Source organism: Thamnophis elegans, chromosome 1, assembly GCF_009769535.1.
Source record: "Thamnophis elegans isolate rThaEle1 chromosome 1, rThaEle1.pri, whole genome shotgun sequence".
In the NCBI taxonomy this organism is placed as follows: domain Eukaryota; kingdom Metazoa; phylum Chordata; class Lepidosauria; order Squamata; family Colubridae; genus Thamnophis; species Thamnophis elegans.
Window position 1 is genome coordinate 90,603,422 of NC_045541.1, and position 144,179 is coordinate 90,747,600.

Genomic DNA, 144,179 nt, shown 5'->3' on the forward strand with positions numbered 1-144,179 from the left:
AAGATTAGTCTGGCATGATCTGTTTTTGACAAACCCATGTTGGCTTTTGGGTATTACTTTGTTTACTTCTTGGTGTTCACTAATTCGTTGCTTGATTATCTTTTCCAGAATCTTTCCTGGTATTGAGGTCAGGCTGATAGGTCTATAATTTCCTGGATCTATTTTTTTTCCTTTTTTGAAGATGGGAACCACATCAGCTCTTTTCCAGTCCTGTGGCAGTTCCCTGGTGCTCCAGGATCTCTGAAAGATATAGTTCAGTGGATCTGAGATCTCATCTGCCAGTTTCTTCAGACCTCTGGGGTGTATTCCATCTGGTCCTGGTGATTTGAACTTTTCTGGGGTAGAGAGGTGCTCACTTATTATTTTCTTCCCTGTTTCAGTTTGTGTTCCTAATCTGATTTTTGTGATGCTGTTTTTGATAGGTTGGACTGTTTTATCCATTTGTGTAAAGGCAGATGCAAAAAATGAGTTAAATAGTTCTGCTTTCTCCCTGTTGCTCGTCACCTTCTTGCCACTTTCTCCCAGCAATGGACCAATTGTTTCCTTAACCTTTTTCTTGTTTTTAACATGTTGGAAGAAGCTTTTTTTGTTATTTTTTGTTATCTTGTCTAATAATAATGGAGAATTACATTTTTAAATATTCATAGGATTGTCCAACCAGACCTGTATTTCTGAAGGAAAAAACCCAAGAGCAGATGGATATCATTGCTGCAATTATGATGCTTCCATTCCTACTACATTGGGAATTCTTGTTCCATTACTGAACAGTTTTTAAACATAGTACTTCAGGTACATCATCATGGAGATATCTATTGTAATAAATAAATAACAGAAAGGTTCTTAATGATTCACCTTTAATGGTGATCTATTTCTTATCTCTACATTTAGCTATTAGGAGTTCCTTATGTACTTTTAGCTTCTGTTTATCTTCCCAATTAGAACTTGTTTCTTAACATTATTTTATTCTCTGTGAGTTCTGGTAATTTGAGACCGTGAAGTGTTTGGAGGGAGTGGGGATTTTGTCTACAATAATGATGCATGAAATCAATAATTGAGGAGACAAACTACCCGCACAAGCATGGTTATTACAGAAAACCTACTGAGCTGTGAAGAAATAGAACAAATCAGGGAAGCGGTCACTAGTTCCCCCCTCAGCAAAACCTCATGATCCTTTATTAAAATAAATGGCAGAAAGAATTAACCTTGCCTGCAGAAGCAAAAGAAATAAAATTACCCGAAATTCAAAAAAGAGGGAAAACATTGTAATACAGAAGCAATTTCTTTTGATGTATCTCTTATATGGCTGGGATGATTGCGTTCCAAACTATGGTAGTATAAATCCATGTTTCTCAAGCTTGGCAACTTTAAGATGGGTGGACTTCATCTTCCAGAATTCCCCTGCCAACTTTCCCTATATCGTCTGCTATATCTACTAATCCAAATGGATGGGAGTGATTCAGGTATATGATCAATGGGGGATTTTTTTTTTAAGTGTAGAAAGAGTTTCAGCAGGTAGGTCCTATATTTGCCCTAGATTCTGGCTGTAGATTGTTTGATGCCATGTATTCTTTCATGTAATGGATGTACAAACAAATAGACAGGTCAACATGCCAGCATTCATCAAGGTCTATCAGGACACTTGCAGAATTTGTGGCAAGCACATTGAATCCTCCTGGAAAGAGGTCAACTCACTAAAATGTTCCATCATCTGCTCTTTCTTTTGCCCTTTCGTAATCTGGCAAGTCTTCATGCTGCACATCCTCTCAGGGGGCAGCATTGAGCAGCTTGTAATTCTTCCTCACCTTCCTGTGTTACTGCCTGTTCCTGGCATTCAGGATTGTTCATCACTGGAGGATGATTTCCATATCCAAGAAGTCTGTGCATAACATTAAGTATAAAATCATAGGCATTATTTCCAATAGAGGTGAGAAATAAATTGCCCATCTTACAAAGGCATGATGTTGGGTATAGGAAACCTCACATAAATAGGAGCACCTTGCTAGGTCTGAAAACATCTAATGGGTGGAGCATCCAGTTTCTGCCACACAAGTTGGACTGCTTGAGAAAAATTGGGGGAGGCATCCTTGTATGAGGTTTTATCCATAGAATCATTTCATGTGAGAAGCAAAAATACCAAAAGTACATGGAGGATACCAATAAAGCATATCGCAAATACTGTAACGTGAAATGCAAAAGAAAAAAGAAAAAAAGAAAAAAGATTTTCTGCTTTTGATTTTCTTTACAGCAATTATAAATACAAGTGTAAATTTACCTTTTGCTTTATGGTTTTCTATTATCCATTTTTTTCTGCTCATCAATATAATACATTTATTTTTTTCTGTTTCATGCAAAACCATAAGAGTTTTTTGCTCTTTCCTCAATTTCTTTTCTCTTACTCTGCATTAGTTTCTGTAAGTTATCTTCTTTCTTAAAATTGTGAATAACGATTATATTTTAAAATATTATATGAACCAATTGCCTAAGGGAATATACCAGCTCAAGATAGGTCATCTAATAACTAAAGAGAACTTTATTCACACATAACAAACTTATGTGCAAGGACACTTGCTTTCTTAACCCCTAGCTTCACTGAAAATGAAACCGAATAGATTCATTACTTTTAAAGCTCTTCCCAGTACAGCAGCTGGGTTTAATAAGCAACCATTAGCCAGGATAGCATCTGCCCTTCAGGTCTGTTTATCAAGAGATGACCTGTTGCAGTTCTCTCCCATATTGCAAGGTTCATAGGGCAATGGGGCATGAACCAGGAAACAGAACTTTTCAGTGGCAGTCCCACATTTTATGGAGAGCCCTCTGCCAGAAGAATGGGTGCCACCAAGCATGCATTTGTGAGCACCTGTAAATAAACAATTTCTAGAAGGTAACAGGTTTGTCAAAAACAGATGATGCCAAATAAACTTACTGCATTCCTTGACAAAATGACTAAATTAGTGAATAAGAGAAATGCTTTTGACATACTTTATTTAAACTTCAGTAAGGCATTTTACAAAAATAGGCCATGGTCTACTTCTTGGTAAAATAGAAAAACGTGGGATAGTCAGCTTCACCACCAGATGGATTTGTAACTGGCTGAAAAGCCACACTCAACATGCATCAATGAAACTTTATCTACATAGAAGGAAGCATGCAGTGATTCTGTCTTAGGTCCAGTACTCTTCAAAGTCGTCATACATTTACATGGTGGATAGAAGGGAACTCATCAAATTTGCACACAACATCAAACTGGGGAGAATAGTCAACACTTTAGAAGATAGACTCATTCCAGGAGGCACGTGAACACTGGAGCCTGTCCAACAAAATTCAATTCAGAGTTAAGTAAAGTAAGGCTGCTTACTTTTCTAAACACATAGGCACAAAAAACCAAATGTACAAGTATAGAATGGGAGGTACCTGGCTCAACAGCAACTGTGAAAGAAACCTAAATGTCCTTCTAAACCATACTTAAATATGAGCCAACAGTGTGCTGCAGTTGCCAAGAAAGCTAATGCACTCTTAGGTTGCATCAACAGAGGGATAGTTTCAACATCACATGAAGTTGGATTACCATTTTATACTGCATTGATGAGACCACACTTGGAATACTGTGTCCAGTTCTGCTCCTCATGATATAAAAACATGTTGGAAGTGCAAAGAAGAACAAACAAGATGCTACTTGATGGAACTAGATATGTCTGGTCTAACAAAGAGAAGGTATAGGGTGATATGATAGCAGTCTTCCAATAAAAGAGGGGCTATCACAGATATGAGGGTGTTGATTTATATTCCAAAGCACCTGAGGGCAGGACAAGAAATAATGTGTGGAATATCTTAAAGAGAAATCCAGCCTAGAACTAAGGAGAAATTTCCTGATAGTGTGAACATTCAATCAAAGGAATGGCTTGCCTCTGAAAGTTGTGGGTGCCCCATCATTGGAGGTTTTCAAGAACAGACTGGACAGCCATTTGTCTGGAATGGTATATGGTCCTTTTCTTGAGCAGGAGGCTGGACTAGAGGGTCCTTTCCAACTCTATTATTCTATGTTCTAGATGTTCAGCCATTTCTTTAGACAGTCATTTTAAGGATGATATGATTTACCAATGATCTTTTAATGCTGATAGTGTGTTTCTTATTATTTGTTGCTTTGATTTTGTTTATACCCACCCAAAATCTGTCAGGATTGGGATGTACTAAAAATGTGTGATGGTGCTGGTGGTGATAATATAGTACTAATGCATAGATGTTCTCAAGTATTGCCTGAAACCTTTGGGTCAATCAGCATTACCTGCTTCTCTGCAACTGCCTTCCTCTGCAACTGCCTGCCTATACAGCTATCACATTTTCTGTTATATGAATCTTTTGCAATCCCAAGTGTTGCAAATACATCACATGTAGAATATTATAAAAAGCCATGTTAAATGCAACTAGCGTAGAACCTTCTTTTATTAAGATTCTCCATGGAAAAAAGTGAGGCCAACACCCCTGACAGAATGACATGGTGACAGATCTTGGAAAATAAACTAAGATGCTGGAGAACTCTATCCTTTGTGTCCTATGCTAGCCAGCTTCTTTCTCCATATGGCTATGGATTATTCTTGTTGTAATATTTGTTTACAGACATTTATGTTGTCTGTTAACAAAAGCTTCAACTGTCAATTCAGCTGCTTTTGTATAAGGAAATGCATTTGGCTGTTCTTGGCCTTGCAAATCCAATTGTCTTGGGTATTGTTCAGGAATGTATTGTCGTAAGTCTTACATAAACACAGCCAGTGGATTATGAACTATTGTTCTAAAATTCTAATAACAATGTTTTTCAACATTCCCCATTTGTTCTGGTATAGATTCACATTGCACATTAGATAAATTCTGGAAAATATTTCTGGAGACCAATGACTGAAAAGAAAAGGAGATAGAATAATAACAAAGAAATAGGTTGGCAAACTATACTTGTGCAGCAAGGAGAGACACTATATGTTGTACGTTACAAGGAGAATATTTTTAAAAGGATAAAAATGTTATGGAATATAGCAATGTAATCCTCCCGAATCAATATAAATATTATAATAACTCTTAATGTTCCAATTTCCATAGACAGTAGATCTGTCACTCTTTCTGTCAAGACTATCATCATCATCTTCTTCATCATCTTTTTCTCCCTCTCTTAGTAAAAATAAGTATTATGTCCTCCAACAATTTGCTCATTAGCTTGAGTAAAATGACAGCCAAATTAAAAATGCTTACTAACCCAACAGTAATGGACAAACAATTAGTTTTATTAGGCAGTTGTATCATATGATAATATTTGCAGAACATATGCATTATAATTAGAGGTTAATGGAAAGGGAGGAGTCCTTCAGAGAGAGTGAGGTCAGAAAAAGATGACTCTTATGACATACAACCTCAGTGCACAGATAAATAAGGTGAAAATAAAGTGAAAATCATGCTAATAAAACCCATAGCTGGAGGACGAAACAATGGCTGTGAAAAATTGCATCCTTGTCTTGAAATCTTGGCAATTGTCCTTAAAATCAAATCAAGAACCGGATCCATATTTTTAATATGTGTATTATTCAAAATACCTTATCACTGTTATTTACAAATTATTTAGTCATTTATTATTTTAGTAGCAATTGGAAGATTCTCTTAGGTGTTTCCTTTTGATTTTTTTTTATGGTTGCTAGAATGTATATAACCTTCTCTCAACCTGCAGTTGTTTCTTCGTATAAAATGGTGAAAATAAAGTCCAAAGCTTCATTCTTGTAAATTCAGAAATAGTTTTTCTCTTGGAATAGGAGGATAAATAATAATTCTGAATGCTTTAAAATTATGTAGTGTAACTTGTTTGTCAAGAATATTTCACTATTTTAACCGTCATGTTTTCATAATATTTCATATTAACTATAATAAATATTAAACCTTAAAAATGTTTTAAAAGATGATGCAGGTCATAGTAATTAAGAGTTATAGGTTGTATGCTATTGGAAATGCCTGTGGCACTTTGTTACAAACATGCTCTAAATACTGGTTGTTTCTCTCAAAAGTTGAATCGAGCAGATTTGGGCCAAATTCAGATTTCTTATTATTATTCAAAAAGGGTCCTTGCAAATGGAACTATATCTTCAATAGCAAGGTGTCTTAACAGAACTTACCAAGGATGCTCTGCCTGTTCTTATAGTTAATTTAATATGGGAACATTTGACCTGATTAGAGAAAAAGCACAGCTATTATGTTTGTCTTTACAGACTTTCCATATGAATGTTCAAACATTTTATTGCAGATTTATATTGCACCTTTCATAAACACATCCATGAAGTTTTATGAGCAACAGTGTAGAAGTGGTTTGCCATTATGTTTCTAGATTTTTCAGTTTAGTCTACATTCCTGGAATTGCTGGCTGGTCTCCCCTTCCATCCACTAACCATGCCTGTCCTATTTAGTTCCTGAACATAGACAAGATTGGCTCTGCACTTCTATTACATATTATAGCAGGAGAGAGAAAAGGAGATGAACATTTAGACTTTTGAATACATAAATCAACATTGTGAATAAGTTTTCCAGCATCTGGAGAAAATGTGTTCATTCAAGTTGCAAAGGAATAAATCAGATAGCTGTTGAAATGTTAAAATTCAGCTATGGAAAACTGTTCTCTAAATCTCTGTTCTATCAACCTAAAATTAAGGGGAAGCTTACCATGTTCTTGTAAAATTTCTAATAAACCCACCACTTCTCTTTTCAATTGGATGTTTTCTGTATATATTTTTGTTGTTCTGGTCTTCTTGCTTGTTTGCTGAATAACTAGACTATAAATTCACTTGTTGCTATGGTTTGTGAAGTTAAAGGACAATAAAATAATTTATTGAGAGACCTATGTATATAGAAGCACAAAATATAGCTTGCATTTATTAATTTGTATCCTGACTTTATTATTTTTAAAATGACTCAAGGTGGTAAATATATCCAACACACTTTCGTTCTATTGCCCCCACAACAACAATGTTATGAGATGGTTTGAGCTAAGAGATAGAGTGATTGCTCAAAATCACCCAGCCAGCATTCATGGCTAAGATGGGACTTGAACTCTCAGTCACCTGCTTTCTAGCCTAGCACCTTAATCACTAGACCAAATAGGCTCTCCTGAGTTTTCCATTCTCCTAGGAAGTGCCTTGAAATTGTAGCAAGATATTGCATGAGTGAATGTTCAAAGGTATAATATGTTAGCTTAGTAAATAGAGAAGAATTTTTCAACAACATAAAATTATGCACTGTGTGCAATGCATATGGGAAAAAATGTGGCAGTATAGCACTGTTTGAGGATACATTATTTTCTTTCCTATTTGTAAAGGACCAAATGTTCTTTCTTCCTCTTTCTTATCTATCTATCTATCTATCTATCTATCTATCTATCTATCTATCTATCTATCTATCTATCTATCTATCTATCTACCTACCTACCTACCTACCTACCTACCTACCTACCTACCTACCTACCTACCTACCATGTTTCCCTGGAAAAAAAAGACATATCCCAAAAATAAACCCTAAGTCAGGGGTGTCAAACTCACAGCCCACAGGCCAGATGTGTCACACACTGGCCACACCCACACCTAGTTTAGCAAAGGGTGAAAAGTTGTAATACATCATGTGATGCCACTGTGATGATGCAATTTTGACACACTTGCCCTACGTTGATTTTTGCATGTGCACCCAATATAAGCTGTACCCACAAAATAAAGCCGAATTAAGACCCTGCATGGGGTGCACAGGTGGGGCAAAGCGTATGAGTAAAAATGAAGCTAGGCTGGAGATGGAGGGGTGGAGCTTCCCTAATACTTACCTTCAGGCAGTTGCACCCAGCCCTTATATACTCTGACCTGTTTTGCCTGCCCATTTCTTCTGCAGCAAGATTGATCCAGAGCTCTGTTATTGGCTGCAGAGGCCTTCAGGAAAGCCTTGCCAGCCACTGAAGAAGTTCCTGAAGGCCTTTGACAGTGAAAAGGAGACCAGGGGTGATGTGCACAAGTGAGATGAGTCAGTGGAAGAAACTCCCCTGCCAAAAATAAGACCTGATGCCTTTTTTGGTAGCAAAATATGTATATATATAAAACTGGGTCTTATTTTTGGAAAAACATTCTATCTATTTATCATCTATCTATCTATCTATCTATCTATCTATCTATCTATCTATCTATCTTCTATCATCTATGCATCTATCCATCCATCCATATGTTAGAGCAGGGGTGTCAAACTCCCATTGTTACATCATCATCATGTGATGTATTGGGACTTCCCCCCCCTTCGCTAAACTGGGGTCGAAGTGGCCAGCACATGACGCATCCAGCCCGGGGGCCATGAGTTTGGTACCCCTGCTTTAGAGGAAGTACATCCCCAGGACTGATGTCTTTTTATCTATATTATCTCAAATTCATTATCCTTTGATATATGCTATTTTTTAAAAAAAATATAATAAATAATTTTCAAAATTACCTAACTTTTTCATGACTGGTCACTTTATAATAAATAAAGTGACCAGACCAGTCATGAAAAAGTTAGGTAATTTTGAAATTAAATTTTACAATTTTTTTCAAGTGTTTATATTTTAACGAGAATATTTGAGTCAAAAACTTTATTGTCAATTTCAAAGAAATGTACTGTCTGGAATATTATGCAAGAGGTAGTCCTTGTCTTACAATCACAATTGAGCCCAAAATTTCTGTTATCAAGTAAGACACTTGTTAAGTGAGTTTTGTCCCCATTTTATAAATTTACTTACCACAGTTGTAAAATGAATCTGACTTCCCAATCGACTTTGGTAGTCAGAAGGTCACAAAAGGCAATCACACAAATGCGGAACATTGCAACTGTCATAAATATGAGACAGTTGCCAAGGCTTCAAATTTTTATCATGTGACCATGAGAATGCTACACAGATCCTAAATGTGAAAAAAGGTCATAAATCACTTTTTTCAGTACTACGAACCTAAATGAAATATTTTAAGTCAAAGACCACCTATAATGCGATCCATATATTAGACAGTCACATAAGTGAGAATCACATGTTTTTCCTGAGCCCTGAAGGGATTTTTCACAAATCAGCAGTGTGCCTTTGCAGGAAGAAAGATTATAGTCTGTATTTATTGACTTTTCACGAGAAACAGTAGTTTGTTTTTTTTTAAAACAGGAGCCGAATACAATTCTACTACTTGACCAGTAAAATGCTGACTGGTTGGCCATCTTAATGGATAAATGCATTTTCCAACAAAGAAAATTGGATTACAGCTTTACTTCCTGTGAGAAGAAGCATAGAATTGGATTCTAAAAGGTTGCTCATCTTTCATTCCTCTCAAAAGGCTTTCTTGGAGGCCAAAAACTATGGCTTCAAAATAAATGAAAACAGTTTAAAATCAAATTTTCTCCCCCAAAATTGCTCCCCGACTGAAGTTTTGCTTAATTTGCTTTAGCCTAAAGCAAAAACAGCACTTACAGCCAAGTTATATAAACATCTCGGTCAACAGGTTTTGAAAGAGAAATGACCACATGCTCTGAAGTTTGTAAAAGTTCTAGAGGAATTCCTTACAATAAATGAGGATAAAGATTCTTTAAAAAAATACAAGATCTTGACCTGGCTAAGACTCACCAGAGGTATAGTTAAATATTAAAATTCAGTTCCTTGGAGATTATTTAAATTGCCAGGTTCTGTGCAAAAAGAACATTTTGACTGCATCTTAATGAAAAGTTTATTAGTATGCACAAACCTGAAATGGTTATTAAAATTGGAAAATGGTTTTTCTAGTTTGGCAAAGTAAAAGCATTGAGCTGGCTTTTTAAAGTACAGATTTCTTTTCATAAGAGATGAACTGCCAAATATTGCAGCTGATAATTAAATAATGCAATTTTTAATCGATATGGCTGCCTTTTGAGGTGACATAATAGAGATCAGAAATTATTTTGATCTTTTTGGGATCTATGTAGCAGCAAGGCTGAAATAAAGGACTAGTCAAAAAGGTTGGATTGGACTGATATTCCTTTCCATGTATGCAATGGTGCAGGTGGCAAAATAACCATGTGACATGGACAATCCAAAGCAGCCATACTTAATTGTGAGATAGAGTCAGGTTCTACCTGAGTTTATCATTGGCCCCAAAGTATTTCATTTCAGCTGCCAAACAAATGTCTTTCAGTTCAGTTCAATTTGTCTTTAGCAATAGCAGTTAGACTTATATACTGCTTCATAGGGCTTTCAGCCCTCTCTAAGCGGTTTATAGAGTCAGCATATTGCCCCCAACAACAATCCGGGTCCTCATTTTCCCCACCTCGGAAGGATGGAAGGCTGAGTCAACCCTGAGCTGGTGAGATTTAAACAGCTGAACTGCAGAACTGCAGTCAGCTGAAGTAGCCTGCAGTGCTGCATTTAACCACTGTGCCACCTCGGCTCTTTCTTCTTCTCTTTCATTAAAATAGTTTCTTTCAAAGAATCTTGACTTCTCCCATCTCTAACTGAAGGCAAAAGTCTCTTCTACAGCACATTGCATTTTTAATATTTAAGAAAACTCATTAAAATTATGAATCACCAATCTTCTAAAAAATAATAATAATGAAGAGCATCTCTCTGCATTCTGCCATGGACCATACATCATCAAGACTAGGCAAAATCAGATACTACATCTTTGCACAGCCATATACAACATATACGGATGCAATGACATATAAAATAACTGCTAGCTGTGAGAGGAGGGGAGTTCAAAACTATAATATCAGCACTTTGTGTTTTAATGATAGCCATAACGATAGCTTGCTAGCTAATTGATGGGCAAGGGATGTAAAAATATTTGACACAAAGTGATGCCCTTGAAAGTTCATAAACAAGTGGTTACAAGATTCTATAAATAAGCTGTGATGTCACAGTGGCTAGAATGCAGTATTGCAGGCTAATTCTGCTGAGTGCCAGGAGTTCGATTCTGACTGGCTCAAGGTTGACTCAGCCTTCCATCATTCTGAAGTCAGTAAAATGATTAACCATATTGTTGGGGGAAATACACTGACTCCGTAAGCCTCTCAGAAAGGGCTGTAAATCAGTAAGAAATGGTATATACTGTAAGTCTAAGCACTAAGTGCTATCCCTATCTTTGTTGCCCTCCAATGTGTGAGGACATTCTATTGTTTCCTGGGCAGTCCCAATTTAGGATGAGGACATCAACTTAGAACAGGGTCCCATTCTTTACACTTCTAATACTTAACAGTATAACAAGCAGCGGATATAATAATTCACTGAACAAACTAGTCATTTCCCACCCACCCCATTTGTTTGTCCAAAGCACTTCCCATAAAGAAACATTTTATAAAGCTCTTTCAAATGTGCAAGGAAACTTAGTATGAAATAATGGTGTAGCTGCACATTTAAACATTTTTTTATTTTATTCAGACTTGAGGTATTGAATGGAATAGATCTGGTCACCAGGGTGCTTGCCTTCAACTTCTAGTCCACCATGTGTGCTGTGAATGCTTGTTTTTTCAACAAATCACAAAAGCCTTTTTGTGCTAGTTTGATTTGCTTATTAAATAAGGCATTTGTAAAACACCCATTAATGTGTAAATGACATACTCTTCACAGAAAGAGATTGTAAGGGTTTGTCTACCAGTGAGCGCAAATAGCCAGGTAAGAATCCTTATGGAACTTTGAAGCAAGGCAACCCCCCAAAAGGGTTAAGGTTAGAAATTTTGCACAAAGGTATTGGAATTTTTCTGACATTGTTATATGAACAATGTTTCCAGAGTGCACTGCTTTGTGTGAATCCCAAGTGAGCAATTTGCTTATTTCCTGCAGCTATATTTGGGAGTGAGGGAGCCAACCTTATTGCTTTTAAGTCAAGAGTATCAACAAATCTGCCAAATCTTATTCTTTCAATGGATGAAAGGAATAATTGAAAATGTTGAAAAGAAATCTCAGAATATATTGTACCCCTATTGTACAAACATAAAGTGACTTGTTCTTCAGATATATGTCAGAATTTTCTTTGTAAGATTTGAACATTACTGTTTATATTCTATTTTGTGCCCCAAACATCCCCCAAAATTCTCCTTTCCTAGATGCCACCACATGAGAAGGCTCTCAAAAACAGACTTCTGAAAATCGGTATACATTGGCCTTATCTAGCCAAGAGATTGTGCAGCTAGAGACATGGGTAAGTGTTAAAGTGCAATAAACAATTGTTTAAGTTGCCAGGAGCTTTGTGACAACTTGCAATGGAATAAGAGACTTAATTCTTTCTCCTTTTTCCCAGTTCTGCTTGTATTCTATAAAGAATAATCACTCACATGTATACTTCCTGAAAGTGTGGTGTGTTGGGGGGGGGGGGGGCGGATCTCCAGAAACCTTTAGCTGGTAAAATGGAAGAAAAATAATTTCATTAAAGAGAGTAATGAGGTGATAATTTACAATAACAATTCTTCAATTTATTTTTCTTTTAGGCCATTATTGATTCTGAAGATAGATGTTTAAACAGAATGAACATTAGCAATTACTTTAGTAATTTAAGAGGTGGTCAAACAGCCACACTTTTTTTTTTGCATAAAATATATGTTGGCTTGATGGAGCATTTTCATGAGCTTTTATAGTGCCAGAGGGCTAAATTCTGTAATTACTTTAATGGTACCCAAGCAAAATTAACAGGGTAAGCGTGACCATTAAAGTATATATGCAAGCCAATTGATAGCAAATATGGGGCCTCATATCTGTGAATTCTTCTGTAATTGTGCTTTAAAAATAACTTACAGATGAAAAAATGTCTTATTGGACATATTATGTGAAGGCCTAACTCTCTAGAAAAGGCTCCAATCCTGGGAAAGGTGGAAAGAAAAAGAAGAGGATGACCAGCAGCAAGGTGGATGGACTTAGTTATAGTGGCTATGGATGTATTATTGGAAGAACCAAGAGGCCTGGTTAGACTTAGACTGTGAATGAGACAATCCATGTGATTGGAGGTGAAAGCAAAGGACATACTATAGTGAATCAATGAATTGTAAGTGGAAACAACCACATAATGTCAGAGGTGGTATTCAGCAGGTTCTGACCAGTTTGGAGAACCGGTAAATACTACCTCTGACTGGCCCCACCCCATCTATTCTCTGCCTTCTGAGTCCCAGCTGAATGGGAGGAAATGGATATTTTGCAGTAACCTTCCCTCGAGTGGGGAGAGAAAGGAGATTTTACAGTATCCTTCCCCTACCACGCCCATCAAGCCATGCTCACCAAACCATGCCACACTCACCAAGCCACACCCACAGAACTGGTAGTAAAAAAAATGAATCCTACCACTGAATAATGTTGAGGAATTATCTCTCTTTAGGAGAATTTCACCTTTTTAAAAAAATAACCCCTCATTCATTCATTCATTCATTCATTCATTTGATTTGCATCTTCCCTTCTAAGAATGCAAGAAAGGACCCCTATAGCACCCCTCTTCTAATGTTTCCTCACTGTAGCAACCCTGAGAAAATTAACCCAAGATCACCTACGTAAAGATGGCTTGAACCTGGATCTTCCCAACCCCAGTCCATACTCAGAAAATGAGTCAGTAGGGTTAATATGAAATATGAAAAGCAAGAACACAAATGCCATTCCTTTCAATATTCTTAGGGATATTGAAAGAATTCTTGTAGAAAGGAGGGCTACTCCTCTCCATATTTCTTGGGGTATGAATGAGTAAGTAATATTTATGATCTGACTCTTGATAATTGTAGAGGGGCTTACATAATTTAAAATTCACTATGAAAGATTTAAACTGCAATCCAATTCAGCGTATAATGAAACTTGCTCCCAGTTGAATGCTTCTAACATATATACTGATCAGGAGGCAAGCTTTAAGGTGTATTCACCTACAAGAATAAATGGGAACAACAGTCTCAAGGGAGGCTGAGAACCTGCTAGAAAGAACTCAACTGATCAGACATCTTAGTAGTATAAAACCAGAACTAGGGATAGTTTCATGTGTCCATTTTTTGTTTCTGAATTTTGCAAATTGAGGAAAAAAAATCCACAAAAATGGCATGAAATATAAAATAACATAATTACCAGGAAAATCTTTTTAATTCTTCTCCTTTGCAAACTAAAATATAATGTAATCGCAGATGCCTATATGTGGAAGGAGTTCCACTAAGGGAACTTTCAATAGAGAAATATATTTGCCTGTCACATAACGAACAGAAATTCAGATTTCTTATTTTCTCTAATCATATACAAATCTTTCTATGATGATTAAGAATTATGTCTTTCACCATGCATCAGCTGTCTAAGGTACTGAAATACATACATTGAAAAAGATTTTCAGCATATATAGTTCCTATGACATTGTGTCAGCCTTGGGAAGTAGAGCAGACAGGAAACATAACTAGATGAGCTAATTCTACTTTATCCTAAAGCTACATTAACAGTAACTGTCTGAAAGTACAATTGTCCTCTCCCCATTTCTTTTACAGCCTGGGAATCAAGGGAGGGTCTCAGCCTCTTGCCCTGCCTACTATTTTGTTGCATGCTGTGCTGTCTCTTATCTGACTTTTCCCTTGGCATCCCAGACCAGTCTCCCTAGGTCTTTCTTACATATCAGAAAGATGGCAATTTCAGCTAGTCTTAATCATCGGTTCATTTCATCCCTGTGATCTGCATTCTAGCTGTTGTGCTAGAAATTATACTTTATAGTGGAACTTTGGTGTTTTTTTTAAAAAAGACTAAAACAACATATTCCGATTTGCATGTGGTTTTCATTTGATTTTTATAGTTTTATAAGTAATCAACGTCCTATTTTATAAGGTTCAAAATCAATCTAAATATTACATAAATAAAAAAAAAATTAAAAACCTCATGAACTCTTTTTCCTTGGTTTCCTCTATTTAGTCATGGTGCTGCTGTCCTATACTTTATGATGGTATTGTTTGTAAACAACAGGGATGAGTATAAAGATCATTCTTTTATGTAGTTAATAAAATTCCCAAAGTGGTTTAGAAAACCCCAGTTCAAAGGCGATAATGTAATTTTTGTGAACTCATTTTAATTTTACTGATGTGTAAGATTTTAACAAACATATGTGATAAATTCTGCCAAAGTACAAGACAGTGCTATGCTTTATGAACAATGTTTGCATGAATAGGCCTCCTCTAAAAAGTATAAATAGTTACTGGTTATAACTAACCTATGTTAAAATATATGACAATTTTCAATGCTCTAAATCAACTGGGGTATGAGAATAATGTGATGAACATATATAAAAGCACCCTATGAAATGTTCTAGATTCCACAGCTCCCAGATTGACAATAGAAGAATTTACAAATTGATGAGGTATATACTACTAGGAAACAGGCAAAGAGGTAGACCAAAATTCTCTGGCTTTTGGCACAGCAGGTTTTCAAAGTTGGTATAAACCTTATCTATGAATATTTCCTTTTAAAGACCACAGTGCCATATTCTGCCACAGAAATCAAGGGCCAGGACTAGCCATCTAAAGAAACATTAGAATATGTCGGTTCATGTATATAAACATAGCAGTGAACTTCCATAGTAAGCATGTCATTGACAATCCTTTCCCAATGATCATCCAAGATTTAATCTAGGCATTTTTGTAAGGTATCTCAAGGATAGATAATTAAGACTACTATATCCTTAAATATTGTCCCTTCCTCCTCTGAAGACCTTTAAGTGAGGTTGATACTCTTACCAAAACCACCCATTATCTGAAGGACTATTTCAGCAGTGGACCCCTTATTTATGGAAAGTCTCCTTCTTGAGGCTTTCATTTATCATGGCCATCTTAATGCAATGTAAAGAAAAACATTTTAATGTCCTAATCACTTAAAAACCTGTTGCATTAAACTTTGCCATATTTTATTATTTTTAATGTGACCTTATGCTACTACTAATAGATAAATGGAAGGACTTTTTTATTTTAAAAATTAAAAGGAGTTACCTTCATATTGGCATATTTGGAATGTAAAACGTAAATTTTTGGCATTTATGACCTGTTGCTCAAAATTATTATTTCCCTTGTGGGATGGCTGTAACCACATTCAATTACATATTGATTTTAAAGCTTTGAAGATTAAATAAAATGGCTCAGAATATAAACTCTATAACACATTTCTTTTGACCCTTCTGATCCACCTAATTCTATATACTTGCTAGATGCAATCAGAATATGTTAAACTGGGTTTTCAGCACAGCTGAAATACACCCACACCAGGGGTGGGTTCTGGCTTCTTCTATTCCCAGTTTGCACAGGGTTGCACTTCTGGCATGTGAAATTCCGATTCAGAGGCATGGCTGGCTGAGTTACTACCTTCTTGGCTGAACCAGTCTGAATCAGTAGGAACCCATCTCTGACCCACACGTATACAAACATGAAATTTATGGCACATATCCATTAAAATTGTTTTTTGTCCTTGCAATACTTACCATCAAATAATAGAAGACTCCTAGTTTTTGGAAAACAAAATATTTACATATTCAATTAATACATAGGTGCAAATCAGCAATAATAGAAATAACATATACTGTAGAGGAACACAAAACTTTGTTAATCAAAGAAAAAAGAACTATCTCCAATAATTTGGGGAAAAGGATTTGATAATATTGTAATATATCATATCTAAGCTAAGCATTCATTCTTATATTCAGTATTAGTGGAAACCCATCAAAGCCAACCATTTTGAAGGATTGTACAAGCTAAAATAGGATAATCTCCCTTCCATTTCTCTGCATATATTTCTATAAAATGTGTGTGAACATATGCAAATGCAGAGCACAGATGATAAAATATGTATTGTGACATCATGACGCAAATCCCATGATTTAGGAATTTATACCCAATCCTGAATTACAAGTATAAAAATCTAGGGTGCAGATTTTTCGTAAGTCTACCAAAGTGTTATCATATCAGATTAGAGTTGATGCATTCAGAATTGCTCTAAACTGACACCACAAATAGTTGACAGGTCATGTCAATTGATCCTATAATAAAACACAACTGCATTGTGAATATAAGAAAATAAAACTCCCTGTGACAATAAATTCTGGGGCGTGATTTTTAGTAGAAGCAAAATTGAACAGCTTTTTCATTTATGTTAAGAGAAGTAAAACCAATAACCTTCAACTGCACACCGCTTTATTAAAAATGTAAATTAAAATAGATTCCCTACAGAAATGTAACCTCCCACCACCACAGCATCTGTTAGGCTTACCTGCCTTAATAGAGCTTGGCACTCTTTTTATGAGTGGCTGTCTCAAAAAAATGAATCTTTTTAATTCTTTATTTCAGAGGCATTATGTCTTCCTATTGTTTTATTTATCAGTCTAAAGGAAGATCTGCCACAATGTGTTAGAGATAATGCAGCTAAATCAGCATTTGCCTGGGCTAACGTATTTTAATATAGCAACTAAAATCAAGTTCCATAGAAAAGAAAGAAAGAAATGTGAACTTTCTCATTCAGCATGCAGAAACCACCACAAGGGTCTAGTCTATCATACTGTCCTCAAAAGTGCTTTGGAGTTTCTTTTGCACATCAGCATTCTGAAGATTTCCTATCTGCCCACAAGTTCCAGAGTGAAAAACCAAATGGAGGAACTCCTTTTGTAGGAATGAAAAGAAGACATCTGTACTCAGGTTGGGGCAAAAATTGCAGTGTGGGATTCAGCCAGTTTACACCTATTCGGTGTAACTTTCTAAACAGTTTGGAGAACCAGTTGTTGGAAGAAATTTCATTTGGTTTTTTTCCACTTTACAGGGCTAATCCTATAAGGAAGGCAGGAAGGAAACATTCTGGTGTTGTTTCTAGCCTAATCTTTATTGCCCTGCTTACAGAAACTGCCTCTCTGATTAACCCTTATTACATTGTAACAACTAAGTCCCACCAACGTGAGTGATGTTGAGTTGGCCACTCCCACCCGGTCACATGACCACCAAGCCACACCCAATCAGCTCGTCATTAGGGCAAAGAACTGGTTGTTAAATTATTTGAACCCCACCACTGAATTTATGTTCATGATTATCATGGTTATGATAGCAGCAACTGATTTCACCCTGATGACTCTTCTTCCAGGATGGCCAGCCCAGTAAACTATTGTCTTGAATTTGTTCACTGTATGAGTGATTGGAAGCCACGGCTTCAGAGAAGACAGCTGGAGGGGATCATGCACCAAGCCTGCTGCCAGAGATCATGAGCTGTCCCTGCCAAGCAGAGCTGCTGAAGAAAAGGAAGAATGTGACAATTAATTGGTAAATACCTAGAGTGGAGACAAGTGTCTAGGAATGATAAATATCAATATTTGAGGAATTGTTCAGCGGTATAGGTATCAGGCTAGATAACTAGGACTAATGCTTTGCTTGAATATAGGGAATCACTATTATTAAGAGTGAGATTAAATCCACACTGTATGGTGTTCCCAAAATGACAATGTTGGTGGAAAAACTTTTCCTTCATCTTTGTACCTGCATTGAGGCACCTATAGACCAATCTTTTGCTAAAGCTGGTCCAAGTTATATTTGTTATGTCCCTGTATCTCCTTTATGGTTAGCAAGTTCCTATGACTTTAATAAGATTTTTCATCATTCACATCTGCTGCTCAGATTGCTATAATGGTTAATGTAACCAATTAAAATGCTGGTACACAAATGAAAGAAAGGAGCATAGATATGTAGAGAAAATATTGGACCAGCAAATTTCAATTTAAGAAAGAAAGGAAAGGAAAGAAAGGAAAGGAAAGGAAGACAGAATCATTTTTCTTTGAGATTCCCATAATAAATGAGAATTTTAATCTAGGTGGTTATGAGCATTTCGAGATTAATTAATGCAACCCAGTAAATTATTGTATGCAGTGCAACCTGGGGAGATGTTAAATGATAAAAGTGAAAGTAAAAATGTATAGCTGAGAGGATGATCTTTATGGGTAGGTGATTTTGAATTGCAGATGTATTGAATTAGATTGTTTTGAAGCACAGCTTAAATTTTAAGTCAGGAATGATAAAGTTTTAAACAGGAAAAGAAAGATACTTGTTAGATGTCTTTTGTTCTCAAATAAAGATTCAGTGCAAACACGAAAGAATAGATTACAGGATAACATAGTCTTATGCATGTCACAATTGACTTTGCGCTAGTCTTTTTATGCAGAATGAGAGGACAGAGATTATGCTGGACCATCAAATGTCTTAACTGGAGATAGATAGATAGATAGATAGATAGATAGATAGATAGATAGATAGATAGATAGATAGATAGATAGATAGATAGCAGTGACGTGCGGTCAGCTTTAGGACTGGTGAGGCACTTTCTAGACTTGTGGACTTCAACTCCCAGAATTCCACAGCCAGGCATGCTCAGTTCCGATTTAAAGCGACAGCATTTTCCCCCCTTGCAAAATAAGTTTTCCCATTCTTTTTCTTCTCCCTCCCCCTCCTTCCTTCCTCTCTCCCTCCCTCCCTCCCCCCTCTCTCAAACAGACACACGCACACAGAGAACTTGGATTCCTCTCTCATTCACTCACTCTCAAATACAAACACAGAAGTTGGATTGGATATATTTTCCAAAGGCTTGAAAGCAGCTCCCCTGCTGCCTTCCGATCAAACTTTTTGAATTCCTCATCCCTCCCCACACACGCACCTTTTCCAGCTGTTTCAGAGACAATTTCAACTCTGCTTCTCCCTGCCCTGCCCTGCCCTGCCCTGCCCTGCCCTGCCCTCATGAAAGGCCAGAGCTCTGTCAGACTGAGCTAGTTGCTCCAAGAGAACTCTAAAAAGCCTCTAAAAATGCCCTCTATAGGAGGCGAGAGAATATGTGCCTCATTTGCATAAGGAATTCTTTGCATTTTAACCCTTACTTAACTATTAAAAGGCGAAAAATTCCTTATGCAAAAGAGGCCCCCATTTCTCTGGCCTCCTCCTATGGTTAACACAAAGCACTGTTCCAAGTCACTGTGAATCTGGCAGCAACTACCTTGGCTTTAATTATTTTTTAAAAAATCTTTAAAATTCTTTCCTTTTCCTCATGACTGGTGAGGCCACGCCACCCCTGCCTCTAGTGACTACACGTCTCTGATAGATAGATAGATAGATAGTTAGATAGATAGATAGATAGATAGATAGATAGATAGATAGAGATAGAGAGAGAGATAGAGAGAGAGATAGAGAGAGAGAGAGAGAGAGAGAGAGAGATAGCAAAAGGTCTTATTTTAAAAAATATTTTTGTTAGTGCAGATTTTTATGGTAAGACCATCAGATTTATTCCTTTTCCATGCTTTAATTGGATATGTGTGTGTTCAATATATGGTATATATTAAAGAGAGCTGAATTCCAACAACTCTCTCAATAGAGGGAGTTTTATTACCTCATTAGTGAAGGGCAAGATGTCAGGCCCAGACCTAGGCCCAGAGACAACACAGTGAAATCCAATTAAGTTCAATATTTGCCAAATTAAACCTCCTATAAACTCCTAATCAACTAGATACAGTACATCCTGAGAAAGTCTAAGGTGGTGGCTATCCTGGCCTGAACCTCTTCCCTCCTCCCCATCAAGAATGGGACTGTGCAGTCTCTTTCTAGAAAAGCTCTGTGTTGCCAAACGTGCCCCCATTGCTCCTCCAACTGCACATTCCATCTCACAAGAAGAATTCAACCTTCTGAGGATAAAATTGGTAATGACTTCTGAAAATAATTCAGAAATATACCATTTTAATTCTATTCATATATGCTATTTGAATATTAAACCAGCTAGGCTAATATACAGCTGCTTTGCAAACTTCAATCTTTTTCAAGCATTTAAATGGGGAGCCAAGAGGGGATGCTTTGCCTAAAATTACACTGGTTATTTTTGCCCTTTTTTCTGTTTCATCTATTATCAAACCTGCACTTATTCTTTAAGATGCTTATATCCAGTAAAAGGTTGGATAATGTGTTAGTATAGAGAAAAATCATTCCATGGGCTTTCAATGCCTGACTGTGTTCAGGCAGCCATACTAATGCTTAAGACAGTGATAAATTGTTTTAATTTATTATATTATATCCCATACTCTGTGACTGTTATATGCTTCCACAGTCTATATGAATTGAGATGTTTAAATCAATCAGTCCAGAGGTCCAGTACTTTGAGAAATGCCACAAGGTTTGAGAAGGTCCTGAATAAATATGTATCTCTTCTGAGCCCTTCAGGGCTTTATTTTCTACTCTACAATGTCTAACATTGATATGAGGCCTCTGAGTAAGGTTATCTATCAACAGTTATACATCTAAATCCTGGTGCTCAAATGATATTGTCAAAGTTCTGAGGGTGTGTCTAGAGACACTCTAGAGAGTGGAAAGAAATGAACCCAAGTTCATCTCGAACAAGACTGAATGCTTGTGAATGTTGATGCTTCCTGGATATGGAGTTTTTCTACTCCTAATTCTGAATGGAATTGCAGTCCCTCAAGCAGAACCTGTGCGTAATTTGAGAGACTTCTTAGAGTTATAACACCTGATGGAATAACAGATGACACTTTTGCACAAACAGATTTGTGTATTAGTCTGGATTACAGCAATGAGTTCTGCAAGGGACTGTTCTTGAAGCCAGCCAGAAATTGCAACTGATTCAAAATGCACATTGCTATGCCTGTGTAACAACTACTACTTTGCAAGCTGCACTGGTTGCCCAATGTAGGGAGTAAATAAGGTAGGTTAGATCTGTCACCCAGTGACAAGTGACAAGGAGAAGAAGGGTTAAGGCCCAAGCAAGCAGAATGTGTGTGTGTGTGTATGTATGTATGTGTGTGTGTGTGTGTGTGTGTGTGTGTGTATATATATATATATACACACACACACACACACACACACACACACACACACACACATACACACACACAGCACAATCATCCTTTCAGGATTCTGTTATTACAACCACTTTAAATAAAAGTCATCTAAGGCTTCCTGTGAAGTTTACTCTTGGTCTGGTCTACCTGGTGGGCTTGACATCAATGGGGTTCTTGGGAGCATCCCCCATGTTAATAACATACCTTGGCCTCTGGTAGAAGTTTCCTCTTTCTTGCTTGCATTTCCCAAAGCAGCTGAATGAGTCTGTTCTGACAGGGCTTTCGTGCAGATAAAGGGCTTGGTCTCGATTTGTTATTTTTAATATGCAAATGATGCTTTATTTTAGCATTATGTAAACTAATTTGAGTTCTGAGACTTTGATCTCAATAACATAATTAATCATAACAAAACAAAGAAAGCAACATAACTGAAGTACTGTAGCAGATAAAATGCAATGCAAACTGAATGATAAAACAGCATAAAAATTCTGCCAGTGAACTAAATGGAACAAATACAACTAAACGTTCTCTAGAAGCTGTATAGTCTATCTCCAAACTTTCTACTCTAATATATATGACACGATGATTGATTCAATTTGAATATTCCATTTGCATAATAACTAATTATAAATCCTGTCTGTGAAGGGTAATTCCAATCTGGTTGATTCATTCAAGACTGTGACATTATTTATTTATATGACCTATGGGCTGAACTAAAGAGAAATTCTCCAATGAAGTTAACCTGATTACAAAGACAATAAAAATGGAATACAAAGTGTAGTAATGAATCACTATTAAGGAATCAAAAGGAGTATTGGGGAGGAGAAGAACTCTGCAGCATTAAATAAAATAAAATGACAACACAGAAGTATAAGCATTCACAGAGCTAAATTCATCCTGCAATCAGAAGATCACTGTTTTGTCATACGTAACCATCTGTTACATCCAGGGATGAAATCAACTTATCTTCGCTACCAGTTCACAAATGTGAGAGCTCACGCGCACCACATCCACACATGCACAGGATTTTCTGTACGTACGCAGAGCTTCAAAAACGGGATGTGATGACATCCAGGCAGGTGGGCGGAGCCACCTGCCACCACTGCTACCAATTCACCCGAACCAGATAGAACTGTCTGAATTGCACCACTGGTTACATCTCATTTGGTGAGGCCACCTAGAGAAAGTCATCATAGGATGTTGATTTTTAAAGAGAGAGAAAAATGGAGTTCTAGTCCCAGACTAAAGGGTCAAAAAATAGTACTTTAAGTTGGACCAGGGAATTGAACCAGGGAAGAGGATAAAATACTTTCAACACTTTATATATAGGAATCCAATCTCAGCTTTGTCCATTTTCTCTACCGGCTTCTTTGATTTTAAGCAATATAGAACACATTGCAGACAACCAAACAGGAAATTTCATAGAAATGACCATTTAAACTATCTTTCTCTGTCCAAATAAGTTTTATGTATCCTGTCCAATGAATCTAAGCTGGAAGAAGGTTTCAGACCTGCAAAAAAGCTGTGCAAAGATCCAAAGGGGTGCTTTGATACACCAATGCTTTGATCAGATCACCCCAATGAACCAGATTCATGGATCAAAGCAGAGACTTGGCTGTCTGCAAAGCACTTTGTAGCCTTTTGAAACACTTGTCAAATTTAATGGCTTTTCCATTGCTTCTCAGTTGTAACAGACAATATGCAGTGTCCAACTTCACTTTCATATATGAAGAACTATAAGAGGAGCTGTATGATGTGCTGAGTTCTCTGAGCAGCTGGCAGCCCATGAGCTTTTATCATTTTATTAAATTCTCTGCTTATCCGAACACTATTAAAGTGGCAAAGCTAATATTGTTAAGATATCATTGAGTATCTTAGCCTTCAACTTCTTGCTTGTGATCCAGAAACTTGAATTTTTACTAATGCAATTTTTCATTTCTGTGCTGGCCATGCCAATGCAGCTGGGAATTCCTGCCTGCTTTTAGCATTCTGAAAATGAGGCCAGCTATACTTTCTTGGTTTGAATTTTACTTCTAAATTCTGCATGGCTGGCACAGGATCACACTCTTGACAGAGACTGCTTAGACAATGCAGGCTAACATTTATATTTACTCTGCCAGAATAGGGGATATCAAAGCTATCTCTGCCACTATCACTTTCTCTGTGACTTTTAAAAAAATCCCTATGCTATTGTATCTCAATCTATCCAGTTTCCATTGTTTTGCTATCTTGATAATTAATTCCAGTACATCAAGCTGACTTAACCGAGTCTTTTCAGTGATGAGTTGATTCTTCCCAGGTCATGCCAAACTAGTTAACCAGCTATATTAACTCTTTTGGATACCACAAAACTCAGGGATGAAACATTTATTGCACTGAAACCTTTACATCTAAGTACATAAAACTTGGTAATGTCCTCTAAAGAGTCTAACAATCCTGCTACCTTCATCTCACTATCAAAAGGAGGAGGAGGAGGAGGAGGAGGAGGAGGAGGGGCACATACAATTATTTTAATCCTTTCCTATTGTACCCCATGGTCCAATATCTAGAAGTAGTTCACTTTGTACTCAAATGTATATTGAAAAACAAATGGTGTCCTTTTTTAATCTTAAACTGAACTAAATGAGGGCAGATTTACTCAGGTTTACTATACAGTTTCCTACTGGTAAAGATGGATCAATGCTTGCTTTAAACAAGTTGTAAGGAAGTAGAATTCATGCCATAGGAGGTTAAACATCTTACCTCTTCAAGACAAGCTATTATATTTGGTCTTGATTTGGTCTTCCATTGGCAAATGCTGATCCAGGTTACTAATGTGCCTAGAGACTGAGGAAGCACCTGAATAGTCTCAAATATGCTGAGAAATAAGATGGTGAATTTTGCATACTGATGATATTGCCAGTCTCTGCATCACTCCATACAAATGTTTCATGGAGATGCAAAACAGCATGAGTATTATCGGTAAGTGTACCCCACAATATGTTGGGTTAATCTGGAAACTCTCCTTACCTCAACTCCAAGATTATATTTTACCAATTATTGGTACTCATGTACTCAGACCAGTGGTTTCATTTCAGCCCCAGTGTCCTATTGAGGTAGGACAAAGCAAGATCATAATATTATCCAGTAGGATAATTAGTGTTTTCCTATGAAAATTAAAGAGGCTGTCCTGTATGCAAATATTCTGATTCACATTGGAAGAAATACAGAAGGAGGTCAAGCATCCTGCAGGCTCCAATTCAGATGTTTTGCTGCTTGTGCTTAAGAGATTATGGCAATGGTGTGACATGGAGAGATTTTCTTCCCCAGATAATCTCACAGGGCCAAGGGCAGAAAGCTTCACCTGGCTGACTGTAACTGAGCCATCCGCAGAAGATCCTTTGACATTATAAGATATTTAGTAGGTTCTCCCCCAACAGTAGCAATCCATTGTTCTGAGATAAATTTGTGCCCTGGATTCCTGGAGAAAACAGCTGATTCCAGGAATTCATGAGGTTCTTTGTGAATGTACTGGTGTGTCTGTAGCTTTTTGTTGGAACAAAGCCAACCTGCTCCTTCAATTTACCACTCAGGATTATTGTTATGGTGAAAGACTGGAGGGGAAGACTTACATGTACTGCCTAGTGCTGCAGATTGAAAGTCGGATAGAAACATCATCAACACCATTATTATCTATTATACATGATGGTGTGTATACCGTAAGCCTTCCACAGCTTTGTGTCAAAAAGTACACTTATTTCTTAACAAATCAGTACATTCATAAAGAACAAACTTCAGAACAAACATTTACATTCCATACTTTCATTCCCAACTGGACTGAATGGAAATAGTGGCCCAAATATACTACCTTATGCAATTGACTTAGACCTTTAAGTACTACCAAAAATTACTAATTTGAAGGAGCAAAAAGCTATTGTCACGAACAAGAATTTGAGCACTCGAAAAGGACAATTCTAAATCAAAGAATGTTATACAAAGATTTTAAAAATAGGATGCAAATGGACTGAATGCCAGGAGGTATCCTAGCTCAGACTCAGGAACAAAAAGCAGAATGATAATAACCATTCAATCCCCCAATTATTACAAGGCACAGTAGAAATGTGTTAATTACATTACAAAAGAACAATCTTCCCATTACATAAGTGCAGACAGAATTGGAAAGAGGTTAACAACACAGAAGTGGGAGTTGAAGGCTAATCATCAAGGATTATATACAATTCTCCTCCACACACAGACACACACAGACACACAGGGGGGGGGAGACAGAGAGAGAGAGAGAGACAAGGAGACAGAGACATTTGCATTTTTCACTTTTCAGAATCTTAAAATTGTAGTTCCCTTTTATCTCTGATCCAGTGGTGGGCTCCAGAGGAGCCCACCACTGCCACTACCGGTCTGCCTGATCCAGGCCAAACCAGGAGCAACCCATCTCTGCTCTGTTCTCAGATAGCCACTCAAATGTGTGTGGGACACAAGTACATTTTCTACATAGCAGCAATTACTTGAAATTACCTTTAGGAGAGAGATTACCTTGAGGGAGGGAGGGAGGGAGGGAGGGAGGGAGGGAGAGAGAGAGAGAGAGAGAGATTCAAATGCCAAATGATACATACATTTCAGTAGAATTCACACAATACCAGTATTTGCTTCAACAATGTGAATTCATTAATTTTTGATCATGGGGATAACTTGGAATCCCCTGGAGACAATTCAGTTTTTAATATTTTGGTCTAAACTTCCTGCTATTACTCAATTGTCCTAAACAAAAGTTATCTCTTCTTCAACTAATTACATCCTGATATAATTGTGAGTACTATTGATCAAGTTTGCAACAGATGGGGACTTAGGTAATATTGTACTGGAGTGTTTCATGTGACTATTTTAAAACTTGTCTGCTGTTTATAAGTGTCAAAGACATCACTATTTGTACAGAGAAAATCATTAACATGTTGATGAATAAATCAACTTTGGGTAACATGCTGTTTTCACTCAATACACAGAACAAACTTTGCACAAGGATTTTATTAAATGATAGGACAGTTGCATATTAAGAATGCTTGAACACAGAGGTTGTCAAACTTGGCAACTTGAAGATTGTGGACTTAAATATCAAAGTTGCCAAGTTTGGAAAGCATTGTTTTAACTTCTCGCAGCAGATTCACATGTGAAATTGCCTTTGTGAGAAAAGCCAGAGCAGATGTCTCTCTTCAAACTCACTTGCTTTGAGAGGTAATTTTATCTTTCACCTCCAAAGGCTGTTGGAATATCAGCAAATGAGAGCCTCTTCCTATGAGAAATTTCAAAATTGTCTAAATTCTTATCTACTAGCAAGCATTCTATAAAAGCGTAAATTGCACATGCCAAATCCCTTCCTCTCAGAAGTGCTTCAGAGGCTGATGTGGCAACTTCCTAGTGCTTCTATCCACACCTCGCTTCAAAAAAGATGCCTTACTAAGAAGTAAGGTAAAGGCAAAGGTTCCCCTCACATATATGTGCTAGTTGTTCCTGACTCTAGGGGACAGTCCTCATCTCCGTTTCAAAGCTGAAGAGCCAGCTCTGTCCAAAGATGTCTCCATTGTCATGTGGCCAGCATGACTAAACACTGAAGGTGCACAGAACGCTGTTACCTTCCCACTAAAGGTGGTTCCTATTTTTCTACTTGCATTTTTACGTGCTTATGAACTGCTAGATTGGCACAAGTAACAGAAGCTCAATCTGATACACGGCTCTAGGAATTCGAACCACCAAACTGCTGACTTTTCTGATTGGCAGCATCAGAAAGGTCAATCTCAGCATCTTAGCCACTGAGTCACTGTGTCCTTGTGGACCATTTGAAGCAAGAATGTTTATCAGAAACAGAATTCTTTCTTAATGGCAGTGATTATCCTGATACACATTTCATGGATCTTGGAGCCTGCTGAAGTTATTCACTTGGAAGTGTTAGGGAATTAAGTACAACCTCACTTTTCTCTCTGCCCTTGCAAAACTCTTGAACCGAGGAAGTGATGGATGGGCTTGTTGATATAACAACAATTATTGTGGACAATCAATGATGAGGTCAAATTTTAGCCATTGTTGTTGATGTGGGATCCCCTCTCCCCATTCCATTATTTTATCATATAAACAGTCTCCCAGGTTCTGAGGAAATTCAAATGACAGGCACTTCGAGCACTTATGTATTTGTTTTTTAGAGATTTATTGGCTTCCTCCAAGATTTAAAACAATCTCAGGTAAACTGCCTGGATGACTGTGCTACATACTCCAGTGCCAAGTACATAAGATTCTGACAGCACATTATTAAACTGCACTCCACACTTCTAAGTGGTCAAGATATTGCTGAACGCCTCAAATTGTTATTTGGCAATAGCTGAAATAACACAGCACTTTTCAATACACAAATAAGGAGATTGATGAATCTCACGAGTGTAATAAAAGAAGCACGGCACTTTAGCCTGATTGCCTAAGTTAATTATTTGTGGGTATTGTGAATAGAAAAGGCTTCCCTCACACAAAGCATTATCTCTTTAGTTCTGCCTGGCATAATGAATACATATTTCTCATGGAAAAGGGGGAAAAAAGGAAACGCACATAAAGCTGACCTTTAGCATGACAGTTAATTCTTAGATCTGTGACAATTCTACCTTTTTTAAGCCCTTAGTATATTCTTAACCTACTGGCTATAGAGCCCTGTGAACATTAAACATGCTTAATCCCCTGACAGACTCAAGAACGGTTTAGCTGCCACTTGCTTTGTAGCAATAGGAACTAGAATAAAGGGCTTGGGGGAAAAACAATTTATCAAGGAAGGGTGGGAATGAAGATAGGTATTCTAATACTAAATTTTAAAGTGTATGCAGAAAGTTTGTCATTACTGGGGAGAAAAAAAGAGAAAGATACACTAAGCAGATTTAGTCTTCTCTCTATTCATCCCTGAAAAAAATGCTTAAGTGCAATCTATTTATTTCATAGCCTCTTTTTTTTAAAAAAAATATTCGGAGTAGTTATGCCTAAGCAGTGAGCAAACACTGGATCATTTAAACTTTAGCATATACTTTACAGGCGAGTACTTTAGGCATTCCGTGACAAAAAGCAATTATTGAACTCATGTTAACATTACCGTACTATGAACACCATTATGGAGGAAGGGTCAACAACACCCAGTTCAATGGTGGAGAAAGAGTTGTGGTTTTAAAAAGTCAATTTTGTTAAAAGCCCAGTTGTTTCCCCTTCCATAACCAACACATCTTTCAAAACACCGAAGGGAAATACCAACCTAACATTCACTATTTTAAAAATTCTCTCTAACCTATATAGTGAGGTCAATCTATCAGCTGTGTCCTCCCCCCCTTAGCGTTTTTTGTGACTATTACACTCCTCTTACACACAATCAGTTCCTCCTTGTCAATGAAGCAAATGTTTACTTTATAAGCTAAACACTTTTTTCGTCATAATAGTAAAAGAGGGGTTTATCTTTGCTTGAGTCACACAGGTGGAAAACCAGGTGGAGTATTATGTTGCAGCTTCTACTTAAAAGGGGGGATTAAAGTGATGGTAGACAGTATAAGATTTCACAAAAATGTATTTCATTGGAAATTGTGTACACTGTGATATGTATTATTTAGGCCAGCAGAAGGAAAATGACCTTTCTGCCCAATGTGATGTAGGAACACATTGCTTATAAAGGATTTCTGAGGAACTGAAATTTAACCAATGCCTGAAAAGAAGAAGTTTCCAAATAGTTCTTTTCATAAGTTCCTTCATACTTTTGCAGTTTCTATATGAGTTTGACCATGATTTGGAGACTAACAGGTTGAAGGCTGCACAAAAAGCAGGGAATAGACCAAACTCTGCAAAATTCAGTTTGTTATTCTTCATCTAGGCATGCAAGGAACAAGGGGGAAAGGAAAGGAAATTCTGAATTATTAACACTGACTTTTAAGGACCTATCCTTTGCTTATTTGCTTCTCGTGCTTTTGCCCACACAGGGTGAAAAAGATTTCAGTTCCTGACTGATTATAGTCTTCTAATAAATTCAGCTCCTAAACAAAAGATGTACAAAAAAAAATCCCCAGCTGATGGAAAGGCAGCTGGGTGAGTTCTCATAGAAACCCATCCTCTGTGGGAAACAGAGGCTTAAGCTGGTAAATAAGGTATCAGCCAGTGCTTGACCTTTGAACTCAGTGTCAATCTTGGTGGGAAAGCAAACATATTCCACTTGCTGTTAATGGGTATCCCTTATGTCTGGAAACTTGAGATAATGGGGGTGGTATTTGACAAAGCAACTTTCCCCTAGAAACTGGCCTCCATTCTTTGCGCTAGTGTTTTCTAACTAGTGGAGCTCAAAACACAGGGATATACTTTTTATAACGATGTTTACACAAGAATGCATCCCTTTAGCAATTACTGTTCTGTCATTGATTTGGCTACATATATGAATATATAATGGGTATATATTCTGTATTTGCTTGCTGCCTTTCATATTTTACTTAGTTTGAATTCCTTGGACCGAATCGAAGAGTTGGAGAGTGGGAATCAATCAGAATTTGCACCAATCTTAAAATAATCTATCATTGTCAAAAAGAGACAGTGTAACACATGCCTTATTTCAGTTTACGGTAGTTATAAACAAATCACACAAAATATTCGTTCCCCAAATCTGCATTCTTTTTCATTAAAAAGAAGTCAATTTCGAAACCTCATTTTGTAAGATTGTAATCAAGTACTTTTTCTTCCCTTTTTAGGGAGAGTAAACAACATTAAGTCAGAAAAGTTCCATGAATATTATCTCATTTGGAATGGAATCAGTGTCGTTTTCTACATTTTGTATATCAAATAAAAAGTATTTCATCACCTGTTCTATCACCCTTCCCCAAGTGATTGCAATGAACTGCTAAACAGCATTGGACTTCTAGTTAGTATTGAAAATGTTACCCAGTCGGGTAACAAAACATCTGCAAGAAAACAACCAAGCTCAGAAAGAGCACCAACCTCTACAGTTCAACCCTGAGCTACAAATATTCTTTTCTAGTAGTATTTCTAAGCAAAACAAACTCCAGGAACATGACCTAAAGACACAAGAAAGAAGCCTGACTGGAGATTGACCCAAAAGCCAGATGAGACAAGAGTTTAACAATGGAGAAGTAGACTGCCCATGAGGTCTTCAGAAATGTAGTGATCCAAAAAAAGGTATTACATCAATTTTACTGTAGTTTCCAGTCAGAAGTGATTCAAAATATTCAACTCATGATTCAAAAGTAAATATGACTGTTGCATAAATCAAGTCTGGAGCTCATATATGCAAAACACAGTTGTGAAAGAGGCCTTTGTTAGTTTTTTGTTCTTAAGTATCAAGTTCCATATTGTGTTGTTTTTTTTGTAAAGAAAATCTGATTGAAAATGTTACTACATATTAAAAAGGATTTAAGCAGAACTGTAGTCTTTGAAAGACCTATATCCGATATACATTCAATATTTGGGATATGTCCCACCTTTATAATTTATAATTTCCTTCAAATATTTAAAGATCTGTTTGCAGAGAGTTTGCAAAAGCATACTGAATCCAGTGAATAAAACACTTGGCTGACTTTGCTTAGATTAGAAGTAAAGCAGAATGAACCAATCCAAAGTGAACAGTCTTCAGACAAAATCCTTGGACAAAATGCAGAATAGAATTGATTTGCTGCTGAATGAAAGTAGCCCACCTCACAAAATAATGTTACTTATTTCCATCCATTTATTAGACACCATGAAAGCATGGATCCTAATTAATACTCTAAGTGACGCCCTACTACAACATTTTTTAGGCACATTCCCCCAAAAAGAAAAATTAGGACTGAGAAAAGCATTTGAAAAGGGAGAGTTCACAAAGCATATAGTACAAACAAAGTACGTCTCCTAAAAGCATTAAAGCAGCCTTGTCCTTTAGAAAGTTCACCCTGCTGCTTTCAATGCTCTCTGCACTGGTTTGTACCTGTGACTGCACCCAAAGATCCATTTCTGCTAAACATATTAGGCAATTGAAGCAGCAGTATGTGTACAGACATATGCAGACAACCAGTTACAAATGCCTTACACACCTGATTAATCCATTCCTTGAAGTGGATTATTTATGTTTCTGCTCCCGTGAGACTCCCAAACTTATAACTTATCTATAAATTATATCTCATACATTTTCATTGTTTAAAACAATCCCAAAGCAGGATGGAAAGCCTTGGGAAAAAAATTAACTGATATTTATTGGCATTAAGGGGTACTGATGTTTTGACAACATAGTTCAATGTAACTTCGTCCAGCAAAACTCACCATTCATTTTATAGTTGTTTGGCTCCTGAGCAAAATATGAACATCATATTCCAAATCCAATAGCATTCTTTGAAATGTCAATTAACTCTTGTATGGCCACATTAGCCCAATCCTACACTTCTGCATATCCTTATTGAGATATATTCTCGGGTAGCTGTATAGGAGCATCTACAATGTTTAGCATTCTTTGGATAGAAAGAAAGGATATACTGTACATTAAAATCACAGCAACAATCAAAGTGACAACCACAATAGATACTGTATGTTTTCAATTTCAAAAGAAATATTCCAAACAAATGCCTATTGACCGGATGATAGGATGATGTCCATAATTATCATTAAAAGATTGTAGCTGCTTATTATGTGATTATATTATTATGTGATTATATGACTATAACTTTGTTGCTTTATCTTATGATTTATATTAATTGTTTCACTTAATATCCTAGTATGATTTATGTTGATTGCTTATTTATTACCCTACGACTCTCACTGAGTGTTGTATCTTATGATTTATGATGAATGTATTTTATGATGATTATGATCATGATTTATCACTTGTTGCTTGTATGTACACTGAGAGCTTATGCACCGGAGACAAATTCCTTGTGTGTCCAATTACATTTGGACAATTAAGAATTCTAATGATTATTAATAGGTCTGTGTAAAACATCTTTCTCTGAATTGCTAAAGCAGGAATGATATTTGCAAAGCTCATATGGTTGCTTCAGAAGCATTTCTGTCTATCTCTACAAGAATATATGTATACAGTCCTTTCACTTTGCTGAGAAAAATGAAACAAACCAACAGCCTAATGAAACAAAGTGGCTGTGCAAACATGCACATCTGGAGAGATTCGGAAGCAGATTCTGAAGTAGCTATATGAGTCTTGCAATGTTCCATCATAATGTGAAGCAACTCTTTTGTAAATAGCAGGCCAGTAAAAAAGAAAACAGAAAGCTATCCTCTAGTCAGCCTTGACTTTTGCTGGCTCTATGAATAGAACTTACAGTTTCAGTTATTAGTCTTAATGGGAGTGGTTTGTGACTGTCATTTTCTGTGGTGTTTTGGCTTGCTAGTCTAACCTACAGCCCTTCTACTGGTAATCAGGCTTGACCCTGCTTAGCATCTGAGCCTAGATAATGTCAAAGAGATGTTGCCATCTGCCTGAGGTGTGTGGGCTAGCCTTTTTCAGTTGGCTGTAATATATACTGTATTTTTCAGACTATAAGATGCACCAATGTATAAGACGCATCAAGATTCCAAAGAAGTAAGTGAGAAAAAGTTTTTGTCCTCTTCAGCTCACATGAACACTCTGCAGACTTCAGCAGGGCTGCGGGAAGGCAAAAACGCCTCAGTTTTTGCAAAAAAAAAAAAATGCCCCATTTTTTTCCCCGTTTTTCACAAATGGGATGCGGGTGGGGTTTCAAGAAGCCAAAAATTCCTGTATTCGATGTATAAGAAGCACCAACATTTCCACATTCTTTTAGGAGGGAAAGGTACGTCTTATACTCAGAAAAATATGGTAGGTAAAGGGAAAGGTTCCCCTCGCACATATATGCTTGTCATTCCCAACTCTAGAGGACAGTGCTCATCTCCGTGTCAAAGCCAAAGAACCAGCGCTGTCCAAAGACGTCTCCATGATCATGTAGCTGACATGACTAAATGCCAAAGGCACACGGAACACTGTTACCTTCCCAACAAAGGTGGTTCCTATTTTTCTACTTGCATTTTTGCATGCTTTCGAACTGGTAAGTTGGCAGAAGCTGGGACAAGTAATGGGAGCTCACTTCATTACACGGCACTAGGGATTCAAACCGCCGAACTGCCAACCTATCTGATTGACAAGCTCAGTGTCTGAGCCACCATGTCTGTAATATATATCAGAGTATAAAAGGTCAAGAAATGAATCCCAATCAATAAGCCATTCAGAACTGCAATATTTTTATTTTTTTTAATCAGCCTTGTTTCTTCATTTTATGGAATCTATATGATGCTACATGGTAATATAAGGAGTAAAGGAAAAGCATTTTCCCTAGTAAGAGCTGATTCATGTGTTGAAACTGATTAAGAAGACATTCACAGTGGTTATGTCTCAGATATAGAATTGATCTTGTGGAAATGGAGTTGGCCTGCATGTTTGTGATGATATGAAAATCTGCTAATCTTTGACTATAAAATGAAAAAAAAGTTTTGTTTAAATATTTATGAAAGGAACCTATCTGAAGAGCATGTAATCCAATATTTCTCAAGCTTGTCAACCTTTAAGATGTATGGACTTCAGGTCTCAGAATTTCTCATATCATAAAGAAAACTGAAAAATGCCTTCCTGACTATACTAAGGAAATATAAACACTATAAAACAAAAACGGAATGATTTTAACTCTCTCTTGAATCTGGTAAAAATCTTTTTCTTGTAATTTTTGCTCCAGGACGTACCTGTACAATGAGATTTTATTATGAACTTCACAGCTGGCAACAATGGCATCAAATATCACTAAGCAGTTTGCCCTTGCAGTAAATCAAAGGGCAGATGAGTTTTTAAAATCTAATTATATGTTAGTAAATTTGACCAAACAAATTGTTTGGCTTTTTAGAAAATGAACATTTACTGATTAAAAAAACTGCTCTGAAAATTAATGATAATAATAGAGAAAGTATAATCATTTTTGATACCGATTAGGAAGGGGGAAACATTAATTCATCTTTTTTTCAATAGAACTTCAGAATTGCAACAAGCCGCTTCATGCAAATTATCATTTTAATTACTTATGAATCTTCTATAATGCCTAGTTTCATTTAAAGATTTTGTTTTTCATTTAAAGTTATTCAATAGTATTGGAAAACATGGATAATTATCCCTCAGGGATGGAAGAATTAAATCATTATGTTTTAGTAACACCATCTTGGCAATAATTTTTTCCACAGTAAAAAGAGGAGCAGTAACAACAGTTGGAAAACTTTAGAAAAAGCCAATAATAATTGGCAATTTAAGAGAAAATAAAGCAAAATGTTATTTGTTTTGCTAGAGCACTCTTTCTTTAAATGTAATGCCATTAAACTATGAATATATAAGGAAACAAATTTGGTCTTCAGTGAAAGATGTACTGAAAGCATTAAAATGTTACCAATATTATGAAAATATGTGTTTATTTGCAAGTTATTTTCCTTTCTCTTTAGATTTATTTTCCTATCATCTTTGCTGCTCTTCTCTGCACTCTTTATAGAAGCTCAACATCTTTTTTACATCTTGATGACCAAAACTGGATGTAGTATTCCAAGTGTGGCCTTACCAAGGCATTATAGAGTGGTATTAACACTTCACGTGATCTTGAATCTCTTTATGCAGTCTAGAACAGTGTTGGCTTTTTTGACAGTTGAAGCTCACTGCTGGCTCATATTTAAATGATTGTCCACTAGGACTCCAAGATCCCTCTCACAGTTACTACTATTGAGCAAAGTACTACATATACTATACCTGTGCATTTTGTTTTTCTTGCCTAAATGTACAACCTTACTTTTTTCACCATTGAATTTCATTTTTTTTGTTAGATAGTACCCAATGTTCAAATCTGGCAAGATCATTCTGTATCTTAAGCCTGTCTTCTGGAGTGTTGGCTATTCCTGCCAGCTTGGTGTCATCTGCAAATTTGATGAGTTCCTCATCTAACCCCTCATCCAAATCATTGATGAACATATTGAAGAGTACTGGACCTAAAGCAGAGCTTTGGGGTACCCCACTGCATACTTCCCTCCATGTAGGTTGAGGACTATACATTTAGTGTGGTTGGTCAGCCAGTTCCTCCTCCCTACATTTCTTTATGAGGACCCAGATTGTTGGGGGCAATATGCTGACTCTCTGTAAACCGCTTAGAGAGGCCTGAAAGGCCTATGAAGCGGTATATAAGTCTACTGCTATTGCTATTGCTATTTATTTTTGTGCTGTGTTATTTCTTGTCTGAAGCTGTTGTTTCCACTATCATTTCCATATTTTTTCTTTTTTTTCCCTTAGGTTTTGCTCTTACTTTTTCTAACATGTTCTTCCAATTATATTTTCTTATTTTCTGTTTATTGTCTCTAGTTAATTGGGGAAATAATTGATTCTGGGTTTGAAAGCCCATATCTTTCACCCACAACTAACATGTCATTGCATAACCCAAAATTCCTTATCCACAAAAACAGTATCATATGTGTGTGGGGGGGGGGGTAAACAAACAGCAGAGTCTACATCTATCAAAGTGCACCTTAACCATTCAATAATAAGGCTTGGTTGATTTCCCCCCAGTTCTTTATTTATTAATTTAACCACAGAGAATTGGGTAATTACAAAAATCCAAAATACCTGTATAGAAAAAGATAGATGATAGATCAATGATTGATAAACAGATGGATAGATGAACAGACAGACAGACATAGATAATACACACACTTTTATTATTTTTTGAAATAAACTAAACTAAAATATAAAATCCAACATGAGTATGGATTGATTAAATTGGAATGATTTTACTACTCATTAATGTAAGTGTAAGATCCTCAAGTTTAAATTTTTATCTCATTTTATGGATACAGTTTTCATTATAATCTTCCCTGGTACTTCATGCAACAAAATTAAGGAGGGAGGAGGTTTACATCTTTGTTCACCTGGTCTGTGTCTCCTCAATCTTGGATCCTCTAACAGATCCAACACTCCAGGAGTTCGATTCTTAGTGGCTCAAGGTTGACTCAGCCTTCCATTCTTCTGAGATCGATAAAATGAGGACCCAGATGGTTGACTCTGTAAACTGCTTAGAGATGGCTGTAAAGCACTTTGAAGTGGTATATAAGTGCTTTTGCTATTCTTCCTGTTGATGCTGTCACTTGGTACTGCTAAATCTATCACTATTGCGGTCTTCTGCTTTTTGCCTTATACCATGATGGCTGGTTGATTGGACAGTACTTGTCTGTCTGTCTGGATCTGTAAAGATCTTAGGATCTGTGACTTTTTGTGGACATGGGAACATGGCCCATATAGCATGCAGATGTTTCTGTTTACAATGCTTTTGCAGCCTGCATTTTATACTCTGTCCTTTGTGTTGGATGGTTTCTGAGGCCTTTCAGCATAGTCTGCACCTCAATTCCTGTCTAGTGTCACAGACCTCTCCTTCTATATGCACACTATACTGACATACTTCATTTCAATGTTATTCCTACATGTGAATGCTTCATAGCTTTCATGAAATAATAGGAAGCTGGTTAGGTGAAAGGAAAGGCAAAATTTTGTTCTAACCCCATACTAGCAAGACTATGAAATGCATGAAAAACTTGCTCTCAATTGCAACAATCAACATAATTTTTCTGCCTTTTGTTCCTATATGTTGTTCTTTTTAGTTCTGAACCATAAATAATAATTTGAATTTGCTTAACAGCAATATTTGCAAGACAGACTGCTTTAGAGAATATCCCTTAATTAAAGACTTCAAGTATGCCTAAGGGGTGTCTCAGAACAACTGTTTGAAAAAGGCTATCATGCTATTCTGGCATTGTCAGGAAATACAATTCAACATTTTTCTTGCATCGTACCATCCGAAGCATTTATCATCAGTGATATCTGAAACCTATCTAAGGTATTGACATTTTTATTAAAAATATTCTTCATTCTCTAGGACCTAAGTCATAGCTCATTCACTGGGTTTAAAATTGAGCTTTTATGGTTTAAGACAATACTTAGGATACACCTAAGAGAGTTTGAATTTATTGGGCATGAATAACATATGACTATTGACAGTATTGTTAAAGGTTCTCATGCCACACACACACACAAAACATTAAAGCGGGGGGGGGGAGGGTTACAATAGCAACCAGTGGAATTACCACAGGGTAAATGAAAGGTTTTGTAGATATTTTATATAATTGTCAATACCTCTGGCAATATTTCTGTGAAAACGTAGTTCATTGGGAACATATTTTCAATTTCCCTCCCCTATTATTGCATTTAACTTTGTTTACTGCAGAGGTGGGTTGCTGCCAGTTCGGCCAGGATTGGCCAAACCAGTAGTAGTGGCGGCGGGAAGCTCTACCCCCTCCCAGATGCTTCTGCACATGCACAGGAGTGCGCCCAAACCGGTAGTAAAAAGATTAGCAACCCACCTCTGGTTTACTGCATATCTTGTTAAACTGCATCTATTCTATGAATGTAGTCATAAAAATTCTCACACTTCCTGAATAAAAGTTTAGAGTGTTGAGTTGCTAGTTCATAATATGAATATCACTATCCTTATGACATTACACTATGAATAAAATATATAATATTGCATAATATGATATGATAAAATACAATACAATATAAGGTAACACAATATAAGATAATATTTATATGATTTCAAGTGCATTATAATTTGACAAAGTATACCCAATGCAGCCAGAATTGCCTTCGCACAAAACTGGAAAAAAATCAATACACCCTCAGATGAAACTACAATCAGGAAAATACTTGAATGCGCAGAAATGGATAAAATGACAATGGAACTAAAAGAAAGAGAAGAATTGGAGTTCTATAAAGTATGGAATAAAATGTACAAGTGGCTAGAAAACAGAAGCCAAGGCAGAAAATAGAGAATACAAATATATGGAGATATAAATAATGAATACTATTATAAGTGTTAATATTATGTTTGTTACATTACAGGACGAGGTTATAGTGAGAGGAAGGCAACGCAGAAGGGAGAATTATAAAAGCCAAGTAGGAAAGCCGATATAGAAAGCTGTAAAATTACTGTATATTGTTATATATGTTCTGTGTTTTGTTTTGTCTTATTGTGTTTTTTTCTTTGCTGTGTCTTTCCTGTTGTTTTTAAAGATCAAAACATTTAATTAGATATATATGACAAAGTAATGGTTTTCATGGCAACCTATAATTTAAAACACAAACAACATGTTACCAAATATTCACTGGTCAGAATCCTCAAGGGACTAAGCTATACTCACAATTGTGGTGATTTATCTCTATCAAAGTCAGTCTTATGCAAAAATAAAATCTTAACTAGAAGTACTTCAGCAAACATCTCCTTTTTTGTCTTTGATTCATTTCATTTGTGACCTTATAAATTCTCCTCATCTCAGTGGTTTCCAAATTACTCTTCCCTTTGAAACTGCCACTAATTTAATGTTACTGAAGTCCTGGCATCCATTCTTTCCAGTCTGGCTAATAATAATACCATTAGTGACATTTGTTTGTTCTTTCTTTCTTTCTTTCCACATTTGGCACTACATTGAAGTAGACAGCTGTTCATGCCTTTTCTGTTTCTGTTTTTATCTGTTTTTCTAAATCTCTTCAATTTCTTCTACATTCCATTCCACATTTTAATTTGAACTAAAAAAAACCTTGGTGCATTACAGTTTTCAGTTATTTGAGCAGATTTCTACAATCCACTTTATCTAATACAAAACTTAACTCCTTCTTCAGAAGAAAATAAAATGAAGGCATCCCGAGCACAATAGAGTTTCTGCTTTTCTTGCCTCCATTTTAATTGCTCTAACACACTCCTTTGTTCATGTTGGAGCATTAATAAGGTTTCTGTCAATGCAGCCTTATTGTCAAACTTCACCTCATTAGAAATTTACCTCAGGATTCATTGTCTAAAAAAGAGCATTTCTATAAGTGCAAGGACCAAGATATAAATCAGTTTTATCCAAATGAGCTTCTTAATACAATGTTTACAGTTTGTTGAATGAGGTTCCTACTGATTAAAATATAACTAGCAAATCAGTATTCAATTGCTTAAGAGTAAAGAGTATAGCTGCTTATGAACTTCAGAATTATGAAAGTGTGGACCATCTATTGCTATCATGTCCCTATTTTGTGATCCACTAAGCAAGATTTTGAAAGGAAAAAATGACCACAGTTTCCTGTTATCCTGAAATAGAAGATACACAAAAAATAATGTAATATTTAAAACAGGGCCTGTCACAGTTTCTAAAAACTGCATTTACAACTGTGACATGAGAGCAGTATTCCAATATTTGAGGGGCTACCACAAAGAAAAGGGAGTCAACCTGTTTTCCAAAGCACCAGAAGGCAAGACAAGAAACAGTGCATGGAAACTAATCAAGGAGAGGAGCAACCTGGAATTAAGGAGAAATTTCCCAATAGTGACAACAAGGAACCAGTGGAACAGCTTAGAATAACAATGTTGGAAGGGATCATGGAGGTCTTCTGGGCCAACTCCCTGTTTAGGCAAGAAACCATACACCACTTCAGACAAATGGTTATCCAACATCTTCTTAAAGACTTCCAGTGTTGGAGCATTCACAACTTCTGGAGGCAAGCTGTTCCACTGATTAATTGTTCTAACTGTCAGGAAATTTCTCCCCAGTTCTAAGTTGCTTCTCTCCTTGATTAGTTTCCACCCATTGCTTCTTGTTGTACCTCAGGTGCCTTGGAGAATAGTTTGAGTCCCTCTTCTTTGTGGCAAACCCTGAGATATTGGAAGACTGCTATCATGTCTCCCCTAGTCCCTCTTTTCATTAAACCAGACCCAGTTCCTGCAACCATTCTTCATATGTTTTAGTCTCCAGTCCCCTAATCATCTTTGTTGCTCTTCTCTGCACTCTTTCTAGAGTCTCCACATCTTTTCTACATCGTGGTGACCAAAACTGGATGCAGTATTCCAAGTGTGGCCTTACCAAGGCATTATAAAGTGGTATTAACACTTCACATGATCTTGATTCTATCCCTCTCTTTATGAAACCTAGAACTGTGTTGGCTTTTTTGGCAGCTGCTGCATATTGTTGGCTCATATTTAAATGATTGTCTACTAGGACTCCACAGTTACTACTATTGAGCAAGGTACTACATATATCTTAGCTTCCTTCAGAAGTTGTGGATGTTCCATCACTGGAAGCTTTAAGAAGAGACTGGAAAACCACTTGTCTGAAATAGTGTAAATTCTCATGCTTGAGCAGGGGGTGGATTAGAAGATCTCTAAGCTTCCTTCTAATTCTTTGTTCTGTTGTCCTGTTATAAAGCCTGAAATTCTGACTAAGCTAGATGTGTATTTGTTCTAACCAATTTTGGAATCCTTACTCTCCATCCCCATATTAAATGAAGTTCTTCACTACCATATATTTGTTTACTGTAACAGTTCCTTCATATAAATAATAAATATTTAAAAAACAATTTACACAACTTCTTATTAACTTAATTAGAGATGGGGAGATATTTAAAATGGTGCCTTTTCATCAAGATTAAAATTCTCATTTGCCAATTATCCCATCCAAATATTTTAAAGATTCAAAGGCAGTTTAAATACTCATGTATCTTTTTCAGTAAAATATCCATTAAAAAAATGCATGTCTGTATTAGGGCAAAATGTCTTGGCAGAAATTTCTTCTAATCCTTTTGATGTACTCATCTACCCATTAAAATTTCTCAAAGAAATAGTAGGAAAGAAATCATGTTAGTCTACACATAAGCAAAATCCATTAACCCACACCTGTATTTTACTCTAATGTACAACTTTCAAACATTATGAATATCCATCCCCATTCATTTCAAAAAGAAAATAAACTCCTTGCATTGGAATTCTTTCTCTCTGTTTAGCTTAATGGACAGATTTTGCAGTCTACGACACTATTTCATTTCTAAGCCCTCACTAGAAATTTGGCAAATTTGTCTCTTTTTTTTCCTTTTAAACTTACTTTCATTTACTGACTAAGTGTAGCAACTTCACCCTGGCCCAAACTCATTAACATTTTGAATGCTTTATTCCCATTAAATGAAACTGAATATAGAACTACCACAGGAGTGAATAAGATCTTCTATAAATCTGGTCTAATAAGTAAAGCTGACACATTTGGTCTTGGCTGTTTTAATAGTTGGTTCAATGGAGTACAGCTTCATTAGACATAGAGAATATACTCAGAGGCTATTAAGAAAAGCAGTACACTTGGAATGAATGTACTGCAATGGGCTTTGTGCATTGGAACTGAGCAAAACTTCTGTAGCATTTTATTAACTGTAAAATGAAGAAGGGATTTATAGCTTCATGATCTGATTAAAAGTTCAATCCTACAGTTTTCAAATAAGTGCCTATTGCATTTTTGTAAGAGGCATGTTGCAATAATGGAATCTTGGAATTTATACTTGGCAATACACCCCTGAAACACACAAATAGGATGCAGTCTCCATTGACCAAAGATGAGAAAAAATATGTAATAAACAGACACAGTGCTATCTGCCTGAGCTAGAGGAGAAAGATCCAACATCTAGCTCTACTTTGACAAAGCACAATGTAAGGACTCTATCACCCCATATGTATTCTTGTGCCTGCCCTAGCAACAGGCAGCATTGTCCAAAGAGCCAGAAGAGCAATTATTCAATTTGTTCCATTCATTATACACAATTGAGCAGGATAAAAGAGAAAAGAAGGACCCATCCAAACCTCAGATATCTGAAGTCCATGCATGGACAAATATACATAGGATTAGAACACATTAGGTAAATATGACTGGTGCAATTCTATACATTGTGTGTGCATGTATATGTGTGTGTTTGCATATAAGAAAGTCCACATGTACATATTTCAGGCCTGAGGTAGCAGAGAATGACCAAGAAAAATTTCACAGGACTCAAGGGGGTGGTTAATGCTGAAAAGAGTGATGCCTTTCTTGCTAGGGATAAAAATGGGATCTGAAAATAAATACCAACATAGAAATTATATTGGTATCCCTCATAATTTATGAGAAACACTTTGTGGGCAAATTGGAGGCCACAATGTTCGGTTGGATTGCTTATTGGCACACCACAATGCTCTGGAAGTGAAATATTTGGCTCATAAAGCTCTTTTTAAAAAAAGTAAAAGAGAAGAAAGAAAGCAAACATAACATTTAGTCACAATTCTGGGCTCCAACTAATAGGCTAATCTATTTCTTTTCATGGTTCTAATGGATAAGAAACCATTGTTGCATGTTTAATTTCTGTGAATGTTAATCCTTATCTCAAGTTCGAGCTAATGTGGAACAGCATTAAACAGATAAATAATTTTCTCGGCATCAAAAGGATGCATGCATTGTTTTGTTCTCTGTGTGCATAGATGTACGATTTGTAAACCCAAGAAATAATAAGAAAAACAACAACTTCTGAAAAATATATCCCATTACTTTTAATGTGCCATGCATTGATGAACCTGCAAGCCTGAAGTTTATAATAAAGATCAAGTTTAATCTGGCTTTCTCCAACTTTGTGCTCTCTAGAGATATTACACGCCAGTTCACCGGAATTCCTGTGCTACATTGAAATTATGCAACCTGAGGAGATTAGCCAATAGATTCAAGTTTTCTCCATCTTATATTGAACAGTTGCTAAGGATAACACGAATCCCAATTAACCTACCTATTCAATACTTTGACTTTTCATTTCAGTAAGGGCAATTCAGATAACCTAATATGCTAAATATCAGGAGAAAGAGAAATAAAAAGATGTTGAGTGCTTGCTTCATTCATTTTTTAAAAAAAAACTTGCAAACTTCACAATTCATAAACATGTGCCTATTCTTATTTGCAAAACAAGCCTGCAAATTCTTCAGAAATAAAATGTGAGAATTTGACAGATCTCTACATGTAGGTTAGAACTTTGAATGCAAGCTCTTAAAAGATAACATGCAAATGCCAATTATATGCCTGTATGTAATTGTAATACTGAACCAAGGTGGTCATTTACCTCTTCTTTTACAGCTGGATGTGTATGACATGGACTTTTTCATGCAATGAGGCACAAAATAGTTTTCCTTCACTTCAGGATAATGTTTGCTTTATATAAAAAAAGACAACACTGTGGATGCGCTGAGGCCAGGAGCAAATTTGCTCCGAGAAAGACTATAAGGTCAGCATAAATTGAGATTGCCAGGAATTTGAACTGTTAGTTTACACAAAGGAGGAAATTTTGCAATCTTGGCATCTTTGGGTTATGCATCCTTACATGCCATTTGCTGATTCTCTCATTTTTGGCATCTGTCCTAACGAGCATTCTATGTGGTAAAATGTGAGCAGGAATGTCATCCACATAATTCACTCAAATACTTCATGTCAAAACAGCTTGTTTTATATACTTTGTGAACAGCTCTGTATGAACTATATGACTTCCCCCATTCTGTCTTCTCAGAACACACCAGTGTAAACAGGTAAACCTCATAATCAAGAACATGGGTACTTGGGAGACCGCCTCCTGCCGATTACCTCCTTGAGACCGATCAGATCTCATAGATTAGGCCTCCTCCGAGTGCCATCTGCCAGCCAGTGCCGGCTGGCTACTACGCGGAGGAGAGCCTTTTCAGTGGCAGCTCCGACCCTCTGGAACGAGCTCCCTGTGGGGATCCGTACCCTCACCACCCTTCAGACCTTCCGCGCAGCCCTCAAGAACTGGCTATCCTGCCAGGCCTGGGGGTAGAAATTGATCTGCCCCCACCCGAATGTTGGATGAATGTTGTTTACTTTTTAATTATATGTAATGTTATATGTTATTGTCTGTATCCCCTTCCCTATGAGTTGTTAGCCGCCCTGAGTCCCCTCAGGGAAAAGGGCGGCCTATAAATAAACCTATTCAATTCAATTCAATTCAACATATTACACTCCGCTTAGGGGATAAAGGCCTTCCACATTCAGCTCATACATTTGGTGGCTTCAAATACATATATTAGCCAGAAAATAAACTGGCTTGAATAGAATAAAAAAAGTGTAGTTATTTGCTGCACGTCAACTTCTGTAAAGTGGCAAAAGGAAGTTGAAAAAAAAAAAGGAATTGAAGACAAAAGAAGACAAAAGAGAGTAAACGTTTTTCTAATCAGAGTCTCATCTACAGAACAAATTCCAGGTAGATGTAAAGTATTTTGGTGACTAAGGGAGCAGTTCAAAATGTTTTACTACTGGTTCTGTGGGTGTGGTTTGGTGGGAGTGGCAGGGAAAGGATACTATAAAATCCCCATTCCCTCCCCACCCCAGGGGAAGGTTATTGCAAAATCCCCATTTCCTCCAAATCAGCTGGGACTCAGGATGCAGAGAATAGATGGGGGTGGGGCCAGTCAGAGGTGGTATTTACCAGTTCTCTGAACTACTCAAATTTTCCACTACCTTTCTCTAGAACTGGTCAGAACCTGATGAATACCACCTCTGAACAGTTCCCTAGTCGTGCCTTTAAGTGAAATGAAACAGTGGTTTAGAGTGGCAGACTGAACAAACACTTTTTGAAACCACCTCTTACCCGCCCCTTTCCATGCTCTTTAGCTCAGGGTTAAAGTGGTATGTACTTCATTGTGCTTCAAATGTGAAGGCTCCAGAACTGTACCAGCCAGATACTTCATTTTGTATTCTGGAGGAAGGAGGACACGACAGCCAGGGTTTCCAACAACTAACTCTTTATTATAACAGTAGAAGATGGTGACAGCGATTCAAAAGGGGGAACCGCGCGCCAAGGTATATATATAACAAGGAGAACCAATCAGTGGCCGAGGACTGGCCAGCAACCGCTGACGTCAGAGCCTCGGCCAATCAGCAAACAACTGGGGCCGGCAACAGCCTCTGCTGCGTCTCAGCCAATGAGGACACAAGAGGCTGTTGCTGGCTTGACTGCAATGAATATTGAATGTTTAACTAATGAATATTTAACACCCCTTCCCCCCAGTTCTGCGCATGCTCCCGGCTGGAGCATGCGTAGTCACGGAGATAGGCGGGGCAGTGTCGGACCCGCCCAGATCTCCTCAGTTCAACAGGAGTCATCGGCGGAGGTGGACCTGCTCGTTGTAGCTCCTCCCCAAAGGGAGTGTAGCTCCGAGGGACGCCATCTTGGCACGGCCCAGAAGGCGGGCTCAACATCACAGGTAGGCTGGGCCAGGGTGGCGCGTCCATAGACGTAGGGTCCAACAATGAGGGAGTGTCTCTGGGGGTAGGAGCATAGGCCGGCGATTCTTCAATGGTGGTTTGAGCAGACAGTTTCGCTTCCCAGCAGGGGGCGCTCGGGTAGGCCGGGCCTGGTGTGGAGAAGGCCCGTTGTTGTTGTGCTTCGGATTGAGCTGTGTCTGGCTGTGGATAGGCGAGGCCTGGTTGTGTGAAGGCCTCACTCAGCAACCCCGGCAGAGCGGCGTTGTCTTGACCAGGAGTGTCCGGGGTGCCGATCTCCGTTGGGAGGCTCCTCCTTAACTGATCCAAGTGGCGCCTCCACTCGGATCCATCGGCCAGTCGGACCCTGAAAGAACAGGGGCCTGTCAGGGCTGTTACTTTAGCTGGAACCCACCTAGGCTCCCCAGTGAAAGAACGGGCCCACACCAGATCCCCCTGTCTGAAAGAACGGGGAGGGAGAACCCCCAGGTTGCACGGCTGGTCCCCTGAATAGAGCGGATGGAGCCTATCCAGGGGAGTCCGCAGGCGCCGGCCCATCAAGAGCTCCGCGGGCTTTTGTTGGTCGTCGGGCAGGGGGTGGAATGCTGGCTTAACAAGTAAGCTGCCACCCTTGCCTGCCAATCGCCCCGGTCCATGCGGCCCAGTGCCTCCTTAGCTGAGCGGACCGCCCGCTCCGCCCGGCCATTACTGGCCGGGTGGTACGGGGCTGTGGGCGCATGCCGGATCCCTTGCTCGGCCAGGAATTCCTGAAATGTGGTGGCTGTAAACTGCGGGCCGTTGTCTGATACCAGTATGTCCAGCAACCCATGAGTTGCGAACAGTCTACGCAAGGCCCGGACCGTACTCTCGGCCGTGGTGGAGGCCATCAGGACCAGTTCCACCCACCGAGAGTAGGCGTCCACCACGATTAGGAAATTCTGGCCATGGAAGGGACCAGCGAAATCAACGTGGAGGCGTGACCACGGGCCTCTCGGAGCCTCCCACTCACGAGCAGGCCCGGCCGGGGGGTTGGGCCTAGAGTGTTGACATGTAGAACAGCGGCCTACGTAGGCCGCTATCTCTGAGTCCAGCAAAGGCCACCAGACATAGCTGCGGGCTAAAGCCTTCATTCGCGCTATGCCTGGGTGATCCTTGTGGAGGAGAGGCAGAACCTGTGGCCGAAGTGCAGCAGGGATCACTACTCGATCCCCCCAAACAAGACACCCCCCGTGGAGGGACAGCTCAGCCTGGCGAGCTTTGAAGGGCCGGAAGCCCTCTGCCACTTTGTCTGTGGGCCATCCCCTCAAGACCCAGGAGGCGACCTGGGAGAGGATTGGATCGGCCTTTGTGTAGGCCGCGACATCCGTGGCTGAAATGGGTAGGCCGGAGGCCGCGATGGAAAGGACAGAGAGGGCTGGCACGGGGGCGGTGTCAGTCTCAGGCAGTGGGCAGCGGCTAAGGGCATCAGCGTGCCCCAGCTGCTTGCCCGGACGGTATTGCAGCGTATAGGAATACGCTGCAAGGAACTCCGTCCAACGTGTCATGCGTGGGGAGAGGATGGGGGGGGTCGGCTTGTCCCCAGCCAAAAGCCCATGCTTCACACAAAAAGGATATGCCACTCACATGGTGCTAATTTAAATTAGTTAAAGCGTTACTAGCTTAACTTAACCAACTAATTAGCATTGACATAATGCCTTTGACTGACCACTGCATAAGGTAGTAAGATTTGGTTTCTAAAAATAAATATGTGTTTTCAATTAGATTTTTTTTTTAAATTCAGAATTCTCCCTGGAATTTCCTCCCCTAGATTGGGGAAAAAATTCCACTCCAAAAGTCATCTGTAAGAGAAAATAACATTTTGTTTATTTCTATTTCTTCCATATCTTTCTATCCTTAAGGCAGAATCTTTAATCTTCCTTTGGTTTCATGCATTGAATAATAAGACCTTCTAATAGAGATCATAACGGAATCCAAATAATTACAGTAGAATCATAAAAATGACAGCAATATTAATTCCATCCAAAGAAGACTTTGAGTTAATTGAACTTCCTTGTGACATAACTGAATTGGTTACAGCTAGTTGGATATGTAAGAAACATTAGTAGAGAACTCAGAATTAAGTCCAAATATAAGGAATATATTTGGAGAAATGCTGAATAAATTAGGATAAAGAAAAAGTTTATAAATCAGAAAATGTATAGTAAATAACCAAGCACTTCACTTTTCCATTAATAAGCAAACTTTGTTTTTGTACTGAAGAATAAATACAATTGTTTCATGATGAAAATTGTTTGTGTTCTGCTTGGGGCTGTTTCTATCCCACCCCCAAAAAGAGCATGTGGAAGAAAAGGGCATGTTGTTGATCATTTATTGTGCGGTTTGTGAGGTAATGTAAAGATAGTCCTCAATTAACAATGGCAATTATGGCAGAAACTCCATTGCTAAACAATACAGTCAGAAATCACAATGACACATTCTGTAGCTGCACCAGCTTATGGTGGCACTTTTTGCAGTTTCAGTTGTAGTTGTTAAGTAAATACTGTACAGTTGTAGGCTCCATGTCACATGATCACCATTTGTGATCTTCTGACAGATTCCCCATTTACTTTGCTTGTCAGTAGATGGCAATAAAGATTGCAAATGGAGATCACATGATCATGGGAACCTGTGATTTTGCAATTGTCATAATTGCAAACCAAATCATGAGCACATGACTGTGGGGATGTTACAACAGCTGCAACTTTAAGGACCAGTCATAAGTCCCCCTTGTTCAGCACTGTTATAATTTTGAATCATTGCTGAAGGAATGATCCTTTAATGAGGACTACCTGCATTTGAATCATTGCTGAAGGAATGGTCCTTTAATGAGGACTACCTGCATTTATTTACTCTACTTTACAAAATTACACATTTTTATCATTACTTTTCAAAGCAATTGAATATTTATTTATTCAACTATTAGCATCCCAGAGTCATGCATATTTATTTATTCATTATTAAATAAATAGCCAGATCTTCAGGAATGTTAACAGAGCCATGCCTTTGGAGCCTTTTGGAAGGTCAGCAGGGTCAGGCCCAATCTCAGTTCTTGGGAGATAATGTTCAAAAGACCAGGTACCATGACAGAAAAATTTCTCCTCCTGAGACCCACTGAAAGGCATTAGTTAATCAATATGACCTGTAATGCCTCTCCTGTCAGACCTCATGGGACAGGTAGATGTAACTTGGGGAAAGGTGGTCCATCTAAAACACCAGAGGGCAGGACAAGAAATAATGGTAGGAAACAAATCAAAGAGAAAAACAACCTGGAATTAAGGATAAACGTCCAAACAGTGAGGACAATTAACCAGTGGAACAGCTTGCCTTCAGAAATCATGGGCGCTCCATCATTGGAAGTTTTTTAGAGGCTGGACAGTCACTTGTCTGAGAGGGTCTAGGTTCTCCTGCTTGAGCAGGGGGATGGACTAGAAGACTTCCAAAGTCCCTTCCAACTATATTCTATTCAAATATTCCATGATGGTAAAATATTGTTGTAGGTTGTTTTATGTCAAACATTTTTTCTTCAATAATCCTTCCTCCCCGCTTGCCTTTATCCAGAAAATATTTAGAGGACTTGTAAGGCTGATATAAATTGGCTATTCCCTCCCATAGGGTGAATGAGGCCTGGGAAGGGAATGACAATTGTGAGGGGATATTAAGAAGACTTTCCCTGTGGAAGCAGTTTCAGTTTTGAGAGAAGTTCTAACATCTGATTCTTACTAATGAGCAAGTGTAACTTCAGTGGACTGTTGTGAGGTTCATATGTTATGAAAGGGATCCTTCTGAATGGGCTTTGGGTCCATTGACTATGAAGAAACTGACTCCAAGGCCAGGTCTGGACTTCATTTATCATCAGGGAGAGTAACAGGGAGAGGCAGATACGGCGGGGACTTTAGGGCAGGCCATTACCGGGGAAGGAGGGTTCGCTACATTACAGAGATCCCTCCTTCCGGCCCTAGGAGTCCCACTCCGAGACCAGATGGCGTAAGCAGTCAGGACCCTGGTCTCAGGCTGTTGTCGCTAAATGCCAGGTCTGTTGTACATAAAGCTCCTCTTGTCCGGGACTTAATTTTAGACGAGAGGGCAGACCTGGCATGTATTACTGAAACCTGGCTGGGCCCAGAGGGAGGAGTCCCCCTTGTAGAACTGTGCCCAGAAGGATTTCAGGTGCTACATCAGCCGAGAGCCCAGGGAAGGGGTGGGGGTGTGGCCGCTGTTATCCGAGAGTCGTTAGTTCCTCGTAGGGTCCCTGCTCCGGAGATTGTCGGGTGTGAGTCTTTGCTGTTAAAGTTGGACCTCAAGGGTCAAGTGGGTCTGCTGTTAACGTACCTGCCTCCCAACAGCGTTGCAGCAGCCCTCCCCTCGCTCCTCGAGTCGGTAGCCGAGCTGGCAGTTGAGTTCCCTAGGTTGATGGTCCTGGGGGACTTTAATTTGCCGTCGCTCGGTGAAAACTCGGAGGGGGCGCAGGAGTTCATGGCTTCCATGACAGCCATGGGCTTGACCCAAGTAATTCGAGGCCCAACCCATTCGGCGGGACACATGCTTGACCTTGTATTTCTCTCGGAGCAGTGGATTTGTGATCTTGGTCTGAGGGGGAACGACATCATACCCCTGTCGTGGTCAGACCACTGCCTACTGAGGCTCGACTTTCGGAGACCAAACCCCCACTGTAGGGAGGAGGAACCGACCAGGTGGTTCCGCCCCAGGCGTCTTATGGAACCGTCAAGGTTCCAGACAGAGCTTGGGGTTATTCCTGACACTTTCGCCCACAGTCCGGTGGAGACTCTGGTTGCTGCGTGGCACTCGGCAGCATCGGAGACCCTCGACCGGATTGCGCCACTGCGGCCCCTCCGAGGCGGCGGATCCCGGAGACCTCCTTGGTTCACCGAGGAACTCCGGGAGATGAAGCGCCGGAGGAGATGCCTAGAGCACCGTTGGAGGTCCGATAAGTCCGAAGCGAACCGAGCAATGGTAACCACCTGCACCAAGGAATACACCAGGGCACTTAGGGCTGCAAAAAGATCCCATATAGCCACCTTGGTTGCGTCTGCTGAGTCCCGCCCGGCCGCCCTGTTTAGGATAACCCGCTCCCTACTGAACAAAAGGGAAGCGGGGGAACCCTTGCAGGGCAGAGCCGAAGAGTATGCCCAATTCTTAGCGGACAAAATTGCTCGGTTTCGGTCGGACTTGGACTCCACCCCTGCAGCTCCAGCCGAGGCACAGGAGGATCAATTTGAACAACTCTGGGTTGAGTTTCAAGACGTTACCCCCGGGGATGTGGACAAGGCCATGAGGGCTGTAAGTACCTCCACCTGTGTACTGGATCCGTGTCCCTCATGGTTAGTTACTAACTGCAGTGAGGTGACACGAGGCTGGATCCAGGCGGTTGTCACCGCCTCACTTCGGGAGGGGAACTTCCCCGCCGCACTGAAAGCGGCGGTGGTGAGACCCCTCCTGAAGAAGCCATCTTTGGATCCAGCTACCCTTAATAATTATCGTCCAGTCTCCAACCTCCCCTTTCTGGGGAAGGTTGTTGAGAAGGTGGTGGCCTTCCAGCTCCAGCGGTCCTTGGAGGAAGCAAACTATCTAGACCCCTTCCAGTCAGGCTTCAGACCCGGTTACAGCACAGAAACCGCTTTGGTCGCATTGACCGATGATCTCTGGAGGGCCAGAGATGGAGGACATTCCTCCATCCTGGTTCTCCTCGACCTCTCAGCGGCTTTCGATACCATCGACCATGGTATCCTTCTGCGACGACTGCGGGAGGTGGGAGTGGGAGGCGCCGTGTTGCGGTGGTTCTCCTCCTACCTCTCGGACAGGTCGCAGTCGGTGTTAGTGGGGGGGCAGAGATCATCCCCTAGGCCCCTAACTTATGGGGTGCCTCAGGGCTCGGTCTTATCCCCCCTACTATTCAACATCTACATGAAACCGCTGGGTGAGATCATTCGCAGGCACGGGATTAGATACCATCAATATGCGGACGATACTCAACTGTATCTGTCCGCCCCGTGCCAACTCAATAAAGCGGCAGACGTGATGAACCGCGGCCTCGAAGCTGTTATGGACTGGATGAGGGTTAACAAGCTCGTGCTCAACCCACAAAAGACCGAGTGGCTGTTGTGTTTCCCTCCCAGAGATTCGACCAATATTCCATCACTCAGGCTGGGGGGTCAAATTCTACACCCCTCAGAGAGGGTTCGCAACTTGGGAGTCCTCCTGGACTCACAGCTATCGTTTGACCACCATTTAATGGCTGTGACCAGGGGGGCATTCGCCCAGGTTCACCTGGTGCGCCAGTTGCGACCCTACCTGAATCGGGAGGCTCTCACAACAGTCACCCGGGCCCTTGTGACCTCTAGGCTGGAATACTGCAACGTGCTCTACATGGGGCTGCCCTTGAAGAGCATCCGGCGACTTCAGCTAGTACAGAATGCGGCCGCGCGAGTGATTGTGGGTGCACCTCGGTTCACCCGCATAACACCTATCCTCCGCGAGCTGCGCTGGCTACCTGTCGATCTCCGGATGCGCTTCAAGGTGCTATTAGTCACCCATAAAGCCCTACATGGCAGTGGATCTGGATACTTGAGAGACCGCCTTCTGCCAATTACATCCCTGCGACCAATAAGATCACATAGATTAGGCCTCCTCCGTATACCATCGGCCAGCCAGTGTCGGCTGGCAACTACAAGGAGGAGGGCCTTCTCAGTAGTAGCCCCGACCCTTTGGAACGAGCTCCCCGTAGAGATTCGCACCCTCGCCACCGTCCAGGCCTTCCGCACAGCCTTGAAGAACTGGCTCGCCCGTCAGGCCTGGGGACAAGGATAGTTCCCCTCCCGAATGATGAATGTATGTTGTTTATTATTTTATTATATGTCTTATCTTAATGTCTGTATTCCCCTTCCCCGATTTTATGTGAGCCTCCCTGAGTCCCCTCAGGGAAAAGGGCGGCCTACAAATATTAATAAAATCTACAAAAATCTACAAAATCTTTCTAAATCTGTCATTCACAACTGTATGCTTCATGACATTCTGCTGTACTGATGAAACTGAAATTGAGGTAGTTCATGCCAGTTGCTCCCTAGCAGATAAATAATTTGTCATACAATGTGAATTTCTCAGCAAAATAAAACATTTACTCCATTTGAACACAGTTTGAAACAGGAAATATACCAACACATAAGCCTATGATAAAAGATCAAAGCCATGGCGAAATAAATAAGCAAAATTAACATTAAAATCACTTAATGTGTTTCTGTATTTATTTGAAATGAAGATGATATTTTCCCCTAATGTTTTAATCTTTAGAATAAAAATATCACCTCTAACTGACCAAAAATATAGTAATTAGAGGCAGTAAATGTGCTTTTCTTTATTCTAGGGCAGAGGAGGGGCATCTTAAATTCGATACCATCAAAGAAAATGTTATATACCCATTGATTTCAGCTAACATAATTTAGGTCTGTTTTCCTATGCAGCTGTTAGAAGGGAGACAGTTCTAATATTTTAAATCTATTGGAAAATAATCCAAGTCAGAGACTATATAAACTAATTATCCTCAATTCTGTATAGGAAAAAAAGACTTCTGAACTACAAAAATAGCTGTATTTCATAGGTTATTTTCATGTTGGATATAGATCAGGAATATAAAGCAAAACAAATGTAATTTCACAATAAAACATCAAAATACAACAAAGTAAAATACAACACATTAAAAATAGGCAAGACTTTAAAATAATAGAAACAAGGGAAAATGATGTTAGAAGAAGAGGAGGAGGAAAGAAGCCATATTACAGAAAGGGAGAAAATAGTGAGATAATCATGAGAATTTAATATGAATTTTGCTATAGTCAGCTTTGTTTCCTCCCTATGGAAGATAAAGAAAAGGATAATATTGTCAAAGTCCTGATTTATTTGTTGAATAAAGAAAATGCACAGGGGTGGAAACATTATTAATTATTAATTAATTATTGGCCAAGATTCAGGTTCCTTGATCTTCTGAAAAGCTTAGAATATGAAGCAGTGATACAAATATTTAGTGTATTAATGAGGAAAGAATTGTCAGGAATTTGCTTGGCTTGAATTCAAGCCAACTCTAAGTACTGCTACTGCAGTATGGATAAACTGAAGTATCAAAAATCCTTCTCAGATAACTTTATGTAGTTCAAATTGTAATGATCCAGAATGGCTTTAACTACAGTCTATGTTACTGTAACCACTTCTGATATTTGCCGTATAAGTATCATTGGCCAGTGGCAGGATTTCCAATAAAGGACTAAGTCACAGTTCATTTCATTCATCTTTTGTAAATTGGGGCAAGCAATATGTTGGACTCTCTGTGAAGATACCAGTAAGCAAAAATACTAATTAAATTGTTCAGTTATTTTTTTTTTGAATCTTGGGGAGACATAAACACAATAAGTAACGCTCTCTCCTTCCCCTACAGAGCTGCCATCAACTCCTAGATAACCTCACCCAGCTGTAGCTTCTAGCTTCTAACCAAGCAGCTATAGATAGAGCATGGCTTCAAATATAATTAACTACTAATTAACTAATTAGATGACCACCAAACTTTCCAAGTGATCTTCAAGGTAAATTTCCAGGTGAAATTCAACAGAACCAGTAGCGGGAATTTTGAATTGTTCGGAGAACTGGCAAATGCCACCTTTGGCTGGCCCCAAAGTGGGGAGGGAATGGAGAATTTGCTGTATCCTTCCCCTGCCACACCCACCAAGCCACATCACAGAACCTGTAGTATAAAAATGGAATGTCACCACTGGTACAGTCCCATATATAATGTAATAAATAACCCAAACAGGAGATAACCAAGGAGTACGTAGCTAAGAGCCAAGCCCCTGAATCTTGAAATTGGGGTAAAATTGGCACATAAGATGAATTTATGCAAATAACAATAGCCCTCTTTCTTTCTTTCTTTCTTTCTTTCTTTCTTTTTCTTTCTTTCTTTCTTTCTTTCTTTTATTATTTATTTCCTTCCTTCCTTTCTCTTTCTCTCTTTCTTTCCTTCTCTCCATCTTGTTGAAAGATGATGTATTTTGTTATTTTTGTTTCCCAGCAGCACTGGAAAAAGATGGCACCTAAGTCAATTAAATTAAACCCACAGCTTCCATTAAGCATCTGAGATAGAACAATTCTATGGGTGTACTTATGTTGCGAAGCAACTATGAACAACTTCATGGTAATTAGTGAGTAATATGATTTTAACAAGGAACTGATATTAATATCTCCCATATCCAGTCCAATCTACCAGTGTCCCAGAATAAAACATGATATAGCATGTAATCTACATTCCATCTTGGATTTTCAATTATCTGGGTCAGGTTCATGGTTGTCATCATATCCATAAATGCTCCCACTCCACATTGAGGAAGGCAAGTTGAAATCTTTCAGTTCCATAAGTCTGGAAAACCTGACTACTAGCTTCGCCACACAAGAGCCCAAGTAAGGAAGTTGTCATGCAGCAGAGAAATTGGTAAATTAGAAGCAATGCCATTGGGAATGAAGTTCACAAACATCCAGGCTGTGGCCCAACAAAACCCTATGCTTTGCATGGATCTTGCCAGTTGCTTGAAATAGATATGGAAATTTTACTTATGGGTGGACTCTAGGGGGAACATTTGTAAGCAAATGTACTATATGTAGAAACAATTTGGCAATTAGCATTTAAAAATTATTGTTGATAATTCAAATCAATCTATGGCATATTAGAAAACCCAAATAATACCATTTGGAGTAGTTATTTGGAATGCATAACATTAAGCACAAGTGCAGCTTGTGGTCTACATGATAGATGTTCCTACATGTGTAATAGAAGTGGTATTCAGCCATTCTCTCTGGTTTGGCCAAACTGGTAGCGGCTGCTGTGGGAGGCTCCACCCACCCACCCAGATGTAATGCGTGAGCACTGCGCATGCACAGAAGGTGCGTGCTTGCTCACATTTGCGAACTGGTATGGAAGGTAAGTGAATCCCACTGCTGATGTGTAAGGTAGAACTGCATGATTGGTCCTGACGTAGCTTGTGATAGTATTAAAGATTGGATAGTAAGGGATTGGATGAGTTTACAGGGCCATCACATCATAATTAGGTCTTTTCACCAGGCTCTATAATATAGGTAGTACAGAAATACATCAGAGATTGTTTCTATTTGAGTACGGGCAAAAACTCACCATTTAATATTCCTTCCAACAGCAAATTTGGAAAAAAGATTGTGAAAGATATTCTGCATTGTGAGCAAAGAACATTTGCTAAATACTTAGCAGGGAGAACAACCTTCTTCATACAGGCACTAGTTTTGCTTAGGTTCTTTTGGATATCAAGATTCCTTTATTTCAGATCAGAACAGACTGTCTCAAGGCTAAGCAAAGTGACATGATAGGCTTGAATTCATAATGTTTTAAATCTGTGATAATATCTCTTTCCCATTATGTCTATATGACAAATCCAAAAAGCTGTCTTGATTCATGCTCTACACATTTCAGGTATGTATGTTCCATCATACATACCAAAGAATTTAGGCTCCTGCCCTTTTATATAGAATGTAGTGGGAAACCTCTTCCTCTTAGGAAGACTGCACTGGATGGGCAGAATCTAATCACGAGACAGCCTTAGGCACATGAGTGCCAAGCCATTAAGAGCTGATAGGATAATACAAGCATTATGAATTGGACTTTGAAAGGTATTGGTGACAAATCCCAAAGTTGTAACATTATATTACTAAACTAGCACCCTTGAATAGCTAGGCTAATGCATTTTGGAATAAACTGCAGTTTTCAAGGTGTCTTTAAAGTAGCCCCATGTGAAGTGCATTAAAACAGTGTAAATGCATAAAAGTGTGACTTACACACAATACAATAGATTTGATGAATGATCATGGGGTACATTTAGAACTGCTATGTTCTCCCAACATAATGTAATGAAATTAATTTTTCTGTTCAGTTATTAAAGCATATCTTATAGATGACTGTCTAAGCTTTTCTTAATCATCAAATCCAAGACAACTCAGTACCTGTTGGGGTATTGAAATCATGGTGGATCTTACTTCTGATACCTACAAATGTTTGGGAAGATCTTATCTTGGGGAATACATGCAAATATCAACTTGAGTAAAGGGCTCCAAAGAAAATCAAAGAATAACTCTTGGTCATGAGCTCCTTGAGTTACATAATTAACAATGTTTTTTATATAATCAAGAAATTTAAGCTAAGGAAGTACTTGTAAGAATTATCCTCTACTTTTGATTTTTCAAGCATTAAGTTTACTAAGCTAAAATCATTTTTGTTGTCAGAAGCATATATAAATGTTTGTTTATATATATTTGTGTGTTATGGAAATATATTTATGTATAAGTGTGTGTGTGTGTGTGTGTGTATATGTATATATATATATAAAGTTATATATATATATATATATATATATATATATATATATATAAAGTTAAAGTTAGCTGATTTGTAATTATATATATATGTATCAGTATAATTGTATGCCTGATGAAAAATTTGAGATTGCTTGTGTATGTTCTATCAGGCATAGAATTATGTTGACTCAATGATTAAGCAAATGACTTTTTAAATTGCATTTTTCATAACAGTTTATTGAAAATACTTTCGGTTTTGTTTGCATCAGTAAATCATCATTAATCATCTCCTCAAATACTTAAGGAGGTGCTTGATGAAAAATAATTTTACTTCATTTGTTTAAAGAAGTTAGAATTCATTGATCTCTGCCAAGATGCAAAAATATTAATGTCTGAAGCTGTACATATAGTGCATAACTCGCACAATTCCAGTTATTCACTTTGTTTTTGTGATGTTCATTATCCTTATGATGGTTTCCTCCAGCATTTCCAGTTGTTGGAAGAGGCTTCCTGCATGTACCCACAAAAGCCTCCTTTTGCTATGAAAGAAGCCAGGGGAGGAAACTGAAATAATGCCAAGAAGGAGTGGAGAGGATGAGACAAGTTCAGACTCCACAGTATCAAAATGAAATTTGTGTTGAGTCAGAAATCATCTGGCTTAGCAATGGATCCTGAGATAGCTCTGAATGTGATGCCATTTTGCCTAAGAAAATTCTCCTGAACTCATAGCTTGTCTTTGATCAGCAGGTAGATACCTTCTCCTGTGGGAAGTTTTTGGCCAGCATGAACTGATGTCCAGTGGTGACATCATCAAGAACTTGGATTCATAGTATGTGCTCTAGTTGGACCTTCCTTTGAAGACCATCTGGACAATTCAGGTGGTGTAAAGTGCAGCTGCTTAAAGGCAGGCAGAAAAGACATTTTCCCCATCTCCTTTGCAAGCCCAATACAATGAAAGTTTTTCTTACCAGACAATAGTAGAAAGGACATCACAATACATGGGTAAATTTCCACTCTAGCTTCTATTCTTTATGTCACTGCATCATTACACAAATTACTTTATTTGAAACAAGTCACATAAAAATTCATAATGACATCATCACATATACCATCATAAAAGAGATGCAAATTGATAAACTATATAAATTCTTTTGGTGCCTTGCTCTTCCATTCTGCAGACATACTTCAGTAAGGGACACCTCCTTCCAAGCATCTTGTTAAAGAAGGTTTCACAGTTTAATTCAAAATTATCTTGATTGACAAGAATTCATTTAGTATCCAACACTGTATAGTAACTCCCCAGCCCAACCCCTCAAGGAAGCTCTTCATTGCATCTTTTAAGAAAGGAAATCAAGACTTTTTTTTTTCAGTATGCATTTGAAGTTTAAAATGTTATTTCTCTGAGCTCTAGAAATTCACTTACAATTTAGTTTTATGATTCTTAAAGTTAGCTGATTTGTAATTATCTTTATGATTGTTTAATGGACTGTACTATTATGTTTCAAAAAAGGTAAGCCTTCCAGAATATTTGGATGATGATGCAATGGAATGTTGTCACTTCTGTCGTTAGAAGGGGGCTTGAGAAATGTCATCTTCTGAAAGAGCTTTGAAGGGAAACTTTATCTGAACAACCATGGAAGTGAAGTAACCCTGTTCTTCATTCTCAGAGGAAACCCATCACTGAATCCTTCCTCTGTCAGATTTGGGTTAGTGTCAGGGTTCTGAGTAACACCCCCAACGAAAGAAGATTCTGAGGCTTGAGTTTTCTCAAAGTTCTATTTTATTAGAGTTGTTGGCACATCTGGGAAAACCCAAATTGGAAGGTTTCCAGGTTTTCCGCACACACAAAAAAGTTCAAGTCCCTGCCCAGCACCCACATGTCCATCATATGATCCAATCAGGCACCATCCAGAACTGGAGACACCTCCCAGTCATACTATTGCAGTTGCAGGGCAAAGTGACTTGACTCTCTGAGAAAAGAATGTTATCTTGACTATATATCACCTATATATAGTATAGAGATGTAATCGCGCTTCCCATTTTCCCACAGTAGAAAATGTGGCAGGCTTGAAGGCCCAATGTAAAAGATCACTTCCAGGCCTGATACCTTCAACCAAGCTGACTTTAGAAAGTCCTAAAAGAAATGTCATGGGACTTGGACAGAAGACAAGGGTCTGAAATTTTAGAAGTCTTCTCACCTCATGGAAATGACTTCAGACTGGGTGAAAATTGGGCAGGCTTGATGGATGGTTAGGTATGTGAGTGAGTGAGTGAAAGGGAGGAGAGGGTTTAAATAACACCACCACGATGAAACTAATAGTGCCTGTTTTTAATTACATACACTCAAAGAAAAAAAAGCAACATACCTAATGGTCAAAGGAAGGTCCAACTATTTTGGAGTAATAGTTATTCTATCAGTGCATGGATAAGGAGTCCTTCGGGATTGGGCGGCATATAAATTTTGATAATAATAATTTTGATAATAAATAAGCATGCAAATTTTCCAGAAAGAATATGCTTAAGGGAATAGCTGAAAATTTCTCAAGAGAGATCTTTAAAATTAATATGTATTCACTGAAGCCATTCTGCTGGCCCCCTACTCTACATGAAGTAGGATCATAAGCATTGTGATTATAGTTTTTGTCATTGTGACTTTTTAAAAATAGCGTAAGCATACTACTGTGTATGTGAAAACATAAAATGTTTTGACATAACACATTTCAATAAAAATTTAATTTATTTCATATTTGTATGCCAAATATAGAAAATTAGTCAATAAATACACATATTTGGATGCACATCTTAAGATGCATATTTTTATGTTTTAAAAATGAAACAGATTATAAATTTTAAAATAATCTAAGATATTTTAAAATTAATCATAGTTGGATATAAGTTAAAAATGTGAATTGGATACATTTTCATTAACCATGCAATGAGACAAGACTTTCTCCCATCCCTGGTTTTATTTTAAATGTGGAAACCGTAGTGTTTTTGGTTGTTTCAGTGGGAAAGATCATCACAAAACATGATGTCAGGACATGTAAATTGGTTTCCTATCCTGAAATTATCAAGAGCCAGTTTCCTTTCTTCCTACTCACATATTTATGTTACAGAGCAATGGTTGCAGCTGGTAGGCTAAAATAATTGGATGAGAACAGTTCTTTTTCCACTAATTTTTTTTGCTGTACACATTCAATTACTGGTTTGTTTATGTTTTTACTAAAGTGGATATTCTTGTTCATAGGTCTGACCAATCACAGTATAATAAGATCTTGTAGCTATTACATTTCATTCTATTCACCTAATATTGTTCAGAACAACGTATTTAGAAATCTGAGCTAATTTCTTAAAACATTACCAAATAGTTCCTTTTCTCTCCTTATTGGAAAATGGTCCAAAAAGATATCCCATACTTCATTTATCTGAAAACAGTTTCATCCCCAGCAGCTGTAATGTAATAGGGTAGTTTCATAAATTCAAAGGAGATGCCTGCTTGAGGAAACAGATAAAAATAACAAATTAAATGGTTCAGTGAATGCCTAGTTCTGGAACTATTTATAATTGTATAGCACTTGAAAACTGAGATAGCTATTTAATATATGGGACACTGTGAACAGAGATTTCTATCTAACCATGAAGTATCATGAACATTAATGCTCATGTTAAATTTCTCAAATTTTAAAATTAATCATGAACTTAAACATCAGAGAAAGGGAAGGAAAATATATGTATTAAACTGAATAATTTAGATACATTAAAAACTTGAAAGACCCAAATTTTCCCAATAAATTTAATATATCAAGCTGTATTGGTCAAGCTTTTAAAATATTTTTGGATACTGGAACATACTGTGAACTCAGAATAATTTATTTACAAAGTTATGTATTTAGCTAATTTATATTCCATCCTTCACTGTACAGTAAAGGGACTCGAAGCAACTTACAAAATTTAATTAGTAGACGTTATCTGTCAAAGGCTGTTTCTTCTCAGAATATCTTATGATGCTGTTTATTATTTTTTGTTCATCAAATCTATGGTATCAAAAACAATAAAAGACATCATTTGTCAAAAATTTTCCTTCTCACAGTATCTTATGCTGCTTTATTATTTTTGTTCATTTTTTGTTCAAATTATCAGTTTTTGTTCATTACATTCTATGGTATAGTAGACAAAAATGTGACTAGCCATGCTGGCTACAGAATTCTGGGAATTGAAGTCCAATCATCTTAAATTGCTAAGGTTAAGAAACACTGACTTAGTCTATTAACCACTAAGGCCACTTTGATAGTCAGTTGGTTTCCCACTTTTAAACACTGTGTTTTATTACATAATCAACTTTATCCTTTCATTCCCATTATGAACAGACAACATGACATACAGATTGAGTTATATGGTTGAGATGCACACAGTAGCTCTCCCTCCCTTATGGGTCATTTTCTCATATTGTACTATAGAGCTCAATAGTCTTAAACTGAAAGCCAATTTAGACTGTAACATTTATTCATAGTAACCCATGTCTATTGCTTTTATTCTTGCATGTCCTTAGAATGTACTTCAAGCTACACAGAATATTAGTAAATAACAGTCATTTGTTCTGTCATTATCAATTTAGCTTGAAAGAGGTAATCAAATTATTAAGCTATCAATGGGCATCAACATCGGGTTCTTAATTTAATCATTTTGCTAGGTGCTATGATCTTGAGATATTTTGAAAAATGGTGGAGGTCTTGTGTGCAAAACATCAGAAAAAGTATGGAATAAATTAATAGTATGAGATAGCTGAGTAGATTTCTTTGAGGGCCAGATCAGCATTGTAGTTCTCATCAAGGGCTAGCCAGGGCAGGAGAGATGAGATTGACGCCTGCTGCAGCACCCTGCTGGCCAAAACGGGACACAGAGGGCATACATGGTCCCCCCACACCTCGTTTTCAGCTTGGACAGCCTACTGCAGTGCCCTGTTTTGGCTGCCAGAGGCACCATGGATCGGTCCTTTGCTATTTCCAGACTGGCCCTTTGGACCAGATTTAAGCACCCCACAGACTGGGTCCAGCCCACGGGCTTTGAGTTTGATACCCCTCACTTGGGACATAACTCACATTATCTTCACCCATCATAGATAATCACAATCAATATGATGGAAGTCATTGTACAATGATGTCTGAAGGTTTGTCTAACACTTTTCTAAGGGAATACCAAAGGATTGTTGATTGAACAAGCATCACACTGATAAACAGGATCATCAATGCATGAAATAAAATTTCTGAAGTGTTTTCAATTACCTGCCAAGAGGTTGAGAATACTAGTACCCATCGTACTTCCTTCCTTTCACAGTGTAGCCCAACTGATTGCAACAACTAATGCTTCTCTTGGTCATTATTGCCTGTCTCTGTTGTGAACATCTGGTAGAAACTGAAATCATAGATATACCTCTGTAGTAGGTTTCCCAAACTGTGAATTGTGCCTCACTTGAGGGAACAGGGAAAGACAAAGCACCTTTCAGTTGTATGTTGCTACAATAACAGTTTTTTTGGAGTCTGTAGAATATTTTTATTCTACTGCAATTCCATTTCCTGCATTTTGCTAGGAGCAGGATTCCAAGCAGATAGCCAATCACATCTACCCTCTGATATTAATGCATCTTAGATATTTAAAGTAGGTTGCACTGAACAGAAGAGCTTAATCACTTGAGCTGACATCTATATGAGAAATTATTGTTAAGTGGCACTGATGTTTCTGCTAACTGTTAAACTCTTTAATATGAAAAGACTTCAGTGAAAAAAAATGTCAAGAGCTTTTCACACCACATGTTCTATTCAGCTGTTAGAAAAGTGAATAAATGAGGACAGTCAAAGGATTGGCATTGCTGTGCAAAAGAAATAGTTGTATATTGTAAGATTCTGCACTCAACTCCAGCAACTGCCACTTTTAGCACAACAAATTCAGTAGAACAAGCTGGTGCTGTATCGCCTTGTTGCTAATTGCATGATAATCCTGTCAGTGCATTGTCAAATTAGTGCAGTTTCATTCGTGTCATGTCTTCATTTCAGAGCTCCACAGATAACTTCACTTTTGTTGGCCTTGTCAGATTACCAATATATATTTTAGGGGGAGGGGAAAATCTGGTACAATTGTAAAGGCACTGCATAGCTAATGTGTTGCAGAAGGCAGTAGTGTGAACCACTATACAAGACAAACCTAGGAGACGGTCCTGATTTTAAGGGAAAATAAATATGGTTGAACATGATAGAATGCTCTTCAGGATTCATTTATAGAGATAAAAGAAAATTGATCTGCTGGCTACTGCAATAAAGGAAAATAATTCAAAAGCCTAAATATAAATTATTTCCAAGGAATTTCCCAAAATCTCACCTTCTTCCCTTACCTACAATCCTGGTCTGGAAAAACTACAGTTTACTCAACAAAAAGGGTGTATTACTTTTTTAGTTCATGGACTTTTGTAGTCCTTTCTTTTCCTTACTTCCATTCTGCAACATTTATAAACCCACATAAACAGTTTTGAAGATAGGAGGCAATCAATGAAAACAGTAAAACAATAATACCCAGTACAAACATCCTATAGACGAAAAATGATCAACTGCTGTTGCTGAGACCCAAAAATTTGCATAAGAAGGGAGGTAATTATGAAACCAATACAGATTTGCCACTAGCTTCCGCTGCAGGGAAAGGATGTTCCATATTCATCAGGCTTAAAAAAGATTGCCGTATTTTTCAGAGTATAAGACGCATCATGATTTTGAAGAGGTAAATTAAAAAAAAAGTTTTTGCACTCTGCAGGCCTCCTATACCCTCTGCACGCCTCATTTTTTGGAAAGAAAAAAGGGCATGCAGAGCTTTGGGAGGCTTGTAGAGTGGTCCTGTGGGCTGGGGGGCAAAAATGAGCAAAAAAATGGCCTATTTTTCACAAAAATGGGCCTTTTTTGGGGAAAAAAGGGCATGCAGAGGCTTTGGGAGGCTTGTAGAGTGCTCCTGGGGGCTGGCTGGCAAAAATGAGGAAAACCAGCCTGTTTTGTGCTTAATTTTGTCGTCTCTAGCCCCCAGGAGCACTTTGCAAGCCTTCCAAACCCTCTGTACGTCCATTTTTGCAAAGGAGGCAGGGTTTCGGTAGGCCAAAAATGCTTTATTCTGTGTATAAGATGCACCCAGATTTTGACCCTCTTTTTTTAGGGAAAAAGGAGTATTTTATACTCCCAAAAATATGGTTGTTTCTTATATGCATGTAAGTGCCACTTGCAGTAGTGAGATTCACAGAGAAAAGGGCTTTGGCAGATCTTAAACAAATGTATAGAGGGGCAGATGTTCTGCTCTGAATGGTATCACCAATATCTTGATCTCAGACTGGCAGTCAATAAAACCCTTTTACCTCTTATGAGGTGTGGAGTCCTGCATAGCATTTTGACAACCATCTACATGATGCCTTCTTTAGTAGCAGCAACTTTGTGCTGTCTTCCAAGGCAATTCCATGTAGGCCATGTTTCAATAATCTGAAACTGAAATAGCCAAACAATAAATTGTTATGGCAGATTTTCTGTTTCCAGAAATGGTCACAGCTGACAGACTACCCAAGTTAACTCGCAGCATGCTGGGCCACTGAGAACGTATGACACTTCAATAATGGAGACATGTTTTGGAATATTCCCACTGTGTATTTCTATTCCTTAGAGAACTAAACCTCCATCCATACCCTGCGTTCTTTTCTGGAAGTTAAACTGTCTTTCAGGCTGCAAGCAGCTGCCAAAAAAGCCAACACAGTTCTAGGCTGCATAAACAGAGGGATAGATTCAAGATCACGTGAAGTGTTAATACCACTTTATAATGTCTTGGTAGGGCCACACTTGGAATATTGGAGGAGGGCCTTCTCTGTGGCTGCTCCGGCCCTTTGGAATGATCTCCCTGTGGAGATTTGGACCCTCACCACCCTTCAGGCTTTCTGCACAGCTGTCAAGACCTGGCTGTTCCAGCAGGCCTGGGGCTGAGAGTTCCCAGCCCCACTCGAACTGTTGCGGCTGTTGAGATGTTTTTAATTTGTCTTTGTACTTGTTGTTGTCTTGTTTTGTCTTTTTTGTATTGCCCCCCTTTCCCTATTGGTTTGTCAGCCACCCTGAGTCCCTTTGGGAATAGGGCGGCATACAAGTTTAATAAACCTTAATAAACCTAACCTTAATATTGCATTCAGTTTTGGTCGCTACATTTTCTACATTCTACAATGTAGAAAAGATGTTGAGACTCTAGAGAGTGCAGAGAAGAGCAACAAAGATGATTAGGGGGCTGGAGACTAAAACATATAAAGAACAGGAACTAGGTATGTCCAGTTTAATGAAAAGAAGGACTAGGGGAGATATGATAGCAGTCTTCCAATATCTCAGGGTTTGCCACAAAGAAGAGGGCATCTGAGGGTAGAACAAGAAGCAATGAATGGACACCAAGGAGAGAAGCAACTTAGAACTGAGGAGAAATTTCCTGACAGTTAGAACAATTAATCAGTGGAACAGCTTGCCTCCAGAAGTTGTGAATGCCCCAACACTGGAAGTCTTTAAGAAGATGTTGGATAGCCATTTGTCTGGAACGGTATAGGGTTTCCTGCCTAGGCAGAGGGTTGGACTAGGAGAGCTCCAAGGTCCCTTCCAACTCTGCTATTGTATTATATTGTATTAAGTTAACATTAGGGTTAGCCTATCAGATGAATACAGACAAGAACAGATATAGATAAGTAGTCTCACATTTGTTTTCAGTGTCTTCTACACAAATGCAAGCTATCTCACTACCTCAATTTGTCTACATTTATTCAGATTGAAATATAAGAGAGTAGTATGATCCCCGTTTCCATGCACAATTATAAAGAAGTATTTCCTATCAAATTTAGAAAACTGAAGCATACTGAAACTGACCTCATTTTTCCAAAGAAGTGGGTTGCATTTGCAGGAAAAGTAACCTTAGATCAGTCAAGGCAATTTATATTACCTCTCTGATTTTTAGGTTAAACACTTTCATTCCAAGCTTCTCACTGACTATCAATTCTCAAAGCTTCCTAAAAATATGATAAATATATACAGTAATTCCAAGGTTTTTTTTTCACAGAGTGGGAAATCTAATGGAGTGCAATCTCAAGGCAGCTTGTGCAATAGAGATTTCTCCCTTTCTCCCTCTCTCCAGCAAAAATCTGCACTATCTTCCATAACTCCATAACATAGCTTTTCCTGAGCATTCATTTGGACTACAGCAGGGGGAAGAAGAGAAGAAAAAGATTTGACCAGGAACTGGTCTTCTGCTCTCCCAATATTGCATCCCACCTAGACCTTTGGCCATTTGTAAGTCAGCATACATCACCCAATTGTGTCATTTCAAAATTGGAGAAAAACTGCCATTCTATGAATCTTGTACTTGGGGAAAAATAAAGCCATATTTAACTCTGTAGGCTACATTTTGAAATATGTATGAACAATCCTGAGCTAAAATAGGTAATGGGAACCACTCATTATATACTTTTAACATGTCCCAAGGACAAAATGAAGACACATTTTCTTTAAGAAATAAAGTAGTACAATGGGGTGAATTTTATATCACATGAATACTCTTCTCATGGAATCTTTGTAACACTTGCAAACTGATGAACTGCTTAACAGTTTCAGTTAATTTCTATCCATAGAGATATGATTGAACTAATAGAACTATGCAAATATTCAGAGTGAAGATTTGTTTCAAAAGCAGTTCCCATCAAATCTTCAGATCAAATTGGATTGAAACATTGAGTCACTCTAGTCGGGCTGTCAAATTGATCTGAATTGATTTGATTATTTGAAGCTTTTTTGAATGGATATAGACAGACTTTTTCTAAATCAAACTGACAGTTTAAATTAAATTAATGAGATTATTCAATTTGACAATCCAAAATTAATTGGTTCAACAATCTGAATTTAACTGATTATTCAAACTGAATCACAACTAATTCACATAGCCCTACTGACTAATTAGATCTACTGACACCCCAGAGATCCAAACCTGTGACAGATTTTGCTGTTGTCAAGCTAAATTTACATTTCTACAGTCCTGATGAATTGCTGGATGCACAGAGCTGATCCAAAAGAGAATTTCAGGAACAGCACATACTCGCAACCTGCAGGTCTTGAATCAATATGGCATTTGATGCAGTTACTACTATAGCAGCTCTTGTCTCTTTACAATTTTGCAAGGGCAGAATTTAAATGAGAACGGCTTCCTTTCCCAGTGCACTAGCAATGCCATCACTTTGACAAATGGTTGTTTGGCTGGCTCCGGGTAGCATATCTGTACTAAGCAGAGGTCATGTGTGCAATGGAATGTGTGGATAACCTTGGGGAACAAGGAAAAGAGATACTACCTGCAGAATAATTAGACAAGAAAGGCAGAAGCCCGCAGTGGTTTAATGGTTAGAAAAAGAAACTTAGGAAGGATCTGTCCTAATGCATCAAGTTAAAAATGGTGGGGAAAGTTTGTACTTCTACACTTAACAGAATTACAGAATAACAGATTGGAAGGGACTTTTGAGGTCTTCTACTTGAACTCTCTGCTCAGACAGGAAACCCTACACCAGTTTAAAGAAATGGTTGTCCAATCTCTTCTTAAAAATTTCCAGTGTTGGAGCATTCACAACTTCTGAGAGCAAATGTTCCACTGATTAATTGGTGTGTCAGGAAATTTCTCCTTAGTTCTAGATTGCTTCTCTCCTTGATTGGTTTCCATTCATTGCTTCTTCTCCTGCCTTCTGGTGCTTTGGAGAATAGCCTGACTCCCTCTTTTTTGTGGCAGCCCCTGAACTATTGGAACACTGCTATCATGTCAACCCTAGTTCTTCTTTTTATTAAAAAGGACATACCAAATTCCAGCAACCATCCTTTATATGTTTAGCCTCCAGTTCCCTAATCATCTTTATTACTCTTCTCTGCACTCTTTCCAGAGTCTCAACACTTGCAACACTGTTAATGTATCCTTACATTAAGTAAAATTAGTTCATCTAGTTGTGTTTCCTGACTGATTTACCTGGAAGAACTGATCTCCACCTTGCAAATCTGAAAGTACAATCTTCCTGGTGTCACTTTAAATTGCTTGAGCCATTAGAGTGCATTTTCCCTAAGTTTCTTTCTCTGACTGTTAAGCCACTGGGATCTCCTTTCTTTCTTGTCTTATTGTTCCTAAGCAATAGATCTTCCTGTCATTCCCCAAGATCGTCCACACATTCCATTACATGTGAGAGTACCTAAGAAACACTCATGTTTGAAATCTGTGGTTGGTAAGAACACATATACTAAGCAAATGGGACCCATGTTGACTTCAAATAATTACAGATCCAAAACAGGCTTTGGTCCAATTGAAATTGTTGGTCTTATAATGGAGGCCAGGAAGAAGCTGGTTTCAGGATGACCTGCCATTGGAAAAAGTAAATTCTCTTTCTTTGATTCATTTTGTCATGGAAGTGTTTTCTTCAATGCAACTTATGCCAGATGTATTAATAGTCACCATCCCAAATACAGACAATCTATTTAAATGTTCATTGGATGGCTAGAAAGCAATGTTCCCTCTAATTTTTTTTCAGTGTGAGCGGAAAAGTACAGTGTGTGAGCGGCACAGTTTCATGCCTGAGCACCTAAGAGAGCCACAGTTTGAACTGCTGTCGCGTCTGCTGGACATTTGCGCAACATTCCAAGCGTCAAGTGCCAATTGCGAGCGAGGTTTCAGCCCGATGAATGCCAGACATGAAAAGTGCCACTCAAACACTATACTTTTCCGCTCACCCTGAAAAAAAAAAGGCTCTCTGCTCAGCTTTTACATTGTTAGACTGGCTAGAGAGAGACATGGCACCAACAGGGTCCTGGGTCCTGGCATTTTGCAGGCAACCTGTCCTCTCACATTCCTTTGGAATGCAACCCATCACATGTGAATTAGATTTTGCCAATTATCCTATTAAAAGATAATCCTATTATTCTAAAATACGACTAACTCAATATTAAAAACTGTAAATATTTGATGCTGATAAATAATAGCAGTAATTGTTATTTAGTATGAGTAAAATCAGTATTGATATATCAATATAATATCTATCAAAATTGACAATAAACACTAAAATAACAATACAAATATATAATGTGAAATATAAATGTAATAAATATAATATATAAATGCAACATAAATGTAATAAAATAATTTATCATGAAACTCTTCCCCTTTAAAGTAGTAAGATCAATTAAATAGTCTAGCAAGTTTGGACAATATGCTATATGTTATGTTACTTAAGAATATATATACCTCAGAGTCAGATACAACATCCACATCATTTCCAACTGAGTCAATAAAATCATATGCCATGCCAAAACTATTTTAAATAAAGATATGAAATTAATCAAGTATTGCATTTATTTTTCAAAATGAATGTACATTTTTTTATTATTTAAGTTTTGTACCCTATCTTTTCTAACGTTAACTTTAAAAAGATGTTACATCAGACTACAATACAAGTAATTAAATGAAGACTAAAATAAGTGTTTTGGCATATTGAGCTTTTTATATTTCTTTCTAATATTTCTTCCTTAGTTGAGAACTTCCTCCTCAGCTTACTTACGCATTAACTGTTTGTTGCTTTTATGGTTTATTCATTCACTGCTCCATCTTCAGTTTTTTTCACAGGGGGAGGGCTTCCTTCCTTCCTTCCCTCCCTCCCTCCACTCCTTTGGCCACCAATTTTGATCCAATTCTCTCTCTCTCACACACACACACACACACACACACACACACACACACACACGTTCTTTGGGGGGGGTTGAATTACTCCGCCTCACTGCGCAAAGTCGGCTCAGCATGTGTTCGGCCCCCACTTACGCCGAATCAAATCCGCGGCCGGCGGGACCAAGGCAGGGGTTGCATTTCAAAGCCGCCAGTCCTCTTGCTTCTTCTCCTTCACCAGCAAAGCTCCCGCTGGCTTCCCGGCCCATGGCTTTGGCGTCTCTCCCTCCATGCGGAGCACCTGAGCTGGCTCCCGCGTTATCCTTCCCCCTTCCTCCTCTGCCGTGCTTTTGAGGCCGCGGGAGCTAGTAGGAAAGTGGCGGAGGGCTCGGCCGCTTTCCTACTAGCTCCCGCGGCCTCAAAAGCACGGCAGAGGAGGAAGGGGGAGGGATAATGCGGGAGCCATCAAAACAAGTCTGGGGAGGTCCTTTGCGGGCGGCCAGTTCTAGCCGCCTGCAAAGGACTTCCCCACGTTTGCTTTGGTAGAAATCTCTGCGCGGCAGTTAGAAACCTCTGTGCGGGGATTTCTTTTTATGTGCGCGGCCGCGCAGGCGCTCACCTTAGAGGGAACAGTGCTAGAAAGTATTAACATACTGTAAACAATATTCTGGTGAAAGGGGCCATAAATAAATATTGGCTCTACATTTAAGGATTTGGGAAATATTTTATTGAGCTGGAAAATAAAATGAGATCTTCTAGATTTAGCAGTTTTTCCATGAAAGTACGAAAGCAGGTGTGAATCTGATATATTTCACCAACTGGAATTTTCCCCAGCAGATTGCCTGGTAATTGCCTAATTAAAAATAGCTGGAAATATATTAAAAAAAACAATGAAAAGTAAAAAAATAAATATTTGCTGACTGTATTTAAGGAGAGAATCTATAAGCACAGCTGGTATTTCATATTCAAATTTATCGTAAGTCTTTATTCATTCCTTAGAGCAGGCAGTCAAGCGAAACCTTTTTATTACTTTCTTTTCCCAGCTTTTCGCTAGTTCAAGGAAATGAGAGGCTATCGAAATATGCAGCACAACAGAAAATGACCCCACTGCACCATTCTGATGATACAAAACATAACTGTTTTTATCTGTGAAATATCAATAAGGCTCGAGATACCATATAATAACCTGTGCATCGTATACCCTTCCTGCAAATGGTTTATTTCAAAATGTATATATTCGAGTAAACCACAGTACAGCTTTATGTCTGTTTGCTTCAATATGACATATGTGGGAGAAATCTTACAGTTTTAAAAACCTTTTTTCCCCTTCCTTATTCTGCATATATTTATGTACAAAGCGTTAGTAAAAGGTACCTCTTATACACGTGAGTTGCATTCATTACCAAACCTATGGGATGCCCCACTCCCCGTCCTGGCTCCATTGTGTGAACTGCTTAAAGTGCCTCCGTAAGAAACCATTTACAGCAAGCCAAATTGACCCTGAGTGGTGACAGGGAGAAGAATCAGTCAGGAATCAGTGACTCAATAAATCAAATTGTTTTTATTCACTTTGAGACCACATCTCAAAGATAACAGAGCTAGCATTCTGACCTAGTGGGGAAGGATAAGTAACAAGGAGATCCAGATGCCACAATAAATGAGCATGTAAATAACCTACTAATCTGTGATACTGGATGTGAGGGATTTGTCCATTTATCCCATTCTACTGTTCTTTCTCTAGTCATGAGATTTAAAGATCTTAATAAAACAGAAAACAGAACAAGTCCAGAGAGAGAAACTAGAGATCCATGAATCACACTGATACCAGTTCTGAAAGCCTTCATGTGTAACAGAGGGATTCTGCCTTGCAAATCTTTAAAAGGCTTTCAGAGATTCAGATCTGTGTGCATTCCAAATGGAGTGGTCCTCATTTCATTCTCCATTAGTGTGTGTTTACTCTTAGTTCCTCCTTCCCACCCAAAAAAAATCAAAGAAATTTGGAAGAAAAGCTTAGAGAATTTGGGACATAAATATCACTTACACCGGACAACCAAAAATTGCTTAGCTTCAAGGCCATGAAGCACAGAGCACTTTTTTTTTCAAATGTGAAAAAGAAAGAAAGAGCAAGAAGCAACAGGTTGCAACTGCTGGAAGTGTAAGAGGGAATTCCATCCTCACATTGATGGAGGGCAATCAATTGCTTAATGTGACTTCCTTCTAACTGCAGTAAAGATTTTTTATCTAGCTCCACCAACTCATGCATCTGAGAGACTTTGTCCAAGTTGGAGGCATGAGGGTTAGTTTAACTGTGTAAAGCCAGCAGGATGAAATTTACTGCATTATCCAGATCTGAAGAGCTGATGAAATATGCTTGTGAATCAAAGCTATGAAAAAGCTTTGTAGTCCAGGTTTAAAAAATGTGTTAAAGTTATTCTGCCATTCAAGTCCAATCTTTCTCATTGCAACTCTGCTTATATGCATCATTCTCCAGTGAGATGGTAAAATGGAAATATCAATGCTTCACATAATGCATCAATAGTTAAATTACTATTTTGAAGAAGATGATCAGTAAAGGGAAACCATATGTTGTAGACTAGGTAGGGTAGAGGGTCAATAATTGCTGTAAACTAATTATGAAGAATCTAGTAAAATCAACAATGTGATAAATTTCTTGAAGCAATGCAGCTTCATTGTCTCCCATACTCTATGCTAAAAGGTACAATGTGCATATTTTACATAGATTGAGGGACAGTATACAAATAACTGTCAAGATATGATGTGTGAAAGACATAAATAGCCATATGTGATTAACTTGCTGAGAATAGAACATTTATTAGCTATCTAATATGGTAACAGATTCTGCACTTTACCTTTAAACATACTTTTTTTAATTTTAATTTACCCAGTTTTACATAAAATGTTATTTAGTTAGTAAAATGTTATTTTTGTTGTTTAACACTATCAAGCAGCATAAAAATAAGGACCTGTAAATAAAGCAACATTATCTAGAGTGTTTTTGGAATGTCCAACTGTGGTCGAATACTTCAGTTACATTATGAAAAGAAGCACAAAGTATATCAGGGTACATATAATAGATTATGTTATTGCTAAATGGCAAGTGATTTTTATAAAAACACTGCCAATTGTATATGATCTGTTTTTAGTGATTGCAATAAATAATGTCTTAATGAATGTGCATAGAACAAAATTTGAGTTTTACTACTAATATAGTAAAATGTTATTTTTGTTGTTTAACACTATCAAACAGCATAAAAATAAGGACCTGTAAATTTTCCTATCAAATTACAGTGATACATGTTTGAACTCTCCACCTACTTGTGAGCTTTCTTTTGCCTCCCCCAAAAATAATTTTGGGGAAAACCAGTGGGCAGCAAATAGAAGTTCAGTTCAGCTTCTCAACAGCTGGAAATGATAGTTTATAAATCATTTTTCACCGATATTATGGGGTTTATACAGTATGTTCCAGTTTCCTTCGGGATCGGGCAGCATATAAATATATTTAATAAAATAAAATTTAATAAATTTAATCAGCTCATGTGTAGGAAAATTATTTTCTACCAGTCAAAAGGCCAGTATCCTACTCTGCTTGTCATGCAATTCCTTTTCTTCTACAAAGACATTGGGGACTTTAAATAAAAAGACCAGGACTGAATAGACCAAACTAATGGATCTGCTAGAAGTAAGCTGTCTACCCCAATTCTCCTTGCAAAAATTCAAGTGTATCTCTTATCACATGCTGGCAGTATCTCTAACAGTGAAGAACAAGAGAAGCAATGGATTGAGGCCAATTTACCCATTACTCCAAATTTGCAATCACTGCCATATTTAATTTTTTCTTCCTCTAATGTCTCTCAGAACTCACTTTGTATTCTTGAACTGTGTTATTTTGTACTTGCTTCTCCCTGTTTTATATCACTGGCTGCCACAGCCAGAGATGGGGAGACTAAATATACTAACACAGAGAAGAATTATAAAACTATAAGTGTAGTTTTGTTCTTGGAGAACATCCATGTGTTGGAGTCTGGATTTATCCTTAGATTAAGTGAAGTACAGTGCAAAAAGATCCCTCTGAACAAGTGTTGGATGGAATAATTTTATCAAAAATGAAACAGAAGAAGTATAAGCTTTAATAAGAGCAATCATAAATTACTTGAGTTTACAAGAAAAAGAACAGAACATGATAAAAAGTCAGGTTAGAACAAATTGTGCAGGCAGACAGACTGTACTTCAGAAAATGAGTAACCAGCACAATAAAAATATACAAAAAAATGGAAGATGAAGAGAACAAAACATAACATTAGTAATAGTCCCAAGAATATTTGGCATAATGCACTGTAACTAAGCTAGGCTTGATCAGTGGGGTCATAGTTTGTTCAGATCTCATTTAATCTAACTTTGAAGCCATAAAGGGAATTATGGATTACACCAGGATAGAATGATAAAGATTATGAAGTTGGAAAGGACTACAAAAATAATCTAGTCCAATGCTCTGCTATTACCAGAGGACAAAAAAACTAATTAAGCCAACCTCAAGAGTTGAAGGTCACGTTTTCCTCCAATTTTTGCTTCACAAAAATTATGTGAAGTGATTTGGGCTAAGAGCAAATGACTTGATAGTCTCCGCTCTCTTACTTCAGAACTTTAAACGCAACACCATACTGGGGTTTTTTGATGGTTTAAATCTAGGGTACATTTGTGTTTTTAGTAAAGAAAATGCATTTGTATCTCAGAGAATGATTTAAAAATGAAATATAATGCATCTTAACCCCCAAAAGGCAACAACGTCAAATAAATTAAATAGGATATTTCATTAATATCTAAGAATATTTGATAAATAGTAGCCATTGGTTTATCTATAGCAGGTTTTTTCACTTAGCTCCCTAATGCCCATTCCTTTCCATGCCACACAATGTGGAACATGACTTTTTCCTCAACATTCCCCCTTCCTTTTCCACATCATTCAAAAATCTTGGCACTTGGAAGTATATTTACTGGCATTCATGCGTTTTTGTAGTATGTTGATTCTCTTTGTCTCTGAAGGTAAAATCTCCCTCAATCCTCCTCATCCTTCTCTGAAGTCATTACCCATTTGTTCACTCACTCCATGGAGTTTATCTACTCAAGTCCTCCATCTAGCTCCATATTTCTCCATTGCTCCATTTGACTGGTAGCAAATGATGCCAGATACCAAATGATCATTATTTAAACATTCAATTTCTTCAGCCTTTTCCTGTAGGATTTGGTTTCCAGATCAATCACCAGCTTTATTTGGACCTATTCCAAGAGCCATGTTGGCACAGTGGTTAGAATGCAGTACTGCACTACTTTTGTTGATTGCCGGCTACTTGCATTTAGCAGTTCAAATCTCCCCAGGCTCAAGGTTGACTCAACCTTCCATCCTTCTGAGGTCAGTAAAATGAGGACCCAGATTGTTGGGGGCAATATTCTGACTCTGTAAACCACTTAGAGAAGGCTGTAAAGCATGTGCGGTGATATATAAGTCTAAGTGCTATTGCTATTATTGATAATCTTTGTAAATTACATTGGAATTGGACAGTGGATTCCAGGTAAGATCTGATCACACCACAATAAAATAAACTCTTTATTTCTCACAATCATTATGTTATATTTTGGTTGATCCACTCTGCACTATTGACCCATGTTAACTTGCAGACTTCTTAAAGACTCTTAGATCCTTCTAAGATTTACTTCTGTCAAGCTAAGCCACGTATAAGATGGCTTTTCTTTTCTCTACACCCTCTAATTAATGAAAATGTGTTGGATGCGTTTAGTACATTTTCATTGTAAAGGTTGAACTAGGCTGCATCCTACTTTTCTTGACAATCTGCAGATAGATAAATATATTAACCCTCTTTGATATATAAAGAGGGTTAACAGTTGATATTTTATCAGCTTAGCATCTTTGTGATAAATATAGGCTCTTACCAAGCTAAATTTGCCTCTAAAAATTGTGAAATCTCACCCTCAGCAGTCTTCAATCCATTACTAGCATTACCCTTTCTTTCTTTCTTTCTTTACAGTATCACATTTCAGTTCTCTCCTTCAACAGTTCCATCTGTTCTCTTTTAAGCTGACAAAGAAGAGTTAAATGGCAGAGCTTAATAGATCTAACAGAGTGTAGATCTTGGCAGTATTTACTTGTTGCTTCTTTATTTATTTGTTGAAAAAGAATCACAAAAAAAGTTCTACAGTTGGAAACCTTCTGCTCCAAAACAATCCTGTTTTAGAAATGGGCTTAGTGAACCCAAAAATTACCCTCTATTTTGGGTTCAAGATAGTCAAAGAAGCACAGATTCAATAATGCCCATAATGGATTTTAGCATATGGTGAGCAGAGTCCATTTAGGCATCAAGAGTAGATTTTTGCTGAGAGCAGAGAATGAGTTTGCCTAGCATTTCACTAGAATACAAAGCAATTTCATGACTTTCTAAATCCATAGATAACCTTGGATATTTCTCCAGCTACTATTGGCTTTATCAGTAGCTCATGATTTTTTTGATAAGGCCTGGGGAAACAATTAGGCAAATCACAATATGGATCAAGCAAACATATCCAAAAAGAATTCAGGTTGTATAAAGCTGGCTTACTAATGGCATTTGAGTAAGGGAAGCTACTTCTCCTTTTAACTATTTTACAACATTCCATTCAAATCTGTCCCCCTAAATCACTAAGAAAATGGTAAATGTAATCAACTTCCCAAATTCAGTTGTGTTATCAATAGTGAAATTGAAAAGTGAGTGGCAGGAGCAAATTAAACCTCACCATAAACAGATTTGATCTATTTTATTGTCTACAACATGCACTACCTAAGATAAAGAAACAGTGCATTCAGATCAAAAAGCCATATTTATAGCACTATTTATTGACTATACATAGCGTAAATTTACTATTTATATCGAAGTAATATATAGGGTGCAAACTTGTTTGCTGTATCAGTCTCCAGGTATTTTAGGGGGAAATGGCTATGGTTGCTTGAGGGGCACAATTGCTTAATGATGGGTTTTGCTTACTTGTTGTTTTCCTTTTAGTGGAATTGTTATCATTAAACATCCAATGCTAAGAGGTAGTTTCTCCTTTTATGATGTTCATAATGTGTAAATCATTATAATATAATATGACAAAATATACTGAGTTATTTATGTACCTTATTGAACCAACCAATGATTGTGTAAGTAATCCTGTTCCATCCTCAGCTATAATTCCTGATGAGGTATATATATTTTAATACAAACATATCAACTTATTATTGCAAATGCAATTTTACCCAATTTTGCAAGTTCTGCAAACATGTAGGCTATAGCAGAGATAGAGATGACACATATGGCTATTCCATCAGTAATCCTGAGAGACCAGCTCCATCAAACTTGTCTTCATTGAACTATTAGCTACTGATTTTGAAAGACTGATTGCTTACCCCTAAAGAACTTGTCAGATCTCAGTAATGTCAGTCCGGAGTGAAAATAAACAACTGAGGAAGCAAGTCCCTCTATGGCCTGAGATTCATTTAGACTTGATATGACAACACAACACAATTCCAACTACTGCCTTTGTTTCCAGTTATTACATCATTGTAGAATAGTCTCTGCTACACATTATGCAAGATGTGCCAATAATATATTAGCATTTGCAGCTCATCCATAAAAACCAAGGAACCAATATGATCTACATCAATACAGCCAACATCCAAATCAATACAGATGGAACATCTCAGTTTCTTAAATGTATCCCTGAGCTTAACATCAACAAAGTACAAGTGCTTGTATACCAAAACATCCATACATCAATCAAACCAGCACATAGTCTTGTTTGTAAGCAGCCAGATATAATGTGTATCCACCAGCTCTATCAGTAATAGCAAAAGCAATCCAATCACATGGCCCTCACTGCAGACTCCTCTCTCTTTTGGGATTAGATCCAGAATGAATTAACAGCTACCCATCCCCCAGCAACTAAATCCATTCATCCTCTCCCAACTGGAATTGCTGCATTGGCCAAGATGGGAAACAAGTAAACTAACAACAAATGTAAGGCATGACTCCAGCTAGATTATCCAGAGTAGCAGGAAGCAGCACAAAGCAAATAGTACTTGATGTGGCCATATTTTATTTTATACATGAAACGAAGTATGGTGCTTTGTTTTACTTACATTCTGATTGACTTAGTTAAAAGATTTATGTGGCTATCCATATTACACAGTGTAATCCTGAGGGGCTCAAAACAAACACAAAAATAACAAAATTCATCAAAATTAAAATAATTACACACAAGCAAGGGTTTTTGTTCTGACTTCTGACTTCTATTTTGCCCCAATCTTAAGATACTTCAAAGCTTGTGTATAACAATTAAGCATTTATGGTCTCTCGGTTAACAAATACCTATTCCAATTATCTTTCAAGATATTGTATATAACCATTAATAGTTCTTTCTGTTTAGGAATTCTAATCTTCTGGTGCAGTTTATAGCTGCAATAAATGTTTTGAGATTAAACTCACTCTTGGCTTATCCAGAGTTCCCAAACAGTTTTCTACTATCTCTAAATTTAATGATATTTAAGTGTTGCTCATAAACCACTACTTTTTCTTACTGTATTGTTATTTTATTCCATCTCGAATAACAATTCTGTCAATGTATAGATTATGTGATATGGTAAGGCATTCCTGTCTGAAAAAAATGGGTTAGATACAGTCAACAACTTTTGACAGACAAGCATTTTCTATACTGTTCATTATTCCTTATAGCTTTTGATCAGAAGCAGTAATGTGGAATATAATCTGACAGGGAAACCAATCAGAAATATACTTCAAGGTTTACAGTGTCATTGAATAAATTTCCAACTCTCAAAAAGCTGAACTGAGTCTGGATCAGACAATTTTAGTGACTGCCAGGCTAACTATAAGCAACGTAAGGTTGGTGTTATTTTTTTTTACTCATCTACATATCATTATTGGGAGAAAAATCTCTGTCCAATCTAAATTTTTGAAAATTTTCACAATTTGTAAAATCTGAGAGATTCCAGTCCACACAGATTCTTTGCAAATCAGTTGAACATCCCAACTACTGCAACAAATTGTTGTTTCTCAATTTGAACTACATTTCTGGATCTGTCAGTGTTTTGAACAATATTGACTTGAATAGATAGGCTACAGTTAGAAAATCATAAAGGATAATACTTTGCCTATTCCACAGCTGCTACTATTGGCATGCAAACAATATTCTGGTTGGCATCACAGAATTCCATCATTGGGGCTTCCATTTCTAATATTTCAGAGACCTTTATCTTGTTATCCTACTATTGGCAAACAGGTTTCAAAGAACTGCTTTGAAGAGTGCAGATTTTTATGAATTGATATTGGGAAAAAATATAAAGCATTGTACCAATCTCCCCAATCAACTAAAAATGGAGGAAGGGATCTTTGGTCCCAAGCTCACTTCCCTCTTCATTAATGCCATGTCCAAGGTCTGTGCACTCCTTCGGATGTAAAAGGCATTTGGTTTCAGTTCCTCTTAGATCGGTCATCTTGATGGTTGCCCTGACTTTGACAAACTATGATCATGTGAGGAGAAATTTCCTGACAGTTAGAACAACTAATCAGTGGAACAGCTTGCCTCCAGAAGTTGTGAATGCCCCAACACTGGAAGTCTTTAAGAAGATGTTGGATAGCCATTTGTCTGGAATAGGGTTTCCTGTCTAGGCAGGGGGTTGGACTAGAAGACCTCCAAGGTCCCTTCCAACTCTGCTATTGTATCGTATGTTAATCCTTTGTAAAACTGTAAATGCTCCCCTGTGCACCAAAATGTCTTCCAGGTTTTGAAGAAACACAAACATTTCTTTTGGAACAGCATGGAAGCTATAGAAAGGCATACAATTAATCATTTAAAGAAACACATATTTAAAGGTTCTATAGCATAAATAATTAGGTGCAATCTGAACATAAGAAAAGTCCTGCCAGATCAGGTCAAAATCCATCCTAACCTAACTTCACATAGTGGCCACTGAGATACCTCTGGGTCTCATAATCATGAAAAGAAAGTAGATCCCTTTTCTACTAATGCTTCCTTCCAACTGGTATTTGAAAGCGTTAAATTTTCAGTCTAGTAGCCTTGATAAACATGCCCTTCATAAATTTATCCAATCCATTTTATTAGTCACATAAGTGCCTTCTTCAAATGCTGGGTGAAGAAATACTTTGCACGTCTTTGCTTCTCTGGTAAAAGTGGGAGGGGGGAAGAAGGTGGGGAATAAGTGCACTCCAGATAGGTCATCACTTTGGTCAAATAGTAGAGTTGAAATCTGAAGAGGGGTGTCTTTAGCCAGCTTCATGTCCAGCCAGTTTACACAAAGAAGTCAAGCAGCTTTAGGCTGCAGTACAGAAAAGCTCTGTATATCAAATATGCATTAAGATCATATTCTCTGCATTGAATTCAGAATTTAGTTATCTAGACAATGTAAATTCTTACTGCCAGAGCTGCAAGGAATGTGATAGTCCTATGGAGATGAAGCAGGCTCTGGAGGTTTTTGTCAATAGATTCTGATGTCACAGTTATCAATGTAGCTCCTATAGCAATTGAAAGCAAATGCCATTGTTGTTTACTTTCAGTCACTTCTTCCATGAACTCCCCCAAATTTCAGGCCACGTAACTGGCCACCTGAGAAAGGTTCATTGGCATATTTTGTTACTTCTCCCATATCACAAGTCTGACAGGCAAATAGACCTTTTTTCTTCCATTTATGGTAGTCTGCAGTCCAAGGGCTCTTCACCACAGAAAGACTAAAAGGCTAATATTCAGAGTAGTAGTTCTTTAAACTGTCAACAGCACTTCCAACCCCCACTTTGCCTTGGTGACAAAGCAAAATGTAGGATCAAAGAACTAGCACAGAAGAGTTGTTCTCTGTTTTTTCTCTTCACTTCCACCTGCTACATACACATACTTCTTCTGCCAGCCATATACAGAAGAGACAGAACAGAAAAAAGGCCCAGTTCTTCCATTCTCTCCCCCCCCCCACTTTTCTTACCATGGGTTGAGAAGGGAAGCAGCATATCACTTGCTATAGGTTCACACTCCTATGTAGTGATCATTACATGGGGTCAACACTGACTGCAAATAACCATCTTCTGCTTTTCTTCACCATGCAAGGCAATTAAAGGTGAAGTAAGACTCTCTGGTGCCTATTCTTTCAGCACCAAACATCCATGTTTCTCCTCCATCAAGTTGTGGCTTTCTCCTGCTCTTGTAGCAGAAAGGCAATAAGTTGGATGCTACTCTGTAGCTGGCAGCCCTTCTCTTAGCAGTCTTACAGCGAAGCTGACTCCCTCTACCGACATAGCTTAAGTGTTACAGGGGTGGGGTATTTTATGTATGCATCTTCCATAAGACTACCAGAATTCTCCCACAGAAAATTCTCTCTATAGACGTAGAATGTGGGCAGCTATACTGTGAAGGTGTCACTTTCCAGCTGTATAGTTTTGAATCTATGGAGGAAGGAGTAAAGGCATGGGCACTGACCTAAGAGAAGTCCCCTAACCACTACCATATATTAAAATGATATATCTAGCAGTCTTCTGGAAGAATGGTGAAGACAAGCTTACAACCTTTGATGAATGCATTTCTTAGAGATTTCTACTAGAACAGTGGGCGCCTGCTAATATTACTGTTCTATATGAACCTGGGCTGAAACCCAACCCTTCCCATGCAGCCAAAGAATAGTTTGTTGTTGATTTCACCATACTGTCATATAATGCTAAATGAACATACTTGTAGATCCTAATCCATTGATTTGTTAGGATAATTGAATCCATTATTCTTAATAAATCACATCTGGGCATCCACTGCATGAAGTACAACTTAGTATAGCTTAATACTGTAAATTAAAATTATCTGTAGATTTGAGGATTAAAAAAACTTTTTCTAATGATATTAGTAACTTAAGAACTTCAATGTTTTGAAAAATCAATTAGCAATACATTAAATTATTAATGCCTTTTTGCCCATTAACTCTGGAAAAATAGCTTGCTAGCTAATCTTAAGAGTTTGATTGTCCTACAATGTCTAGATAGATAGATGATAGATGATAGATGATAGATGATAGATGATAGATGATAGATGATAGATGATAGATGATAGATGATAGATGATAGATGATAGATGATAGATGATAGATGATAGATGATAGATGATAGATAGATAGATAGATAGATAGATAGATAGATAGATAGATAGATAGATAGATAGATAGATGCATGCAGGCATGCAGGCATGCAGGCATGCAGGCATGCAGGCATGCAGGCATACATACATCTTAGAAGACTTTGTATCAAATCTATTTTTCCTTCTCAACATATTTCAAATGTGTCTTGCAGCTTTTAATCAAATATGTGTAGTAGATTGACTGATGACTATTTTTCACACCAGCTGGTGATGCTATGGGAGAACAAACACATTTAAGGGGAGTCTAGAAATTATTGATCTTAAATTGTCCTGCATTAAAGCTATGAAGGGAGCACCAGTTGCAAATCCCTTTGCTGAGGGCCAATAGAGGTTGAACACTAAGGCAATGCAAATTATGCATGGAAAGGTATATTTTTCTGCTGATTTCTGCTGTATAGAGGTATGCACATTAACACAGCCACGAAGAAACACATCTTCTCATACAAGATTGGACCTTCTATCCTCTATTTATTGATTAGGTTCACATTTCATTGCAAACACTCTGTTTCATCCAAATGGTCTTCTCACTTGCAATACTGAAAGCAACTTCTTTTTAAGCCAAAGAAGGAAGGAGAAATATATATTTTTCCTACCATAACTAGTTTTACAACCAGAGAAAGACATTGCCTTGCTTTTATTTTGAACACATGCAGTCATTTTCAATTGAAGAGTGGGTAAAAATCTGTAAATCAAATCTTTTAAATAAATAATGATAGTCTCACAACAAGGGAGAGGAGAAGTTTGCAAATGTAACAGGCCTAGAAGAAAAAGAGTCAGTCTGGAATGTGTACAACTTGAGCTGAGTTAAGCTGAACAAATACCGTTTGAAAAAGCAATGAGGGGCTTGGAGCAAAAGGAATACAGACTTGGGTTCACAATAGATGCAAGGGAGAAACAGACACGGATATATACATACATACATACATACATACATACATACATACATACATACAGTCAAGCAAACTGAAAAGGGGAACTGGAACTTAAACTTTCTTGCTTCCCTGCTCAATTACTGAGAGTGAACCTTGCAGTTAGAGGTTTAAAATAAGCTGAAAATAAGATTGTTTCTTGGGCTCTCATGAGTGATAGCTTCTGATGGTTCAGTGCACCAAGAATTTGTCTAATCTTTTGGCCTTGTTCTTTTTTCTCCCTTTCATTTTGCTGTTCTCCCCAAGGAACAGGAGAAATATGTGCATTCTTTCATTTCTGCTGAAACAGTAAATGTAAAAAATGTTCTTATTTTCGTTACCTAGCACTGCATTTATTCTCCAGAGACAATTCTCAGAAATATCTTGCATGTTACCTTTCCCCCTTATCTTGTTAAACCAAGCTGCCTTCTGTTAAATCTAAGCAGCTCACTGTGATGATAGCGAATAACAGGAAGATTTAAAAGAGATTTGGACATATGTGTATATTGCATTTGGGGGCTTATCAGTGCTTCTTGGAACAAGAAACTACCCTGGAGAAAGCATGAAAGCAGACTTTTCTTGGTGGGTAGCCTCAATGTCTTTCAGTTGAACTTCAACTCCCATAATTCACAGCCACCAATGGCCACCAGTTTTTCCGTGCTCACTGAAATAAGCAAATTCTTCACAAAACCATACCCATGCTCCTTTCCATATGTTTTGCTTCAGGATGTTTCCATTTCTGCCAAATTGCACAGAATTCTATTTTCCTTCCAGCAAATATTTGTGATTTATATGAATGGGACATCTAAAAGATGAAGAACTTGATAATGAGTCAACAAAATCCAGTAGTTCCTCGAGTATCATTTGTGGTGCAACAATGCAACAAAGTGCAGGCAAGATTGTGAACAAAACTTGGAAACAGGAGCAGAATAATGTGAGAAAAGTTACAAAGATTACTGGAACATGAAACCAAAAAAACCACATGGACAGGTGCGTGGTTGTCACTTAAATTAAGGACTTTAACTGAAGCCAGCCTGTCCTTTTCTTCATTTGCAAGAAATATCTACAGTATTTGGGAAACCTAGGGGAAATTTTTAGAAGTCATTCTGTTTAGAAAAAGGATGCCAACTTTCAATAATTTTGGAATTTTAAATAGCAATAGCAGTTAGACTTATATACCGCTTCATAGGGCTTTCAGCCCTCTCTAAGTAGTTTACAGAGTCAGCATATTGCCCCCAACAATCTGGGTCCTCATTTTACCCACCTCGGAAGGATGGAAGGCTGAGTCAACCCTGAGCCGGTGAGATTTAAACAGCCGAACTGCAGAACTGCAGTCAGCTGAAGTAGCCTGCAGTGCTGCATTTAACCACTGCGCCACCTCGGCTCAAAGCACCTTTGAGCCACCTCAACTCAAAGCTCATGCAATGACTTTGATAGTTAGGTCACAATTTAGCACAAAAATATTAGCAACAGGATGCAGACAACCCTAAAGCTGAAAGGATGCAAACATTATTTCATTCAACCTTCACTCCAAAAGCAGATCCCACCACCCAGCTTGGTTTATGCCAACAGTGTGCCACAAAAAGAGAAAAGACATATTGCAAAACTCTCTGCAGACAAAATAGGCACAGATGAATCAAGCAAATAAATTAAGCCTTATGTTATAGGGCAACATAATTCTTTCCTTCCATATCCAGTCATTAGTCAAATTAACCTGGAAAGAAATCTGTTCTTGCACACAGATGTGATGGGGGAGGATTATAAGCAAGAACAAACTTAGCTATTGCTTTGCAGAAAAGCATATTTGATAAGAAGGGATGGGAAAACTGTTCCTGAAGATCAAATAAAATGCCACAATATAAAAAAGATGACACATTTCTATCAGAAATTCTTCCTAAGGGTAGTGAATTAGCGATTCCTTTAGAATTGCTACTTCTGTAATTATACTGATTGGGTTCATAAGACATACTGGAATACAGCAAATGGGTTTTCGTTGTTTGCAGTTCTGCATCTTGTGAGAATCCAGCCATTGTCTTTATATGATGTGAAACAGGCCATTACATTAAAACATAATATGGTTTAATTCAGGGATCCACAATCCTCAGGCTACAGCCCAGTACTGGGATGTGCCTTGTTCAGAACCAGGATGCAGCCCATTCAGAACCAGGATGAGCAAGTGGCAGGATAACATGTGAGCAAGAATGCAGCTCCACTTGCATGAGCCGTGGGTGAGTATATGTGCACAAAGCTCCATTTGTGCAAGCAATGTGCTTGTGTGCCTGCCACTTGCGAAAATGGAGCTGCACACATATGCACAGAGAAATCCCCTCTCTCCCCTCACTGCTGGTGGACCACAAAGCTGGAAAGGTTGGGGACCACTGGTTTAATTATTTAGGCATAATGAGTATTTTGTTAATTCAGGTTTAGGGTGTCATGGCAATCCACCCATAGGATTTACATGTTATCTGAGGCTAATGAAGTTCGTAATCCAAAATATCTGGAGGGCATGAAATACCTTTTCCCTGTTCTATCTGTTTCCCCATGACAAGAGTGGTTCATGATTCAGGCCACATTAAATCCCAACTCTTTTTTGGTGTTCTCCAGAACCACCACTAAATACAGTAGCAAATACTTATAATTGTACTTCACAATATATATTTACTATGGAATTATGATAGAATTTAGTGGCTAAAATGATAAAATAATCACATCCAAAGAAGGTAGGGAAAAAGCAGGGTAGGAATAGAAAATAATCATCCCATCACTTGCATGCACAGTAACCATATAGCTGGGAAAGAGGAAGAAAACAGAAATTGCTGGCAATGTTCTGCCATAAATCCCACTCTAAGTGATCAACTGTGGGATCTTACATAGCACCTTGTGCACTTATCAGCACATTAGCTGAATGTACAGTCACTAGTTTAAAAAATGGGAATCTCTTAATCCACTTTGCTCATGTCATTCATATTGTCTCACCTGCAACTATGAATGCATCCTATATTTTTTGATGCGCCTACAAGAATTATGTTGATTTTTGTACATAAATCTTACTTGGTATAATACTAAGATAAAGGAATACATAGGAAGATTTACATCAACTATCTTCCTGTCAGACAAATAATAATATAGCCACTGGATCAATGAATACCTTAGGGACCTATTGTGCAAGCCATATGAAGAAGGAAGGAATCTTGTAACCAAGAAAGGCTTCCTTATCCTTTTATCTTATTATGAAGATCGGTTTGGTGTAGTAGTTAAGATAATGGCCTAGAGACCAGGAGACTGTGAGTTTTAGATCTGCATGAAAGCTGGCTGCGTGACCTTGGGCCAGTCATTCTCTCTCAGTCCAATCTACGTCATAGGAATTTTTGAAATTGGGAAAATAGAATCAAGATTACCTCATATGTACATACAGTAGATGATAGAAAATATATGATAGAAGATAGCAGTTGGAAGATAGAGAGGGAGGAAAAATAATAATGATATAAACATCTAGCTGACTATGCAACCAACCATAATAATCACATTTAGCACAACACCACTACCATTGCATTTTCCTTCAAAACTGTTGTACTTCTTGAAGCAAATTCTCCATTTTACTCATGTCAATTAGGAATAATAAGGAAAAATAGTTTATTCTAATAACAATCTAATAACATTCTCAAATTCTGAGAGAAAGTGACATCATTCTCATAAAAAAATCCAAGATGGCAAGATAACTAGTATGTTGTTTTCTAATGTCAATTATTCTGTCTGTTCACTCAGATGGCCTACAAACAATTACTTTATTAAACATTAAGGTTGTGCAAGCTTTGAAAGAATGTTTCAGTTTTAAAAGTCTTGAACAACAGATTCTGACTAAGCACTAAAGCCCAAACTCTCACTTCAAAGCAACCAATCAAATCAAATGTCTTTGTAAAGCTTGAAACTTTGAAAAGCTTCTCAGATTTAATGGGGTTTTTTGTACTTTTGGCTTTTATCAGACAAAGTTGCAACTTAGCCTTCATAAGTAGAGGTTCCTGAGAGAGACTGTGCAGATGAGCTTTTCAAGTTTGCCATGAGTAGAATCACTTTATTAAGCACTCTGCTTTTGAATGGCAATGTTAATATTATTTTAGATTTAATTCAATTTCTCAGCTGTGACCAGCCCCAATATGCAACTTTGCTTTCTGATATTCTATTGGAATATTATTATACTTCTTCTGTGCTAGTCTGTCATCACAAGGGAGTTTAATTCAGTTAGAACTACAAGATCTGGGCTGCAAAAGTCTAGTGGTTGGTTGACTACCAGATGGTTACAAAGAGTTACCACTGGACCATTGCTATATAGTTGTTGTCTGGATTGCTGTAGCCCAGATTTAGAAGCCCTAAATTCAGCTTTCTGAATATTAGCTGAAAGCTAACAATTCCTGTATAAATTCATGGACAAAGTTCTGCTTAAGAGAGGCAGTTTTAAGTTTCTCAACAATGAATGAAAGGGCAGTGGTGTAACATAAGTACTGGCTAAAATGTTTGCTGTCTTTAAGAAGGGGAATAAAGTTACAATGCCACTTCTCAGTGGTCTACTATTCAGTGACTTGTCCTTGTCACATATCTTATGCTGCAGTCAGCTTTTGGTTCCTCTGATACATATCCCGGACAATTTTTTTCAGCAAGTTATAACCCTGACTCTACCAAGCTTAGTCCTGAAGAAGCTCTTGGTGGCATATACCATCTTTTTCAGACTATAAAACGCACTGGACTATAAGACGCACCTAGATTTAGAGGAGGAAAACAAGAAAAAAATAGTTTTTGGCTGCCATACGTCCCATTTTTGCCCTCCTTGGTCCCCAGAAGCACTTTGCAGGCCAAAAACAGGCCCATTTTTGGCAAAAAACAGGACATGCGGAGCACTGCAGAGTGCTTCCGGAGGCCGGGGAGGGTGAAAACGCATCGTGAGGAGGGTTCAGGAGGCCAAAAACAGGCCTGTATTTGGTCTACAAGACACACTGAAATTTTCACCCACTTTTAGCGGGGGGCTGCATCTTATATGCCAAAAATGTGGTAAATATGATAAATAAATAAGTAGACAAACAAACAAATAAATGCTAGATTTTGCTATTATACCTACCCAAACTGGGACTTTATTGAGACCCAAGATGAAGGAATTCTTCCCAGAATGGAACCATCTAGCTAACCAGCAATGCCAATTTTCTTTATATCCCATAAACTCAGTGTTTAGAAATAGGAAAGTTATATGTAATTGCAAGTCAAGTAGCAATGTATCATAAAAACTAGTGCTTTGGAAATAAAAAGGGGAAATGGTGGTTTTTGAAAAAAAAATACTTAAGAGAACAATTTATTGTATCTACTGAATCTCCCATATTAATAGATTTTTTTTCTCGACAGTTTAGAGGCTTCTATATTGTCTTTTCCTGATCTCTGCTCCTGCTCCTGCTCCTGCTCCTGCTCCTGCTCTTGCTCTCGCTCTCTCTTGAAAAAGCATATGGGGGAATTTTTCAAACATTTTATTGTGCTGGAACTATTCAGCAAAAAATTGGCAGCATTAATAGCCTCTAAAAGGTCAACTATCCTTTCTCTTTATTAAATGACCCAATAAATAAAATAATGTTTTTACCCTATTATGGAAAAAAATGCCAGTGGTTCCCTATTACACTGGATTACTTTTTTCAAAAAATCTTTAATCCATCTGCTCTTTAGTTTCTAAGTACAACTCTAAACAAGTCAGCATAACTTACCATAAAATAGATCAGCAAATATTTATTTTGGATTTTAAAAAAAATCATGAGAAAAATCATATCATTTGATTGTTTTCATTGGAATGTCATAAAAATATATTGGTTGTCAGGGGAACAATGTCTTTCCTTGCTAGTAATGTTACATGCTAATGCTGAAGTACACACTGATGTTGAAAATATTAAACCATGGTATGACCATTATTGGGATAAATGGGAGAGGGAGGGATGTGGGAAGCAGGTAAACTGGTTGCAGAAGGACTTAGAGTGATCCAATGCAGTTCTCCCATTTTTTTCTCAGATTTATCAGAACCTCACGATTGGGATACACACCAGTGACGTGCGGTGAGGTTGATACCTGGTGAGGCTCAGCAGGGCAGCGGTCAGCCTCGGCGGGGGGGGGGGGAATTTGCATTGCGGGAGCAACCAAGCGCCCAGGTCTGCAGCAAAGGCGCTTGGTGGCTCCTGCGATGCAAAGTGCCCCGCTGCCCCCCCCCGCTGTCCCGGCCTGCGTCCGCTGCTTCTCCAAGCTCCGCCGCTGGAAGTCCTGGATCACCTCTGGGGGAAGGCTGAGTGAAAAACGGAGCGAAGCTTCTCTGCGGCCTCCCGGCGCTGCCCAGAGGCTCTTGCAGGAGCACGTGTCAGCGGCCGGCGGCCTGGAGAGGCCCCGGCTGTGAGACAAGGGAGACTTAAAGTAGCCGCTGTCGCTGCCTCCACCACCACCCCGCCGGGCGAAGGAGCTTCGCTCCATCGGGGATGGTGGGGCACTTACTTTGCATCGCAGGAGCCGCCAAGCGCCCAGGTCTGCAGCAAAGAGGTAGCCTCCTCCTTCTCGCCCACTCCTCTCTCCTCTGAAGCACACCCCGCCCAATGTAAGCGTGCTCAAGAAGACACGATTGGCTGCTTCCAAATCAGGAGGCGGGAGAATTAGTGCCTCTTTTCCATCTGAACTTCTTTGCCTTTTAACTCTTTATTAACTTTTAGAAGGCGAAAAATTCCTTATGGAAAAGAGGCTCCGAGTTCTCTCGCCTCCTGCTTTGGTTAACACTAAGCAGACACCAAGCCACTGTGACCTGGAATCTGGTAGCAACTATCTTGGCTTTAATTATTTAAAAAAAATATTTAAATTTCTTTCTTTTTCCAGAGGAGACTGGTGAGGCTCCGCCTCCCTTGCCTCTAGTGACTGCACATCCCTGATACACACCTTCACTTTTCTAGCAATATAAAGGGGTGCAGTGGCCCAGCGGTTAAAACAAAGGGCTTATCAATCAGAAGGTTGGCATTTTGAGATCTAAGCATCCTGCCAACCTAGCAGTTCGAAAACATTCAAATGCAAGTAGATAAATAGGTTTCACTTTGGTGGAAAGGTAATAGCATTCTGTGTGCTTCAGCATATAGTCATGCTGGCAACATAATCATGGAAGTGTCTTTGGACAACATTGGCTCTCTCAGCTGTGAAGATGAGCACTGCCCTGTAGAGTGAAGCATGACTGGTAGATGAAACCCTTTTTTTAAAGCATTATGCAGGTGACATTAGTTCTATTCCTCTTTTAGTTTAGTATCAAGTTGAAGGTGATAGGACTAGGACTTAGACTTATATACCACTTCACAGTGCTTTACAGCTCTCTCTAAGTGGTTTACAAAGTCAGCATATTGCTCCAAAAAATCTGGGACCTCATTTTACCAATCTCAGTAGGATGGAAGGCTGAGGCAACCTTGAGCCACTCAGAATTGAACACCTGGAGTGAGCAGTGAGTTAGCCCTGCAGTATTGCATTCTAACCACTGTGCCACCATGACAATGGTTGGATGATCACAATACATTCAGGCTTAAGCCATACAAGACAGAGATAGTCAGAAAGAAGTTGATTTTGGAAACAGGTCTTCAACATGCTGTTATTAGCTAAGAGCTCTCTTTTAAGAATCAGAACTGTAATTTCTACTCATCATTTCTGTTGTCAAAATTTCAAGGATTTTTAAAAATAATTATTTCTTTTTATATATTTTTTATTGTTTTTATATCACAAATTCCATTTCTAACTTGAACAGTGTGTTTTCGAGGTAACACATGTGTTGAAATGTAAACATCCTCATAATCATAAAGATCATATCAACCAGTGGTGGGTTCCTAACTGGTTTACTACCGGTTTGCTGAGACAGCATTTTGCGCGTGCTTCACTCACGCGCACCTGCTGTGCATTGCTGCACGTGTGCAGTTGACTGAAAACAATGATGGCAGAAGAGACCTGGGAACCAGTTTGGGAGTGTGGCAGGCCTGGGTTCCAGCAACCCAGGCCGCCATACCAATACCAGTTCGGCTGAATTGGTCCAAAGTGGTAGGAACCCACCACTGATATCAACATACAAACATATAGTAGATACTATCAATCATTGTTATACAATATACTATCTTCCATATTAACATCATTTATATAAGCATCAAAATGTTTACTAATCAGTTTTTCTTTCTTATACAATCTATATCTCATATAAACCCATCCATCTGATCTCTGTGTCTATCAACTAACCATTTATAAAAAAAAATATCTCATGACCTAAAATATTCAGAGTCCTCTTCTTTTTCTTTCATTTTTAATGTTAACCTGTCCATATTCCATTATTATTTTGATTACATTCTTGTCTGTGGGGGTTTGTTCATTTTTCCAATATTGTTTTTTATAAGTGTTTTTAAATAATAGAATACAATGCAATATAAAAAAAATCACATTTGGGGAAAAATAACTGTGTGTCTGTATGGGTGTGTATAAATACAGATAAATTCTGAAAACAATACAGTAGGATCTCTCTGTTTTTCTGCAATAAAAGCTATCGATGTCCTAGTTATATGAATAGCTATAGTCAAAGATCTGCAGAGCCTTAATCAAAATTCCCTATACATTGCTGTTTTTATTTTCATTATTAATTTCAGTTAGTTTTGAAGCAGGGTGTTTTCCTTGTGAATGTTCAACACACTGTGATTGTCACAGAAAGGCCACTCCTCAAAACAGGCTTCATCAGGACAAAGGGGACAGCAGATTGCATCCTTGCAGCAACCACATTTCTTTCCGCATACTTTCAGATTCCTTGGGATTTTCTGCTCTGTAGCTGCACAAGTAGCACTTTCTACAGATAGACAGATGGAAGTCAAGGCATCTGTATTAAGAAGTTGTGGGGTGAAAAATAACAGCTTCGATAAGGACTTGTGCAGAGCAGGGACCGAATACAACAATGGCCTGTAGCAAACATCTCTCTTTACTTCACAGTCCTTTGAATTGCTCTTTGAAGATAAGGCTGACAGAAGTTTCAAGATGTGCTCTAACTGTAGACTAATGTAGAGTAGTGCAGGGAAAGCTGTACTCAACACATCAGAAGCAGTTTAGTAATCGTGATGGGTCTTATTTAAAAAAAACTGTGAAACGCAAACAGTGCTTAAATAGTGTTCAACTAAAGATAATAGATAACAACAGGAACAAGCAGAAAAGTTTGAGATGGCTTTATTGAGAAAATGTCATCAGCTTTCATGGGAGCAAAACTGCAAGGCTCCCTGCTATCTCCTGGTGTTGGGACAGAACTATTCCCTCTTATCCATTGACTGATGCTTTGTCCACTTTAATTAGAACTGATCCAGGCAGCAGAGATTCCCTTGGAAATCTGTTTGCTGATTAATATGTCTGATTATATACAATGAATGGGAATCATTTGCTGCTATCAGAACAGCATTCTTGGTTTCACAATTGTGCCCCATGTTTGCTACATAGTTCACCAGAAACCACTTAATCCTCTGGATCTAGTAATCAGAAAAGAAATATTACACCTTTAAAGCTCTTTCCATTTTTTTCATTTCTACATGTTGGGTTATTCTGCTTCTCCATCTTCTTTTATTCTCTTATGCTCTTCTGCAGTTTTCTCAGTACAATTCTAGGTTCAGAAAGTAGAAATTAAAAAGCCTATCTTGGGAATGGCAGTCAAACAAAATTGTATGCAAAAATATGCATGTTAGGAAGAAAAGGCAAATTCCTTGTGTGTCCAATCACACTTGGCCAATAAAGAATTCTATTCTATTCTATTCTATTCTATTCCATTCCATTCCTTCTATTCTATTCTATTCTATGAAAATAAATGTATCATTTCTTGCACATTTACAGAATGACATGAACTTTAATCAAGCTGATATATGATTGACACACCAAGGATGAAGTGGACAAGATGTGAGCATTCTGCACCCCATCTAAACTCTGATCTACTTTTGCTGAGAGGATTTAGCCTTTTCCCTGCAAACACTGAATTTTGATCTCTGATAGGTAAGGTAGGTAAAAACCATGAACAACAAAAGTGACAAATCGAAACTTATTCTGGAGTCACTTATGCAGAGCTAAGATAGGAGGCAAGTAAGCCTGCAATCATAGCCCTCTTTCAAGCATGAACAAGGTTTATGTTAGAAAGAGTTCTGGAAGGATACCCAATTCATGCCGCAATAGCCAAACACAATACATGGAATCATTGGAAGAAATCAATAGTGTATCACACAAGCAAATTGGAAACAGTGACAGCAATGGCTCTTTAGCTCACTTTAGAAAAGGAACAGAAGAGTGGATTTCAAAACAAGATTCATGCATCTTTTTACCTATGAATATGGTAACACAAGCAGAGGGACATGGCATTTAAAAAAAAGGTAATACAAACCTGCTTCATGCAGATTGTGGTGTCCTGACTTCTGTTTGGACTTGAAAAAAACCACCTATTGGTCCAGATTAGGTTCAAGGCATTGGCAATATTGCCTTGAATTAGCAATAGCAATAGCACTTAGACTTATTTCCCACTTCACAGTGCTTTACAGCTCTTTCTAAGCTTAGAGAGTCAGCATATTGCCCCCAATAATCTGAGTCCTCATTTTACTGACCTCGGAAGAATGGAAGGCTGAGTCAATCTTGAGCCGGTGAGACTAAAACTGCTGAATTGCTGGCAGTAAGCGGTCAGAATTGGCCTGCAGTACTGTATTCTAACCACTGCGCCATCACGGCTCTTATATTAATTATATATTAAAAAACAGAATAAAAATATAACGTAACAACTAAAATAAATAATTATGAAAGACAGTTCAATGTTGTAGTTAAGGCATCAGGCTAGAAACTGGAAGATAGTAAGTTCTATTCTCATTTTAAGCACAAAACCAAGAGAATGACCTTGGACGAGTGACTGTCTCTCAGCTCTGGGAACACTTGCAAAAAAACCTCTTGCCAACAAAACTGCAGGGATTCATCCAGGAATTTTTATCTGGACAAATAGCATTTATTGGACCCAAACATCCTAATTATTATTATTATTGTTAAAAAAAATTGCTTCCTGTGTAGAACTGCTTATATTCTTAGATGCTACCTTAATCAGTCTTGGCTTCTTGGTTGGGATTTGAATTATTAAGTTTCACCAGTTTTTGTCTTTGAATCTAATTATAGATTAGGCACATATAATATTAACTAGGCAACCCATGACCAGGGCCGGATTTAGATGAAAAGAGGCCCTATGCTATTCCACTTATGAGGCCCTTTCACCTACCATTTTTAAGTTTGTAAATTACATGAGAGACAATAAAATACATCATTACTGTGATATATATCAATATATCAATATATATAGCTGGCCTCCTGATGGAGGGCAGCTCTGCTCTGCGGCAAAGGCAGTGAGGCCAGCCGCCTCCCCTGCTGTGCTCAGCTGCCCGGCTCGGCCCCCTCGCCCTGACCTGCCTGGCCGCTGGTGGGCTCCGCGTCGACGGGGCGGCTACTGGGAGTGGCCGCGCCTCTCGCCCGACCACCGGTGCCAGGAACGTGGGCGGGCTCCCCAACTGCCATGGCGCTGGAACGATCTTAACCAATACATTTTTATGTTTGTTTATTAGTCATATGCATAGAATTTCTCCTTATTTTCGGTTCAGTATTTTAGTGTTCACTGTTTTTAGAATAGTGTAATTTTAATTTTGCTAACAATTTGAATGTAGGCCCCTCTTGATCTTGAGGCCCTAGGCTGAAGCCTAGTTAGCCTATAGGAAAATCCAGCCCTGCCCATGATGCATTGGGTCATTGTTTTAGAGATACTTCCTTACCTAAACAGAAAAACAGAGTGACCGTGGGCAGGCGAAAAAAATCAGTGGAAGTGGACGTGATTCCATTTTCCTATCAGATTACTCCCTTCCTTCCTTCCTTCCTCCCTTCCTCCCTCCCTACGCTGTTTCCTTTTTCTACATAAAAAAAATGTCAAAAGCCAATGCCAATCTTGCAACTGACCTTTTCCAGCTTTGATTATACAATTACAGAAATAATCTATTAAGAATCTAGCACCTACTCATCCCTGCCCAACTCACACCCTTCTGAACCCATTGTTTGACTTAGACTGTAGGGTAATCAAGGTTCCTGGGAGGCGGACCTGAATCCTAGCCAGCACAAAACTTTTTTTCTCCCACCGCTAGAGTTTCAGCAAACCTTATAAAAAGCTCTGCTTTAAAAGAAAAAAAAATGCTTAAAAGGAATTATGGACTAAATTTATACAGGCCACTAGGGCAATAGCCTTTTAACAGATTATAGCCCAAAAACAGATATTTAAGCTTAATCTTTTATATTGCTGCAGTGAACTGAGAGCTACATTTGCAAATCCTTTTTACTTAAGAGGCAGATATAAATTCTGATTTATCTTATGACACTGTATGCCCAGTCTCTCAATCTGGTCTCCATTCACAATGGCAGGAGTCAAGAAATTAGTGGTTTAGGTTAACAGAAGCAAAGCGGCGGGTTGAGATTATATTCCCATTAACTTTTTAAAACAAATTTTGATTAGCGGGCAACAATTTTAATAGCAGTTTCCCACCTTTGATTCTTCCCTGGTAATCCCCTATGACTGTGATTTGACATTATTATTCCCATTTATTTAAAAAAAAGGCTTATGAAAGGATGCATTCTGGGATAGTTATCATCCTCTTTGTCTGCTATGTACAAACTTGAAGGCATCTTTTTTTTAAACTTTGCAATAGTCTGGAATCAAAACAAATCCTTGCAGGTAAATGGGCAGATTCAGTATTGGCAGGTCCATACTTGACCACTACCTGGTACTTGAACATCTGGAGGAAAAATACAGTACCAAGGCTCATAAATCCACTCTTAATTCTGTCCTTTGTGACAGGCTCAGGAAAAAGCTGGCAGCCTTGACGATAAATTGAAGGCTTTATTTTTTGCTACAAAAAGTGCCTCAGAATTATTTTTATGGTCTTTTGTATTGGCCAAGGATATGTGATGAAAAACGCCTCTCAAAATTAGGGGATGGAGTAGGGCTGTCTTTTGGTTCTTTTAAGTACGAGGCGAGGCATGAGGCAATTTTCAGAACTTTATTTCAACAGGGTTAAACAGGCAACTGGTTCAGGACTCACGGGCGGGACAGCGCCGCCTGACAGCTATTTATATGGATAGCTGTCAGGCGGCCAGTCAATGGGAGTGGCACAATTCTCCCGCCGGCAGCCAACCGTGCCTGGACCAATCAGGTTGTGGCAGGGCGTGGCTTGGCTGACGGCTGCGTCAGGAGGACGCAACAGGTTCCTTTTCTGTTCAGTTTTTATTTAAACTGTGTATGTCAGATGCTTAGAAATCAAGAATCTTTCCCCAGCTTTGGGCCAACAGAAAAATTCCCACTTTATTTATACTGGTACTATCATTCTTTCTTACTTTGTGGTGGGACTATGAGTATTATAATTCTTTATAAAATATGGTCAAGAAAAAAGACTCATCTTTACTTACTCTAAAACCAAAATTATAATCTTTTCCAAAAACACCATGTTGGACTAGAGGCTTTATTAGCAAACAAATGAGACAGTACAGATATCTGTAATTCAGGTGCATGGAATGCTCAATGCTTTCAGGCCACGGAAATGTCCAGAAATCAGCTTTTGCTCTGCTAAAGTTTTATTTATGAAATTGGCCAGTTTAAACCCTCAACCACTTAAATTTTTCAGGGGGAAACAATTGTTCATATATATTGTTTGCAATATATAGCTTTGTACTTTCTATAAAGAAAAAATATTGGAAAAAATGCTATTTAAATATCCAAGGATAATTTTTGATATTTCCCATTATATTCCAAGTGGTATGCTGCAAATTGAGGCTGGAGTTTTCCCTCCAGACGTTTGAATTGGCAAAGTAGACTCATATATTGGCTTCCGCTAATATATTGTCCAGAAGGCCTAGCATCCATGATCTGGGGATGGAATGGGACAACTCGCCATGGCCAACTCATCATGGTCAACTAGCCACCGGACAACTCACCATGGCCAACTCACTGTAGGATAACTCACTGCAGGACAATTTAACACTTCAGTTTAATTATTTAAAATGAATACATTTTTTTTAATTGTTGTCATTCATGTTTCCTTTTGCCTTTCCTTTTGCATCCTTTCTTTAAATATACTATTCCACCATTTATTTGATATTAGTCTAATTCTTGTCCCGCAGTGAGTTGTCTCACAACAAGTTGGTCATGGCAAGTTGTCCTTCAGCAAGTTGGCCGTGACAAGTTGATTGTGGTGAGTTGGCCATGATGAATTGTCATAGACCCACTTGGTTTGAACAACGCTGTACCAGGTTGGTAATTCCATTTTTGCTCCATCTTCTCTATGAGTTTTTTCTTTGGCCTGGTTAAAAGTCTTGCCCTCTGGTATTATTCATGATAAATTTGCTGATATCCCATGTGACAGACACCTTCATCCATCCTTTTTGGATCTGTTAAGTCAGTGGCAAATATGTTATTTATTGTACTGTTCTTTTTACAGGGTCTTCCAATATTTACTGATCCCAATCATAACACAAAAATTTCTCTCTAGAGCTATCAGTATTTGGAGATAAATTGTATCTCCAGCGCTATCAAGGTGGACCTGTATTCTAAGATTTAATTTTGCCACTGTTATCTATATTCCAACCTTGATTTTTTTTTCTTATTTGTGCTTGCTATGAATTCCTTTTCCCTTCCCCATCTTGGATGTTTGATTGAATTAAATAAAATGTATCTGCAATTTAATGCCAGTAATATGAATTCATTTATTTAGTAAATTTATAAAGCCATCCATCTCACATGTATGATTCTTCGTGCATTATGCCTTATAGTTAGTTCTGCTGATTACATGTAGGGGTTTTTTTAGCTTTCGTTTATTCTTTTGTGCTCTTCTTATTAGCAGTTAATAGGATAGCCATGCCATACCCTTTTTATTGATAATTTTAGAAATGAGTACCATTCTTAAAGTATTATACTTTGTATGGGTAAACCCTATAATAGTGATATTATTCTATTCTTTTATACCTTAAATTCTAATTCCTGTAATTTCATGTAACCCACTTATGGTACCAGTGTGTGAAGAATGGGTATCAATGAGTATTATTCAGATTAACTGCTTAATATAATCCTGTTACTTTTCATTATAATGTTGATAACAACCCATGTAGCATATTTAATACAATTATGAACAGTTGGTTACTGTTTGGCCTTAAAGGGAGCATAAGTCCAAGAAAATATTTCTATGCTTTGGACACATTTCAATCAGATCTGACTATAGGGCATTTATTATATCTATGTGATAGGCTAACTAGCGGTTTACCCACCCACCCCTATCCACATCCCCATATAATTTATTTTTAAACTGGGAGTGTTGTCTTAGGTTGATTGATAATATGATAATGGAAGATTTTTCTTATGTGTAATCTTACTTTTGTCAGATTGAGATCATTTTACATTCAGAATTGCATTTCTTTTGCATAAAAATCATAACATACAAACTTGTGTACTGGACCCGTGTCCCTCCTGGCTGGTTGCCAACAGCGGAGAGGTGACACGGGGCTGGATCCAGGCGGTTGTTACCGCCTCCCTTCGGGAGGGGCTCTTCCCCTCCGCACTTAAAGCGGCGGTGGTGAGACCCCTCCTGAAGAAACCATCTTTGGATCCAGCCGTTCTTAACAATTATCGTCCAGTCTCCAACCTCCCCTTTGTTGGGAAGGTTGTTGAGAAGGTGGTGGCCTCCCAGCTTCAGCGGTCCTTGGAGGAAGCCAGTTACCTTGACCCATTCCAGTCCGGCTTCAGGCCTGGTTACAGCACAGAAACCGCTTTGGTCGCATTGACCGATGATCTCTGGAGAGCCAGGGATGGAGGCCATGCCTCCATCTTGGTTCTCCTTGACCTCTCGGCGGCTTTCGATACCATCGACCATGGTATCCTTCTGCGACGACTGCGGGAGGTGGGGGTGGGAGGCACTGTTTTGCAGTGGTTCTCCTCCTACCTCTCGGACAGGTCGCAGTCGGTGTTGGTTGGGGGGCAGAGATCGACCCCTAGGCCCCTAACATATGGGGTGCCGCAGGGGTCGGTCTTGTCCCCCCTACTATTTAACATCTGCATGAAACCGCTGGGCGAGATCATTCGGAGGCACGGGATAAGATACCACCAATACGCGGACGATACCCAGTTGTATCTGTCCGCCCCGTGCCAACTCAATGAAGCGGTGGATGTGATGAACCGGGGTCTTGAAGCCGTTAGGGACTGGATGAGGGTTAACAAGCTTGTACTCAACCCGGAAAAGACCGAGTGGCTGTTGTGTTTCCCTCCCAATAATTTGGCTAGTGTTCCATCACTCAGGCTGGGGGGCCAAATATTATACCCCTCAGACAGGGTTCGCAACTTGGGAGTCCTCCTGGATCCACAGCTGACCTTTGATCACCATCTGTCGGCTGTGACCAGGGGGGCATTTGCCCAGGTTCGCCTGGTGCGCCAGTTGCGGCCCTACCTGAACCGGGAGGCTCTCACAACAGTCACTCGTGCCCTTGTGACCTCTAGGCTGGAATACTGCAACGTGCTCTACATGGGGCTGCCCTTGAAGAGCATCCGGCGACTTCAGCTAGTCCAGAATGCGGCCGCGCGAGTGATTGTGGGTGCACCTCGGTTCGCCCACATAACACCTATCCTCCGCGAGCTGCGCTGGCTACCTGTTGATCTCCGGGTGTGCTTCAAGGTGCTACTTACCACCCATAAAGCCCTTCATGGTAGTGGATCTGGGTACTTGAGAGACCGCCTCCTGCCAATTACCTCCTCGCGACCTATTAGATCACACAGATTAGGCCTCCTCCGAGTTCCATCCGCCAGTCAGTGTCGACTGGCAACTACGCGGAGGAGAGCCTTTTCAGTAGTAGCTCCGACCCTTTGGAACAATCTCCCCGTGGAGATTCGTACCCTCACCACCCTCCAGACCTTCCGCACAGCCCTCAAGATCTGGCTATCCCGTCAGGCCTGGGGTTAAAGATTATAATGCGTCCCCACCCGAATGATGAATGTTGCTTCTATTTTTAATTATGTATTGTTTTATATGTCATTGTGTGTATTCCCTACCCCATAAGTTGTAAGCCGCCCTGAGTCCCCTCAGGGAAAAGGGCGGCCTATAAATAAACTTATCTATCTATCTATCTATCTATCTATCTATCTATCTATCTATCTATCTATCTATCTATCTATCTATCTATGTGTGCCAACTACTTGGAGAATTCTTGATCATTTTAAAATGTTATATTCTGCTTATTTTGAAAAAAATAAAGGAAAGTGAGTCTGTCCCTTAAAATGACGGTAAGGCTTGTATCGTTGTCCACATTGCTGCAGCTTGCAGTTTAGGAAATGCAAGTCTTTTCAGGTAGTCCTTGATTTACAACCACAATTAAGCCCAGAATTTTGGTCATTAATGAAATCATTACTTGAGATACCCACATGACCACTTCACTCAATGACTGCAATCTGAGCTCTCTTCATTGAAGTCATTAAGTCACCACGTGGATTGTTAAGTGTCCACACAGAAGTGACTTGGGAATTGGGGAGGCCCTGGGAAACCTCAGGACACAGAAATTTGCCATGAGCTAGGAGGCACCTGCTGATTAGGCCCACTGGTATATGGATTTTCTCCTGACCCCACAATGCTGGATTGCTCTTACCTTTTCTTTGCCTCACTCCATCCTGCATGCAGGCCATATTCTCATGATGCTTCAGAAGATTTGGAAAAAGAGCTTTCTAAACTATCATAAGAATGATGGCATTATCTCCTCCACAGTGGAAAACCCTAGAGTAGCCAGCATTTTGAAAAGCTCTGAACCTCAAGTGTTTTTTTGCCATGAAACTGGTCTATCAGACCAATCTAGTGTATGCAAATATGGGCCGGACCATACTGCTTCCACTTTCGCCTTTCAGCCCCAGACCAGCAGCCTTCACAGATAGTCGCTTTCACAACAAACTATTTTTGGGTTCAATTTATATTTTAGTGACAAAAAAAAATAAAGATCAGATCTATTTCAAGCTATTTAGCTCTCATCAGCTAGCCATCCCTTTCTGGGATTCGAACCTGGCCTCTGAACTCAATACTTCAGAATCTTCAGACTCTAATCCTTTTGCATTTTCTCCTCCAGAATCCAACTCTTTTGCTAGCATCCTTCACCTCTTCAGAGGAGAAAATGCTAAAGGGACACCATTACGAAATATTGAGGCTCTGAGCCTTTAGCATTTTCTCCTCCTTGAGAGCAAGGAGACACTAGCAAAAAAAGATGAGGATTCTGGAGGAGAAAATGATAAAAGTTTTACTAAGAGAGTATTCTCTTCTTGAACTATTCCATGGTGCCACTTCATTACATTTCAATTCCACATATATTTCAAAGGGCAGGCAGTAGTTAGGAAGACATTTATATGTAGAGATAGTATCACTAATCAATAGATAAGAGTTTCAAAACAGCGGCTTTGAGAAACAAAGGAAAGCAAATCAATCCAGTTCTGGTCTGAATGCTACATGAGCAGCATATTTTTCAATTTCATCAAATTACAAAGAAAATGATATTTCTAAAAAAAAACAAAAAAACCCACATTCACTAGTTTTTGCTTGAGTGTTTTTTCCCCACCCTGTATATATTTTTCATATGCAACTTTCTGTTATATGTCGTCTTCTCCTCCTCCCTCCCCCACCATGCTGACTCCTGGAAACTATCTGAACGAATCCTTGTGGTTTTCATAAGATTTGACATGTGATTGCCTTCTTCCCAGGGCTGGGAAAGATGAATTGGCCCAAGGTAACCAAGTTGGTTTCATGCCTCAGATGGGATTAGAACTCATGGTCTCATATTTCCTGTACATAAGAATGGACTGTTGGGAGCATGAGTGACTGTGATGAGTACCTGGTTCAGGAAACAGTACAATTAGCATACAAGATGAATCGTGCTTGAAAGTGAAGCATAGTACACAACTAGAACCTAAAATGAAGCCAGTTTGGTCTACTGATTGAGGCACAAGGCCAGAAACCAGGAAACTGTACATTTGAGTCCTGCCTTAAGTATGAAAACTGGCTGAACTACCTTGCTTTAGATACTACAATAACAGTTCTTAGGTCCTTGATTAGGACATGGATTGTTATGTTTTCACCAATCTTTCTGACTATTATGCCACTTGTTCCTTGAAAAAGAGCTGCAAATCCAGGAGGATCTACCAAATTATTTGTCAATTCTATCTTTTTCTTCCTTGGCCCAGTCTAATCCTTATTTAGAAAGCATCTGCACAGAAGTAATCTTTACTTATATTGAGTAAGAAGCTTTTTATTATTAAGCTTCAGGTGAAGAAACTTCTTGGATGAGAATTGAAACATCTTCAAAGAAAAACCAGAAAGTTCAGTTGCCTCTTGGAAAAGCACCTTTGGGAAAACTAGGTATATTCTTTTCTCCAGAAATATAGCTTCTAAGTGACCCAAAACCAATGTAGCTGGTACAGAATTACTGAAATACAATGCAACTCCCTGGCCATGAGTGTCTTATATTCTATTCTAAACAAAGTCCTATATACTAAAGCTTAATTTGGATGTTATTCACACAAACCAAGAGTAATTTAGTTTCATCTAGATAATGCTAATGTATTGACTAAAGTTGGTAAATATTTTTCCTGGCTGCTGCTATCATCTGTCACTCCACAGGCAGAACTTTTATTCAAAATCACGTTCAGTTTACACTCCAGTGCCATGTATTTTGGAACTACACCCAACATTAGTTAAATCAAGAGAGTTCTACCATCCAATGTTTTGTCTGTAATAAGATTCAATTTGTTTGTCTTCATCCATCCCAAAGCTACCCTCTAGTCTAGGAGCTATTCAGAAGTGCCACAGCCTTCCAAGGATCAATACAAAAATTTCCGAGATTTCATATACAAATTAAGTACACAGAGAACAAAATGGAAACTTGTTGTCTCTCATAAGCCAATGATTATGTTATGGATGTATCTCATACCATTTCTGTCTGAAAATTTATCTACAAATCAAAATCACAGCCCCTATACCATTATGCTTCTAAAACCAACCAACCAGGATGTACTAAAGTCAGTGGGAGAAAAAAATCCTTAAGTTTGCGCACTCTATTAACTAAATGCACAGTGACTAAACATGAAGTCTAAGAAATATGTAAATCAAAACGTATTTATTGTCTAAGGAACTAAAAAAAACAATCTATAGACAGGAAAGTGAGAAATAAGTAACCAGAATCCACAACATAATTAAGGATTATTACAAGAGCAGGCATGGTTTCAACAATGTGTGATACAACTATCACCAGCAGCTTGGAAAGATCTAAAGTGAGTGCTATTAAAAGACAGAAATGTATGTTTGTTTCATAACAATGATGTTTATTGCCCAAATCATTTCCTGAAAAAAACAAAATGTTCTTTTGCTCTCTTTCAGTGTATTTAATTGCCAAAAATAAAGTAACCTATTATTTTTATTCTGATAAGACATCCTATTTTCTAAAATAGAAGCAGAAAGAAGGCCATCTTTGCAGTTATATTATTCAAGAACAGTTTTAATGTTAGTTGCTAAATACAGAAATTTAAATCCAAAGTTATTTCACAAAATAAACTAAAACTTTCATTTCTAAAATACGTTGGACAATAATTGGTGTTTCATTTTCATTGATTCTCTTCCATACCACTATACTAACACACTCTCCAAACTTCTAAAGCTATGTACGATCCCCGCGCCCTGTTTTTGCCAACAGAGTGCTGCAGCAGGCTGTCCAGGCTGAAAACGGGCTACGCAGGGGCAAAGTTCTGCATGAGACTGTCCAGGCTGTAAACAGGCACATGCAGCCCCTCCGCACCCCATTTTGGAAAGCAGGGTGCTGCAGGAGGTGTCTGTTCCGTTCCCCCCCCCATTCTCATCGCCCCTGCCAGCCCACATAGGAGAACTACAATGTTTATCCGGCCCATGAAGAAATCCAGTTTGACATCCCTGCTCTAGAGCATAACTTATCCAAATAGGTAGCAGCAGGGTGAAGGAAAAGAAACTCTATCAAGAATTCTAACAACTATGTCAAGAATTTCACATTACCTTGGAAAAGATCATAGTGTCTGCATGCTATAGCTTAAGGAGGTAATCAAATAAAATACTCCACAGCATGCAGCAAGCTAAACATCCTTTAATGTGTAGAGTCCTTGGTACTCTCCAAGCTTGGTTGTTTCTTTGCAGACATTTCATTACCCAACTAGCTAATATACTCAGTGCACTCATCATCAGTGTTACCTTGCTGAACAATGAGACATCTGCATGGAAATAACCAAGCTCAGAGAGCACAAAGACTCCACTGTTCAGTTCTAAACTAGCAATGTTCTCTTGTGTTGGAATTCATTAAGGCACAACAGGAGAGCCACCAAATTAAAGAGTAGCTGAGGAAACTTAATTTAAAAATAAGATAGTTAAATAGGTAATTTCCAAAAATGATTAGAAAGTGAGGTTAGTGAACTTGTTTCATTTAAATGTTTTGCCACAGTTGAGAGCATGATGGCTTCCCTTTTTCTTTCAGTGCTCAAACCCATGGAGAACTACTATCCTACAATCTCTTCATGAGGAGCAGCTGTGCAGAGCACAAGTGGGAAAACTCCCATCCTCTTCTTGTCTGGAGAGGCTTACTCACTACTAGTTTGGTCATGGCTGAGATTTCATCTCTGGTCATTCAAAGACATGCTAGCTTGCCAGCTCTCCTGGAAGTCAAATGTTGCATGATTATATGAAGGATTTTTCATTATTTACCCATATTTCTACATGCCAAGGAGTTTTACCAGATTAAAAAAAGAAACCATGCTCACATTAATCTTGTAATCAAGATTGAATAAATGAGGAAAAACATTTTTAGCAAACGTTTTGTTTTCACTTCATATTAATTTCTTGTGCTGAATCATTGTTAGTGGGTTGTGTCCTTGATATAGAATGCGGGGGGAAAACAATTCTCAAGTCTTGAAAAGGAATCAATTAAATAAATTAGTCCAACAACAGAACATGAAAAATGAGACCAATAAAGCAGTTGGTTGCCTGTAGGAGACCAGGCATGAGGAGGAGAGAAAAGTAGAATAGGATACAGAAGAAAAGGAAACAAAAGCAAGAGGTACAGAAATTGCTAACAGTTTTTTTTCTGAAATAAACATGTGGTGTTTTTTTCCCTCAAAAAAGCATGTGTTAAACTTACTAAATTTAATTTAATTCCATATAAATATAAAACATACTCAGATTTAATGTCAGGGGGACTCAAGTAACTTTTTAAAAAAACCTGAGTCTCCTATGTTGTGTTGTTATGGTCTGGGTGCTAGATAGCCCTAAAATGATAGGAATTTCTTTCCTTGCCCATGTGATATAGAGTATTAGACAGAGAATTAACCATTTAGAGCCCAGAATATGTTTGGGGCGGGGGGGGGGGTGATTATTATTATTTTGACACAAGGAAACAAGATAACAAAAAACCCTGTTTTGGCGGGCAAAGCAATACAACTGATAGAGAAAAAAGGTTAATATCACCAGTCTTGTTCCCAGCACAGAGCAGAACACTTCTAAAAGCATCCAGAATGGTTAAAATAGACTTTGTAAAATCAATACCCATTTTGTATCTAGCATTACACTGTAGCACCAGTCAAAATCCAACAAGGCTCTAATGCACATGTAACATCAGGTGCCAGAAAGACCTTTATACCAAAATGTCACTTTTATGTTTGAAAAACTACCAATGGGGTGGTTTTAAAGGGCAGAAGAACACTACATGTAATTCTTTGATCTTTCCTCTGCTCCTTCCTGGCTTAGTTGTCTCAAATTAAAGAGCAAGGTATGGTTTGGAGTTGGTTCTGTAGAAGGGAAGGGGGATGCTTCCCACCATAGTCATATAATATTTCCCACTTTATCTTTCTAAGAGAGGAAAAAGACAGAGGAGGGGGGGAAGTGACTAAGAAAGAATGGGAATATAGTAATGAAATTTAGGAGTCTTCACAATAATCTGGTAGCCTGAACAAATGCTAATTTACATAAATTATCTATCTCGTTATCATCCAACATCAATCAAATTTCCATTTCTCTTTCTGCTTCAAGGCTCCAAGAAATGGAAGATTTCAAATGTAGTGTCATAACACATAACCTGTAAAGAATTTTCTGAGGCTTGTATGCTAGTTTAGATTTGGAAAATATCATCTCTGCTTGATCTGTATGGATACAATTCCCACTATTCCAATCAGCTGCTGCTGATCATAAAATTTGTACAAATAGAAACTGTACCAAACAGATGAGGAGTGGTTAAGGTGACCAGATTTTCAGATTGGTAAAGAGGGACACCTTTGACCGGGGGGGGGGGGGGGTGATTAAAAATGTTATACGGAGCAACAAAAATTTTCATACAACGCAAAAATAGTATTGTAATGTTTTTTTTTATTTCAACATAACTACAATTTACAAATATAAATTGTAACTGTTGCCAAACATCCAAATTTTGATCACGTGACCATGAGGATGCTGCAACAGTCGCTAAGTGTGAAAATGGTCGCTAAGTGTGAAAAATGGTCATCAGTCACTTTTTTCAATGCCATTGTAACTTTGGTCACTATATCACCTTTCTTGCCACAGTTTTTAAGTGAATAAATGCAGCTGATAAGTTAGTAACATAAGTGAATCTGGTTTCCCCATTTGACTTTGTCAAAAGGTGATTATATGACCCCAGGACATTGAAACCATCATAAATACGAATCTGTTGCCAAACATCAAAATTTTGATTGCGTGACCATGAGGATGCTGCAATGGTCACTAAGTGTGAAAATGGTCACTAAGTGTGAAAATGGTCATCAGTCACTTTTTTCAATGCCATTGTAACTTTGGTCACTATACCACCTTTCTTGCCACAGTTCTTAAGTGAATAAATGCAGCTGATAAGTTATTAACATAAGTGAATCTGGTTTCCCCATTTGACTTTGTCAAAAGGCAATTACATGACCCCAGGACACTGAAACCATCATAAATACGAATCTGTTGCCAAACATCAAAATTTTCATCGTGTGACCATGAGGATGCTGCAACGGTCGCTAAGTGTGAAAATGGTTGTTAAGTGTGAAAAATGGTAATCAGTCACTTTTTTCAATGCCATTGTAACTTTGGTCACTAAATGTTTTCCCCCTCCTCGAGACATCTCACTTCTTCCTTCATTCCTCTTGCTTATCTACCTTCACCTTATCCATCTTCTGCTCTTTTCTTCTCTTCCTTCCTTTCTCCTTCCATCCTCTCTTCTTTCTTCTCTTCCTCCTTTTCTCTTCCTTCCTCCTTCCATTCTTTCAACTTCCTTTCTTTTGCCTATCTACCTTCTCTGTCTTTCTGCTCTTTCCATTTCTCTCTTCCTCTTCGCTTCTGTTCCTTCCTCCTTCCATCCTTTCACCTTCCCTCCTTCCTATTTCTTCCTTCCTTCTGCCTATCTACCTTCACCTTCTGTCTTTCTGCTCTTTCCCTGTCTTCCTCTTTCCTCCCTCCCTTCTTTCCTTTCTAGTTCCATCTTTTCTTCTTTCCTCTCTCCCTCCCTTTTTCTTTCTTCCTTCCTTCCTCCTTCCTCTTGCCTATCAACTTCATCCTCCTCATCTTTCTGCTCTTTCCCTCTCTTCCCCTTTTCTTCCCACCTCCTTCCCTCTTTTCTCCCTCCCTTCTTCTTTTTCTTCCTTTCTTCTGCCATCTTCCTCCTTCCTCCTTCTTTCTCCTTCCTTCCATCTTTTCTCCTTCTATCTTCTCCCCCCTCCCTTCTTCTTTTCCTTCCCCCTCCCTCCTTCCTTCCTCTCCTTCCCACTCTCTCCTTGGGAGGGATTGGGGGTGGGGGTGGCAGCTGAGACCAAATAAAGTCAGAAAATCTTATTAAAACTTCCCTATTTGTTGGATTGCCTTGCTGCGAACTTATAAACCAAATCAGGGGAACATTTTGCAACTGAGCGTGCTGCAAGGAGAGGCAGTCCTGCCCCAGTTTTGCAAGGAATGAGAAATGGTGCTTTAAACTGAAGCAACTGCAATCGGAACGGCAGACAGGGAAAGAAAGAAAGAAAGATCCTTGTAGCACAAAACCCACCTTTGCATGGTTGTTTGTTTTGTAGACTTATATACCGTTTCATAGGGCTTTCAGCCCTCTCTAAGCGGTTTACAGAGAGTCAGCATACTGCCCCCAACAATCTGGGTCCTCATTTTACCCACCTCGGAAGGATGGAAGGCTGAGTCAACCCTGAGCCGGTGAGATTTGAACCGCTGAACTGCTGATCTAGCAGTAGCCTGCAGTGCTGCATTTAACCACTGCGCCACCTTGGCTCTGTGAGCACATAAACAAAACCAAAAAAAGCACAGCGTCCCTCCGCCCTCTGAATGGGACTCAGCATGACTCCGAGCCGGGCGGGGAGATAAGCACCTTCATTTGCATTCTCTGAGACCATGATGCTTTGCAAGGAACATTTCCCCGGGCTTTTTGCAGATTTTTCCTTTCGTGCTTAAATAAAAAGAACGGGACTTCTTTAAAACGCCACAGCTCTTTCAGCCTAACAAAAATGCAACCTCTTCCTTCGTCCTTCTCCGTCACTAACAGCTGGGGGCTCAGAAATCGGAGTGAAAAGCCAGTCCTCCATCTCTTCCCTCTTCCCGGATTCACTCCGAAGTTTTAAATCTCCCTTCTGTGCATAAACACTCCCTCCCTCTCCCTCTCCCTCTCTCTGTATCTGTTTGTCTCTCACTCTCTGTGTGGCTCTTTACCTCTATCTCCCTCCCTCCCTCTCTCTGTCATTCTCTGTGTGTGTGTGTCTCTCTCTGTCTCTCCTCCTTCCGTGTGTGTGTGTGTGTGTATGTGTGTGTGTGTGTGTGTGTGTGTGATGGGCTCCGGACTAGTGGAGCCTCCTCTTCCTCCTTTTTAACCAGGCGATCTTCGGCTGCTGCACAATCCCAAGGTTTGCTAAATCCAGCACGGCTTCAGAGAAAGAAGGCATGCGAGAAAGCCCCCCCCATCCCCGCTGCCTGAACATTTGAATGAAGGAGGCTACAGGCTCCTTTGTCCTTGGCTATACAATTTTCTTTCGTTCTCTGCTGCCCGAACGAGTGAATGAGGCAGAGGGAGAATGAAAGGAGATTGCGTCCCTTCTGTCTCCCCGTTGCTCAGAAAAGCAACTGTGGGAAGGTCCTTTGGTGGCGGCAGGCGTCCTAGAACCTGCCTGCTAGCAAAGGACCTTCCCAGAGTTGCTTTTCTGAGCAACGGGGAGACAGAAGGGACAAAATACCGGCCGGCTGGGATGGGTATACACAATGATGCCAGACCAAGATTCCTCCACGATCCCCAGGAAGAGGCAGAGAAGCGAAAAGCAGCCACAGCATCGGCAGGTGGAGAGAGGAAAGGAAGCTGCAGCTGAAGGGGGAGATGCTCGCTACGGTTCCCTGCTAGAAGCTGCCAAGGGCTGCGTCCACCGCTCATGGCTTCCAGGTGCCGTTTGGCAACGGGAGGCCAGCAACCACTGCAGCAGCAACATATTCCCTTGGCAAAGGCAGACGCAACTCCACGGCAGCTTGCCTGCGCGCGTGCACAGACACACGGCCCCGCACACTCCCTTCCCTTCCACGGCTGGCTCCCTTCCCTAATCCCTAAAGGCTCCGCTTTGCGGGAGCCAGTACTGTCACCCGCTTTCCTTCTCTCTCCGTTGTGCTCCGAGCTCCGCCTACCACACAACACTGTGACCTTTCCTCTGACAGAAATGTAAATTTTTAGGGAAGGAAGCACGGAGTGATAGTCTCGGCCGATCGGACCTTCCTGGCCGCCTTTGCCGTTTCCAGCCTCGGTGCAGGGGTAAATACGGTGCCCTTGCGGTGGCTCCTCCACCCCCCCGCCCTTCCCCCACCTGCAGCCCCCCCCCCGGCCTGGGGGTGGGTGTCTCCCGGGGGAGCCCGGGTCGTTTCTCCCGCGCAGGAATTATCGGCCGGCGCGGATGTGCTTTGTTTGCAGCGGGCATGCGGCGCTCTTGCAGCCACTGGGCTCCTGGTTCCCTCCCTTCAGCCCCGTTCAGAGAAGCTCTTTGGCTGCGCCCATGTTTGCTTTGATAGAAATCACTGCAGCCCCAAGTGCGGGGCATGCTGCAAGAAGAGGGAGGGAGTGAAGACCTTTTCTAGCCGGTGCAAAGGACTTCCCAAGACTTGTTTTGCAGCAATCCAGACTCCCTCCTTCCCTCTTGCAGCCCGCCCCATGCGAATTCCCCCCCTCCCCGCATCTTCTCCCGGGTTTCTCTCTCAGGGTAGGGAGGCCGCGGGCTGGTAGTAGCCGCCGCGGTCTGGCTTTCCCTCCCCCGCCCCGCCTCCTCCACTAGGCTTTGTCCCTCCACAGTAGGGTGGCTGGGGGGAGAAATCGGCCCGCCAGCCCAACTCCGCAAAGGGGGAGAAGGAGAGGAGGGCCGTCTCCTCCCCCCAGCCGCCCTACTGTGGAGGGACAAAGGCTAGTGGAGGAGGCGGGGTGGGGGGTGGGGAAAGCCAGACTCCCTAGGGAAGGCCTTCCCTTGCTAAAGGCCACCGCCGCCCACCCGAAGCGGCAAAGCCTCCCAATTCCCACCGGTTACTCACCAGTGAAGCAGCAAAAGCAAACGGCGAAGGCGAAATGAAATGGAGACTCGCGCGGCGTGCTTAAGCGGACTCCAGCCAATCAGTGAGCTGGCTAGGATGCCGCGTACTTAAAGTTTTCCATCCCAGCCAGCTCACTGATTGGCTGGAGTCCAGGCCAATCAGTGAGCGGCAGGCTGGGCTGGCTTAGATTTTTAGTGTAGAATAGAATAGATGGGGGAAAGGAATGAGTGAGCTAGTGGCAGCTGATGATGGGCGGGAGAGCCAGCGAGCGCCGAAATAAAGCGGGGTTTTTTGAGAAGCGGGCGGGACGCGGGAAAAACGATGAAAAATCGTGCCTGCCCCGCCAAAAGCGGGACGTCTGGTCACCCTAGGAGTGGTACATTCAGACTGGTAACCTAGACTACTGTATGTCTTCACTATCTTATTAAAAAGGACACATGAAAGCCTCAACTAATCAAAGCTTTGATGTAAAATATAGGTGAAATTAGTCTCACTATTACTTGTTATGGTTTATGGAAGATTGTGACTTAGAACATAAGATAAATAAACGATAAGCACAAATTAACAAATGAATGAAAGAAAGTCTATATATCTGTGAAAGCAGGAGAAAGAAAGGATGCAATACAGCTGAATAAAGAAAAAAATGTCTTATGCAGTACAATTGATGAATACACACAGAAAAGTGAAAGTATGAGTTGCCTTATGGATTAAAGGGCTAAACGTATGTCATAAAGAACCAGGAATCAGGTTTAATGGAAATTGTGTAACATCCTGAAAGAATGTGATCCAGGAGAAAAATTACTCTACTAATTGATATTGAAAGATAATAGATAATAGAAATGAGACTACAGAGGACCGAAAAGTGATTGGTCCATTCAGCAATGAATGAAAAAAGAGACCTGCTTGAAAAAAGCACTATTGGTTTTAAATATATAGTCCTAAGTGTGTGACTATCATATATACTGTATGTGTGACAAAGAAATAAATAAAAATTATAAATGCATGGCTGTATTGATGATTCAGTTAAAAAATTGAGAATTAATGCAAGATACAAAATGATGAAAGGTGCTGAATGCAGGGCAGACCATTATTTGGCAGTGGTCCTTGACATAAAATGGTTCCACCACAAATGCGCGAACGACAAAAGCGCGTCTGACTAAACCACGGTGACAAAACCGCGCCGACAAAACCGCGCCGACAAAAACGCGCCAATGAATGAGCACTGAAGCGTGCCGACAACAGCGTGCCGACAGAAGCGCGCTGTAACATAACGCTAAACCTAACCCTAAACCTAACCCTAAACCTAACCCTAAACCTAACCCTAAACCTAACCCTAAACCTAACCCTAAACCTAACCCTAAACCTAACCCTAAACCTTACCTTAACTTAAATCGCACTTCTGTTGGCGCGCTTTTGACATCGTGGTTTTAGCGCCACGGTTTTGTCGGAGCGCTTTTGACGTTCGTGCTTTTGTCGTGCCACGACATAAAATATGTGTGGAAGAAAAGAACAAAGCAAAACCAATGAGAATGAAAAAAGAAAAACTACAGGAAGGGACTTGCATGAGTTTTGGGGGAAAAATCCCAAATAGAAAGTTCAAAAAATGAATATAAGAAGACATGGAAGCTGTTTGAAACTTGCAAAGCTACTTGAAATGAACAATTTTATAGAGTGTCAGAGAAATGTGTGAAGCTTCCCTAAAGGGAAATGTTAGAAAGGATATATGATGGGAATGTTGAAGTTGAAGTGGCTGTAGATTTTATTAAAAATGTGCATATAAGAAAATGATTGCTGCAAAAAAAATGAGAACTAGAGAAAAATGTTGCATAATTGGTACATAGGAAAAAAAACATAGCTGTAAAGAATATAATTCAAAAAGGAAGGAATAGTTGAGATTGGAAGATGACAAAGAAAATGCAGAGTAATTTTAATGGATATTAAAAACTGTCTTCAAAGTGAGTGAAAAGAGCATCCTGAACAAGGAGTCTCCAGCTGAGTGAATGGAATGAAAAGAAAAAGTGATTGGAATGACTTGGGATGAAACTGAAACTAAAAGACGGGAGCGTTTAGATATTTGTTTGGGAGTGATACTGATACTTTGAAGAGTCAAACTGAAAAGAAAGTTAAAAAATGAACACCCAATGGTGGGGGCAAAGATGGAAAGGGAATCAAAACATTATGAAAATGGTAAGATTGCATGTGTACACAATATAACCAATGAGATTGAAAATACAAATGTTTCTGCAGTAGTGTGCAATTTTGTTTATGTGGGTGGGAAGATTCTACCTGATCATTGGAAGAATACGGAAATGAATAAGTGTTTCTTGTGCTTCCTCCTGCTAGAATCGCTCATTTTTAGCTATGGTAACCTGATTGATTTTGCATGCCCAGATAAGTTAAGGGGCAAATTGGGAGAGAGGTAGTTAAGGCCCCAGGCTAGAAAGTGCTAGGGTGGAAGTTCTAGTCCTCCTTGGGTATGGCGTCTACTCAGGGGTGGGCTTCAAAAATTGCAGCAACGGGTTCGCTGCACTTTTGCTGGGTGGGAATAGCCTCCTGCACCACGGCCAGGGGGGCATTTTTTTTACCCTCCCCAGGCTTTAGAGGCTTTCCTTGAGCCTCTGGGAGAGTGAAAACTGCTTCCCCCAGGCTCCGGAGACCCTCCGGAGATCGGAAACAGGCCCATTTCCAGACTTCCAGAACCTCTGGTAGGCCCATTCCCCCACCAAGCCTCCACGTGGATCCTGCACTTACTTGAAGTGATGAAGAGGCCAGGTGGAGACTCCTGGGAAGGGAGGGGCAGGGTGAGCAGGGCTAGCCAGGAGTGGGATTTGTGGGGTTTGCCGAACTGCACAGAATCTTTGCTAGAGGATTTCTCAAATCCGTGTGAACCCCTAACAGCTCACCCCTGAGTCTACTGGACCTTGGACTACTCACACCTCTCAATCCTAGAAAGATGGCAGTGGCAAGATTCTGAAATTTTGGCAAGAAAACTGCAGGGCAGTCTCCAGGAGTTAAAAGCTAACTCAAAGCACACTAACTCACTTGCTCTTTCTGAAATAATCCTGTCTCCAGGATAACCTTCTGCTGTGCTACATTATTTACTTATATAGTTTTACCTCCCTTGGTGCATCGAAGTTATTTTCTCTGACATTTTTGTCGTGTTACTTTTATTAGTATTAAAATATGTCTTTGATAGTTCAATGATTGTACTCTTTGAGACATTATGATATGGTATCCAGGCATTGGGTCTTTAAAAGTTTACTTAAAAGAAATGCTATACAGCCACAGTTGAACAGAGTCTAAACTCATCAAGATCAGTGCTTCCCAACCTTGGCAACTTTAAGATAAGTGGGGGTCAACTCCCAATTCTGGTTGAAAGTCCACATATCTTAAAGTTGCCAAGGTTAGGAAACAGTGATATAGAAGATGAAGAATTACCAGACTTTAGATCTACTTGTAGAGCAAAGGGAGGTCCTGCTGACCATCTGATGCTCTCACTGACCAATTGCCATTGCTTAGACCTCAGCCTCTTCCTCCTGCAGTCACAAAGTTTGTGGCAAATGGAGAATTTCCTTTTGCAAAAAGCAAGAAGCACTGCAAATTGGTCGCATTTCATTCCGCTGTATTGGATAGAATTGTCTGGGCAGTTTTCCGAGGATGCCCTGTTTCCAGCTGCTGCTCTCTCAGCATGGTATCTCAGTCAAAGAACCAGAATACAGAACCAGGTAGCAAGATATATGGCACCCTGGTGGGCAAATGAAAATTTTCAAATTTAGTTTCTTTCTTTAAGGAAAGACTTTGATTACCAGCAAAAAAAAAAAAAAAAAAAAACCGAGAAGAAAGAACAATATATTTAGTTTCAGGCTGAGATCAGTATGTAATTCAGTGCTATTTTCACTAGGAAGGGCTTGGAAACCTTCTTATTGATTCTGTATATGTTGCATAATCACATAGAAATTAACTTGGCTCTAAACATCAGAATTGCCTACTTGAGCCCTGTCTCTTTCCCATTCTGAAATCAGAAGACACGGAGCAGTAGGTTGTCTGGAAATGTTAATTGATGAGTTCACCAGGTAAACCTTTCTAGATATGTTTTCCTCAGAATCTTTTCATTGAGTATTTTAGTTTGCAGTGTTGTTTTATTAACTTGCCTTCCTTGAACACATATGACTATATTCTCATATTTGTTTTTCTTCTTAGAGGTTAATGAAAGTCATTGTGCAAAGCATTCATCTGATGAGTGTTATGGAGATCCCTGCTGTAAAATGTGATAAACATAATTATCATATGTTTTTAAAAGCTGGGAGCCCTAAGGGGAAAGAAACGTTCTCTTCAATCCAGGATGCAGTTGAATTGTTATGCAGTAAACTTTGGATTTGTCCTGAAGGAGGGATGAGCTGTTCTGATTAATGCTGCAAAATGTTGATCAATGGCTATATTTAAAAATCATCCACACCCCCAACTGTTCTGTCCTAAGAAGCAGCACACCATGCACTTACTCTCCATGTGGTACAAATCAAGACAAGACCAAATCTGAATTATATTTGATATTTTATATATAATGGAAACTGGGAGAAAATGAAAAATAAGAAAAAGATAACAGATGATTTAGATTAAATCTGAACAAAAACTGTAAAAAAAACTGCCACTAGCTATTGTTAGCCAAATTGAAACAAGGGCCAGCAAAAATGAAATGAAATACATGACACAGGTTTCAGCAAATAATCATAAATCCAAAACTGAAATTGAATCAGCTAATGAAACTTTACATTAATGAAACTTGTGTTCACCATTTAGTTCTACCCCTGCCCTTTAAAAATGAAGAACAGGACATGGAGTACTGGCAACACAATGTACATCTTGTCCTCAAGTCAAATCAGTATTGGCTGTCTTTCAGATAGTATTAAATTTTAAGTTTTTTCTAATAAAAAGAGCAGGATCAGGAATATAATTCAGAATAAAGCTTAACGGACTCTTCAATGTTAATTAGTAACAATCAAAGATGGATCAAAGCTATTCCCAAACAGATTGACCACCAAAATAATTACTGTTTTAAATGGCTTTTAGGTTTTTCCTCTTAATTCCACTCAGTAAATACTTCATTGTTTAAGATGCATTGACATTATTTTACAGAAAAGATTTCTTAAAGTCCAGACAATTCTAGATTTGAAGTAGTGGTAAACCAGCAAATCAAGAGATGCCTAAGGCACAAATTTCACTAATTAGTAAAAGGCAAAATTCACTAAAAGTTTCCCTATATAAACCTTCTTAAAAGTCAAATCTCATTTTCCTCTGTTCATTGTACCAAAGCATCAATGAGTAAACTTTGAAGTAAATTGCAGTAAGTGAGTCAAATTAAACTAACACTCTCATTTAAAAAATGCTTGGACTGATCCGCTTTGGTTTTGAAGAAAGAGCAGATACTTTGGCTTGTTTCTTTCTCTTGGAAAAAAAGAGGTAGAAAATAACCTCCTGACTGCCAAATACATTCCAAACTACAAACAGTGTCTTCAAAGGCAGATGGGATGTGTCTAAAGAACAAAGAAATTGTATGATCCTGGTTTAAAAAATATGTATTTTTTGATCTAAGACTCCATGCAGTTGTTGTTTTTTCTTCGAAGGAGAGCCTTAAGTACCTTTCTCAGAAGTGTGTTTTGTATAATATGTAGTCTGGCTAAAAAAAGTAATCATTCTTAATAGCTGAAACCTCAAATCCAATCAAATTTTATTGTGATCATAGACCAGCATAAGTGGAAACTGGGAGTGAGAGAGGGGAAAATATCTTAGAATGAAGCTCTTTTTAGATTTTAAGTCTTAGAATGAGCCAGATACATATACATGCAAATTTTCTTATGAAATCCTCAAGGTTGAAATTATTTCCCAACGTGTTCTGAAGTTACCTTTATCAGGAAATCTCTGCTGTACCCGGTTTACACTGACATATATATTTATCTTTCATATGTCAGGTGGCAAAAATCTCCAAGTGACCTTAGAACTACATTTTTGTTATTTCTTCCACCCTCCCCCATTTCCCCCAAAATGGTATAGAATTATTGTTATTTGACTTTTAAAATATAATGTTCAAAGAAAATTCCCAATTCCCTAAAAATGGAACTTTTACCCTAAAGTGAAAGTAGTCAACATTTGACAAGGTACTATTTTGCATTTTATTGATTTGCAAATTCAGTCATCAAACTTCATTCTTACTACTGAGATGACATAGACAGCATCTAGGCACAATTAAATAGTTATTGCCTATTTCTCATACCAAATGTATGTAAGTTAATGAAATGTGGCAAGCTTGAACACAGCCTAAAAGATTTAGAGGTTTTAACAGAACCTCTAGTCTTTCTTTTCGAGTATGTTTGACCAGATTTTGGCCCAAATGGGACTATCTACCTGAGAAAAATTGTTTCCTAATATGATGAAAGCTGTAACTGTTCTCAATTCCCAGAATCACAACTCTTCAAGCTAGATCTATCAGAACTTGTTTTCCTCAATTATCTTCAATGTTTTGGCTCTCTCCCCATTTCCCTAGTTTGTTCTTCAGATGGCAAAATAAATCTTATCTCTATATTAATACATAACAAATATCAAAATGACACTAGTTCCATTTTCTTCCTATTACTGTTCTGGTACTATGCCAAATAAAAGCTCTTGAATGATCTCATTTTTAAAAATTGTAGTGTTTTCAGTCAGACATCTATATAAACTAATATTGGAAAGATTACATTAAAACTCAAGTCCAACAAAAAAAATTGTTCCTCTCTGCAGAAGTTTAATTTTGCATAAGACATTGTCACTAGTTTAGTTCAAGTGATTTCATGAACTGAAGCTTTCTAAAAGGCCAAATCATCCAAATTATATTGCCAAGGTAGACACTGAATTATAAAAGTTGCCATTCATATTAAAATTGATCATTGCTTTCTGCTCCTGGCTGGTTGTTCAGAGGTTGAGTGTCCCATCCCAATCTTTTCAGGTCTTTGCATCAGAGGTGGGTTGCTCCCGGTTCGCACTAGTTGGGGCGAACCAGTAGTAGTATTTTGACCTGGGTCACCCGAACTGGCAGCACCCAGGCTGGCCATGCCCCCAAGCCAGTTCCCCATCATTGCCAGCAAGGTTTTTATTAGTTTTTAATGGCCCTTGCACATGCACAGAACAATTTACATTGAACTGCGCTTGTGCAAGCAACGTGCAGCTAGTGCATGCATGAGTGAAGTGAGCATTAAGCGAGCATGAAGCAAACCAGCAGCAATGCCGGCAGCAACCCACCCCTACTCTGCACACTCTCAGATTGACAGGTCCAGATTATGAGGTTTTTTTTAATGAGTTTTATTGAACACTTATAGGCCGCCCTTTTCCCTGAGGGGACTCAGGGCGGCTTACAATAATAAGGGAGGGGAGTGCAAGACAAGACATAAAAGAAAATGTGAGTAAAAAATAATTAACAATAAAAGCACAACATTCACTCAGCATTCGGGCGGGGAGAGAGTAAAGTCCTATCCCCAGGCCTGACGGGATAGCCAGATCTTGAGGGCCGTGCGGAAGGCCTGGACGGTGGTGAGGGTGCGGATCTCCACGGGGAGATTGTTCCATAGCGTCGGAGCTGCAACTGAGAAGGCTCTCCTCCGCGTAGTCGCCAGTCGGCACTGACTGGCGGATGGAATTCGGAGGAGGCCTACCCTGTGCGATCTGATGGGACGCAGGGAGGTAATTGGCAGAAGGCGGTCTCTCAAATAGCCAGATCCACTACCATGGAGCGCTTTGTGGATGGTAAGTAGGACCTTGAAGTGCACCCGGAGATCAACAGGTAGCCAACGCAGCTCACGGAGGATCGGTGTTATGTGGGCGAACCGCGGTGCGCCCACGATCACTCGCGCAGCCGCATTCTGGACTAGCTGAAGTCGCCGGATGCTCTTCAAGGGCAGCCCCATGTAGAGCACATTGCAGTATTCCAGCCTAGAGATCACAAGGGCTCGAGTGACTGTTGTGAGGGCCTCCCGGTTCAGGTAGGGCCGCAACTGGCGCACCAGGCGAACCTGGGCAAATGCCCCCCTGGTCACAGCTGACAAGTGATGGTCGAAACTCAGCTGTGGGTCCAGGAGGACTCCCAAGTTGCGGACCCTGTCTGAGGGGTATAAATTTTGCCCCCCCAGCCTGATTGATGGAACATTAGCCAAATTGTTGGGAGGAAAACACAACAGCCACTCGGTCTTTTCCGGGTTGAGTACCAGTTTGTTAGCTCTCATCCAGTCTTTAACAGCCTCAAGGCCCCGGTTCATCACGTCCACCGCTTCATTGAGTTGGCACGGGGCGGACAAATACAACTGTGTATCGTCCGCGTATTGATGGTATTTTATCCCGTGCCTCCGAATGATCTCGCCCAGCGGTTTCATGTATATGTTGAATAGTAGGGGGGATAAGACCGAGCCCTGCGGCACCCCATAATTTAGGGGCCTCGGGGACGATCTCTGCCCCCCCACCAACACTGACTGCGACCTGTCCGAGAGGTAGGAGGAGAACCACTGCAGAACAGTGCCGCCCACCCCCACCTCCCGCAGTCGTCGCAGAAGGATACCATGGTCGATGGTATCGAAAGCCGCTGAGAGGTCAAGGAGAACCAGGATGGATGCATGGCCTCCATCTCTGGCTCTCCAGAGATCATCGGTCAATGTGACCAAAGCGGTTTCTGTGCTGTAACCGGGCCTGAAGCCGGACTGGAAGGGGTCAAGATAGTTAGCTTCCTCCAAGGTACGCTGAAGCTGGAAGGCCACCACCTTCTCAACAACCTTCCCCACAAAGGGGAGGTTGGAGACTGGACGGTAGTTATTAAGAACTGCTGGATCCAAAGACGGTTTCTTCAGGAGGGGCCTCACCACCGCCGCCTTAAGCGCGGTGGGGAAGTACCCCTCCCGAAGAGAGGCGGTAACAACCGCCTGGATCCAGCCTCGTGTCACCTCACTGCTGTTGGCAACCAGCCAGGAGGGACACGGGTCCAGTATACAGGTGGAGGCGCTCACAGTAGTAGTATTTTGACCTGGGTCACCCGAACCGGCAGCACCCAGGCTGGCCATGCCCCCAAGCCAGTTCCCCAGTCTCTGCCGTCATTGCCAGCAAGGTTTTTATTAGTTTTTAATGGCACTTGCACATGCACAGAACAATTTACATTGAACTGCGCTTGTGCAAGCAACGTGCAGCTAGTGCATGCATGAGTGAAGTGAGCATTAAGCGAGCATGAAGCGAACCAGCAGCAATGCCGGCAGCAACCCACCCCTACTCTGCACACTCTCAGATTGACAGGTCCAGATTAAATATCCTTCACTGCTTTTGTATTGAACCCTTTGCAGTAGGATTTCACTTCTTCATGATAGATGTGGCTTGATATGGATTTAAAAACCCTCAGATTTTTGCCGACAGTTCCTACAAAGAGGCAAAAGAAAGCATGTTGCAGTAAAATGATGAAGCATAATCAGAAGTACTGAGATCTTAGGGACAATATATGGAGTGATGGGATGTGATTCTAATTAATGTACAAGAGAATGAGTTGGCAATACTTTATAGTAAAAAACAAGGAGAAAGAAAATGAGCAAAGGTTACCTGCAGAATGTGGCCTTTACTTAGAAAAAAAATTTAAGGCCTGCAAGCAGTTTATGTATTTCTGTTATCCTGAATAAACTAAATCATTGCTGTTTACTGAATGCCTGCGGTGATTTATAAACAACAAACCCGTGAAAGCCAATATCCTGCTGTAAGGCCGAACATCTCTGCCAGAATTTTACAGTCAGGAGGCAGAACCAACCTTTGGTAGTCAGTAAAAAAGGCACAGGTCAAAGCCAGCAGATTTTCAGTAACAGACCAAGTGAAAAAGCTGAAACATAAATCAGCAATGCAAGCCATAAACCAGACTAAAACTTCAGGTGCCAAGGGAAGGAGATAACAGGAACTTCAGAAGAAGAATTTATTACTTTTGATTCCAGAAATGAGCCTTCTTTGACCCAAAGTCTGCATACAAAATTATTTGTTACTGGGTATTCTAAGATTGCAATAGATGAATACTTTAGCATTTTTGCAACTTCTCCATTCCAACTCATTCCACATAAGCTTAGTATTTGACCAGCAATGGCTTATCATTTGTCTGCAGATGGTATTCATCTCTCTATGTGCAGCTTTCTGATGAGACCCAGAATCTTTTCCTAGCTCAAGCTTGGGAACTTCCCCCACAATCATCCAAAACAGGGAAGCTTTTGGAGTTTGTGCTTCTTCATTCAATTCTTTGGAATCAGACAGTTTCCTGATAAGCCTCTGAATAAATGTGAATGCATGAATAAAGTAGGCTCTCCTCCTGGAGATCCAAAAGCTGCTGAGTGACAACTTCCAGCATCCCTCATAATTGGCCATGTCAGCTATGGCTGCTGGGAGTTGTCATTCAGCAACCTCTAGGAGACTGCTAATTGCTTACTTCGAGAAGAACTGATGCTGGAGATTTTGAGGCTATGCAACAATACATGAGGGACTGAAGGCATTACAAATGTGTGGACCATTACTGAGTTTAGTGCTATCCTTCTTGTTCCCATTTGTGCAGAATTAGAATCTGATTAGATACAAAGACCTGAGTTCATTCAAATAACTGTGTATGGGTTGGGTGGAGCACTTTACAGGCTCAGAGAAAAGATGTTTAAGAGAGATTTTGAGAAAGAGGGAAAAGTTTATTCATATCTGGTAAGTTTTCCAACTTTTTGTGGTCAGCCTCTACCCTGAATATTCATGTTCTCTTCCCCTTAACTCTCTCTTTCTCACTGTATCTCTTCTCATTTAGTCCAGACAGATAAGAAACTGCTTCACAATGTCAGGGTTTGAACTTGGTGGAAATGGCCATTTAAATAATGGGTTGAAGGCAACTGCAATTGCAGGGGGAGAAGGGCTGCTAAATATATATATATATATAAAGCTTGACTTGAAGAAAACTATTGACCAGAGATGAGGGCAAACGTCGTGATGATACAGATGTGCGGTCTCGATGCTCTGAGACCGCAGCCAATACCTTTGCCACTGGGTGGTCAAATCAGACCTAAACCGTCCCAAAGAGACGGTGAACAGGAAGAATACGTCTTGCTGACCTCAGGGACATCGCAAAGTCCCTGATTGATGCAAGAGAAGTTCTTCAAGCTGGCGACAAAAAATCCAGCCAAGGCTGACAAAGTCGGGGCAGCTCCAAAATGGAAGGATACGGAATGAGAAAATGTTTCCAGCTGGTGAGGAACTTTTACTGTTTTAAAAAGAGACTGCCTATTAAAAAACTTAAAATTAATTTAAATTGAAGAACAGAAGAAATAAGTGGTGGAATTAAAATTTGGAATGGTTTTGGACAGGGGGTTATCTTACTTTTTAAATGCTATATTCATGGATGGAATTTATGCAAGTCTTTTAAAACAAATGGATTAAGTTTTTTCTATTTTTTTTTCTTTTATTATTCTTTGTAATCTATGGACTAAAATTTTCCACTTTCATTATTGTGGGTGTTCTCCTAACTCATTTAAGAATCGGACTTTTTTAAAAACTTGAAATACAAAAAAAAGATACAAAAAGAAACAAGGAAAATTGCAACAAAAAACTGCTACTCGGAGGCTGGAAGGCTTGTGTATTGGGAAAAAAACACATTTTTTTCTCTCACTGATTATTTTGGCTTGACACTACAAGGTATCACTGCTTGGTTATAGAAAGTGATAAGAAGGAAAGCATACAGATGTCCCTTTGAAATATATCTTTAACCAGAAAAAAGTGAATCTTAATTTTATTAATTAATGCTTAATTTTATTAACCCTCCAAGCCAGAGCAGCTGTGTTTGTTGGAATTGGAGATAATGGCACAATTTCAACAGCAGAAAGTAACCTCAAGTCTGCAAAAGATATTCTCGGAAATACAGAAGCTATCAAATACATATGAAAGGACACAGAAGAAGCTGAAAGACTTAGAGCATCTAACAGCAAAATACGATGAAGAAGTTGAGGATGTTTATCAAGTGGAAAACGTGGTGGTTAAAACCCAAAAAATTGAAGTGGAAAATAAATATAAAGAAATTAAATTTGCTGATATTTATGGTGATTGATTTGTCTCTGAAAATGGAAAGAGTGGAATACTGAAAGAGGAACTAAATGGAGGGGAAATTTATCCCAGATGGCAAGATACAGAAGAAGAAGAAAACAAAATAATTTATGGACTTAAAGAGAGAAACTTCATTAGCAATAGCATTGATAACACCACTGACAATCAAAGATAAGCTGATTAAGGAAACAGAAGAAGGGCATCGAGATTACATGAGAGATTTTATAAGCAAGGAATTGCTAAGAGGAGTCCATACAAAGTTGATTAAGGAGATGATTAGAGGATTGACACCACAAATGGCAGAAGATATGAGACTGTTTTGCTACTGGAAAGATACAGAGTGATAGATGGAAGAATATAATTTAAAACTAGTTAAACTTAGTGAATTTAGTGACAATAGATATAGTCAAATAAATAATTGTTACTATTGTATACAATGTGTAGTGTCATGATGAGTAATAATTGGATATGAATATTGAATAGTACCCATGAAAGAAAGATTAGAAATCCCTTTGGATTATATATAAAGGTTAATAAAAATGAACTAAGTTAGATACAGTTAAAGCTTTGATTATTAGGGGGGAAATGTTATGATATAGAATATAGTTAAATAAAGGAGGGATAAGGATAACAATATACATATAGATATAGGTATAACATAAGGAAATTGGATGTAAATTGTAAACAGTGATTTGGAAAGGAGGATTAGAAAATTTTGTTATTAAATATTATGAATGTTTAGCTAGAATAGGTCATAAGTATTCAGTGTCAATGGAGGATTTTAGAAATAGTAAATGAAAGGCCAGTATGTGGTTATCTATTGAATCTTGGTATATTTTATGATGAAGGACGTTTAAATAATTATAGTCAAATGAAAATGGAGATCTGATGATGGTAATATGTATAAATATCTGAGTTAAAATACTTGAGTTAATATGAATTATGTTTGCTGACTGTGGAAGAGATGCACAAAAGTCTTTTTGTAACCAACTGATACACTTTCTACAGCATGTAAAGAAGGATATTTGAAAATAAAAAATAAAAATAAATGTTTTTGAAAAAAAAAAACTATTGACCAATGGTTGCAATGAGATGATGATAAGGCAGGGCAGAAAAATATAAAGATATAATGTCCCTTAAACCTTAGGTCAATGATTTCCAACCTTTCTCACTTGGATGCAGGGGTGGGTTCCTACCAGTTCGCACCTATTTGGTAGAATTGGTTCGTCAAATCTACCGAACCGGTTAGAAGAGGTTCCACCTGTGGACCCAGAAAGCAGGCCACACCTACAGAAGAGGTTCCAAAATTTTTTGAAACCCACCACTGGTCCTTGGATATGATTATTCTACACTATCATGCTCATATTTATAAAACTCAGTGCCTCTGTGAAAGGTAAGGATGACTACTGTGTTTGTGGTGCAATCAAAACATTGCGTGTGTTGAAGTTGTTTTAACGCAAACCAAAGATGCCTTTTAAAAAAACAAGTTTACATCATATTCTTATGCATGCCAGTGCTGTGTGTGAGGTAATTTAAGGTGGTTCTGACAAGTGTCGTTGGCATCTTCATGTCCGGTCACATGGACGGCAAGCCACTCCCACAAAGGAGGCCACACCCCCAGAGTAGGTTCAACAATTTTTGAAACCCACCACTGCTTGGATGATTGGCCAGAGGGGTGGGTGAGAACAGATGGTTGTATGTGAGGAGGAGGTATCCATGCAGCTCCATTTATGTGAGCTTCACGCACAAATACCTACTAGTCATGCAAGTGGAGCTATGTGCACACATGTGCTCAACTTCCATGGCCCAGTTCTGAATGGGCCACAGCCTGGTAGTAGGCCACAGCCTGGAGATTGGGAACCCCTACCTTAGATGAAGATAAAACATACACATATAGAGGATAACAAAGAGCAAGAGACATCAGAATAAAAGAAAATCAAATTATTTTCAGTTTTTGTCTTCTATAGTGCTTACATAGAGCAGGAATAAACTGCAAAATGGAGCTCCCTTCAATGGAATAAATTAGGATATTATAAGTAATTAATCACTGTCCCTAGTATTCTCTTTTGAAATTTTATATTGTGAGTTTTATATGCTAATTAAATCCCTTGTGGCTTTCACCGGAAAGGGTAACTTTTCATGTGTTTTGAGTACTATTATTTTTTGGGGGGGTAAATACATAAATATAATTATTGATAGTAAACTGGTAATGTGAGTTGTCATTTGCATATTGAAGCCCATCATAAAATCCCTTCCGTTGATTTTAATCTCTTGGATGATCAATCAATTGGAAACATTGCTGGAAAAATGAAGCATTGTATCAAACACAAATAGATAATGATGTTTTGTTTTGTTATTTCCTGACTCTCATGTGCACTGCAGTAAAAATATTGCCACAATCCATAATAATTATGTTAAAAGTGTTCTGAAAAAAGTGATCGAGTTAATACATAGTTAATACATAGGATAAAGTCAGGTGGTTGTTGCAAAATTCTGATACAATTGCTTGTAAAATGTTTTAATCATGATCAGAATATCTATCAGGTAGTTATAGCTGTGAAATTGTGTATGCCACATTAAATGAATAACTGGTCTGCAAAAGCAAGTTTGATGGACTGAGTCTGTGAATCTTCCAAATACCTTGGAAATATAATTTCTGTGGCATAAAACACCTACTTTCATTTTATGATGTGTAGCCCAATTATTACTCAGAAATAAACTCCTTCATGTCCATTGAGACATAGAACCAGGCTGTTGTGCCACATGTCAATCTTCCTCTGCAATATTAGAGGCTGCCATATATGCTTTTGTTTACTGCACTAGGGAGAAATATAAAAAAAGAACCTCTCCAATTATCTTACTTCACCTCAGAATCTAAATTTCCAGTTCACATACCTGCATGAATCTAATGGTACAAGATAGTGACATTCAGCTCAAAATCTCAATGCCTTTAACAAGATTTTGGGTCAATTGTCTTAACACCACTGTTATATTTTGGATAAAATAAAATCCTCTTAAAATAATAGGGCTGACTATAGGGTAAAGAGATTGAAAGATTGAGATCCCCCATATTAGAAATCCTTTGACTATCAAACCCACCCTACTCCTTCCTTGTGCCATCCTGGTCACCCATATACCCAATCCATTCCATACAGGAAAGCCTCTCTTGGCCTACATATAAAATCATAAAAACCGCTTTAAATCTTTTCATCCCCTGAAGCATGAAATCAATCAATCAATCAATCAATCAATCAATCAGAATAGACCTGGAAGGGACCTTAGATGTCTTCTAGTCAAAGCCCTGCTCAAGTAGGAGACCTATACTATTTCAGACAAGTGACTGTCCAGTCTCTTCTTTAAAACCTTCAGTGATGAAGCACCTACAACTTCTGAAGACAAGCTGTTCCACTGGTTAATTGTGCTCAGTGTTAGGAAGGTTCTTCTTTAGTTCCAGGTTGCTTCTTTCCTTGATCAGTTTCCATCCATTGTTTCTTGTCCTGCCTACAGGTGCCTTGGTAAATAAGTTGACCTCCTCCTCTTTGTGGAAACTTCTCAAATACTGGAATACTGCTATCATGTCACCCCCTAATCTTTCTTTTCTATAGACTACCCAAAACCCAAATCCTGCAACCATTCTTCATATGTTTTAGTCTCCAGACCTTTAATAATCTTAGTTGCTGTTCTTTGACTTTTCTTTCAAAGTCTCAACATCTTTTCTGTAATATAATGACTGAAAACTGGATGCAATATTGCAGGTGTGACCTTACTAAGGCTGTATAAAGCAATACTAATATCTCATGTGATTTTGATTCTTGATTTGGTTTATACAACCAAGGATTGTATTAGCTCTTTTGGCTGCTGCCACAGCCAAATTGATCACATTTCTCTCCACAAGAAGCATATCATAATCATCAGCAATAATAATCTCCATGGACAATAAAGAGAGGTTAAACAGTGCATTTCCTAGCTAAAGCTTTCTTCATCCTCTAGGGAACAGACAACAGCTATTACGTCTTGCCAATTATGAAATTTGGACAAATCTTTCTACTAATTCTACCTTAAGTCTGAGACTGAGGGCAGATTGTAACATTCTCTGATTTCCAACCTCTCATCCATCAACTGTGTTATTCTTACAAGAGATTAATTTTCCTCCCTCTAGCAGACTGGGATAAGCTGACTTTGCACAAAATTCAGAGCATGTAGCTGTCTAGAGGAGTTATTGACTATGTCTGAACCAAAAACTTGGTATCTAATATGAAGAGCTGGCAAGCAATGAATGTCAGGGCTGGGTCTTGTCTGCCCATTCACTAAATCAATTATTTTGCTTTCGCTGATATTATGCTTGTTGTTTTAGGCTTTAATTTTAGATGGTAACATTGGTTTTAGATCTAGATTTGATCATACTTGTAGCAGAGCCATTGAAATTAATGGGACTTTAAAGTAATTATGCTTGTCCTACTGATTTTAGTAGAATCTCTTCAAGAATTCTTAAATCTGGACAAATAGACTGCAACATACTTTTTTAAATGTAATAAATCTTAAATGTTATACTTTAAACTATAGCCATATGGGGAAAAAACCAACCAAAGTGAAAAACACTTGCCAAATTTAAGCCAATATTTAAATTTTGCTATTTAAGTGTGAATCTTTCCCCACATTTTCTTCAACTCAGTCAGAAAGCAGTTGTGTATAATATTCTTTGAACTCTTCAACAAAACAATAGCCATAAGATCCTGACTGGCACACATGAAGTGAAGTGCTTCAAAAATTAGAAATCTGGAAACCACTGTAACCAGAAGAGGTCTTTCCATCTAGTATTTGACCCCTCATAACAAGGGCTTCTTTCTTTGTTTAACTACCCATCAGAATGGTAAGTTCTTCCTAAGGCAATTGTCCTTTCTACTTCCTTGCATGCAACCTTTTGCCTTAACTGCCTACTCATGTAGAAAATCCATTCAAGGTAGCCTGTCTGCTACAATTGTTTCCCTAACAAACAAAGACCTGCTATTACGTTTTGTAGCACAAAAACACATTGTGGGCTTGAACAATCCAAGATGGAGAAATAAATGTATTTTTCCTCCTATAAAATCCAAACGGTAGGGGTAGAGAAATGAATTAAAATTCCTCTGCAGCGTGGATATTAGATGGATGGAGGATGTACATATAAATGAAAGTAAGATGTGGGCCCTGCTGAGGACTACTTGGTTTCAATTCTTTAGCTTAAAACCTGTTGGTCCAGGATCTTATGTATGTTCCTGAATCCTCAGATGTGTCCCCTGGATACTCTCCATATATAGTCACTGAACTTAATGTGACAGAATGCAGAAATTATTAAATACAGAACTGTTGATTATAAACACTCATTTTCATTTCATTAATTTGCACTGAAATGAAATGTAGCCAAATTTCCAGGGTAGATTGGTGTCTGGCATTGTTGAATGGATTTATTAGAGTTTTTTTCCCCTTGCGGTTATCAAAATACAATTTTACATTAAAATGAAATACTTATGTAAATAAATATCTGTGTTAGAAGTTAAAAATTAACTATTTAACTAATTACAAAAAAAGTCTAACATACATAAACAAACATCTGTATGTTTTAGTTATAGATTTTTGAAAAGCATTTGTTTTCATAGAGAATGGATGTTTAGCAATTTGGTATTTAACTTTTTAAAAATGTAGCTTGATTTATTAGACTGAATCTGGATTGTTTTACCAAAGGATGCATCCTTATCTATCGTTGAAGTATCTGTAGCTTCAGGCATCTTGTTTGGTGCTGCTAAATGCTTATAACATTCTTTTATCTGATTGATTTGGCTTACGGTGAAGGGGAGTTAATTCATTATCTAGACTGTTGCAGGGAGGAATGCGCAGAAGCTTATTAGATCAGTGGAGATATTTGATCCAACCAAAAAAAATGTACGTGGTCAGTATTTTAAATGTGCAGATCAGCAATTGCAAATAGAAAGAGAACATAAACCCTTTTCTGTACTGACTGGTTGTTCAGAGAGAGAGAAAATGCAAAGAATATCAGAAGAAAATGTTTTATTTGTTGTTCTTATTCAGGTTCCTTAGTAAAGATTTGGAAATTCTTTGCTTTGTTTAATAGTTCAATCTCTGTGCATTTTATCTAATTATTGAAGGCAACGTTTCTTCTAACCAATCTCATTTCACCAATGCTGATACTACCTCTTCAATATTTCTCATGCAAGAACAGCTAATTGTACACACCTAGCCATACAGGATAGACCTCACTCTGGTACTATTAAGGTACAACAGTTCATATTACCTTTACTGTGTTCCTCTGGTTATGATTTTGCTGCCCTATGGAAAGCTTTTAAAATGTAGGTATCCTGAGTATTGGGGCCAGGATGAATTTCTCATCAGGAGAGGGTATGAATGTGATCCAGGTTCCCTATTCTTGCTTATTGTTTGTTTTGATTTGTTGCATTTTTGCAAGCCGGCCAGATTTATGGTACTTTGTTTGAGTTGGGTGGACTAGTGGTTAAAGCACCAGGCTAGAGAGCAGAGGAACGTGAGTTCAAGTCCCACTTTAGCCATAAAATCTACTAGCTGACCTTGGGCCAGTCTCTCTGTCTCTCAGCCCAACTCAACTCACTTCCCTGTTGCAGGAAAAATAGGAGGAAGATGTGTTACATATGTTCAGTATTTGTAAAAATTATTACAAAGGCAGAATACAAATTAATAAATAAATAAATTGACTAAGATTGAGGGGTCTTGTTGCTCTCTGAGCTTGCTTGTTTTCTTGCAGATGATCCATTGCCAAAACTAGGTAACATCATCAATGCTAGTGCAACCTGACCAAGTTTAGACTATTTACTCAGCTACAACTGAATCATAATCAAGCACCATACTACTACAAGAATGAGTAATATAATGCTACCACTTTATAGATGGTGGTATTTCTTACACTGATTTCCCATTTCCAGAACCTCAAAAAGGCTACATATCCTCTCCTGACCATGTTATCTTCATAACAATCTTCAGAGGTACAGCTGTGTGAAAAAGTCCTGCACGCTGTCAGTTTTAAGCTGTATTTACATGTTTAATCAACTTTTCACTCATAGAAACCACACAAAATTAGTACTGATGAAAATTTCTGTAGTCGGATTGAGATGCATAATTTTTATTACTATAACCAAAGTCGTCTTAAGGCTTTGAGTGAGTTTATGTGCTAAAACAAACAGAACTTGAATTTCCGAGAATGTTAGGATCGAAAGTAGCCAATCGGCAGTGAGCTTTGGCTGACCAATCAAAATGCACAGAGGCTAAATATGAGCCAATCAATGTTGTCATACTCTCTGACTATAAATAGGCCTGAAAAGCATCAAGAAATTTAATTTAGCTCTGGCTGTAAGCAAGGATGAAGGCCTTTGCTTTCACCAGTACTGAGCAGCGACATCGCATCATTGTGCTTCATGAAGAGGGTTACTCCTGTACAAAAATAGCCAAGAGTGTAAAATGCCATTGCACCACGGTGAGCAGAGTGGTTGAAAAATACCAAATAACTGGTTCAGTTGATGACAGGCTTCGTTCTGGAAGACCAGGAAAGTCAAACAAAACTGCAAGATCAGGCTCTGCAACACATTTTGATGGCTGACAGGAAGCTCACTTCACCTCAGATTACAAGAATTTGGGGTGAAACATGTGATGTAAAAGTGTGCACAAGCACAGTGCATCACAGACTGCTTGCCAGAGGGCTGAAAGGCTGCAGGACTTGAAGTAAACCTTTGCTCACAGATGCTCACCGCTCTCTCTGACTTGAGTAGGCCAAGAAGTATTCCAAGTGTACCAATGAACAGTGGGCTAAGGTCATCTTCAGTAATGAGAACAATTTCTATTTGACTGGGAATCAGTGCAATAAATATGTCAGAAGATTTCCAGCTGAAGAATTTAGGCCAAACTGCCTGAATCTATCTGTGAAGCATCCATTGCATGTGATGATCTGGGGCTGTATTGCTACTTCTGGTATTGGTCGGATACAAATCATGCAGGGAATCATGAATTCCAAGCATTATGTTAAAGTCTTGGAAAAGACCATGCTTCCTTCAGCTCAGCTTGTAGGGAAGGACTTTTACTTCCAGGATGACAATGCTCCTTGTCATTGAGTTATGTCCATCCAGCAATGGATGAAGAAGCATGGTATTCGACTCTTGGATTGGCCAACTCAGAGCCCAGATTTGAACCCAATTGAGAACTTGTGGGCCAAGATTGGTTACGAAATAAGCAAGAAGCATCCAAAGTCCAAGCAGGAGCAGAATCCTTTATTGCAGCTTGGCACCACATTGTCACCAAAGATCATGTACAAAGGCTTATACAGTCTATGCTGAAGTGATGTCACCTGGTGATAAGCAATAAGGGCTGGCCAATTTCATATTAGTAACCATGTTTGGTTACCTAAATGGTCCTTTTCAAGGCTACAAACAATAAAAATATTAACAAAACACTAGCATTGGCCTTAGTAATTGCAACATGCACGCCACTGGGCATGCATCAGTTAATCTGTTTTCATAGGCATTGTAAGCATGCAAGAAAATTCACAATCCCCATGCAAAACAGCACCGAATTGCAAAAAGCTTATGCTTTTCACTTAAAAAACACCAGTATTTATTTAAATATAACAATATTAGCATAGCAGTTAGCATAAAATATCATAAAATCAATGGCCTATCCAAAAAATGTAATGAACTGTAAACAGTAAAGTGCGCAGGAAGTTTTCACACAGCTGTATTTTACCAGGAAACATAGATAGGGCAGGTTCGAAATGTCAGCCCCCTCCTAACCATACCAATGGGCTAGGAATCTGTTGGAGAAGTCCATTTTGCTCTCTGAATTCATGGACACCTAATCCTAACCTTAAGTGGGTTTTCCCCCTATGGGATTTTTCCATGTATTTTACCAATAAACTTAGATAAGTCGGGTTCAAAAAGTCAACCAACTCCTAACCATACCAATGGGCAAGGAATCTGTTTGTGAAGTCCATTTTGCTCTCCGAATTCATGGGGACCTAGAGCTAACCCTTAGTGGGTTTTTCCCCCTTCACCAACAGATTCCTAGCCCATCGGTATGGTTAGGAGGGGGGTGACTTTTTGAACCTGCCCTATCTATGTTTCCTATGTAAAATACAGGGGAAAATCCCATGGGGGGAAACCCACTTAAGGTTAGGGTTAGGTCTCCATGAATTCGGAGAGCAAAGTGGATTTTGACAACAAATTCCTAGCCCATCGGTATGGTTAGGAGCGAGCTGACTTTTCGAACCCGCCCTATCTACAGGTTAAAGTAAGACATAGTGATTAGTCCAACATTACCAACATAAATACCATATTAAAGTAAGTATTTGAGCCTGAGTTTCCTGTTAAAATACCTTATGCAGTACACTATACTAGCACTCCCAATCCCCATCTTTTCCTTCCTTTCTTTTGTAGGAAGTTAAAACCCACCCCTGTCCTAGAAAAATGAAATATCCTGGGAAATATTGAAAAGGTAAAATATTGTATTTCCCTGGATAAGAAGTGGAGAAACATGTTTTTAGGCAGGAAACAGACACACTCTTAATAGCCCTCCCCTTTGTAAATGGACCATTAAAAGGCCTGAGCCACTCTATTCTACAGACCAAGATCTTCCCCCTTCAGCTCCAGTGTGATGGGATTAAAGTATGATAGTATTAGCCCTTTACCCATCTCACCACAGGGCACCTGGGAAGAAGCAATGCTCAACCAAAGCACAACCTAAAGAGTTGCCTCTGCATGGCCCCATGGGAGCCTGACAACCAATCAGAATACAAACTCAGGTTCAAAGCCCAGAGAGGGCATAAAACCAGGGACTTTCAGCACCTCTGCCTCTTTTTCTTTTTTACCCAACATCTTGAAGCATGTGATTCCACTTTTCTGTTCAGGAGATGAAGCCATGTCCACCATTAAACCATTTTTCCAAGCAGTCTCCATGTTTCCAGTGTCCTTTTCCCCCTGTGGAACTGGATCCAGAAGGACATTTCTTCCAACACTTCTATCAAGAAATCCAGGATGACATCATTGAATGTTCCAAATAGATCTTCTTTTTAAATATTTTTTTATTTTTTATTTTCATAGCATATAATCACATGTATACTATTACATAGTCAATATCATGTTGTATTATTAAGTAATTACATCAATTAATCTTACCATCAATTACCAAAGGAAAAAAAAGAAAAACCCAGTTATTGGCTCTTCTGCTCTCCATACACCATATTTATACCTTATCCGACACTTTCTTCCCCCTCTCTCCTCCCTCTTTCTACATCCTGTCTTCCCTCCATCATTTTCTACTCTACTTCCCCTGCCTTTCTCCTTCTCCTCTCTCCCCTTACCACTCCTCCTTATACACCTCATCTTCCCCCTTCAGCCTCTCTCCTGTCCCTCTCTTCCTATCTTTCTTCTCTCCTCTGCTTTCCACTCTTCCTCTAATTCACTTGGTGCATTTCAGCTTCTGAGCAAACTCCCTTTTGTGTTGATAGTATTTATAATTCCATTTCAATATACATAAAAAAGAAAAAATAGCAGTATACATGTACAATCATAATACCTTAAAATCCAACACCCCTCCTCCAACTTAGTAAACTCCACTCCCTCCCACCCTCCCCCCCAACCCCCCCAACCTTCCCCCACCCTGACTTCCCAGAACCAATACAAAGTATAAATCTTTAACAAAAACCGTTTAAAGTATACTTAAAGAGAAAGTAGAAAGTTAATAATGTCTTTGAATTGAGCTTAGCTCCTCCTTGCTAGGCTAACTATAAACAATTTGTATCATTTCTGATCTTAATCATAAGCTATCTAAAATTTCCTAGACCCATATTTATTTTGAATATAGTCAATCCATTTTTCCCAGACTCGTTTATATCTCTCGTTTGAATTATCCTTGAGATATGCAAATATTTAGCCATCTCTGCTAAGTTTGTGATTTTCAATGTCCATTCTTGAATAGTAGACAAATCTTCCTTTTTCCAGTATTGCACCGCCAACAATCTAGCTGCAGTTGTCAAGTGCAAAATCAAGTTAATCTCTACTGCTGTACAGTCAGTAATTATACATAACAAAAAATAGGTGGGGGTAAACTTTATCCTTTTTTTTAGAACATTTTGCATAATCCATCATATTTTTGTCCAGAATACCTTAACCTTTTTGTAAGTCTACCATGTCATTTAATTTATATTGATGTTTTTTCCTAACCCGCAGTAAGGCATTCTTTAGAACTTGACTTTTAAAATTCTTATCCACCTTTTTATTATATAACAAATAAGCAACCATGTACCAAATCATAGATAGATAGATCTTCTTGCAGGCAGTTATCCGATCTGATACTTTGCTTATGAAGGAAAAATATTTTTGGAAGACCTTGCTTTTTCTTTGAAAATTAAAAATAATCTCTGAATTATATAAAAAATGTGATGAACCATTGGAAATTAAAGTGAGAATATATTTGGTCTGCCACTTGCATAATGGGATTCACCAAAAATGCACCTTTATTGTAACTTCAATCCATTGATAGAAACTATGAAATTTGTTTTCCTTTCTGTATTTTCATTACTGTTGCTTTAGTCATTGTCAATCTCTGATTTTTGTTTTGCTGTATTTTTTTTAGTGGTTTTGCACTTTGACAATACAAAACAGTTGGATTGTATAAACCAGTCAGTGAGCAAAGCACATTTTTAGATCCATTCCTTCAAACTCCAAAACTGCTGCAGCTGCTTTGAAGGCTGAATGTGGCTGCTTTGAGGTTCTCCTGGGATCTTCTGGTCATGTGTATGCATGCCTTTGTGGTCCTCCTGGGATCTTCTGGGCTTGAGTATGCATGCCTTTGAGGTCCTCCTGGGATCTTCTAAGCTTGAGTATGCATGCCTCGAAAATAGCGCCACTGATGTACTAGCATAGTGAAGCAGATCATGAAATGATTTTACAGAATTATTTTAAAAAAACAGGAGTAGCAAATAATAGACTTCTCTCATATATATTCACATTCTGACAGCCACACAGAATGAACAATAACACCAAAGGGAACTGCAAGGGAGTTTAAAACAACATGCTGCAAACAGGACGGCTGAGATCAAGATTCACTCGGGATGAAGCTCTGGACACATTCTTGAATTTGAATTGTAGCAGGACCAATTGCTAAGCACAAGGCAGGACAACCTGACCCATATGAGCACAGCAGTGGCTGACACTGATTCCCAGATGTTTTCAGTAGCTCCAAGTCATCTGATAATTAAATCAACTTCAGTGGAGCACTGACCTGTGGTATAGTCAGATCTCATTGCAGACAAAATCTCTTTGTCTCCTGTGACATAAATAACATTGCTCCCAGATACTTTAAAAAAAACACATGCTTCTCTGACACTGTTAACTGTAGAGCTGGCTAGAAAGGCTTTCTGCTGTGTACAGCAGTTTCCATATATTAGAGAATTAGCTTAAGAATGAACGTGGAGAAAGACTCCATTATTTATAGCCTTCATGGATAACTGTGTTTATTATGATAGAAGCCTCAGTTTCCTATCGATTTCATGTATATATTTCATGTCCCTGAAGACAGATGCTTATTCAAAATGTAGTTACATATGTATGAGTTACAAAGTGGTTCTTGTTTTCATGAAAACCACTAGAGGAATTAATAGCTCTTGGGGTTTGCAGACAATGAACTGTGCCTCCTTTACCGAACAGCAGAATGTGCATATAAATTGCAAGAGACAGAGGGCCCTCGATGCTTATATTATTCACTTCACATATGTCTGAAAATGAAGCTTAATCCATGTTTCCTACATTGATAACCGCAGCCATGCATCTTGCGGCTTCAGACAAGCAAGAATTACCTGCGGGCAAAACAACATTTTGTTTGGTAAGCTTCTCTTTTAGAACTGCTAAGAATTCAACTATACTTTAGACTCTACAGTAGTCTAAAACAATACAGGTAGAGGTAGTCCTTAGCCAGGGGTGGGTTCCTGCCAGTTCTAATCTCTTCTATAGAAGAGGTTCCACAAATCTACAGTGCTATTTAGAACCGGTTCCAGCTCCCTCCCCCACCCCGCCCGTCTGCACATAATCAAGATGAAAAGCGAGAGGAGGAATTCTGGGACTTGAAGTCCACAAGTCTTAAAGCTGTCAGGTTTGAACACCCCTGGGGTTTTTTCCAAAGGGTTAGGGGTGCAAGGGTCTTGACAGCTTTAAGACTTGTGTGCTTCAAATGCCAGAGTTTCTGAGCCAAAATTTTGGTTGCTAAGCAAGAGCATTGTAAAGTGAGTTTCACCACATTTTACAAGTTGGTCACGCCCACCCAGTCACATGGCTGGCAAGCAACTCCCACTTGGTCACATGGCTGGCAAGCCACGCCCACAAAGCAGGCCACACCTACAGAAGGGGTTCTAAAAAAAATTGAAACCCACCACTGTCCATAGCTTATAAGTTAAAGGTTCTCCTCACACATATGTGCTAGTCATTCCCAACTCTAGGTGGTGGTGCTCATCTCCATTTCAATGCCGAAGAGCCAGCATTGTCTGAAGATATCTCCATGGTCATGTGGCCGGCATGACTAAACACCGAAGGTGCACAGAACGCTGTTACCTTCCCACCAAAGGTGGTCCCTTTTTTTCTACTTGCATTTTTATATGCTTTCCGAACTGCTAGGTTGGCAGAAGCTGGGACAAGTAATGGGAGCTCACTCCGTTATGCAGTGCTAGGGATTCAAACTGCTGAACTGCCGACCTTCTAATCAACAAGCTCAGCATCTTAGCCACTGAACCACGGGTACTCCTTAACTTTTGACAAGAACAATTGGTATCAGAATTTCCATTGCTAAGCAAGGCAGTTGTTAAATGAGTCACACTCAATTTTGCAATCTTCTTTGCCATGGTTCTTAAGTGAATCTCCGCAGCTGTTTTGTGAATTACACAGATTGTCTCATTGACTTTGTTTGTCAGAAGCTGGCTGGGAAAGTTGCAAATGTTAACCAAGGTGGCGCAGTGGTTAAATGCAGCACTGCAGGCTACTGCTAGATCAGCAGGTCAGCGGTTCAAATCTCACCGGCTCAGGGTTGACTCAGCCTTCCATCCTTCCGAGGTGGGTAAAATGAGGACCCAGATTGTTGGGGGCAATATGCTGACTCTCTGTAAACCGCTTAGAGAGGCCTGAAAGGCCTATGAAGCGGTATATAAGTCTACTGCTATTGCTATTGCTAACCACCCGAGGATGCTACAGTTGTCATAAATACACACCGGTTGCCAAGCTGCCAAATTTTTATCATGTGCCGTGGAGATGCTGCGATGTTTGTAAGTGCAAGGACCAGTCATAAGTCACTTTTTTTTCAGTAACTTTAAATGGTCACTAAAGAAATGATTATACATGACGCACTACCTGTATTTGTAAATCTATTTCTCTGCAAGATATAATAGGTGAATATGAATTCTGCCCCTATAAGCTAGATCCTGCTCAATCCAACCAGACTCCATAAAATAAAGTAAGAACAGAATTTTAGTTCATAGATCTTAATGTAAGGGCAATGAAAGTAACAAAGATGCTAGTTTTATATATGTGTATATGTACATGTATGTAGGTCTCTAGTACATGTATGTGTATGTACACACACATACACTTATCCTTTGTCAAGGAAGGAATGGCAAAAGGCATTTCAAAACCAAAATAGATACAGAGGAACTATTTCTGTCTTAACCCTTGAAGAAAGCCAATTCAGCAGTTCGAATCCCTAGTGCCACATAATGGAGTGAGCACCTATTTCTTGTCCCAGCACCAGCAAAAAAACGAAATCCATTAGCCATTGTAATTATCACTGCTACATAATCTGATCTTGAGCCAAACTGATCTCACTGGAAGTTGGTTTGCTAATGAGTTTGTCACTCTTGAATGCCACGTGCTTCAATAAAGAAATGAACAGCACAAGATTTGGGGCACGCTTTTCTTAGCCCACGGGCTCAGTGGCTAAGATGCTGAACTTGTCGATCAGAAAGGTCGGCAGTTCAGCGGTTTGAATTCCTAATGCCATGTAACAGAGTGAGCTCCTGTTACTTGTCCAGCTTGTGCCAACCTAGCAGTTCAGAAGCATATAAAAATGCAAGTAGAAAAATAGGGACCACTTTGGTGGGAAAGTAACAGCATTCCATGCGCCTTCAGCATTTACTCATACTGGCCATATGACCACAGAGATGTCTTCGGACAGTGCTGGCTCTTCAGCTTTGAAACAGAGATGAGTACTTCCCCCTAGAGCCAAGAACGACTAGCACATATGTGCTAGGGGAACCTTTATCTTTACCTATAATGAAAGAATCAGAGTAGTGAGGGATAATTAAAGTTTTAATCTGTACATAAGAAGGACAATTTTCCTCTAGCTTTTTTTAAAAGATTTGTTAGAAAAATGATTTTTTTTCTTCAGAAAATGGGATTTTCAATCTCATTTAGTCCCAAAAGAAATCGGTGGTTTCTGAAATGTTCTTGATTCCCTTCTGTCCAGTATGATCAGTGCAGGACAATTCTAAGGAGGCCTACTCAGAAATCTGACTTTCTAGACTCAACAGGAAATATATAATTAAAGGGAAGAAGTTATGATTACAATGCTACGGTAATTTCTGCTGACTGAAATAGTTTTAGAATAGAATCAGATGATTCAGAAAATAATGTTGATGATGGATACTGGTACTCTCAGAATCAGAAATAGTGTTCCTCTAAATCAGATGAATCAGGTTTTGAACTTTTCTGAACCAGGCTGTGGAAGTGGCGGGCAAGCGCATACAGGAATCCCCACTTGTGTGAGTATCAGGCAAGTGTGTGTGTGCTGCTCCATTTGCATGAGAGGCAGGACTGTGCACACATGTGCTGCTCACAGAGAACTTATTCCCTGCTCAGGTCTGTTTGGAAAGATAAATAGCTATAGTGGATTTTCTATTTTTTATAGTAAAGTTGTTTCAGACTTTAGTTTTCCAGAACGTTGATTTTATGAGACTATATGATAATGAAACCAAGATCTACCTCAAACAAGCAACCTTCATTATTGTAGCAATTCATTATGCCTGGAATGGCTATGTAAATGCTTATTACCTTGATATTACACCCCAAAATGCATGGCTTTTGACTGGCAAAGTATTACAAGGGATGTCACATACTTCCAGCACCTTAACTAATCACATCCTTACAAAATGAAGCAACTTTCTGTCTACGAACTGGCAACTTTTTTTTTCCACTTTCCAGACAGGAATTGAATTATGATGTGTTCCCCACTGGTGCCAGTTATAAATTATCTTTCCATTTTCTTAGAAGAAAGAAGCAGTAGTTTTCAGAAGGAAAACAACTCAGTCAAACAATAACTCCAAATTTAAAATGCTGTGTAGAAATTTCTGTAATTAATTAACTTGATCCCATCAGATCAATTTGAATTGTTTTTGCAGATTATTTTTTGCCATGTGATCTATGGGCCACAAGGGGCTTTTTCCGCTGCTGAACTGAAGAACAATCCCTGCATGCATGAGTTGTCAGAAAACTCTACTAGCATAATATTTGCTCTCCCTGTTACTGATCTCTATCGTGTTTCTACTCCATTTCTTCCCAGGTTAATTGCCTGACTTCCCTTCAAAATAATGGGTGACAAGGCTTAACAGATGCCCTTGGATGCTGTCAGTGTAAGGGTGAAGTATTAGTTTAGTGGAGGATCACTTCAGCCTGTTTCACTCTTGGGCTGAGAAATGAAATGATGACAATATCATGGACACATGGCATAAAATATTGAGCATTTGTTTGCTCCATGCTGAGATGTAAATAGGAAAAGTAGATGGTGAGACTGCAGTCCTATAAACCAGGTTTAGACTGCAGTCCTATAAACCAGCCTTCTCCAACCTTGGCATTCTCCAACTATATGGACTTCAACTTCTTGAATTCTCAACAGTAATCATGCAAGTAAAAGGAAGACCACACACTTCTAGAGGACACTGATTTTTCTGGAAATTGATAAATGCAGACTAGGGGTGTCGAACCTTAGCAACTTAGAGATTTGTGGAATTCAACTTCAGCATAGGTGATTGGAGAATTCTGGGAGCTGAAGTCCACAAGACTTAAAGTTTCCAGAGTTGGACACCCCTGTGGTAGACTAAGTATTCCTAAATTCAGTGGGATTTGCTTCTGCAGAATACAGAATGGTTGGATTATGCTCTAAATGTAAAAATGACATCTTCACAGCACTTGGATGCCAGTTCATCACAACAGATCATTCTATATGTTCCTTGCCTTCTTCAGTCCAGCATTCTATGTCAAACAATGGCCAGGAAGTTCATAAGCAAGACACGGCCTTGATTTAAGAAACAGCATGCAATCATCACTATTCATAGCTCTCATAATCTTAGACATGGATTTGCCCACTTTTTAAATATTATCATAGCTTGCATCATAGAAATAAAATTCACATTTTAATTATGCACTGGGTAGAGGCTAGATCTTCAGCTAATTCTGAATGTTCTTGCATTTTATGTCACTTATTTAATTTCTTTTGGAATAATTTCTTTATCGTTCTTGACTATATAGCTGATGTGTTTTTCCCATGGTGTTTGGCCCAATTGTTACCTGCCATTAGATGGCATCATCTTAGGCCAAAATAAAAAGCAACCTTAAACTTTTCTTTAATTATTTGTACTTTTTATTTTTTTAAGTGATAGTAGTAGAATGGGATAAGATTCTGATTTATCTTGGTGAGGGAAGTGTGTGTGTGTGTGTGTGCATGTGTGTGTGTGTGTGTGCGTGTGTGTGTGTGTTTTCTTTCTTGGGTCATTAAGAGGATTAGGGGAAAATATGTTGGTATATCAGTAGTCGTAAATGGCAAATTCTTTCCCTCACCTCAATGGGACCCCACCAGAAAAGATCAGGGGCATACCTAAAAGGTAATGGCAAATGGTTGGTTCCAAATCACAGTGCATTTGTGCCAAATGATTCCAAGTAAAGGGATGTAAGAGATCTGGAAACTAATTATGTATGTACCTTTTTTAGATGCATACTGGAGGTACAGTTATTTCTCAATTAAGTGACCAATATCCTTCATGTACTATAAATGCTGCAATTTTATTTCTTTGCTCTCAACATATCTAATAGAGGTAGACAATACAATAATATGAGTATTGTATTGTACTGTATTGAATAATACAATATAGATATTGTAAATATCTATTACAATAATAATAGTTTGGAAGACAAATGCGTAAACATGGTAAATGAACTATATAAAGGGATCAAACAGATATAGCTATTTATATCATTTACGGTTAAACAGTCCTTCTGCTTATGGGATCAAGTAGGAAACATTCCTAATCTGCAATATTAACAAAATGGTTGATCCTTGGTGAAAAATAATAATTTTTTGCCAAGACTTCGGTTTTCCCTAACTCTACTTTAAAAACTGCAATTTTCCAACAAATATTCTATGAGTTAGCACAATATGAAAAATATTTCAAAAATAAATATTAATACTTAGACTGTGTTTCAAAACTTTGAAAACCTACATGTTTTCCATCATAAATATTAATTCTCAGATTATATAGATTTGTGATAAACACTTATGATGCATATATATGTGTGTTTTGTAAAATTACAAGTCATTTTTTAAACATCCTATATATTCACTGGACTTCATTTCTGCTACAGATAATGCAATTGGAACAGACAGCACTTGAAAAAAAAACCCACAGATGTAAATATTTATTTCCTATCATGAGTTCCTGAATTCAGATTTTCACTCTTGAAGAGTTCCTCCAAGTTGCATAATCCTCTTCAAAAACTCCAGCCTACTATTTACTCCCTCTTATGGGATCTGTCAGGTTACAATAAAACAGGCATAAATTATTGAATTCTGTCTTTGTGATTGCCAAGTACTGATTCTTCAGTGCAAAAGCACTCAAATACCAATGGATTTTGAATGAGAAATATGTGCACAGAATGAAATGCTGACATTTTTGGTGCATAAGTGTTTGTAACTTAAGGAGCCAGATCACATTAGACAGTCAACATTCAATGCATATTAAGGTAATAACAATATATTCTCTACTAACAAAGAAAAATTCTCTGAACAATTATTGCCAGAGGCTTTTGTTGCATGGGCTTCCATACAGTATTGTCCCCATTGACCCATGTCCAATTCAAAAAAGATATTTTGGATCAGATTGGAACAAATGGGTAGAAAAAGGAGGGTTATGCCCACTGTCTGGATTTTTAAAAAAAATTCAAAAATTCAAATTCAAATTCAAATTCAAAATAAATTCTGTTGATTTATCCATAACTAATCTATGTGCTCATATATGCATTCTTAGTATTGGTTGGGACTCTGCATCTATAAAGGATATGTAATCTCTGCATTTGATTTCTTCTGCAAGCAAGGCTACTGTTGCAGATCTTTTTCTGACCATTTGGTTGCCTGTAATTAAAAACTTTTCTTGAGCAAAATGGTACGAGGATCAACTATTATGTTCAACTAAAATCGTTTTGTATCAACAAAGACCAGAACCTAGGCAACTTTCTGTGCATCAATTTATACTTAGTTGGCTTCGGTTATGGATCATTGGTTGAAGAAGTGTTTATTTGGGAACATATTATATAAGCCTCCTCTCACTGCAGGTTAAAAAAACAGAGCCATAAACCTCTGTGGACAGCAGAATATATTTTCTTATGGCATTCAAACTTGGAACTCTAAGCTGAAGTCTGTTGTATTTGCTCTTGTGTCATTTTGACTGAAAATTCATGGTGCATGTAGCTGCCTGTAATCTTTCTTTGTACTATATATACCTAACGTGGGTGGTTGTTTAGATCAACATGTACTTGAACTGTCTTGGGTGGCAGGTTTAGGCCGCCTGATCTTACAGATCTATTCTAGCTGAGACAGCATAAAGTGACTCTTGCATTTTGATTGACAAATTGAAATCCTTTGCTTGGCAAGTGAGGACATGACCAAAAGTAATTCACTGGTTTGTAAGTAATAATATTATCTGCTTGGTTATTGTTTTTCTTCTACCATAGTTCATGGTGGCCTATGTCCACTAGTGTTAAGGAAGTGATAGGTATGAGGATGCCAATAAGCACAGCTTTGATGCCTGTTCTTTAACAATGCCACATCAAGCTGATTTATGGCTAACTTCCTTCTCCAGTGAGCAGAAAATCTGTCCAGTTAGTTTCTGATAGTATTACGTAGTCACACTTGGTGGTCCAAGACAATATTGCTTAAAAAGAAGTAAGGAGTATGCCATGACTGGAATATTAGCTTACAATCAGGGAGGTTCAGGTTCAAATCTCTCTGTAGCCCTAAACTCAAAGGGTGACTTTTAAACTTGTATGCTTTTTCAGTGTTTACATCAAATGATTGCTGTTAAGAAAAAAAATTAGGGATGAAAAACATGAAACCAAAAATCTTGAGCTTTTGGAGGAAATGTGAGGTATAAATGTAAAATGTAAAGGAAAGCAAAGAAAAAAAAGTAGCTCTTAACAATATCTTCAAAATGTATCCTCGTCCTTAACACATAAATGCCTTCGGTGCTACTGTATATCTTTTCTCCCCTTCGCTAAAATGGAGGTTGGGGTGGTCAGCACATGATGTATCCGGCCCTCAGGCCATGAGATTAACATCCCTGATCTAAGCCATTCTGGGAAAAATGGTAGTTGCCCCTTGGCTCTACCCTATCAAACCCTATTAAAAGAAGATCTGCTTCTGGCATGACTTTATTGTCCAACCATGATCATACATGCCTCAAAAAAATATTGCATCTCTCCAATAGCTTCCAATATATGTCACTTGGTAAATTCATAAACATGTTAACAAGCTATTCCTTCCCAAATATACAATCCAGTTCCAAATTCAGGAAGGGAGAACTGTTTGCAGTGAACCATCTGCAGAATGCTTCTATAATCCTACATTCGTAATTATTGGCTTGCATTTTAGCAGTATTCATAAACTGTTAAAGCTTTGCTATGTGGCAAAGCCTACCTAACAAATTCTGACCTTGTGGCCAAGGGTTTAAACATAATAAGTGAATGAAGAATTAAAAGAATTCAGAAAAATCAATTGAGCTACAGGGAAGGTGAGTGTTGAAGTAATCCCTTTGGGTGTCCTGTTCCTGGAGAGGTTATGAAGTAAACTGTAACAGCCTTGTA